Consider the following 110462-nt stretch of genomic DNA (forward strand, 5'->3'; position numbering starts at 1 on the left):
AGAAATGAAATACAATCAATGCCAAACTGGTTAATGAATGCTACTTACTTGTTATTTTATACAAAGATCCATCATCAAAAAAATGCGTTGTCAATAAGTTGTATGAGGTCCAGTTCATGCAAAAGTAGCTGCTGTACGCCACCATGTTTTGAGTCATGTGTCATGAATTTGTTTTCGCGTATCTGTTGACCGACTTAATTAGCTGATTATTAGCGAATTGCTGTGTTATGTCTGTCATCGTTTAGGCCTATTTGAAGTTTTGGACGAAACTTGGCTCAGTAATTTGGAACTAATTACAGATAATCGTCGCTATTCAGACTACTCATTCTGACAGTTGGTATCCGTAGTTATTAATGTAGTGAACGATTAATCAAAGTATTCAGTACTTAGTGTGATTGGCTTTATGATTGAAGGTTACGCCTTAGATTCTTTTTACTGCTTTGTAATTGGTTAGAGTTTTGAAAATGAATAAAGAGAGTTTGAGTTGGTCTTGGGGAGTACACCAGAACAGACGCAGTCCTGGAGAGACTTAGGGCGAGCCTTGACGCAGTCTAAAAGAGTCTTGGGTCAGCCTTGCGATAGTCTTGGGGATTTTTCCCCAGGGCGCTGTGTCTTATAGAGTACTCGACTGTCCGACTAAGACGAGAGTTGAAACGTATTTCGTTGTGTGTGTCTTATTTGACTGTAAAGTATAAGTGACTTTCCCGATCCCGCACCTCAAGGGGACGCGATATAGAGACGAGACGAGATTTCCCCCTGACACGTGTGGAGAACCCCGTGGAGAGGATTTACCCCCTGATACATGCTCAGACGCATTTGTAACCCGTGATCTGAGGCTGGTCCCTGGACGAGATTTGCACAGGCAAGATTAACGGCAAGAAAAAACAAAAAATCGACATATTCAAACTAAAATAAAAATAAATTTTATATAAAGGTTCATAAAAAAAAAAATAATAAAAAAAAATTTAAACCTCATACCTACATCGAATTTTAATCAGATTGATGTCCACGGCAATTTGTTTTACAATGAGATCAAAGATGGCCAACTGTACTGTACTATTACAACAAAAAGGCTTAGGGACCATTTTCATTCATATTTGGCACATACAACATCAATATATATGGTCATGGTCATATGGTCATGTCGGTTTGTTCCATAATCAGATCAAATATGGCCAACTGGCATCTATCTTGTTCTTCAGTGGGATTTGTCGGTTTTTGTTCAAATTTGATACAAACTTTATATATGTTGAGATATACATGTCAATGATGATTTGTTTCAGCCGTCTTTTTTTCAAAATGTATCATTGACATGTTTTTTTTTTCTCTTCAAATTATACATGTTAGGATATATGTCTATGACAATTAGTTTCAGTATCGGGTCAAATATGGTGATTGGCAGGGATTTGTTCGTAAATCTTCACTAGAATAACACACATTAGAAGACCACTAAAAATGTGCACACATATATTTATTTGTCAAGTTTGCAATAAAATGTCCAGCCACACTTAGGAATAATAGATTGAGAAAGAAAATCAAAAACATTTCAATTCAACAGAATCAAATGTGAAAGAGGCTAATAAATAAGTATAAATATAGATGCAATCAGCAATGTTGGACTTGAATTATCCACCATAGACTCCGGTTAGTCAAAATGACTATTTTAAACTGTATGCATTAATCTGCGTTTCAGCCAATGACGGAGAGAGAAATCTAGGTCAGGGGAAGCTCCATGACCTCATAGATTTTCTTCCATGTCGTGCAACACGTGACGAAGTTAAAGAAGACAGCGTCATCTTGCCTTATCTTCACTCTCCTGTTTCTCCGCACCAAGTGTGCATCGCAGAAAAACAGGGCGATTCAGACATCATTTTTTTAGCTCCGCTGTCGACTTTGTCGAGCGGAGCTTATCATATGAGTGATTGTCCGTCGTCGTCCGGCGTCCGTGTTAATGTTTTACTTTTTCGACTTCTTCTCAAAAACTACAAGCCTGAATGTTTTCATACTTGGTGTATGTGTACCTTGGGTAGACCTCTCTCAGATTTGTTCATTTCATGATGATATCTTCAATTCTCTAATTTTGGTGAATATTTTTGTCATTTTTGGTAAGAAGTGATATTTTCGACTTCTTGTTAAAAAGCGCAAGTCCAATTGCTTCGATATTACATATATAGGTACTACATGTGGACCTCTCTCAGATATGTTCATTTTGTAATGATATCTTCAATTCTCTAATTTTGGTGAATATTTTTGTCATTTTTGATAAAAAGTGATATTTTCAACTTCTTGTTAAAAACCGCAAGTCCAATTGCTTTGATATTACATATATAGGTACTACATGTGGCCCTCTCTCATATTTGTTCATTTTGTAATGATATCTTCAATTTTCTAATTTTGGTGAATATTTTTGTCATTTTTGGTAAAAAGTGATATTTTCGACTTCTTGTTAAAAACCACAATCATTTATGGTCAAAAATGATATTTTTGAATTCTTGTTGAAAACAGCAAGTCCCATTGCTTTGATACTACACATATTGTTCATTTTCTAATGATATCTTCTGTTCTTTAATTGAAATGTGCATTGCTAACAGCGGAGCTATCTCAGCCGAGAGGCTGCTTGTTTTCGATTGAGTTTTCTGAGGTACTCCTGTGACCGTTGTGAACAGTAAGATGTGATGTCTGTATCAGGGGGGAAATTTTCCTACTCTCGGGTTCTCTACACGTGTCAGGGGGGAATCTCGTCTCGTCTCTCTATCGTGTCCCCTTGAGGTACGGGATCGGGAAAGTCACTTATACTTTACAGTCAAATAAGACACGCACAACGAAATACGTTTCAGCTCTCGTCTTAGTCGGTCAATCGAGCACTCTATAAGACACAGCGCCCTGGGGAAAAATCCCCAAAACTATCTATCGCAAGGCTGACCCAAGACTCTCTTAGACTGCGTCAACACTCGCCCCAAGGCTCTCCAGGACTCGACTCGACTCTCCAGGACTGCACTCTCTCTACTGCGTCTATCGTGCTGTGCTCCCCAAGACCAACTCAAACTCTCTTTATTCATTTTCACAACTCTAACCAATTACAAAGCAGTAAAAAGACTCTAGGGCGTAACCTTCAATCATAAAGCCAATCACACTAAGCACTGAATACGTCATATCTTTTGATTAATCGTTCACTACATTAATAACTATGAATGTAAACTGTCAGAATCGCGACGGATATCTCGTAATTAGTTCCAAATCACTGAGCCAAGTTCCGTCCAAAACTTCAAATAGGCCTAAACGATGACAGACATAACACAGCAATTCAGCTAATAATCAGCTAATTAAGTCGGTCAACAGATACGCAAAAACAAATTCATGACATCTGGTAGAATAAACACATTTTCTTATTAGGGACCCTGTGTCATTTTTTGTGTACCACTAACAAACAAACTTGGGTGACGCATTTGACCACTTTGTTGGGCTTCTTTGTGTCAGTTTTGTAACTGTAATTTCGTTCTACTCATGCATGCCTTGTTCATTTCTTAGTGTTTAAAACGGACGGGAAGATAGGAAAGCAGTCCAAGAAGACCTCCTCACCTCCTAGGTTGTTTCTCCATATTTATGCGGGAATTGCCATCAGGATCTCCCGGGTTGGAACCCTATAGTAATGTCACCTTTGGTTGGAGCCATTGACAGGGATTTTTTCCTGAGCTCTGTCACTCTCCCTTCGAGGACCCACAGGCGTTCTCAGAGGGGACCGACCCGGCCATCAGAGGTATCATCGGACACACCCTCGCTCACTTTTTTTAAGTGAGGGAGTTTAGGCAATATCTGATTCAGCGGGTGCAACTTCAGGCGACCCTTCGGAGTTAGACTGGCAAAGTCGGGAATTCTTTTTTGTTTAACATAAAAAAATATAATTAATTGGCAATTTATCCTTTTTAAGCATGATCGCGAAAACTAGCGTGACTGCGAAAGAAATCCCGACTGGACGTATCTGCAGGCCACCCCTTGCATTGGAGTGAAACCCGGAGTGGAATCACTCCGGTGATTATGCTAATTAAAAACGGTTGAATAGAACTGACAACGAATCAGAGTGCAGCTGTGTTCGTAATACAAGTAACTTATTTATGTTAATGTACGTGACCTTTCACTTCCGAGGACCTGGCGATTTTGAAAGACTACTTATATTCATTGGACATTTAAATCGACTTGTTTTCAGTAAACATGGATGAAATTATCGCTTTTGCACTTAGAAAGTTAAAGTACCCATCTCTGCAACTGACTCGATAAAAGATTATTGAAAGTAATTACTCCGGTAAGAACGTGTTTGTTGCCATTCCGACGGGAAGCGGATAATCACTGAAGTACGAAGTTGCCCCTTTCTGAGTAGATCGATGTCGTCTGACGAAGCTTACGGGCGACAATAGTTGTAATTATTTCTCTTTTGATCGCTTTAATGAAAGAACAAGTCCGGGAGCTCAAATGTTTGTGTTTGATGTGTTTACTTTCACACACCCACTCATGAATAATCAATTACATCGTGAATAATTAATACCAGTCAAATGCCTGCAGATGCGTCCACTCGGGATTTTTTTCACGCCCAAGTTAGTTTTCGCAATCACGCTAAAAAGACTTAAAACAATTATTTCTTTTTGTAAACAAAAAAGAAGTCCCGACTTTGCCAGTCTACCTCTGTAACGACTCTGTGAGTCATGTTGGGGAGGAATCATCAATCCTAGTGACCCGACATACATACCCCCACCCTTGATCATGAAGCAGTCACTCTCGGTAGTGCTGTTGCTTCCGGCGGCGAGATCCAAAGCAACACCGACTGCACGGCTCTACTGGTCTGGCTGAGTGCTAAAAGGTGGCGGAAGGCTCACAGACAGTGTTGATGGGCGAATATTGGTCCCCTGTGGAATATAGGTCTAAGTCCTTAGGGTAGGGCAATCTCATGCTTAATCCTTTCCACTGGACCAAGCGCTACCCAATCGTTGGGCCGTCTGATACTGGAGCCAGCAGAGTCTGAAGCCAAATCTCACACTCCGACCGGATCACTTGGTTCCTTCTCTGACCCCTGTACAACACACATTTTTGTTTGGTGGGATGGCTTAGAATTTTTCGGCAGTTCAGTTGGAAACAATATATCAGGCCCTAAGAGCAGAGTTGTGACCCATTAACTTTTAGAGTTTGTGGCCGACACACTGGAACACATTACAATTCTCAGGGCCTGAACATACCAGTCCCCACAGACCAGCACACACAGCTCTTGGTGGAACATCGCACAGCTATGTGGAATATCCTGCAGTGTAACTGCAGCGGGATGCTATTTTGGCAGCTTATGTTTTAGCCGGCGAGCTGAGTCATGGGGCGTCGTCACCACAGTTACGCAGACCACCTCCACCCTCTGTGATTTGAAGATGGAGGATGTAGTCTCGGTGCTTCAGGATGCCACCGGCCAGATGGTACAGGTGAAGTCCTCAAGCCAGTTTGGATGCTGCCAATGGCAAGCGGAAAGGACCCCAAGCTGAGAAAACACTAAAGTTGGCACCCACTGGCCAGAAGCAACAAAAGGAAACTAGACTGCAACCATTGAATTTACTTTTTAATTCTGTTAATATAATTTGCAGATAATTATTTACTAATAATACCTCTGTGGATTACTCAAACATTGTCTGATTTACTTTGATAGACAGTGATGACTTACCAAATATAGTCAAATAATGTATTCAACTGATTGGACAGAACGTAATTTAAGCAATCAGGTTTGAAGTCAGTGTAACCAACAAAATTGCACATGTTCATCAAAGATTTCCCAGCACACAGTTTATAGCAACATGAGAATTGATTGAATTATTAATGATGCGATGGTTTTCAAAGATGTATCCGGGGTTGTATGGATGGAAGTCGAATACGATACCCTTTCATAGCCGGCATGCTTCAATTGACAACAACCCACAATAACGCCACAACAAACACACTAGAATACATGCTCAAATTGTTGAGTGAAATATGGTAGTACTTGATGTCTGGAATATATAACCATACCATGCTGACAAGTCACAACTGAGACATACTATATATCAGAACATGTGTGAGGGATTTGATGCTATATAATTATTAATTATTCTCTTTTGTATAATTTGTATGTATTGCTATCTACATGCTCCACAGTTCTGAAATATATTGTTTGTACATAATATTGTAATGTCAAAATGTGAGTGGTACTCTATCAACCATGCGATGCCTCGGTAATACCCTCATATGGAAATGCCATTGATCCATACACTGCATTATTTGTTAACTAAAGTTAACAATACATTTTCTACAATGGTTAATGCCATTTGGTCATATGTGTTTCCGTGACACGAGATGAAAAAGTCTTGTATTAGTATTAAAAATTCGAAAATTATCATACCATTTCCAAAAAGGTCCTTCATTTCAAAGCGTTTTCAGTGTGATAATATTTTTCTATTGTATACAATGCAAATTCAGTAGTAATCTCTTTGACTAGAACTGTCTTAAAACTGCACACACTGTAATATAGCCATAATTCACACACATATAAAGTGAGTTTACATGTAACAGTCGGGATTGGGATTCTCGTATATAATGTACATTCTTTTACCACAGTAACCACAATGTTATAATTAGGCATGATAGATACGATAACTCCTCAATTACTGTCTGTCTGGAATCAACTCAGCGGATGATGCAACATACAATTATATAGTGTGCGTATCCATTCCTTGTGTTGAATCTTGCTGTAACACATGGTTGATATATTAACCGGTGCTATCGATGACATGAATGATTAATAACATGATAAAGTTTTCACAATGTACTACAATTTACATCAACAAAACACCAGCAGCAGTAGCAGTTACAGCAATATTAAGGGAAATACACAACTAACATAATAAGTCAATCAAAAGCTTGTTGTAAGTCTGGAAAGCACAGATAATAGATGATAAACATATCATCTGCAAAACAAATGAAACTCTGACACTACTGATACACGGTACTGATATGTTGAATACCATATAATATTTTTGTGTTCATGTCAGTACTATGTAATTTACTGGTTTTCTTGGTGTGGGTCAACAATTTAATCAGGGATTATATTGTATAATATAAACCATTTCTTGATAGACGCGACTTTTGAAGTTAGCGCAAAGTATTGATGTGAAAATGAGAAGACAAAGACGTTCATAAGGATGTTAACTCAAATCTAAAATGCTAAATAATCTTTAGTCATACACAAAAAATAGATTTAAAGTAAAAGCTGGAAAGAAAGGTTCTAATTGAGCAAAATTGCTTCTACAGCGTAATTGCTTTGATGAGTCAAGCTGGAGGCAGGTCAGTTCAAGTCAAGCTAAGCATGTCCAGACAAATGCTATTTTCTCCAGTTGACCTAACAATGTCTTGGTGTCAGTCCTTGCTCAGTCGAGTTAACAATACCCTGGCAGATGTCGGTCATTACCCAGTGATACCAACGATGCATTGGCAGATGTCGGTCATTACCCAGTGATACCAACGATGCATTGGCAGATGTCGGTCATTACCCAGTGATACCAACGATGCATTGGCAGATGTCGGTCATTACCCAGTGATACCAACGATGCATTGGCAGATGTCGGTCATTACCCAGTGATACCAACGATGCATTGGAAGATGTCGGTCTTTACCCAGTGATACCAACGATGCATTGGCAGATGTCGGTCATTACCCAGTGATACAACGATGCATTGGCAGATGTCGGTCATTACCCAGTGATACAACGATGCATTGGCAGATGTCGGTCATTACCCAGTGATACCAACGATGCATTGGCAGATGTCGGTCATTACCCAGTGATACCAACGATGCATTGGCAGATATCGGTCATTACCCAGTGATACCAACGATGCATTGGCAGATGTCGGTCATTACCCAGTGATACCAACGATGCATTGGCAGATGTCGGTCATTACCCAGTGACACCAACGACGCGTAGTAATAGTAAGCGTACAAGTATATCATCACTAGACTGGTTATTTATTACATTTATTCTTTCTTACATTTATACTGCTTCACATGTTATTTTGTTCAATCATCGTTTTTGGTCGTCGTTGGCGGAATGATTATTACCTGTCTCATCGCCACAACATCCTCGTGAAACATAACATATATTTCAAAATAACCCAACAATATGGTTACACAGTTGCTGCAGTTACAAGCACAGACAAACTGACAATTTTTATCTTGAATTTTAAATATCTCGATAGATTTATATAGCGAATTTATTTTAAATCTTGTTTTCAGAAAATGTCATACACCCAAAAATTGTACGATCATGATAATGATCTCTTTAGAAAAATTTTAGCTGTTAATCTGTATGGTTCGTTGCCAATGGTTTCATATTGCAGAATGTGTAATGGCTGCCCACCCTGTTTACCCATAGATAGGAGACGGTGAAAGGAGTACACGGCTCTCCTACCGACCTATTTTACAAAGAAAGATACTGAAGCTTGGAAACAGTATTTGTTGCGTTACACACATTTCGACTACGTTGTTGAAACTCGTTTGTATGTTGTCTACTGTTTTATTGTCATGATGGAGGGTAGGGGGTGTGTTTGAAAACTGGGCATCAGAATGTGACTGGAAGGAGGAAGTTGTTTATATATAGTGAAATTTGACAAATCGTATCCCCAGTGATTATGCTATATGTAAAATTATAATGTTACTGTATATGTTGCAATTGTACAGTATTATTGCTGCTGCGTTTTAAGCCAAAATACGCGGGAAAGCCATTGAAAATCACCTGTAACAAAAGACAGCTTTTCAATTGAAAAAGATTGAGTTTGAGGAAAAGAGGTTGCTGTTCGGGAAACAAAAATATGATGAAGAGAAAGAGTAAAGAAAACACAGTTTTGAGACTAGCCATGTTTGATATAATAAAACAGAAATTCAATTTAGTTTATTGTTAAAATTGTCTATCGTTTTATATTGTCATCCTATTTAATATATAACGATTTAATGTTGAACGATAAAATAAATATGTATTAATTTTGAAAATAAAAAAATATTTATTTACATTTTGTATGAATTGAGATATATATTAATTATAATAAAAACGTGTATTGTTCTTTTTTCCTTAAACGATTTGAAAATATCTTGAAATCTCAATTGCTGCAATAAATTTAACATGTTCAGGTATACTCGTGATAAACAACAATGTGTAGTATGCCAGAATTTTATTGTGAGATGGCGTCTGTCCAAATAATTCGGCTGTATTACCACTATACAAGCAGGTTTGACAATTAATCTGAATAATACCTACTAAATACAATATATGGGCTACAGTCTGGTATATTTGGTAGCTGCAGCAAGTCAGTTAATAAATCACCCTCTCTCTCAGCATTGCTACATCATGTCATCTTCCTTCAAACGGACCAAATAGATGGCATATGATTCCATCTGGTATCACAACTAATTGGCATTTTATGTCCTACAATATGGAATAGAAACACACAAATGTTATTATGATAGCAACGACATGACATTGATTCAAGTTTCATTATTATAATATTGATATATTTGACATTAACTTCATTGAAAAAACAAACATGGTGCCTATTAGTAGAATAAACAATTCGTTGAAGTTATGTTGGTCGACCCACTGTTTGCTGTTTTTGAGAGGGAATCTGTCACCGATTTCTTGAGAGTACTGCGCCATTTTTTTCTGGAATGGCAAGATCAGTTAATAAATGACCAAATCTAACATAGATGTGATTCAGATTCATGTAAATAAGAGAAAAAACAAACAAACAAACAGTTATATAAAAAAAGTTATATAGTTCACTTTGAAATTTAAAATTATAAATATAAATAAGATTATTGTTGTAAAATAAAAACATTGTTTGAGAAAATGTACCTCCTTAAAACGAAATCGTTCCACTTCGCAATGTCCCACTGTAGCAACACATCGTCTTTTAGAAAGCTAATGAAACAGGTGAATGGTTTAATATATGTATCAGATAAGCATCATTCGCTTGGAAATAACAATTGTAATAAAGTATAACGCTACCTGAACTTTATTAAACTTAAAAGAAAAACCCTGTGTTATTATAGACTGGATAACTTTGTTCTTGTTATGTTTGCCTACATCAGCAACAGCAAATCGTCTTCAGTGTCGAGTTGTCCTCACTCATGTGATCACTATCTGGTTATTAGACATTGTATTATAATTTTGAATGGAAAACTAATTATTCCAATTCAAATGCAATCAAATTTACAAGAAATACGCACCTCATACAATTCTTAATGGAACGTAACAGCGCCAGCCGAGGTGTTGAAGTTGGGCTGAACATTAACACACATGGTCTATTATATCTTAAGAACAATTTCAAATTATGAAAGGTGTTCGTGTGAGTACACGTTCTGTGAAATCTTAACCTCCCTATATATAAAATTTGTCCAACCACCCGACCTGCCGTTTTTCTCCAGCAACTTCTACAACAGTATTACTAATTATTTAGGGGCGAACCCCAAATAATATTCATATGACACGGTATCAACTATCAATAAATGTAAACTGTGCTTCATGTTTTTATGTTTCAAAACGGTTATATAATACCTTACAATAAAAAATGTATCACACAACCACGTGAAAATAAGATGCTAGGCTGTCCAAACATAGCAATCAATTAGAAGAAAACCATTGTTTGTAATTTCGACGTATCTCCACGGACTCGCTAAACAATTAACAAGAATCGCTGAATCAACGGTCAAAAAACTGAAAAAAAAATCGCGCAATGAAAATACGGTATAAAAAAATAAAAACCTTTCGCATATTACATATATTACTGCTGAGTTTCACATTGATTTGAGCGCCGATATCAATAAAACGAGAATCCCATCCCATTTTCTAATAAACGGATCTGTACGCAAACATAATAAGCTCTTGCTATTCCGTGGTAGATGACTGCCCAGCTTCATCTAAATCTGATCACTGAAATTTGACAACACAGCTACCTGACCACACGTTGACTGTCAACAAAAGCTAAATTTAACTTGATACCAATAACACGATGCCAAACACTGGCATTTACATAGATTTACGCCACATTGCCAATAGCCACTTATCAACATAGGAAATTTCAAATATTCATTAATGATGATATTAACATCGTTCAAGCATTCACATAAAAAAAAATATTTTTTTGAGTGCCTGTGTTACAACGAGACGTGAGATTTGCGTGTACATTTCTTTATCACAGTAACCACAATTCTGACAACTATATCATATTTAAGTATGATAAATACGCTAACTAATCAATTACCGATTGTCTGGGTTCAACTAGCCGTGAAATGTACAGATGAAGCAACAACAACGCTATTTAGAAAATAGTCTTTAGTAACAATGTCTTTTTATTATTTACAGTAGAATATTGGTATATAGCGGAACTACATCCGGTTTTATCCAGTGTCTTCTTCTAAACCATTCTTTTTTGTTCGGTATCATTATTCTTTTCTTGAAATTATTTAAAATTGACATTTTTGTTGTTAAGTTTTTTTTTCAAATAAATGTGCGTACGTGATATCGCTATGGTACAGATGGAGGGTTCGAACGCTTTGTTAATATTCACTACAAATCACAGCCTGACAAGACGTGATGGTAATGGTAAACACAATCAACTCAAATGTAGTTGAACCCATGAATGAAAGCGCTGTGTAATATTCAGGTTTTGACGTGCATATTGAACGATAGCTCCATACCTACCGTTGGGTCTCGTAGTTATAATAAACTGTGTTTGCTTGGATACATTATCGTACCATGGTGAGAGAAACCACTCACTTAGTTTTTTGCAACCTGGCAAATAAACATGCTGTAAGTTGTGATATACTTGAAAGCAATCTCGACTTTGTTACTGGAACAGCTGTAAAAGTCTGCACACAGCAAATTAAGGGACCACCTAAGCGGATGTAACAGTATGATGTAATCAAGTATATGAGCCAATAGCAGCCTGGATGATATGTTTGGTCCCTTATAAATTAATTGAAGCTAAGTAGCTAAGTCGTACTCACTTCTGTGCAAATCAATTCAGCTAAACACACTCTGCTGTACACACAGGTAAGTAGTGCGACCAATTGTCCACTTCAATGTTGGGTTAGGTTGGTTCGATATTGTTTATAGGTACACCACTCTGTTGATTACTATTTCCAGCAATGTTTGGTTGATCAGACCTGATTAGACTAATACTGACTGAGCACATACACACTCTTACAATGTAGTCACTACACAAGGTGATTAGTAAACCAATGCCAACCATTACTTAAATAAATAACTTCTCCACAGTTAATAATCCCAAAGTGACAGAACGAATGATGATGTGTGTAATAACCGTTTACTTGTAGTCGGTAATTGAATATTCAATATCTTAATAGGCACACTGTTTACAGATTTTGCGTCACTGGATAGCGTCCATTGACGTCTGGCAAATGTGTTTCAGGCAGAGAATTTGTTTCGGTAATTGGTTCGTCATTTGGAATCAGTGTATCAATGTTAAGTTCGTGTTACACTCTTATCAATCTGCTCACATAAACATTGTTTGAACGTTGGATTCTTTGAATTATCATTCATGTAATTATGCCGTCAAAATGACCTGATACGTATACATTATGTATATTAATATATGCCCCCTGAAAGATACGTACATCCTCCCATCCCAACATATCAACGAAAACTATGTTTATTGTGTGGCCTGAACCATTATGTTTGTACTACGCACGTGTTTCAATGTTTCAGGTTGTTCATACAACTGTTTTTGACCACTGAACTGTATATATTGTTTACATTTAACTTTCTACCTTGGTGTTGGCTGGTGTTTCCAGGTGTTGATTGGTGTCAAGTCTCATATTTGAATGTTAGTTACTTTGTATTCATACTCGTATTCATCTTTTCATTCGATAGCGCACGCATATCCAAACCACAATCGACATGTGAACAAGGTTTTTGTTTCAGACAATTTCACTATTTACTTACTTACTTACTTTGAAATACTGAATAGTCCTGACCAACAAAATAAAATTAGCATACGAAATGCCCCGGTTCCGCTCATTATCTATGAGATGTACAAGAAACTTGTGATAAAGAGTATTCGTGTCTCCATGTCGTTCACAATACATCACAATTGCGTATAAAGAAAGTAAAATGAGCTGTTTTTATTACTTTTTAGAGTTGCCATTTTAATGAAATGTAATGAAAAGTAATGAAATATTCGAAAGAATATTTTTTTTCAAAATTCTGTATTATTTTATTGAGATACATTACAATAGTTTTAATATTATGTGAGTGGATAATTATTAATCTCTTATGAGAAAAAAATCAATATTTGTCCGTCAAATAACTGAAAACTTTTACTTTAGAGATTTATTCATAAGCATGTTCGGACATTTTGAAAAAAAAATGACAAATCAGTATTTATCTGTGATAATCCAGCATATCACATACACTAACACATTTTCAAGAGTTTATAACAAACAAGACCAATTAGACTCGTATTCTATGTTTAATTAACATAAAATAGTGCATAGCACAGAATGAAGCAGATCCGATATATCACCACAATTAATTATCATTACTGATAATTAATTACAATTGAAAAATGCTGATGTATTGTTCGTATTATATAATGCATTCATTAGTTAGCAAAGTTACTCCATATTTCGAACTGTATATTCTGTATCCATGGTACTATTTAATCTAGTTGCTATGGTTCCATAATTTATTATTTCGGGACTTTTGAAGTGGCAACATGTAACAATATTGGCAATATGGTTGTCAATATGCTTACATCATTGAAGCATTGTTGACGAGACTAATTCAAAATAATAATTGCCGATCTCGGATAAATTTAATACAGTATTTATGCACAAAAGCTATTTGCGGATTATTGTTATGCATTCGTGTAAGAATCCAAATAGTGAAGTATATGATATCTTCAAATCCATGCGGGTATACGCATATTTTTATTAACACTGATTATACTGCCATTTCGTAATTCTTGATACTTCAGTTGTACAGGCAACGTTTTTTCATATGCACTACGTTTTATTTATAATTGATTAGATAATAACAGACTTCAACAGACTCCAATATTTTTAGTCTCGTAAATTCGGGTGGTACGTAATTAATATTGTAATAAAATGTGCATATTTGACCATTTCTGTTTCTTCATTGTCAATGACGACGCACCTAATTTCGTAATTTTATTTTCCCTCAAAGACGTAATATCACACTCAATCTGTCACATGGTGAATTAAAATTGTCATTTGCACTTTTTTCCGAGGGGGGGGGGGTACTCGGGTAAGCGCCCACCCATAAAAAAATCCTGATTATATGAGTTGAGGACACTGGGAGCTGTAGGCGGTCGAGTACGGTGAATGAATTGCATATGTGTACAATCGTGTGTGTTTGCACATCAAGCGAATTCTTCACTGGTATTTATCGAATGTATTACTGATGTTATAGCCACTACCATTTTCAAACTTTGTCGATATGTTACACTCACATCTTGATAGCCTTGACAAAAATAAAATTCTAAACGATTTGAGTCGCACTTTGGTGTGGTTAGAATAGAGCCACTTTGGTATGATTAGAATAGAGCCACTTTGGTATGGTAAGAATAGAGCCACATTGGTATTGTTAGAATAGAGCCACTTTGGTATGGTTAGAATAGAGCACTTTGGTATGGTTAGAATAGAGACACTTTGGTATGGTTAGAATAGAGCCACTTTGGTATGGTTAGAATAGAGCCACTTTGGTATGGTTAGAATAGAGCCACTTTGGTATGGTTAGAATAGAGCCACTTTGGTATGGTTAGAATAGAGCCATTTTGGTATGGTAAGAATAGAGCAACTTTGGTGTGTTTAGAATAGAGCCACTTTGGTATGGTTAGAATAGAGCCACTTTGGTATGGTTAGAATAGAGCCACTTTGGTATGGTAAGAATAGAGCCACTTTGGTATGGTTAGAATAGAGCCACTTTGGTGTGGTAAGAATAGAGCCACTTTGGTATGGTAAGAATAGAGCCACTTTGGTATGGTAAGAATAGAGCCACTTTGGTATGGTAAGAATAGAGCCACTTTGGTATGGTAAGAATAGAGCCACTTTGGTATGGTTAGAATAGAGCCACTTTGGTATGGTTAGAATATAGCCACTTTGGTGTGGTTAGAATAGAGCCACTTTGATATGGTTAGAATAGAGCCACTTTGGTATGGTTAGAATGGAGCCACTTTGGTATGGTTAGAATAGAGCCACTTTGGTATGGTTAGAATAGAGCCACTTTGGTATGGTTAGAATAGAGCCACTTTGGTGTGGTAAGAATAGAGCCACTTTGGTATGGTTAGAATAGAGCCACTTTGGTATGGTTAGAATAGAGCCACTTTGGTATGGTTAAAATAGAGCCACTTTGGTATGGTTAGAATAGAGCCACTTTGGTATGGTTAGAATAGAGCCACTTTGGTATGGTTAGAATAGAGCCACTTTGGTATGGTTAGAATAGAGCCACTTTGGTATGGTTAGAATAGAGCCACTTTGGTATGGTAAGAATAGAGCCACTTTGGTATGGTAAGAATAGAGCCACTTTGGTATGGTAAGAATAGAGCCACTTTGGTATGTTAAGAATAGAGCCACTTTGATATGGTTAGAATAGAGCCACTTTGGTATGGTAAGAATAGAGCCACTTTGGTATGGTAAGAATAGAACCACTTTGGTATGGTTAGAATAGAGCCACTTTGGTATGGTTAGAATAGAGCCACTTTGGTGTGGTAAGAATAGAGCCACTTTGGTATGGTAAGAATAGAGCCACTTTGGTATGGTAAGAATAGAGCCACTTTGGTATGGTAAGAATAAAGCCACTTTGGTATGGTAAGAATAGAGCCACTTTGGTGTGGTAAGAATAGAGCCACTTTGGTATGGTTAGAATAGAGCCACTCTGGTATGGTTAGAATAGAGCCACTTTGGTATGGTTAGAATAGAGCCACTTTGGTATGGTTAGAATATAGCCACTTTGGTGTGGTTAGAATAGAGCCACTTTGATATGGTTAGAATAGAGCCACTTTGGTATGGTTAGAATAGAGCCACTTTGGTATGGTTAGAATAGAGCCACTTTGGTGTGGTTAGAATAGAGCCACTTTGGTATGGTAAGAATAGAGCCACTTTGGTATGGTAAGAATAGAGCCACTTTGGTATGGTTAGGATAGAGCCACTTTGGTATGGTTAGAATAGAGCCACTTTGGTATGGTTAGAATAGAGCCACTTTGGTATGGTTAGAATAGAGCCACTTTGGTGTGGTTAGAATAGAGCCACTTTGGTATGGTAAGAATAGAACCACTTTGGTATGGTTAGAATAGAGCCACTTTGGTATGGTTAGAATAGAGCCACTTTGGTGTGGTAAGAATAGAGCCACTTTGGTATGGTAAGAATAGAGCCACTTTGGTATGGTAAGAATAGAGCCACTTTGGTATGGTAAGAATAGAGCCACTTTGGTATGGTAAGAATAGAGCCACTTTGGTATGGTTAGAATAGAGCCACTTTGGTATGGTTAGAATATAGCCACTTTGGTGTGGTTAGAATAGAGCCACTTTGGTATGTTTAGAATGGAGCCACTTTGGTATGGTTAGAATAGAGCCACTTTGGTGTGGTTAGAATAGAGCCACTTTGGTATGGTAAGAATAGAGCCACTTTGGTATGGTAAGAATAGAGCCACTTTGGTATGGTTAGAATAGAGCCACTTTGGTATGGTTAGAATAGGGCCACTTTGGTATGGTTAGAATAGAGCCACTTTGGTATGGTTAGAATAGAGCCACTTTGGTATGGTTAGAATAGAGCCAATTTGGTATGGTTAGAATAGAGTCACTTTGGTGTGGTTAGAATAGAGCCACTTTGATATGGTTAGAATAGAGCCACTTTGGTATGGTTAGAATAGAGCCACTTTGGTATGGTTAGAATAGAGCCACTTTGGTATGGTTAGAATAGAGCCACTTTGGTATGGTTAGAATCGAGCCACTTTGGTATGGTTAGAATAGAGCCACTTTGGTATGGTTAGAATAGAGCCACTTTGGTATGGTTAGAATCGAGCCACTTTGGTATGGTTAGAGTACAGCCACTTTGGTATGGCTAGAATTGAGCCACTTTGGTGCGGTTAGAATAGAGCCACTTTGTTATGGTTAGAATAGAGCCACGTTGGTGTGGTAAGAATAGAGCCACTTTGGTATGGTTAGAATAGAGCCACTTTGGTATGGTTAGAATAGAGCCACTTTGGTATGGTAAGAATAGAGCCACTTTGGTATGGTAAGAATAGAGCCACTTTGGTATGGTTAGAATAGAGCCACTTTGGTGTGGTAAGAATAGAGCCACTTTGGTATGGTTAGAATAGAGCCACTTTGGTATGGTTAGAATAGAGCCACTTTGGTATGGTTAGAATAGAGCCACTTTGGTATGGTTAGAATAGAGCCACTTTGGTATGGTTAGAATAGAGCCACTTTGGTGTGGCTAGAATAGAGCCACTTTGGTATGGTTAGAATAGAGCCACTTTGGTATGGTAAGAATAGAGCCACTTCGGTATGGTAAGAATAGAGCCACTTTGGTATGGTAAGAATAGAACCACTTTGGTATGGTAAGAATAGAGCCACTTTGGTATGGTTAGAATAGAGCCACTTTGGTATGGTTAGAATAGAGCCACTTTGGTATGGTTAGAATAGAGCCACTTTAGTATGGTTAGAATAGAGCCACTTTGGTATGGTAAGAATAGAGCCACTTTGGTATGGTATGAACAGAGCCACTTTGGTATGGTAAGAATCCACTTTGGTATGGTTAGAATAGAGCCACTTTGGTATTGTAAGAATAGAGCCTCTTTGGTGTGGTTAGAATAGAGCCACTTTGGTATGGTTAGAATAGAGCCACTTTGGTATGGTTAGAATAGAGCCACTGTGGTATGGTTAGAATAGAGCCACTGTGGTATGGTTAGAATAGAGCCACTGTGGTATGGTTAGAATAGAGCCACTTTGGTATGGTTAGAATAGAGCCACTTTGGTATGGTTAGAATAGAGCCACTTTGGTATGGTTACAATAGAGCCACTATGGTGTGGTTAGAATAGAGCCACTTTGGTGTGGTTAGAATAGAGCCACTTTGGTGTGGTTAGAATAGAGCCACTTTGGTATGGTTAGAATAGAGCCACTTTGGTATGGATAAAATAGAGCCACTTTGGTATGGTTAAAATAGAGCCACTTTGGTATGGTTAGAATAGAGCCATTTTGGTATGGTTAGAATAGAGCCACTTTGGTATGGTAAGAATAGAGCCACTTTGGTATGGTTAGAATAAAGCCACTTTGGTATGGTTAGAATAGAGCCACTTTGGTGTGGTTAGAATAGAGCCACTTTGGTATGGTTAGAATAGAGCCACTTTGGTATGGTTAGAATAGAGCCATTTTGGTATGGTAAGAATAGAGCAACTTTGGTGTGTTTAGAATAGAGCCACTTTGGTATGGTTAGAATAGAGCCACTTTGGTATGGTTAGAATAGAGCCACTTTGGTATGGTAAGAATAGAGCCACTTTGGTATGGTTAGAATAGAGCCACTTTGGTGTGGTAAGAATAGAGCCACTTTGGTATGGTAAGAATAGAGCCACTTTGGTATGGTAAGAATAGAGCCACTTTGGTATGGTAAGAATAGAGCCACTTTGGTATGGTAAGAATAGAGCCACTTTGGTATGGTTAGAATAGAGCCACTTTGGTATGGTTAGAATATAGCCACTTTGGTGTGGTTAGAATAGAGCCACTTTGATATGGTTAGAATAGAGCCACTTTGGTATGGTTAGAATGGAGCCACTTTGGTATGGTTAGAATAGAGCCACTTTGGTATGGTTAGAATAGAGCCACTTTGGTATGGTTAGAATAGAGCCACTTTGGTGTGGTAAGAATAGAGCCACTTTGGTATGGTTAGAATAGAGCCACTTTGGTATGGTTAGAATAGAGCCACTTTGGTATGGTTAAAATAGAGCCACTTTGGTATGGTTAGAATAGAGCCACTTTGGTATGGTTAGAATAGAGCCACTTTGGTATGGTTAGAATAGAGCCACTTTGGTATGGTTAGAATAGAGCCACTTTGGTATGGTTAGAATAGGGCCACTTTGGTATGGTTAGAATAGAGCCACTTTGGTATGGTTAGAATAGAGCCACTTTGGTATGGTTAGAATAGAGCCAATTTGGTATGGTTAGAATAGAGTCACTTTGGTGTGGTTAGAATAGAGCCACTTTGATATGGTTAGAATAGAGCCACTTTGGTATGGTTAGAATAGAGCCACTTTGGTATGGTTAGAATAGAGCCACTTTGGTATGGTTAGAATAGAGCCACTTTGGTATGGTTAGAATCGAGCCACTTTGGTATGGTTAGAATAGAGCCACTTTGGTATGGTTAGAATAGAGCCACTTTGGTATGGTTAGAATCGAGCCACTTTGGTATGGTTAGAGTACAGCCACTTTGGTATGGCTAGAATTGAGCCACTTTGGTGCGGTTAGAATAGAGCCACTTTGTTATGGTTAGAATAGAGCCACGTTGGTGTGGTAAGAATAGAGCCACTTTGGTATGGTTAGAATAGAGCCACTTTGGTATGGTTAGAATAGAGCCACTTTGGTATGGTAAGAATAGAGCCACTTTGGTATGGTAAGAATAGAGCCACTTTGGTATGGTTAGAATAGAGCCACTTTGGTGTGGTAAGAATAGAGCCACTTTGGTATGGTTAGAATAGAGCCACTTTGGTATGGTTAGAATAGAGCCACTTTGGTATGGTTAGAATAGAGCCACTTTGGTATGGTTAGAATAGAGCCACTTTGGTATGGTTAGAATAGAGCCACTTTGGTGTGGCTAGAATAGAGCCACTTTGGTATGGTTAGAATAGAGCCACTTTGGTATGGTAAGAATAGAGCCACTTCGGTATGGTAAGAATAGAGCCACTTTGGTATGGTAAGAATAGAACCACTTTGGTATGGTAAGAATAGAGCCACTTTGGTATGGTTAGAATAGAGCCACTTTGGTATGGTTAGAATAGAGCCACTTTGGTATGGTTAGAATAGAGCCACTTTAGTATGGTTAGAATAGAGCCACTTTGGTATGGTAAGAATAGAGCCACTTTGGTATGGTATGAACAGAGCCACTTTGGTATGGTAAGAATCCACTTTGGTATGGTTAGAATAGAGCCACTTTGGTATTGTAAGAATAGAGCCTCTTTGGTGTGGTTAGAATAGAGCCACTTTGGTATGGTTAGAATAGAGCCACTTTGGTATGGTTAGAATAGAGCCACTGTGGTATGGTTAGAATAGAGCCACTGTGGTATGGTTAGAATAGAGCCACTGTGGTATGGTTAGAATAGAGCCACTTTGGTATGGTTAGAATAGAGCCACTTTGGTATGGTTAGAATAGAGCCACTTTGGTATGGTTACAATAGAGCCACTATGGTGTGGTTAGAATAGAGCCACTTTGGTGTGGTTAGAATAGAGCCACTTTGGTGTGGTTAGAATAGAGCCACTTTGGTATGGTTAGAATAGAGCCACTTTGGTATGGATAAAATAGAGCCACTTTGGTATGGTTAAAATAGAGCCACTTTGGTATGGTTAGAATAGAGCCATTTTGGTATGGTTAGAATAGAGCCACTTTGGTATGGTAAGAATAGAGCCACTTTGGTATGGTTAGAATAAAGCCACTTTGGTATGGTTAGAATAGAGCCACTTTGGTGTGGTTAGAATAGAGCCACTTTGGTATGGTTAGAATAGAGCCACTTTGGTATGGTTAGAATAGAGCCATTTTGGTATGGTAAGAATAGAGCAACTTTGGTGTGTTTAGAATAGAGCCACTTTGGTATGGTTAGAATAGAGCCACTTTGGTATGGTTAGAATAGAGCCACTTTGGTATGGTAAGAATAGAGCCACTTTGGTATGGTTAGAATAGAGCCACTTTGGTGTGGTAAGAATAGAGCCACTTTGGTATGGTAAGAATAGAGCCACTTTGGTATGGTAAGAATAGAGCCACTTTGGTATGGTAAGAATAGAGCCACTTTGGTATGGTAAGAATAGAGCCACTTTGGTATGGTTAGAATAGAGCCACTTTGGTATGGTTAGAATATAGCCACTTTGGTGTGGTTAGAATAGAGCCACTTTGATATGGTTAGAATAGAGCCACTTTGGTATGGTTAGAATGGAGCCACTTTGGTATGGTTAGAATAGAGCCACTTTGGTATGGTTAGAATAGAGCCACTTTGGTATGGTTAGAATAGAGCCACTTTGGTGTGGTAAGAATAGAGCCACTTTGGTATGGTTAGAATAGAGCCACTTTGGTATGGTTAGAATAGAGCCACTTTGGTATGGTTAAAATAGAGCCACTTTGGTATGGTTAGAATAGAGCCACTTTGGTATGGTTAGAATAGAGCCACTTTGGTATGGTTAGAATAGAGCCACTTTGGTATGGTTAGAATAGAGCCACTTTGGTATGGTTAGAATAGAGCCACTTTGGTATGGTAAGAATAGAGCCACTTTGGTATGGTAAGAATAGAGCCACTTTGGTATGGTAAGAATAGAGCCACTTTGGTATGTTAAGAATAGAGCCACTTTGATATGGTTAGAATAGAGCCACTTTGGTATGGTAAGAATAGAGCCACTTTGGTATGGTAAGAATAGAACCACTTTGGTATGGTTAGAATAGAGCCACTTTGGTATGGTTAGAATAGAGCCACTTTGGTGTGGTAAGAATAGAGCCACTTTGGTATGGTAAGAATAGAGCCACTTGGTATGGTAAGAATAGAGCCACTTTGGTATGGTAAGAATAAAGCCACTTTGGTATGGTAAGAATAGAGCCACTTTGGTGTGGTAAGAATAGAGCCACTTTGGTATGGTTAGAATAGAGCCACTCTGGTATGGTTAGAATAGAGCCACTTTGGTATGGTTAGAATAGAGCCACTTTGGTATGGTTAGAATATAGCCACTTTGGTGTGGTTAGAATAGAGCCACTTTGATATGGTTAGAATAGAGCCACTTTGGTATGGTTAGAATAGAGCCACTTTGGTATGGTTAGAATAGAGCCACTTTGGTGTGGTTAGAATAGAGCCACTTTGGTATGGTAAGAATAGAGCCACTTTGGTATGGTAAGAATAGAGCCACTTTGGTATGGTTAGGATAGAGCCACTTTGGTATGGTTAGAATAGAGCCACTTTGGTATGGTTAGAATAGAGCCACTTTGGTATGGTTAGAATAGAGCCACTTTGGTGTGGTTAGAATAGAGCCACTTTGGTATGGTAAGAATAGAACCACTTTGGTATGGTTAGAATAGAGCCACTTTGGTATGGTTAGAATAGAGCCACTTTGGTGTGGTAAGAATAGAGCCACTTTGGTATGGTAAGAATAGAGCCACTTTGGTATGGTAAGAATAGAGCCACTTTGGTATGGTAAGAATAGAGCCACTTTGGTATGGTAAGAATAGAGCCACTTTGGTATGGTTAGAATAGAGCCACTTTGGTATGGTTAGAATATAGCCACTTTGGTGTGGTTAGAATAGAGCCACTTTGGTATGTTTAGAATGGAGCCACTTTGGTATGGTTAGAATAGAGCCACTTTGGTGTGGTTAGAATAGAGCCACTTTGGTATGGTAAGAATAGAGCCACTTTGGTATGGTAAGAATAGAGCCACTTTGGTATGGTAAGAATAGAGCCACTTTGGTATGGTTAGAATAGGGCCACTTTGGTATGGTTAGAATAGAGCCACTTTGGTATGGTTAGAATAGAGCCACTTTGGTATGGTTAGAATAGAGCCACTTTGGTATGGTTAGAATAGAGTCACTTTGGTGTGGTTAGAATAGAGCCACTTTGATATGGTTAGAATAGAGCCACTTTGGTATGGTTAGAATAGAGCCACTTTGGTATGGTTAGAATAGAGCCACTTTGGTATGGTTAGAATAGAGCCACTTTGGTATGGTTAGAATCGAGCCACTTTGGTATGGTTAGAATAGAGCCACTTTGGTATGGTTAGAATAGAGCCACTTTGGTATGGTTAGAATCGAGCCACTTTGGTATGGTTAGAATACAGCCACTTTGGTATGGCTAGAATTGAGCCACTTTGGTGCGGTTAGAATAGAGCCACTTTGTTATGGTTAGAATAGAGCCACGTTGGTGTGGTAAGAATAGAGCCACTTTGGTATGGTTAGAATAGAGCCACTTTGGTATGGTTAGAATAGAGCCACTTTGGTATGGTAAGAATAGAGCCACTTTGGTATGGTAAGAATAGAGCCACTTTGGTATGGTTAGAATAGAGCCACTTTGGTGTGGTAAGAATAGTGCCACTTTGGTATGGTTAGAATAGAGCCACTTTGGTATGGTTAGAATAGAGCCACTTTGGTATGGTTAGAATAGAGCCACTTTGGTATGGTTAGAATAGAGCCACTTTGGTATGGTTAGAATAGAGCCACTTTGGTGTGGCTAGAATAGAGCCACTTTGGTATGGTTAGAATAGAGCCACTTTGGTATGGTAAGAATAGAGCCACTTTGGTATGGTAAGAATAGAACCACTTTGGTATGGTAAGAATAGAGCCACTTTGGTATGGTTAGAATAGAGCCACTTTGGTATGGTTAGAATAGAGCCACTTTGGTATGGTTAGAATAGAGCCACTTTAGTATGGTTAGAATAGAGCCACTTTGGTATGGTAAGAATAGAGCCACTTTGGTATGGTAAGAATAGAGCCACTTTGGTATGGTAAGAATCCACTTTGGTATGGTTAGAATAGAGCCACTTTGGTATTGTAAGAATAGAGCCTCTTTGGTGTGGTTAGAATAGAGCCACTTTGGTATGGTTAGAATAGAGCCACTTTGGTATGGTTAGAATAGAGCCACTGTGGTATGGTTAGAATAGAGCCACTGTGGTATGGTTAGAATAGAGCCACTGTGGTATGGTTAGAATAGAGCCACTTTGGTATGGTTAGAATAGAGCCACTTTGGTATGGTTAGAATAGAGCCACTTTGGTATGGTTACAATAGAGCCACTATGGTGTGGTTAGAATAGAGCCACTTTGGTGTGGTTAGAATAGAGCCACTTTGGTGTGGTTAGAATAGAGCCACTTTGGTATGGTTAGAATAGAGCCACTTTGGTATGGATAAAATAGAGCCACTTTGGTATGGTTAAAATAGAGCCACTTTGGTATGGTTAGAATAGAGCCATTTTGGTATGGTTAGAATAGAGCCACTTTGGTATGGTAAGAATAGAGCCACTTTGGTATGGTTAGAATAAAGCCACTTTGGTATGGTTAGAATGGAGCCACTTTGGTGTGGTTAGAATAGAGCCACTTTGGTATGGTTAGAATAGAGCCACTTTGATATGGTTAGAATAGAGCCACTTTGATATGGTTAGAATAGAGCCACTTTGGTATGGTAAGAATAGAGTCACCTTGGTATGGTTAGAATAGAGCCACTTTGGTATGGTTAGAATAGAGCCACTTTGGTATGGTTAGAATAGAGCCACTTTGGTGTGGTTAGAATAGAGCCACTTTGGTATGGTTAGAATAGAGCCACTTTGGTATGGTTAGAATAGAGCCACTTTGGTATGGTTAGAATAGAGCCACTTTGGTGTGGTTAGAATAGAGCCACTTTGGTATGGTAAGAATAGAGCCACTTTGGTATGGTAAGAATAGAGCCACTTTGGTATGGTTAGAATAGAGCCACTTTGGTATGGTAAGAATAGAGCCACTTTGGTATGGTTAGAATAGAGCCACTTTGATATGGTTAGAATAGAGCCACTTTGGTATGGTTAGAATGGAGCCACTTTGGTATGGTTAGAATAGAGCCACTTTGGTATGGTTAGAATAGAGCCACTTTGGTATGGTTAGAATAGAGCCACTTTGGTGTGGTAAGAATAGAGCCACTTTGGTATGGTTAGAATAGAGCCACTTTGGTATGGTTAGAATAGAGCCACTTTGGTATGGTTAAAATAGAGCCACTTTGGTATGGTTAGAATAGAGCCACTTTGGTATGGTTAGAATAGAGCCACTTTGGTATGGTTAGAATAGAGCCACTTTGGTATGGTTAGAATAGAGCCACTTTGGTATGGTTAGAATAGAGCCACTTTGGTATGGTAAGAATAGAGCCACTTTGGTATGGTAAGAATAGAGCCACTTTGGTATGGTAAGAATAGAGCCACTTTGGTATGTTAAGAATAGAGCCACTTTGATATGGTTAGAATAGAGCCACTTTGGTATGGTAAGAATAGAGCCACTTTGGTATGGTAAGAATAGAACCACTTTGGTATGGTTAGAATAGAGCCACTTTGGTATGGTTAGAATAGAGCCACTTTGGTGTGGTAAGAATAGAGCCACTTTGGTATGGTAAGAATAGAGCCACTTGGTATGGTAAGAATAGAGCCACTTTGGTATGGTAAGAATAAAGCCACTTTGGTATGGTAAGAATAGAGCCACTTTGGTGTGGTAAGAATAGAGCCACTTTGGTATGGTTAGAATAGAGCCACTCTGGTATGGTTAGAATAGAGCCACTTTGGTATGGTTAGAATAGAGCCACTTTGGTATGGTTAGAATATAGCCACTTTGGTGTGGTTAGAATAGAGCCACTTTGATATGGTTAGAATAGAGCCACTTTGGTATGGTTAGAATAGAGCCACTTTGGTATGGTTAGAATAGAGCCACTTTGGTGTGGTTAGAATAGAGCCACTTTGGTATGGTAAGAATAGAGCCACTTTGGTATGGTAAGAATAGAGCCACTTTGGTATGGTTAGGATAGAGCCACTTTGGTATGGTTAGAATAGAGCCACTTTGGTATGGTTAGAATAGAGCCACTTTGGTATGGTTAGAATAGAGCCACTTTGGTGTGGTTAGAATAGAGCCACTTTGGTATGGTAAGAATAGAACCACTTTGGTATGGTTAGAATAGAGCCACTTTGGTATGGTTAGAATAGAGCCACTTTGGTGTGGTAAGAATAGAGCCACTTTGGTATGGTAAGAATAGAGCCACTTTGGTATGGTAAGAATAGAGCCACTTTGGTATGGTAAGAATAGAGCCACTTTGGTATGGTAAGAATAGAGCCACTTTGGTATGGTTAGAATAGAGCCACTTTGGTATGGTTAGAATATAGCCACTTTGGTGTGGTTAGAATAGAGCCACTTTGGTATGTTTAGAATGGAGCCACTTTGGTATGGTTAGAATAGAGCCACTTTGGTGTGGTTAGAATAGAGCCACTTTGGTATGGTAAGAATAGAGCCACTTTGGTATGGTAAGAATAGAGCCACTTTGGTATGGTAAGAATAGAGCCACTTTGGTATGGTTAGAATAGGGCCACTTTGGTATGGTTAGAATAGAGCCACTTTGGTATGGTTAGAATAGAGCCACTTTGGTATGGTTAGAATAGAGCCACTTTGGTATGGTTAGAATAGAGTCACTTTGGTGTGGTTAGAATAGAGCCACTTTGATATGGTTAGAATAGAGCCACTTTGGTATGGTTAGAATAGAGCCACTTTGGTATGGTTAGAATAGAGCCACTTTGGTATGGTTAGAATAGAGCCACTTTGGTATGGTTAGAATCGAGCCACTTTGGTATGGTTAGAATAGAGCCACTTTGGTATGGTTAGAATAGAGCCACTTTGGTATGGTTAGAATCGAGCCACTTTGGTATGGTTAGAATACAGCCACTTTGGTATGGCTAGAATTGAGCCACTTTGGTGCGGTTAGAATAGAGCCACTTTGTTATGGTTAGAATAGAGCCACGTTGGTGTGGTAAGAATAGAGCCACTTTGGTATGGTTAGAATAGAGCCACTTTGGTATGGTTAGAATAGAGCCACTTTGGTATGGTAAGAATAGAGCCACTTTGGTATGGTAAGAATAGAGCCACTTTGGTATGGTTAGAATAGAGCCACTTTGGTGTGGTAAGAATAGAGCCACTTTGGTATGGTTAGAATAGAGCCACTTTGGTATGGTTAGAATAGAGCCACTTTGGTATGGTTAGAATAGAGCCACTTTGGTATGGTTAGAATAGAGCCACTTTGGTATGGTTAGAATAGAGCCACTTTGGTGTGGCTAGAATAGAGCCACTTTGGTATGGTTAGAATAGAGCCACTTTGGTATGGTAAGAATAGAGCCACTTTGGTATGGTAAGAATAGAACCACTTTGGTATGGTAAGAATAGAGCCACTTTGGTATGGTTAGAATAGAGCCACTTTGGTATGGTTAGAATAGAGCCACTTTGGTATGGTTAGAATAGAGCCACTTTAGTATGGTTAGAATAGAGCCACTTTGGTATGGTAAGAATAGAGCCACTTTGGTATGGTAAGAATAGAGCCACTTTGGTATGGTAAGAATCCACTTTGGTATGGTTAGAATAGAGCCACTTTGGTATTGTAAGAATAGAGCCTCTTTGGTGTGGTTAGAATAGAGCCACTTTGGTATGGTTAGAATAGAGCCACTTTGGTATGGTTAGAATAGAGCCACTGTGGTATGGTTAGAATAGAGCCACTGTGGTATGGTTAGAATAGAGCCACTGTGGTATGGTTAGAATAGAGCCACTTTGGTATGGTTAGAATAGAGCCACTTTGGTATGGTTAGAATAGAGCCACTTTGGTATGGTTACAATAGAGCCACTATGGTGTGGTTAGAATAGAGCCACTTTGGTGTGGTTAGAATAGAGCCACTTTGGTGTGGTTAGAATAGAGCCACTTTGGTATGGTTAGAATAGAGCCACTTTGGTATGGATAAAATAGAGCCACTTTGGTATGGTTAAAATAGAGCCACTTTGGTATGGTTAGAATAGAGCCATTTTGGTATGGTTAGAATAGAGCCACTTTGGTATGGTAAGAATAGAGCCACTTTGGTATGGTTAGAATAAAGCCACTTTGGTATGGTTAGAATAGAGCCACTTTGGTGTGGTTAGAATAGAGCCACTTTGGTATGGTTAGAATAGAGCCACTTTGATATGGTTAGAATAGAGCCACTTTGATATGGTTAGAATAGAGCCACTTTGGTATGGTAAGAATAGAGTCACCTTGGTATGGTTAGAATAGAGCCACTTTGGTATGGTTAGAATAGAGCCACTTTGGTATGGTTAGAATAGAGCCACTTTGGTGTGGTTAGAATAGAGCCACTTTGGTATGGTTAGAATAGAGACACTTTGGTATGGTTAGAATAGAGCCACTTTGGTATGGTTAGAATAGAGCCACTTTGGTGTGGTTAGAATAGAGCCACTTTGGTATGGTAAGAATAGAGCCACTTTGGTATGGTAAGAATAGAGCCACTTTGGTATGGTTAGAATAGAGCCACTTTGGTATGGTAAGAATAGAGCCACTTTGGTATGGTTAGAATAGAGCCACTTTGGTATGGTAAGAATAGAGCCACTTTGGTATGGTTAGAATAGAGCCACTTTGGTATGGTTAGAATAGAGCCACTTTAGTATGGTTAGAATAGAGCCACTTTGGTATGGTTAGAATAGAGCCAATTTGGTATGGTTAGAATAGAGCCACTTTGGTATGGTAAGAATAGAGCCACTTTGGTATGGTAAGAATAGAGCCACTTTGGTATGGTAAGAATAGAGCCACTTTGGTATGGTTAGATTAAAGCCACTTTGGTATGGTTAGAATAGAGCCACTTTAGTATGGTTTTGATAAAGCCACTTTGGTATGGTTTTGATAGAGCCACTTCGGAAAAACTCAAATACGTTTTATTATAAATGTTTCTAACCAGGCAGCATATTAAATTTCAACGGATGGTTTCGTTTAGTGGAAACTGTTATGCAATTTGCCCAGTAATTACCCCAAATATTATATTTGATTATTTTAATACAAATGAATTAATTGTAATACATAAGTTCAGACTGTTCTATAAAGAAACGATCAATGTGATCCGATTTTGTGCTATTCTGTACTTTTACAGTGACGAACAATGAAGTATATAGTCGTTGTACAGGCGCTATGTGCAGTCCTCGTATATACCTTATTATCAAGTGAGTCCTTAATAGTTCCCGACGAGTATTTAGTGATTATGTCGGTAAGTTATTCTTTCCTCTATATCACATGTTTTTTATTTTGATTTTCAAACTTTGGCTGCGTAGCTTGATGTCTCATTCCAAACCATTACATATGAGTGAATCTATTAATAAGGATAACAAATCGTGGAGATATAATACACAATTGAAATGAAACAAACTGATCAAAGTTGACTGTTTTCTTGAATCATCACAGCTTTTTCAACGTTTTAGTTAGTGATAATGTGTCTTTCCGATTAATTGTATAACTGTAAGTTAATATGTTTTCAGAATGATTCAACGAAATCGATGTGTGACAACGCTATTGCCGAATTGATTAATCTAGCTGGAGAATCTGCCACAAATATCCACCAATACACAATTCTGAAAGGTTTTTCCGTTAATATTGACAAAATATATGAACAAGATGTAAGTAATGAATCCAAATTCTTGAATTGTTTGTTCACCTGGCAATTAATACATTGAATTATTTCCATTCTCCTTTCAGACGCGCCCGCCGCTCGACACATTTGTTTTGTAGTTGAATAGTCTAATGGTTAGTCTAATGGTTTAACTTCAATTTAACTTCAAGTGCGATCGTGATACTTGACTGAACTTAGTACAAGAGTTGTATAGGCCAAATAGAACAATTTTGGTTGGGTCTGCTCGTGACTTCATACACACGTACATACACGCATCTTTACATGATAAATGCTACTACGAACAAACTGTACATGTTTGTTTTAGAGTGAGAATTACACGTCCATATATTTGTTGTTAATGAGCGATGTGGGTGGGTGGAAATATATTGAATTCAAGTCAAAAGCTGTTTGTATGTTCATCGGAATCGCGTATATAAAGAGATATTTTAGATATGAAACAGGTTAAAACCAATTAATATACTCCGGGAAATGTTAATGGCGACAACAACATACAAGTTTATTATAATAATTATTTGTACTACTTGGAAATTGTTATATGAATTCTAGCTAGTGCCATGTATCTTTCATTGTTCATCACGTCAGTTTTAGAACGAACATTCCGCATTGTCCCACATATAAATGACAATCTGTAATGTTTATGTGATATGACACACAAATGTCATACATGGTTAGAATTGTTGCCAAATGATGTCATCATTGTATTTGCTAGACAATTACGTAACGATAAATATATGATAAATATATCATTATATTGAATAGATGTTAAGTGCTTATATCATTATATTGAATAGATGTTAAGTGCTTATATCATTATATTGAATAGATGTTAAGTGCTTATATCATTATATTGAATAGATGTTAAGTGCTTATATCATTATATTGAATAGATGTTAAGTGCTTATATCATTATATTGAATAGATGTTAAGTGCTTATATCATATCAAGCTTGTAGGTATTATCGAACAAATATTTGATTTTACTTATTCTTATAATGTTTGTTTAGATGTGTTTTTATAAAAGCAGTAATTATTTTTATAACATTTATTTAATACAAAAATGGTACATAGTCACCGATGAATCGAAAAAAAACATACAAACAAACATCATGCAAATACATGCGATTTGCGATAGTAATAGTTGAGCATAAATGCGTCAAATGATATTACTTGCTAGAAAATAGCGACCGAGAATGAACTTTGAGATACACAGAAAACACATCAAAGATCCGCTTAAATTTGTGAGACGAAGTTGTTGAGTAATCCGCTACAGATTCTTTCAAGAATCTTCAATTCTCTATATTTAGTAAACACTAATAATTATTTTTTACCTTTCTTGAAGACTTCCTATAAGTAGGTTGGCTTAAGGTAGAGATGCAGTTTATTTTGCAAATTTTGAGAAATTTCACTTTCTTTATTTCTTATGGCATTGTACGAACATCTGTATTCTGTACAAATTTGAAATTAAATCATTAGTGATGTAAATTAGCATATATTTTTACTTAACTATAAAATATGCAAATTAGCAATTATCTCAGCTTCTTTTTAGTGCACATCCCAGAACTTAAAAAAAATAGCGCTTAGACGCTTTGACCTTTTCGTTTGAAATTTTCACAAATGATTGACAATATGTTTATCTTCAAAATGCCTTCCGGCATTGTTTTTAGTTGAACAGTGTTACAAGAATCGTACAGATAACTAGCCTGAATTAGTGAAATTTGAGCTGCTGCCCAGCAAAATTGACAACTGGTAGACAGTTTTCAAGACGGCACTTTCTTCATAGTAAACAGATATACCCGTGAACCAATTTTGACAGGAAACAGAGACATGGTTTAGAAGCTAATTTCTTTTTAAATCACATTTTTGTGCATATTTCAAACTGCAGTGTCCAGTGTCTTGGTTGCCTAATTAACTAATTAACATACCTGTCAGGTAAACTGCATCTCTACCTTATTTGATATTTAACTCTTAGAGCAAACTCAATTACCCATTATATAAAACACATATGTTTATATATTATCGATGTTTAATATGATTTACCTATTTATCATTTTCAATCCCCAGTAGTGAACGATACTAGAATACAGAATGTATGTAGCTATACACTCCCATAATTCTGATCATATTAGCAATACAACATGTGGTAACATTAATATCTGCAGATTCTTTGTATTTAATGACTCCAAATTGTATGACTGATATGGTAAGGGATGTATGATTAGCTAAGTCTCCAGAGAAGATAATCAAAATCAAAAAGTGCGCATGCGCAATTTCGATAACATTCCTCTGTAACCCTTCGACTTTTTTATTTTGGTGTTTTGCAATCATTTCTAAACATTACTTCAAATAATTATTTGTTAGAGGTATGCAATTATTGACTTGTGTGCCTTATTGGTGCATATGCGACAAAGAGATACATCAATGATTGCATAATTGCATACGAAAAACAGAATTAGAAGTTCTTTACTATATATTTGTTTCATGTTATACTCAATACAATATAAATGATGATAGTATATCCAAGACAGGTGTATATCCTTCAACAACCAATGTTATGTACATAGTAGTGTTTATAGAAGAAATGTGTTATTAGCGTAGGTAATTAAATCATCAATTAATTTCACGTTTGTTAATATAAACATATAAACATTTGTACAAAGCAACAAATACCTGACTAGTTTTATGTCGATCTGCATTAATTAGTGTACCTTTCCTTAACAATAACTTACTTTCGCTGCTTTAGCAAAAAATTGATGGCAGCTCCAGATACATGTCAAAGGTTATGTGATAACTGCAATTGTCTTCTTGTTGGACAATTACATTATGTAATGCCTTTAATTATTTCACAGTAATTGTACATGCACATTATATATGGGCTATTTTCTTTGCAAGATTGTGATAGCATAGACTTCCCGATTAGATTAATCGTTTACAGATTCTGACGATCTCGCGTACTCCGTGATCTCGTGTTAGCTACAAATCTAAATATTCTAATTATTAGTTAAAATCGAAATGTAAACGTTTGAAAATTACAATATAAGAGTTTTCGACACATAATAGCATGTCAAAAACCGCCGTGCGGTAACGTCATCTACCAAGCACCACGTGTATTGTTAAATTTGTGTTAAACACGTGGAAATGATATCTTCGTGAGATTTGCTGTGTTCCTTTCGGCGTCTTGGATAAAAGTTGAACGTTTATTCTGAAAGAATGTGCATAACAATACATCACGAAGATAGGTAATATGAAAGTGATTCTAACAATAGCAGGTCACGATTGGTTTTTGCCTACGAAATTGTAGAAGCAGTGAACTAAAGTAAGTATCAGCAGCAATTTAAGTATTTGAGTTTGCGTGGCCGTGTTTTAGAGTGAGTACAACTAATAACAACCTCAATATATTTGTATTAAAAGTAGCATCTACTGGTGCAATTATATTAAATGTTGTACGTAAGAGTTGGTTCAAGGTTTAGTCCGTCTTTCGCCTCGACTGAAAGTATAATTAATTCTGTCACAATAGGTACAGCGTGGTTTCCTAAATAATTAAATTCATGTGATTTGTCTAGCTTAAGCAACTGACTGGGGTAGCATACGTAGAAAGACAGGTTATTATGACTGCCACTGACATATCGTGGGGACAAGATAGAATTGACCAGAGGCTGCTTCCACTCAATGGTGTTTACGATCCACCAGGTGAGGAAATATACACGCACTCACACACACACAGTCACACAAATCAACAGATACAATAAGTGATATATATATATATATCACGTTCGTATATGTCCCATTTATAATATAAATCACGTGTATCAAAAGTTCGATCACGTTCAAGTCATCTTTTTGAAACGTTATTGTGTAAATATATGGTACGCATTTGTTTTGCAAACTCGAAATGACACAAATACTACCACCGCTCTGATTCCAACCTATTATATGGTTATGTTTATTTTTCAACTTCAGGCGATGGCACTGGCGTCAATGTATACGTGCTGGATACGGGGATAAGACAACCAAAAGGAAACAGCGATAACGAATTTGATACAAGAGTTACCGATTTTTATGATACGCAGGTGGGAAAATAGTCAGCTGAGTGGGTCACGGTCATGTAAAGTTAATATTCTTTTGAATCTGGTTGGATTTCTATTGTCAACATTATATTTCTACATTCATGACAAAGATATGGTTGTATATTAAATTAAAACCATAACAACATCATATCTTCATTATTTATATAAAATCAACACGTTTTTTTTCAGTCTACCAGAAAGTTGTGTAATTCCCATGGAACTCGAATGGCAGGTATTATCGGTAGTCATTCATATGGTGTGGCCACTAAAGTTAAGCTCCATTCAGTGAGAGTTCTAAACTGTGAAAACGCTGGGAGATTGTCGGACATTCTAGCAGGTTAGAACTATACATCTTTGAGGTAACTCACCAAATCTGCAATGCATTGTGGGAGAGAACTCCCATTGACGACAATGGACAAATAGTTTCAACAACGTTCATTTGCATATTTGTTCATAATTTACATTGGTGACGTTATCATTGGTAATCTTTAGTTAGTAAACAAAATGTTTCTTACCTAATCAATTAATGATAATGAATGAATGAAAACAAAATAAACGAACGCGACGTTACTCACTAGATTAAAACTGGATACCACATAATATTGGAATTTACAATATGAGTAACTACGTATACATTAAAATTTTTCAGACTGGTCTGTAACAACAGTGTATGTATTTTGATAATAATCGAATATTTCAATGTCGTATCGTACATATTTACAGGTTTAGATTTTGTACTTGCTAATGGAATTACACCAGGTGTTATTTTGATGGCATTAAGTGGACCCAAGGTGGAATCACTCGACCAAGCTATAGCATCGGCTGATGCAGCAGGGTTTGTGGTGATAACTGCTGCAGGCAACAATGGAGATGATGCTTGCTTCTACTCGCCGGCAAGTTCTGATAAGGTGAGATACCCCGTTCCCGACAAGTTCTGATAAGGTGAGATACCCCGTTCCCGACAAGTTCTGATAAGGTGAGATACCCCGTTCCCAACAAGTTCTGATAAGGTGAGATACCCCGTTCCCAACAAGTTCTGATAAGGTGAGATACCCCGTTCCCGACAAGTTCTGATAAGGTGAGATACCCCGTTCCCAACAAGTTCTGATAAGGTGAGATACCCCGTTCCCGGCAAGTTCTGATAAGGTGAGATACCCCGTTCACGACAAGTTCTGATAAGGTGAGATACCCCGTGCCCAACAAATTCTGATGAGGTGAGATACCCCGTTCCCGACAAGATCTGATAAAGTGAGATACCCCGTTCCCGACAAGTTCTGATAAGGTGAGATACCCCGTTCCCGGCAAGTTCTGTTAAAGTGAGATACCCCATTCCCGGCAAGTTCTGATAAGGTGAGATACCCCGTTCACGACAACTTCTGATAAGATGAGATACACCATTCCCAACAAGTTCTGACAAGGTGAGATACCCCGTTCCCGGCAAGTTCTGACAAGGTGAGATACCCCGTTCACGACAAGTTCTGATAAGGTGAGATACCCCGTGCCCAACAAGTTCTGATAAGATGAGATACCCCGTTCACGACAAGTTCTGATAAGGTGAGATACTCCGTTCACGACAAATTCTGATAAGGTGAGATACCCCGTTCACGACAAGTTCTGATAAGGTGTGATACCCCGTTCCCGACAAGTTCTGACAAGGTGAGATACCCCGTGCCCAACAAGTTCTGATAAGGTGAGATACCCCATTCCCGGCAAGTTCTGATAAAGTGAGATACCCCATTACCGGCAAGTTCTGATAAGGTGAGATACCCCGTTCCCGACAAGTTCTGATAAGGTGAGATACCCCGTTCCCGACAAGTTCTGATAAGGTGAGATACCCCGTTCCCGGCAAGTTCTGATAAAGTGAGATACCCCATTCCCGGCAAGTTCTCATAAAGTGAGATACCCCGTTCCCAACAAGTTCTGATAAGGTGAGATACCCCGTTCACGACAAGTTCTGATAAGGTGAGATACCCCGTTCACGACAAGTTCTCATAAGGTGTGATACCCCGTTCCTGACAAGTTCTGACAAGGTGAGATACCCCGTTCACGACAAGTTCTGATAAGGTGAGATAGCCCGCGCCCAACAAGTTCTGATAAGGTGAGATACCCCGTTCACGACAAGTTCTGATAAGGTGAGATACCCCATTCACGACAAATTCTGATAAGGTGAGATACCCCGTTCCCGGCAAGTTCTGATAAAGTGATATACCCCGTTCCCGGCACGTTCTGATAAAGTGAGATACCCCGTTCCCGGCAAGTTCTGATAAGGTGAGATACACCGTTCACGACAAGTTCTGATAAGGTGAGATACCCCGTTCCCGGAAAGTTCTGATAAGGTGGGATACCCCGTTCCCGACAAGTTCTGATAAGGTGAGATACCCCGTTCCCGACAAGTTCTGATAAGGTGAGATACCCCATTCCCGGCAAGTTCTGATAAGGTGAGATACCCCGTTCCCGACAAGATCTGATAAAGTGAGATACCCCGTTCCCAAAAAGTTCTGATAAGGTGAGATACCCCGTTCACGACAAGTTCTGATAAGGTGAGATACCCCGTTCACGACAAGTTCTGATAAGGTGTGATACCCCGTTCCTGACAAGTTCTGACAAGGTGAGATACCCCGTTCACGACAAGTTCTGATAAGGTGAGATAGCCCGTGCCCAACAAGTTCTGATAAGGTGAGATACCCCGTTCACGACAATTTCTGATAAGGTGAGATACCCCGTTCACGACAAATTCTGATAAGGTGAGATACCCCATTCACGACAAATTCTGATAAGATGAGATACCCCATTACGAACAAGTTCTGATAAGGTGGGATACCCCGTTCCCGACAAGTTCTGATACGGTGAGATACCCCATTCCCGGCAAGTTCTGATAAAGTGATATACCCCATTCCCGGCAAGTTCTGATAAGGTGAGATGCCCCGTTCACGACAACTTCTGATAAGATGAGATACCCCGTTCACGACAACTTCTGATAAGATGAGATACCCCATTCCCAACAAGTTCTGGCAAGGTGAGATACCCCGTTCCTGGCAAGTTCTGATAAGGTGAGATACCCCGTTCCCGGCAAGTTCTGATAAAGTGATATACCCCGTTCCCGGCAAGTTCTGATAAAGTGAGATACCCCGTTCCCGGCAAGTTCTGATAAGGTGAGATACCCCGTTCACGACAAGTTCTGATAAGGTGAGATACCCCGTTCACGACAAGTTCTGATAAGGTGTGATACCCCGTTCCTGACAAGTTCTGACAAGGTGAGATACCCCGTTCACGACAAGTTCTGATAAGGTGAGATAGCCCGTGCCCAACAAGTTCTGATAAGGTGAGATACCCCGTTCACGACAAATTCTGATGAGGTGAGATACTCCATTCACGACAAATTCTGATAAGATGAGATACCCCATTCCCAACAAGTTCTGACAAGGTGAGATACCCTGTTCCCGGCAAGTTCTGATAAGGTGGGATACCCCGTTCCCGACAAGTTCTGATAAGGTGAGATACCCCGTTCCCGACAAGTTCTGATCAGGTGAGATACCCCGTTCCCGGCAAGTCCTGATAAAGTGAGATATCCCATTCCCGGCAAGTTCTGATAAGGTGAGATACCCCGTTTACGACAAGTTCTGATAAGATGAGATACCCCGTTCACGACAAGTTCTGATAAGGTGAGATACTCCGTTCACGACAAATTCTGATAAGGTGAGATACCCCGTTCACGACAAGTTCTGATAAGGTGTGATACCCCGTTCCCGACAAGTTCTGACAAGGTGAGATACCCCGTTCCCGACAAGTTCTGATAAGGTGAGATACCCCGTTCCCGACAAGTTCTGATAAGGTGAGATACCCCGTTCCCGGCAAGTTCTGATAAAGTGAGATACCCCATTCCCGGCAAGTTCTCATAAAGTGAGATACCCCGTTCCCAACAAGTTCTGATAAGGTGAGATACCCTGTTCACGACAAGTTCTGATAAGGTGAGATACCCCGTTCACGACAAGTTCTCATAAGGTGTGATACCCCGTTCCTGACAAGTTCTGACAAGGTGAGATACCCCGTTCACGACAAGTTCTGATAAGGTGAGATAGCCCGCGCCCAACAAGTTCTGATAAGGTGAGATACCCCGTTCACGACAAGTTCTGATAAGGTGAGATACCCCATTCACGACAAATTCTGATAAGGTGAGATACCCCGTTCCCGGCAAGTTCTGATAAAGTGATATACCCCGTTCCCGGCACGTTCTGATAAAGTGAGATACCCCGTTCCCGGCAAGTTCTGATAAGGTGAGATACACCGTTCACGACAAGTTCTGATAAGGTGAGATACCCCGTTCCCGGAAAGTTCTGATAAGGTGGGATACCCCGTTCCCGACAAGTTCTGATAAGGTGAGATACCCCGTTCCCGACAAGTTCTGATAAGGTGAGATACCCCATTCCCGGCAAGTTCTGATAAGGTGAGATACCCCGTTCCCGACAAGATCTGATAAAGTGAGATACCCCGTTCCCAACAAGTTCTGATAAGGTGAGATACCCCGTTCACGACAAGTTCTGATAAGGTGAGATACCCCGTTCACGACAAGTTCTGATAAGGTGTGATACCCCGTTCCTGACAAGTTCTGACAAGGTGAGATACCCCGTTCACGACAAGTTCTGATAAGGTGAGATAGCCCGTGCCCAACAAGTTCTGATAAGGTGAGATACCCCGTTCACGACAATTTCTGATAAGGTGAGATACCCCGTTCACGACAAATTCTGATAAGGTGAGATACCCCATTCACGACAAATTCTGATAAGATGAGATACCCCATTACGAACAAGTTCTGATAAGGTGGGATACCCCGTTCCCGACAAGTTCTGATACGGTGAGATACCCCATTCCCGGCAAGTTCTGATAAAGTGATATACCCCATTCCCGGCAAGTTCTGATAAGGTGAGATGCCCCGTTCACGACAACTTCTGATAAGATGAGATACCCCATTCCCAACAAGTTCTGGCAAGGTGAGATACCCCGTTCCTGGCAAGTTCTGATAAGGTGAGATACCCCGTTCCCGGCAAGTTCTGATAAAGTGATATACCCCGTTCCCGGCAAGTTCTGATAAAGTGAGATACCCCGTTCCCGGCAAGTTCTGATAAGGTGAGATACCCCGTTCACGACAAGTTCTGATAAGGTGAGATACCCCGTTCACGACAAGTTCTGATAAGGTGTGATACCCCGTTCCTGACAAGTTCTGACAAGGTGAGATACCCCGTTCACGACAAGTTCTGATAAGGTGAGATAGCCCGTGCCCAACAAGTTCTGATAAGGTGAGATACCCCGTTCACGACAAATTCTGATGAGGTGAGATACTCCATTCACGACAAATTCTGATAAGATGAGATACCCCATTCCCAACAAGTTCTGACAAGGTGAGATACCCTGTTCCCGGCAAGTTCTGATAAGGTGGGATACCCCGTTCCCGACAAGTTCTGATAAAGTGAGATACCCCGTTCCCGACAAGTTCTGATAAGGTGAGATACCCCGTTCCCGGCAAGTTCTGTTAAAGTGAGATACCCCATTCCCGGCAAGTTCTGATAAGGTGAGATACCCCGTTCACGACAACTTCTGATAAGATGAGATACCCCATTCCCAACAAGTTCTGACAAGGTGAGATACCCCGTTCCCGGCAAGTTGTGATAAGGTGAGATACCCCGTTCCCGGCAAGTTCTGATAAAGTGATATACCCCGTTCCCGGCAAGTTCTGATAAGGTGAGATACCCCGTTCACGACAAGTTCTGATAAGGTGAGATACCCCGTTCACGACAAGTTCTCATAAGGTGTGATACCCCGTTCCTGACTAGTTCTGACAAGGTGAGATACCCCGTTCACGACAAGTTCTGATAAGGTGAGATAGCCCGTGCCCAACAAGTTCTGATAAGGTGAGATACCCCGTTCACGACAAGTTCTGATAAGGTGAGATACCCCATTCACGACAAATTCTGATAAGGTGAGATACCCCGTTCCCGGCAAGTTCTGATAAAGTGATATACCCCGTTCCCGGCACGTTCTGATAAAGTGAGATACCCCGTTCCCGGCAAGTTCTGATAAGGTGAGATACACCGTTCACGACAAGTTCTGATAAGGTGAGATACCCCGTTCCCGGAAAGTTCTGATAAGGTGGGATACCCCGTTCCCGACAAGTTCTGATAAGGTGAGATACCCCGTTCCCGACAAGTTCTGATAAGGTGAGATACCCCATTCCCGGCAAGTTCTGATAAGGTGAGATACCCCGTTCCCGACAAGATCTGATAAAGTGAGATACCCCGTTCCCAACAAGTTCTGACAAGGTGAGATACCCTGTTCCCGGCAAGTTCTGATAAGGTGGGATACCCCGTTCCCGACAAGTTCTGATAAAGTGAGATACTCCGTTCCCGACAAGTTCTGATAAGGTGAGATACCCCGTTCCCGGCAAGTTCTGTTAAAGTGAGATACCCCATTCCCGGCAAGTTCTGATAAGGTGAGATACCCCGTTCACGACAACTTCTGATAAGATGAGATACCCCATTCCCAACAAGTTCTGACAAGGTGAGATACCCCGTTCCCGGCAAGTTGTGATAAGGTGAGATACCCCGTTCCCGGCAAGTTCTGATAAAGTGATATACCCCGTTCCCGGCAAGTTCTGATAAGGTGAGATACCCCGTTCACGACAAGTTCTGATAAGGTGAGATACCCCGTTCACGACAAGTTCTCATAAGGTGTGATACCCCGTTCCTGACAAGTTCTGACAAGGTGAGATACCCCGTTCACGACAAGTTCTGATAAGGTGAGATAGCCCGTGCCCAACAAGTTCTGATAAGGTGAGATACCCCGTTCACGACAAGTTCTGATAAGGTGAGATACCCCATTCACGACAAATTCTGATAAGGTGAGATACCCCGTTCCCGGCAAGTTCTGATAAAGTGATATACCCCGTTCCCGGCACGTTCTGATAAAGTGAGATACCCCGTTCCCGGCAAGTTCTGATAAGGTGAGATACACCGTTCACGACAAGTTCTGATAAGGTGAGATACCCCGTTCCCGGAAAGTTCTGATAAGGTGGGATACCCCGTTCCCGACAAGTTCTGATAAGGTGAGATACCCCGTTCCCGACAAGTTCTGATAAGGTGAGATACCCCATTCCCGGCAAGTTCTGATAAGGTGAGATACCCCGTTCCCGACAAGATCTGATAAAGTGAGATACCCCGTTCCCAACAAGTTCTGATAAGGTGAGATACCCCGTTCACGACAAGTTCTGATAAGGTGAGATACCCCGTTCACGACAAGTTCTGATAAGGTGTGATACCCCGTTCCTGACAAGTTCTGATAAGGTGAGATACCCCGTTCCCGGCAAGTTCTGTTAAAGTGAGATACCCCATTCCCGGCAAGTTCTGATAAGGTGAGATACCCCGTTCACGACAACTTCTGATAAGATGAGATACCCCATTCCCAACAAGTTCTGACAAGGTGAGATACCCCGTTCCCGGCAAGTTGTGATAAGGTGAGATACCCCGTTCCCGGCAAGTTCTGATAAAGTGATATACCCCGTTCCCGGCAAGTTCTGATAAGGTGAGATACCCCGTTCACGACAAGTTCTGATAAGGTGAGATACCCCGTTCACGACAAGTTCTCATAAGGTGTGATACCCCGTTCCTGACAAGTTCTGACAAGGTGAGATACCCCGTTCACGACAAGTTCTGATAAGGTGAGATAGCCCGTGCCCAACAAGTTCTGATAAGGTGAGATACCCCGTTCACGACAAGTTCTGATAAGGTGAGATACCCCATTCACGACAAATTCTGATAAGGTGAGATACCCCGTTCCCGGCAAGTTCTGATAAAGTGATATACCCCGTTCCCGGCACGTTCTGATAAAGTGAGATACCCCGTTCCCGGCAAGTTCTGATAAGGTGAGATACACCGTTCACGACAAGTTCTGATAAGGTGAGATACCCCGTTCCCGGAAAGTTCTGATAAGGTGGGATACCCCGTTCCCGACAAGTTCTGATAAGGTGAGATACCCCGTTCCCGACAAGTTCTGATAAGGTGAGATACCCCATTCCCGGCAAGTTCTGATAAGGTGAGATACCCCGTTCCCGACAAGATCTGATAAAGTGAGATACCCCGTTCCCAACAAGTTCTGATAAGGTGAGATACCCCGTTCACGACAAGTTCTGATAAGGTGAGATACCCCGTTCACGACAAGTTCTGATAAGGTGTGATACCCCGTTCCTGACAAGTTCTGACAAGGTGAGATACCCCGTTCACGACAAGTTCTGATAAGGTGAGATAGCCCGTGCCCAACAAGTTCTGATAAGGTGAGATACCCCGTTCACGACAATTTCTGATAAGGTGAGATACTCCATTCAAAACAAATTCTGATAAGATGAGATACCCCATTCCCAACAAGTTCTGACAAGGTGAGATACCCTGTTCCCGGCAAGTTCTGATAAGGTGGGATAACCCGTTCCCGACAAGTTCTGATAAAGTGAGATACCCCGTTCCCGACAAGTTCTGATAAGGTGAGATACCCCATTCCCGGCAAGTTCTGATAAGGTGAGATACCCCGTTCACGACAACTTCTGATAAGATGAGATACCCCATTCCCAACAAGTTCTGGCAAGGTGAGATACCCCGTTCCTGGCAAGTTCTGATAAGGTGAGATACCCCGTTCCCGGCAAGTTCTGATAAAGTGATATACCCCGTTCCCGGCAAGTTCTGATAAAGTGAGATACCCCGTTCCCGGCAAGTTCTGATAAGGTGAGATACCCCGTTCACGACAAGTTCTGATAAGGTGAGATACCCCGTTCACGACAAGTTCTCATAAGGTGTGATACCCCGTTCCTGACAAGTTCTGACAAGGTGAGATACCCCGTTCACGACAAGTTCTGATAAGGTGAGATAGCCCGTGCCCAACAAGTTCTGATAAGGTGAGATACCCCGTTCACGACAAGTTCTGATAAGGTGAGATACCCCATTCACGACAAATTCTGATAAGGTGAGATACCCCGTTCCCGGCAAGTTCTGATAAAGTGATATACCCCGTTCCCGGCACGTTCTGATAAAGTGAGATACCCCGTTCCCGGCAAGTTCTGATAAGGTGAGATACACCGTTCACGACAAGTTCTGATAAGGTGAGATACCCCGTTCCCGGAAAGTTCTGATAAGGTGGGATACCCCGTTCCCGACAAGTTCTGATAAGGTGAGATACCCCGTTCCCGACAAGTTCTGATAAGGTGAGATACCCCATTCCCGGCAAGTTCTGATAAGGTGAGATACCCCGTTCCCGACAAGATCTGATAAAGTGAGATACCCCGTTCCCAACAAGTTCTGACAAGGTGAGATACCCTGTTCCCGGCAAGTTCTGATAAGGTGGGATACCCCGTTCCCGACAAGTTCTGATAAAGTGAGATACCCCGTTCCCGACAAGTTCTGATAAGGTGAGATACCCCGTTCCCGGCAAGTTCTGTTAAAGTGAGATACCCCATTCCCGGCAAGTTCTGATAAGGTGAGATACCCCGTTCACGACAACTTCTGATAAGATGAGATACCCCATTCCCAACAAGTTCTGACAAGGTGAGATACCCCGTTCCCGGCAAGTTGTGATAAGGTGAGATACCCCGTTCCCGGCAAGTTCTGATAAAGTGATATACCCCGTTCCCGGCAAGTTCTGATAAGGTGAGATACCCCGTTCACGACAAGTTCTGATAAGGTGAGATACCCCGTTCACGACAAGTTCTCATAAGGTGTGATACCCCGTTCCTGACAAGTTCTGACAAGGTGAGATACCCCGTTCACGACAAGTTCTGATAAGGTGAGATAGCCCGTGCCCAACAAGTTCTGATAAGGTGAGATACCCCGTTCACGACAAGTTCTGATAAGGTGAGATACCCCATTCACGACAAATTCTGATAAGGTGAGATACCCCGTTCCCGGCAAGTTCTGATAAAGTGATATACCCCGTTCCCGGCACGTTCTGATAAAGTGAGATACCCCGTTCCCGGCAAGTTCTGATAAGGTGAGATACACCGTTCACGACAAGTTCTGATAAGGTGAGATACCCCGTTCCCGGAAAGTTCTGATAAGGTGGGATACCCCGTTCCCGACAAGTTCTGATAAGGTGAGATACCCCGTTCCCGACAAGTTCTGATAAGGTGAGATACCCCATTCCCGGCAAGTTCTGATAAGGTGAGATACCCCGTTCCCGACAAGATCTGATAAAGTGAGATACCCCGTTCCCAACAAGTTCTGATAAGGTGAGATACCCCGTTCACGACAAGTTCTGATAAGGTGAGATACCCCGTTCACGACAAGTTCTGATAAGGTGTGATACCCCGTTCCTGACAAGTTCTGACAAGGTGAGATACCCCGTTCACGACAAGTTCTGATAAGGTGAGATAGCCCGTGCCCAACAAGTTCTGATAAGGTGAGATACCCCGTTCACGACAATTTCTGATAAGGTGAGATACTCCATTCAAAACAAATTCTGATAAGATGAGATACCCCATTCCCAACAAGTTCTGACAAGGTGAGATACCCTGTTCCCGGCAAGTTCTGATAAGGTGGGATAACCCGTTCCCGACAAGTTCTGATAAAGTGAGATACCCCGTTCCCGACAAGTTCTGATAAGGTGAGATACCCCATTCCCGGCAAGTTCTGATAAGGTGAGATACCCCGTTCACGACAACTTCTGATAAGATGAGATACCCCATTCCCAACAAGTTCTGGCAAGGTGAGATACCCCGTTCCTGGCAAGTTCTGATAAGGTGAGATACCCCGTTCCCGGCAAGTTCTGATAAAGTGATATACCCCGTTCCCGGCAAGTTCTGATAAAGTGAGATACCCCGTTCCCGGCAAGTTCTGATAAGGTGAGATACCCCGTTCACGACAAGTTCTGATAAGGTGAGATACCCCGTTCACGACAAGTTCTGATAAGGTGTGATACCCCGTTCCTGACAAGTTCTGACAAGGTGAGATACCCCGTTCACGACAAGTTCTGATAAGGTGAGATAGCCCGTGCCCAACAAGTTCTGATAAGGTGAGATACCCCGTTCACGACAAATTCTGATAAGGTGAGATACTCCATTCACGACAAATTCTGATAAGATGAGATACCCCATTCCCAACAAGTTCTGACAAGGTGAGATACCCTGTTCCCGGCAAGTTCTGATAAGGTGGGATACCCCGTTCCCGACAAGTTCTGATAAAGTGAGATACCCCGTTCCCGACAAGTTCTGATAAGGTGAGATACCCCGTTCCCGGCAAGTTCTGTTAAAGTGAGATACCCCATTCCCGGCAAGTTCTGATAAGGTGAGATACCCCGTTCACGACAACTTCTGATAAGATGAGATACCCCGTTCCCAACAAGTTCTGATAAGGTGAGATACCCCGTTCATGACAAGTTCTGATAAGGTGAGATACCCCGTTCACGATAAGTTCTGATAAGGTGAGATACCCTGTTCACGACAAATTCTGATAAGGTGAGATACCCCGTTCACGACAAGTTCTGATAAGGTGTGATACCCCGTTCACGACAAGTTCTGATAAGGTGAGATACCCCGTTCCTGGCAAGTTCCGATAAGGTGGGATACCCCGTTCCCGACAAGTTCTGATAAGGTGAGATACCCCATTCCCGGCAAGTTCTGATAAGGTGAGATACCCCATTCCCGACAAGATCTGATAAAGTGAGATACCCCGTTCCCAACAAGTTCTGATAAGGTGAGATACCCCGTTCATGACAAGTTCTGATAAGGTGAGATACCCCGTTCACGATAAGTTCTGATAAGGTGAGATACCCCGTTCACGACAAATTCTGATAAGGTGAGATACCCCGTTCACGACAAGTTCTGATAAGGTGTGATACCCCGTTCCCGAAAAGTTCTGATAAGATGAGATACCCCGTTCCCAACAAGTTCCGATAAGGTGAGATACCCCGTTCCCGGCAAGTTCTGATAAGGTGGGATACCCCGTTCCCGACAAGTTCTGATAAGGTGAGATACCCCGTTCCCGACAAGTTCTGATCAGGTGAGATACCCCGTTCCCGGCAAGTCCTGATAAAGTGAGATATCCCATTCCCGGCAAGTTCTGATAAGGTGAGATACCCCGTTTACGACAAGTTCTGATAAGGTGAGATACCCCGTTCCCAACAAGTTCCGATAAGGTGAGATACCCCGTTCCCGGCAAGTTCTGATAAGGTGGGATACCCCGTTCCCGACAAGTTCTGATAAGGTGAGATACCCCGTTCCCAACAAGTTCCGATAAGGTGAGATACCCCGTTCCCGACAAGTTCTGATAAGGTGAGATACCCCGTTCCCGGCAAGTTCTGTTAAAGTGAGATATCCCATTCCCGGCAAGTTCTGATAAGGTGAGATACCCCGTTTACGACAAGTTCTGATAAGGTGAGATACCCCGTTCCCGACAAGTTCTGATAAGGTGAGATACCCCATTCCCGGCAAGTTCTGATAAGGTGAGATACCCCGTTCACGACAACTTCTGATAAGATGAGATACCCCATTCCCAACAAGTTCTGGCAAGGTGAGATACCCCGTTCCTGGCAAGTTCTGATAAGGTGAGATACCCCGTTCCCGGCAAGTTCTGATAAAGTGATATACCCCGTTCCCGGCAAGTTCTGATAAAGTGAGATACCCCGTTCCCGGCAAGTTCTGATAAGGTGAGATACCCCGTTCACGACAAGTTCTGATAAGGTGAGATACCCCGTTCACGACAAGTTCTGATAAGGTGTGATACCCCGTTCCTGACAAGTTCTGACAAGGTGAGATACCCCGTTCACGACAAGTTCTGATAAGGTGAGATAGCCCGTGCCCAACAAGTTCTGATAAGGTGAGATACCCCGTTCACGACAAATTCTGATAAGATGAGATACCCCATTCCCAACAAGTTCTGACAAGGTGAGATACCCTGTTCCCGGCAAGTTCTGATAAGGTGGGATACCCCGTTCCCGACAAGTTCTGATAAAGTGAGATACCCCGTTCCCGACAAGTTCTGATAAGGTGAGATACCCCGTTCCCGGCAAGTTCTGTTAAAGTGAGATACCCCATTCCCGGCAAGTTCTGATAAGGTGAGATACCCCGTTCACGACAACTTCTGATAAGATGAGATACCCCATTCCCAACAAGTTCTGACAAGGTGAGATACCCCGTTCCCGGCAAGTTCTGATAAGGTGAGATACCCCGTTCCCGGCAAGTTCTGATAAAGTGATATACCCCGTTCCCGGCAAGTTCTGATAAAGTGAGATACCCCGTTCCCGGCAAGTTCAGATAAGGTGAGATACCCCGTTCACGACAAGTTCTGATAAGGTGAGATACCCCGTTCCTGGCAAGTTCCGATAAGGTGGGATACCCCGTTCCCGACAAGTTCTGATAAGGTGAGATACCCCATTCCCGGCAAGTTCTGATAAGGTGAGATACCCCATTCCCGGCAAGTTCTGATAAGGTGAGATACCCCGTTTACGACAAGTTCTGATAAGGTGAGATACCCCGTTCCCGACAAGTTCTGATAAGGTGAGATACCCCATTCCCGGCAAGTTCTGATAAGGTGAGATACCCCGTTCACGACAACTTCTGATAAGATGAGATACCCCATTCCCAACAAGTTCTGGCAAGGTGAGATACCCCGTTCCTGGCAAGTTCTGATAAGGTGAGATACCCCGTTCCCGGCAAGTTCTGATAAAGTGATATACCCCGTTCCCGGCAAGTTCTGATAAAGTGAGATACCCCGTTCCCGGCAAGTTCTGATAAGGTGAGATACCCCGTTCACGACAAGTTCTGATAAGGTGAGATACCCCGTTCACGACAAGTTCTGATAAGGTGTGATACCCCGTTCCTGACAAGTTCTGACAAGGTGAGATACCCCGTTCACGACAAGTTCTGATAAGGTGAGATAGCCCGTGCCCAACAAGTTCTGATAAGGTGAGATACCCCGTTCACGACAAATTCTGATAAGGTGAGATACTCCATTCACGACAAATTCTGATAAGATGAGATACCCCATTCCCAACAAGTTCTGACAAGGTGAGATACCCTGTTCCCGGCAAGTTCTGATAAGGTGGGATACCCCGTTCCCGACAAGTTCTGATAAAGTGAGATACCCCGTTCCCGACAAGTTCTGATAAGGTGAGATACCCCGTTCCCGGCAAGTTCTGTTAAAGTGAGATACCCCATTCCCGGCAAGTTCTGATAAGGTGAGATACCCCGTTCACGACAACTTCTGATAAGATGAGATACCCCATTCCCAACAAGTTCTGACAAGGTGAGATACCCCGTTCCCGGCAAGTTCTGATAAGGTGAGATACCCCGTTCCCGGCAAGTTCTGATAAAGTGATATACCCCGTTCCCGGCAAGTTCTGATAAAGTGAGATACCCCGTTCCCGGCAAGTTCAGATAAGGTGAGATACCCCGTTCACGACAAGTTCTGATAAGGTGAGATACCCCGTTCCTGGCAAGTTCCGATAAGGTGGGATACCCCGTTCCCGACAAGTTCTGATAAGGTGAGATACCCCATTCCCGGCAAGTTCTGATAAGGTGAGATACCCCATTCCCGACAAGATCTGATAAAGTGAGATACCCCGTTCCCAACAAGTTCTGATAAGGTGAGATACCCCGTTCATGACAAGTTCTGATAAGGTGAGATACCCCGTTCACGATAAGTTCTGATAAGGTGAGATACCCCGTTCACGACAAATTCTGATAAGGTGAGATACCCCGTTCACGACAAGTTCTGATAAGGTGTGATACCCCGTTCCCGAAAAGTTCTGATAAGATGAGATACCCCGTTCCCAACAAGTTCCGATAAGGTGAGATACCCCGTTCCCGGCAAGTTCTGATAAGGTGGGATACCCCGTTCCCGACAAGTTCTGATAAGGTGAGATACCCCGTTCCCGACAAGTTCTGATCAGGTGAGATACCCCGTTCCTGGCAAGTCCTGATAAAGTGAGATATCCCATTCCCGGCAAGTTCTGATAAGGTGAGATACCCCGTTTACGACAAGTTCTGATAAGGTGAGATACCCCGTTCCCAACAAGTTCCGATAAGGTGAGATACCCCGTTCCCGGCAAGTTCTGATAAGGTGGGATACCCCGTTCCCGACAAGTTCTGATAAGGTGAGATACCCCGTTCCCAACAAGTTCCGATAAGGTGAGATACCCCGTTCCCGGCAAGTTCTGATAAGGTGGGATACCCCGTTCCCGACAAGTTCTGATAAGGTGAGATACCCCGTTCCCGACAAGTTCTGATCAGGTGGGATACCCCGTTCCCGACAAGTTCTGATAAAGTGAGATACCCCATTCACGACAAATTCTGATAAGATGAGATACCCCGTTCCCGACAAGTTCTGATAAGGTGAGATACCCCGTTCCCGGCAAGTTCTGTTAAAGTGAGATACCCCATTCCCGGCAAGTTCTGACAAGGTGAGATACCCCGTTCCCGGCAAGTTCTGATAAGGTGAGATACCCCGTTCACGACAAGTTCTGATAAGGTGAGATACCCCGTTCCCGGCAAGTTCTGATAAAGTGAGATACCCCGTTCCCGGCAAGTTCCGATAAGGTGGGATACCCCGTTCCCGACAAGTTCTGATAAGGTGAGATACCCCGTTCCCGACAAGTTCTGATAAGGTGAGATACCACATTCCCGGCAAGTTCTGATAAGGTGAGATACCCCATTCCCGACAAGATCTGATAAAGTGAGATACCCCGTTCCCAACAAGTTCTGATAAGGTGAGATACCCCGTTCATGACAAGTTCTGATAAGGTGAGATACCCCGTTCACGATAAGTTCTGATAAGGTGAGATACCCTGTTCACGACAAATTCTGATAAGGTGAGATACCCCGTTCACGACAAGTTCTGATAAGGTGTGATACCCCGTTCCCGACAAATTCTGATTAGATGAGATACCCCGTTCCCGGCAAGTCCTGATAAAGTGAGATATCCCATTCCCGGCAAGTTCTGGTAAGGTGAGATACCCCGTTTACGACAAGTTCTGATAAGGTGAGATACCCCGTTCACGACAAGTTCTGATAAGGTGAGATACCCCGTTCCCGGCAAGTTCTGATTAAGTGAGATACCCCGTTCCCGGCAAGTTCTGATAAGGTGAGATACCCTGTTCCCGGCAAGTTCTGATTAAGTGAGATACCCCGTTCCCGGCAAGTTCTGATAAGGTGAGATACCCCGTTCCCGGCAAGTTCTGATAAAGTGAGATACCCTGTTCCCGGCAAGTTCTGATAAGGTGAGATACCCAGTTCCCGGCAAGTTCTGATAAAGTGAGATACCCCGTTCCCGGCAAGTTCTGATAAGGTGAGATATCCCGTTCCCGGCAAGTTCTGATAAAGTGATATACCCCGTTCCCGGCAAGTTCTGATAAAGTGAGATACCCCGTTCCCGGCAAGTTCTGATAAGGTGAGATACCCCGTTCCCGGCAAGTTCTGATAAAGTGATATACCCCGTTCCCGGCAAGATCTGATAAAGTGAGATACCCCGTTCCCAACAAGTTCTGATAAGGTGAGATACCCCGTTCATGACAAGTTCTGATAAGGTGAGATACCCCGTTCACGATAAGTTCTGATAAGGTGAGATACCCCGTTCACGACAAATTCTGATAAGGTGAGATACCCCGTTCCCGGCAAGTTCTGATTAAGTGAGATACCCCGTTCCCGGCAAGTTCTGATAAGGTGAGATACCCCGTTCCCGGCAAGTTCTGATAAAGTGAGATACCCCGTTCCCGGCAAGTTCTGATAAGGTGAGATACCCAGTTCCCGGCAAGTTCTGATAAAGTGAGATACCCCGTTCCCGGCAAGTTCTGATAAGGTGAGATACCCCATTCACGATAAATTCTGATAAGATGAGATACCCCATTCCCAACAAGTTCTGACAAGGTGAGATACCCTGTTCCCGGCCAGTTCTGATAAGGTGGGATACCCCGTTCCCGACAAGTTCTGATAAAGTGAGATACCCCGTTCCCAACAAGTTCCGATAAGGTGAGATACCCCGTTCCCGGCAAGTTCTGATAAGGTGGGATACCCCGTTCCCGACAAGTTCTGATAAGGTGAGATACCCCGTTCCCGACAAGTTCTGATCAGGTGGGATACCCCGTTCCCGACAAGTTCTGATAAAGTGAGATACCCCGTTCCCGACAAGTTCTGATAAGGTGAGATACCCCGTTCCCGGCAAGTTCTGTTAAAGTGAGATATCCCATTCCCGGCAAGATCTGATAAGGTGAGATACCCCGTTCACGACAAGTTCTGATAAGGTGAGATACCCCGTTCCCGGCAAGTTCTGATTAAGTGAGATACCCCGTTCCCGGCAAGTTCTGATAAGGTGAGATACCCCGTTCCCGGCAAGTTCTGATTAAGTGAGATACCCCGTTCCCGGCAAGTTCTGATAAGGTGAGATACCCCGTTCCCAGCAAGTTCTGATAAAGTGAGATACCCCGTTCCCGGCAAGTTCTGATAAGGTGAGATACCCAGTTCCCGGCAAGTTCTGATAAAGTGAGATACCCCGTTCCCGGCAAGTTCTGATAAGGTGAGATACCCCATTCACGACAAATTCTGATAAGATGAGATACCCCGTTCCCGACAAGTTCTGATAAGGTGAGATACCCCGTTCCCGGCAAGTTCTGTTAAAGTGAGATACCCCATTCCCGGCAAGTTCTGACAAGGTGAGATACCCCGTTCCCGGCAAGTTCTGATAAGGTGAGATACCCCGTTCACGACAAGTTCTGATAAGGTGAGATACCCCGTTCCCGGCAAGTTCTGATAAAGTGAGATACCCCGTTCCCGGCAAGTTCCGATAAGGTGGGATACCCCGTTCCCGACAAGTTCTGATAAGGTGAGATACCCCGTTCCCGACAAGTTCTGATAAGGTGAGATACCACATTCCCGGCAAGTTCTGATAAGGTGAGATACCCCATTCCCGACAAGATCTGATAAAGTGAGATACCCCGTTCCCAACAAGTTCTGATAAGGTGAGATACCCCGTTCATGACAAGTTCTGATAAGGTGTGATACCCCGTTCCCGACAAATTCTGATTAGGTGAGATACCCCGTTCCCGGCAAGTTCAGATAAGGTGAGATACCCCGATTCACGACAAATTCTGATTAGATGAGATACCCCGTTCCCGGCAAGTCCCGATAAGGTGGGATACCCCATTCCCGGCAAGTTCTGGTAAGGTGAGATACCCCGTTTACGACAAGTTCTGATAAGGTGAGATACCCCGTTCACGACAAGTTCTGATAAGGTGAGATACCCCGTTCCCGGCAAGTTCTGATTAAGTGAGATACCCCGTTCCCGGCAAGTTCTGATAAGGTGAGATACCCTGTTCCCGGCAAGTTCTGATTAAGTGAGATACCCCGTTCCCGGCAAGTTCTGATAAGGTGAGATACCCCGTTCCCGGCAAGTTCTGATAAAGTGAGATACCCTGTTCCCGGCAAGTTCTGATAAGGTGAGATACCCAGTTCCCGGCAAGTTCTGATAAAGTGAGATACCCCGTTCCCGGCAAGTTCTGATAAGGTGAGATATCCCGTTCCCGGCAAGTTCTGATAAAGTGATATACCCCGTTCCCGGCAAGTTCTGATAAAGTGAGATACCCCGTTCCCGGCAAGTTCTGATAAGGTGAGATACCCTGTTCCCGGCAAGTTCTGATAAGGTGGGATACCCCGTTCCCGACAAGTTCTGATAAAGTGAGATACCCCGTTCCCGACAAGTTCTGATAAGGTGAGATACCACATTCCCGGCAAGTTCTGATAAGGTGAGATACCCCATTCCCGACAAGATCTGATAAAGTGAGATACCCCGTTCCCAACAAGTTCTGATAAGGTGAGATACCCCGTTCATGACAAGTTCTGATAAGGTGAGATACCCCGTTCACGATAAGTTCTGATAAGGTGAGATACCCTGTTTACGACAAATTCTGATAAGGTGAGATACCCCGTTCACGACAAGTTCTGATAAGGTGTGATACCCCGTTCCCGACAAATTCTGATTAGATGAGATACCCCGTTCCCGGCAAGTCCTGATAAAGTGAGATATCCCATTCCCGGCAAGTTCTGGTAAGGTGAGATACCCCGTTTACGACAAGTTCTGATAAGGTGAGATACCCCGTTCACGACAAGTTCTGATAAGGTGAGATACCCCGTTCCCGGCAAGTTCTGATTAAGTGAGATACCCCGTTCCCGGCAAGTTCTGATAAGGTGAGATACCCTGTTCCCGGCAAGTTCTGATTAAGTGAGATACCCCGTTCCCGGCAAGTTCTGATAAGGTGAGATACCCCGTTCCCGGCAAGTTCTGATAAAGTGAGATACCCTGTTCCCGGCAAGTTCTGATAAGGTGAGATACCCAGTTCCCGGCAAGTTCTGATAAAGTGAGATACCCCGTTCCCGGCAAGTTCTGATAAGGTGAGATATCCCGTTCCCGGCAAGTTCTGATAAAGTGATATACCCCGTTCCCGGCAAGTTCTGATAAAGTGAGATACCCCGTTCCCGGCAAGTTCTGATAAGGTGAGATACCCCGTTCCCGGCAAGTTCTGATAAAGTGATATACCCCGTTCCCGGCAAGATCTGATAAAGTGAGATACCCCGTTCCCAACAAGTTCTGATAAGGTGAGATACCCCGTTCATGACAAGTTCTGATAAGGTGAGATACCCCGTTCACGATAAGTTCTGATAAGGTGAGATACCCCGTTCACGACAAATTCTGATAAGGTGAGATACCCCGTTCCCGGCAAGTTCTGATTAAGTGAGATACCCCGTTCCCGGCAAGTTCTGATAAGGTGAGATACCCCGTTCCCGGCAAGTTCTGATAAAGTGAGATACCCCGTTCCCGGCAAGTTCTGATAAGGTGAGATACCCAGTTCCCGGCAAGTTCTGATAAAGTGAGATACCCCGTTCCCGGCAAGTTCTGATAAGGTGAGATACCCCATTCACGATAAATTCTGATAAGATGAGATACCCCATTCCCAACAAGTTCTGACAAGGTGAGATACCCTGTTCCCGGCAAGTTCTGATAAGGTGGGATACCCCGTTCCCGACAAGTTCTGATAAAGTGAGATACCCCGTTCCCGACAAGTTCTGATAAGGTGAGATACCCCGTTCCCGGCAAGTTCTGTTAAAGTGAGATACCCCATTCCCGGCAAGTTCTGATAAGGTGAGATACCCCGTTCACGACAACTTCTGATAAGATGAGATACCCCATTCCCAACAAGTTCTGACAAGGTGAGATACCCCGTTCCCGGCAAGTTCTGATAAAGTGATATACCCCGTTCCCGGCAAGATCTGATAAAGTGAGATACCCCGTTCCCAACAAGTTCTGATAAGGTGAGATACCCCGTTCATGACAAGTTCTGATAAGGTGAGATACCCCGTTCACGATAAGTTCTGATAAGGTGAGATACCCTGTTCACGACAAATTCTGATAAGGTGAGATACCCCGTTCAGGACAAGTTCTGATAAGGTGTGATACCCCGTTCCCGACAAGTTCTGATAAGATGAGATACCCCGTTCCCGGCAAGTCCTGATAAAGTGAGATATCCCATTCCCGGCAAGTTCTGATAAGGTGAGATACCCCGTTTACGACAAGTTCTGATAAGGTGAGATACCCCGTTCACGACAAGTTCTGATAAGGTGAGATACCCCGTTTCCGGCAAGTTCTGATTAAGTGAGATACCCCGTTCCCGGCAAGTTCTGATAAGGTGAGATACCCTGTTCCCGGCAAGTTCCGATTAAGTGAGATACCCCGTTCCCGGCAAGTTCTGATAAGGTGAGATACCCCGTTCCCGGCAAGTTCTGATAAAGTGAGATACCCCGTTCCCGGCAAGTTCTGATAAGGTGAGATACCCAGTTCCCGGCAAGTTCTGATAAAGTGAGATACCCCGTTCCCGGCAAGTTCTGATAAGGTGAGATATCCCGTTCCCGGCAAGTTCTGATAAAGTGATATACCCCGTTCCCGGCAAGTTCTGATAAAGTGAGATACCCCGTTCCCGGCAAGTTCTGATTAAGTGAGATACCCCGTTCACGATAAGTTCTGATAAGGTGAGATACCCCGTTCACGACAAATTCTGATAAGGTGAGATACCCCGTTCCCGGCAAGTTCTGATTAAGTGAGATACCCCGTTCCCGGCAAGTTCTGATAAGGTGAGATACCCCGTTCCCGGCAAGTTCTGATAAAGTGAGATACCCCGTTCCCGGCAAGTTCTGATAAGGTGAGATACCCAGTTCCCGGCAAGTTCTGATAAAGTGAGATACCCCGTTCCCGGCAAGTTCTGATAAGGTGAGATACCCCATTCACGATAAATTCTGATAAGATGAGATACCCCATTCCCAACAAGTTCTGACAAGGTGAGATACCCTGTTCCCGGCAAGTTCTGATAAGGTGGGATACCCCGTTCCCGACAAGTTCTGATAAAGTGAGATACCCCGTTCCCGACAAGTTCTGATAAGGTGAGATACCCCGTTCCCGGCAAGTTCTGTTAAAGTGAGATACCCCATTCCCGGCAAGTTCTGATAAGGTGAGATACCCCGTTCACGACAACTTCTGATAAGATGAGATACCCCATTCCCAACAAGTTCTGACAAGGTGAGATACCCCGTTCCCGGCAAGTTCTGATAAAGTGATATACCCCGTTCCCGGCAAGATCTGATAAAGTGAGATACCCCGTTCCCAACAAGTTCTGATAAGGTGAGATACCCCGTTCATGACAAGTTCTGATAAGGTGAGATACCCCGTTCACGATAAGTTCTGATAAGGTGAGATACCCTGTTCACGACAAATTCTGATAAGGTGAGATACCCCGTTCAGGACAAGTTCTGATAAGGTGTGATACCCCGTTCCCGACAAGTTCTGATAAGATGAGATACCCCGTTCCCGGCAAGTCCTGATAAAGTGAGATATCCCATTCCCGGCAAGTTCTGATAAGGTGAGATACCCCGTTTACGACAAGTTCTGATAAGGTGAGATACCCCGTTCACGACAAGTTCTGATAAGGTGAGATACCCCGTTTCCGGCAAGTTCTGATTAAGTGAGATACCCCGTTCCCGGCAAGTTCTGATAAGGTGAGATACCCTGTTCCCGGCAAGTTCCGATTAAGTGAGATACCCCGTTCCCGGCAAGTTCTGATAAGGTGAGATACCCCGTTCCCGGCAAGTTCTGATAAAGTGAGATACCCCGTTCCCGGCAAGTTCTGATAAGGTGAGATACCCAGTTCCCGGCAAGTTCTGATAAAGTGAGATACCCCGTTCCCGGCAAGTTCTGATAAGGTGAGATATCCCGTTCCCGACAAGTTCTGATAAACTGATATACCCCGTTCCCGGCAAGTTCTGATAAAGTGAGATACCCCGTTCCCGGCAAGTTCTGATTAAGTGAGATACCCCGTTCCCGGCAAGTTCTGATAAGGTGAGATACCCCGTTCCCGGCAAGTTCTGATAAAGTGAGATACCCCGTTCCCGGCAAGTTCTGATAAGGTGAGATACCCAGTTCCCGGCAAGTTCTGATAAAGTGAGATACCCCGTTCCCGGCAAGTTCTGATAAGGTGAGATATCCCGTTCCCGGCAAGTTCTGATAAAGTGATATACCCCGTTCCCGGCAAGTTCTGATAAAGTGAGATACCCCGTTCCCGGCAAGTTCTGATAAGGTGAGATACCCCGTTCCCGGCAAGTTCTGATAAAGTGATATACCCCGTTCCCGGCAAGATCTGATAAAGTGAGATACCCCGTTCCCAACAAGTTCTGATAAGGTGAGATACCCCGTTCATGACAAGTTCTGATAAGGTGAGATACCCCGTTCACGACAAATTCTGATAAGGTGAGATACCCCGTTCCCGGCAAGTTCTGATTAAGTGAGATACCCCGTTCCCGGCAAGTTCTGATAAGGTGAGATACCCCGTTCCCGGCAAGTTCTGATAAAGTGAGATACCCCGTTCCCGGCAAGTTCTGATAAGGTGAGATACCAGTTCCCGGCAAGTTCTGATAAAGTGAGATACCCCGTTCCCGGCAAGTTCTGATAAGGTGAGATACCCCATTCCCGACAAGATCTGATAAAGTGAGATACCCCGTTCCCAACAAGTTCTGATAAGGTGAGATACCCCGTTAATGACAAGTTCTGATAAGGTGAGATACCCCGTTCACGATAAGTTCTGATAAGGTGAGATACCCCGTTCACGACAAATTCTGATAAGGTGAGATACCCCGTTCACGACAAGTTCTGATAAGGTGTGATACCCCGTTCCCGAAAAGTTCTGATAAGATGAGATACCCCGTTCCCAACAAGTTCCGATAAGGTGAGATACCCCGTTCCCGGCAAGTTCTGATAAGGTGGGATACCCCGTTCCCGACAAGTTCTGATAAGGTGAGATACCCCGTTCCCGACAAGTTCTGATCAGGTGAGATACCCCGTTCCCGGCAAGTCCTGATAAAGTGAGATATCCCATTCCCGGCAAGTTCTGATAAGGTGAGATACCCCGTTTACGACAAGTTCTGATAAGGTGAGATACCCCGTTCCCAACAAGTTCCGATAAGGTGAGATACCCCGTTCCCGGCAAGTTCTGATAAGGTGGGATACCCCGTTCCCGACAAGTTCTGATAAGGTGAGATACCCCGTTCCCAACAAGTTCCGATAAGGTGAGATACCCCGTTCCCGGCAAGTTCTGATAAGGTGGGATACCCCGTTCCCGACAAGTTCTGATAAGGTGAGATACCCCGTTCCCGACAAGTTCTGATCAGGTGGGATACCCCGTTCCCGACAAGTTCTGATAAAGTGAGATACCCCGTTCCCGACAAGTTCTGATAAGGTGAGATACCCCGTTCCCGGCAAGTTCTGTTAAAGTGAGATATCCCATTCCCGGCAAGTTCTGATAAGGTGAGATACCCCGTTTACGACAAGTTCTGATAAGGTGAGATACCCCGTTCCCGACAAGTTCTGATAAGGTGAGATACCCCATTCCCGGCAAGTTCTGATAAGGTGAGATACCCCGTTCACGACAACTTCTGATAAGATGAGATACCCCATTCCCAACAAGTTCTGGCAAGGTGAGATACCCCGTTCCTGGCAAGTTCTGATAAGGTGAGATACCCCGTTCCCGGCAAGTTCTGATAAAGTGATATACCCCGTTCCCGGCAAGTTCTGATAAAGTGAGATACCCCGTTCCCGGCAAGTTCTGATAAGGTGAGATACCCCGTTCTCGACAAGTTCTGATAAGGTGAGATACCCCGTTCACGTCAAGTTCTGATAAGGTGTGATACCCCGTTCCTGACAAGTTCTGACAAGGTGAGATACCCCGTTCACGACAAGTTCTGATAAGGTGAGATAGCCCGTGCCCAACAAGTTCTGATAAGGTGAGATACCCCGTTCACGACAAATTCTGATAAGGTGAGATACTCCATTCACGACAAATTCTGATAAGATGAGATACCCCATTCCCAACAAGTTCTGACAAGGTGAGATACCCTGTTCCCGGCAAGTTCTGATAAGGTGGGATACCCCGTTCCCGACAAGTTCTGATAAAGTGAGATACCCCGTTCCCGACAAGTTCTGATAAGGTGAGATACCCCGTTCCCGGCAAGTTCTGTTAAAGTGAGATAGCCCGTGCCCAACAAGTTCTGATAAGGTGAGATACCCCGTTCACGACAAATTCTGATAAGGTGAGATACTCCATTCACGACAAATTCTGATAAGATGAGATACCCCATTCCCAACAAGTTCTGACAAGGTGAGATACCCTGTTCCCGGCAAGTTCTGATAAGGTGGGATACCCCGTTCCCGACAAGTTCTGATAAAGTGAGATACCCCGTTCCCGACAAGTTCTGATAAGGTGAGATACCCCGTTCCCGGCAAGTTCTGTTAAAGTGAGATACCCCATTCCCGGCAAGTTCTGATAAGGTGAGATACCCCGTTCACGACAACTTCTGATAAGATGAGATACCCCATTCCCAACAAGTTCTGACAAGGTGAGATACCCCGTTCCCGGCAAGTTCTGATAAGGTGAGATACCCCGTTCCCGGCAAGTTCTGATAAAGTGATATACCCCGTTCCCGGCAAGTTCTGATAAAGTGAGATACCCCGTTCCCGGCAAGTTCAGATAAGGTGAGATACCCCGTTCACGACAAGTTCTGATAAGGTGAGATACCCCGTTCCTGGCAAGTTCCGATAAGGTGGGATACCCCGTTCCCGACAAGTTCTGATAAGGTGAGATACCCCATTCCCGGCAAGTTCTGATAAGGTGAGATACCCCATTCCCGGCAAGTTCTGATAAGGTGAGATACCCCGTTTACGACAAGTTCTGATAAGGTGAGATACCCCGTTCCCGACAAGTTCTGATAAGGTGAGATACCCCATTCCCGGCAAGTTCTGATAAGGTGAGATACCCCGTTCACGACAACTTCTGATAAGATGAGATACCCCATTCCCAACAAGTTCTGGCAAGGTGAGATACCCCGTTCCTGGCAAGTTCTGATAAGGTGAGATACCCCGTTCCCGGCAAGTTCTGATAAAGTGATATACCCCGTTCCCGGCAAGTTCTGATAAAGTGAGATACCCCGTTCCCGGCAAGTTCTGATAAGGTGAGATACCCCGTTCACGACAAGTTCTGATAAGGTGAGATACCCCGTTCACGACAAGTTCTGATAAGGTGTGATACCCCGTTCCTGACAAGTTCTGACAAGGTGAGATACCCCGTTCACGACAAGTTCTGATAAGGTGAGATAGCCCGTGCCCAACAAGTTCTGATAAGGTGAGATACCCCGTTCACGACAAATTCTGATAAGGTGAGATACTCCATTCACGACAAATTCTGATAAGATGAGATACCCCATTCCCAACAAGTTCTGACAAGGTGAGATACCCTGTTCCCGGCAAGTTCTGATAAGGTGGGATACCCCGTTCCCGACAAGTTCTGATAAAGTGAGATACCCCGTTCCCGACAAGTTCTGATAAGGTGAGATACCCCGTTCCCGGCAAGTTCTGTTAAAGTGAGATACCCCATTCCCGGCTAGTTCTGATAAGGTGAGATACCCCGTTCACGACAACTTCTGATAAGATGAGATACCCCATTCCCAACAAGTTCTGACAAGGTGAGATACCCCGTTCCCGGCAAGTTCTGATAAGGTGAGATACCCCGTTCCCGGCAAGTTCTGATAAAGTGATATACCCCGTTCCCAGCAAGTTCTGATAAAGTGAGATACCCCGTTCCCGGCAAGTTCAGATAAGGTGAGATACCCCGTTCACGACAAGTTCTGATAAGGTGAGATACCCCGTTCCTGGCAAGTTCCGATAAGGTGGGATACCCCGTTCCCGACAAGTTCTGATAAGGTGAGATACCCCATTCCCGGCAAGTTCTGATAAGGTGAGATACCCCATTCCCGACAAGATCTGATAAAGTGAGATACCCCGTTCCCAACAAGTTCTGATAAGGTGAGATACCCCGTTCATGACAAGTTCTGATAAGGTGAGATACCCCGTTCACGATAAGTTCTGATAAGGTGAGATACCCCGTTCACGACAAATTCTGATAAGGTGAGATACCCCGTTCACGACAAGTTCTGATAAGGTGTGATACCCCGTTCCCGAAAAGTTCTGATAAGATGAGATACCCCGTTCCCAACAAGTTCCGATAAGGTGAGATACCCCGTTCCCGGCAAGTTCTGATAAGGTGGGATACCCCGTTCCCGACAAGTTCTGATAAGGTGAGATACCCCGTTCCCGACAAGTTCTGATCAGGTGAGATACCCCGTTCCTGGCAAGTCCTGATAAAGTGAGATATCCCATTCCCGGCAAGTTCTGATAAGGTGAGATACCCCGTTTACGACAAGTTCTGATAAGGTGAGATACCCCGTTCCCAACAAGTTCCGATAAGGTGAGATACCCCGTTCCCGGCAAGTTCTGATAAGGTGGGATACCCCGTTCCCGACAAGTTCTGATAAGGTGAGATACCCCGTTCCCAACAAGTTCCGATAAGGTGAGATACCCCATTCCCGGCAAGTTCTGATAAGGTGGGATACCCCGTTCCCGACAAGTTATGATAAGGTGAGATACCCCGTTCCCGACAAGTTCTGATCAGGTGGGATACCCCGTTCCCGACAAGTTCTGATAAAGTGAGATACCCCGTTCCCGACAAGTTCTGATAAGGTGAGATACCCCGTTCCCGGCAAGTTCTGTTAAAGTGAGATATCCCATTCCCGGCAAGATCTGATAAGGTGAGATACCCCGTTCATGACAAGTTCTGATAAGGTGAGATACCCCGTTCCCGGCAAGTTCTGATTAAGTGAGATACCCCGTTCCCGGCAAGTTCTGATAAGGTGAGATACCCCGTTCCCGGCAAGTTCTGATTAAGTGAGATACCCCGTTCCCGGCAAGTTCTGATAAGGTGAGATACCCCGTTCCCAGCAAGTTCTGATAAAGTGAGATACCCCGTTCCCGGCAAGTTCTGATAAGGTGAGATACCCAGTTCCCGGCAAGTTCTGATAAAGTGAGATACCCCGTTCCCGGCAAGTTCTGATAAGGTGAGATACCCCATTCACGACAAATTCTGATAAGATGAGATACCCCGTTCCCGACAAGTTCTGATAAGGTGAGATACCCCGTTCCCGGCAAGTTCTGTTAAAGTGAGATACCCCATTCCCGGCAAGTTCTGACAAGGTGAGATACCCCGTTCCCGGCAAGTTCTGATAAGGTGAGATACCCCGTTCACGACAAGTTCTGATAAGGTGAGATACCCCGTTCCCGGCAAGTTCTGATAAAGTGAGATACCCCGTTCCCGGCAAGTTCCGATAAGGTGGGATACCCCGTTCCCGACAAGTTCTGATAAGGTGAGATACCCCGTTCCCGACAAGTTCTGATAAGGTGAGATACCACATTCCCGGCAAGTTCTGATAAGGTGAGATACCCCATTCCCGACAAGATCTGATAAAGTGAGATACCCCGTTCCCAACAAGTTCTGATAAGGTGAGATACCCCGTTCATGACAAGTTCTGATAAGGTGAGATACCCCGTTCACGATAAGTTCTGATAAGGTGAGATACCCTGTTCACGACAAATTCTGATAAGGTGAGATACCCCGTTCACGACAAGTTCTGATAAGGTGTGATACCCCGTTCCCGACAAATTCTGATTAGATGAGATACCCCGTTCCCGGCAAGTCCTGATAAAGTGAGATATCCCATTCCCGGCAAGTTCTGGTAAGGTGAGATACCCCGTTTACGACAAGTTCTGATAAGGTGAGATACCCCGTTCACGACAAGTTCTGATAAGGTGAGATACCCCGTTCCCGGCAAGTTCTGATTAAGTGAGATACCCCGTTCCCGGCAAGTTCTGATAAGGTGAGATACCCTGTTCCCGGCAAGTTCTGATTAAGTGAGATACCCCGTTCCCGGTAAGTTCTGATAAGGTGAGATACCCCGTTCCCGGCAAGTTCTGATAAAGTGAGATACCCTGTTCCCGGCAAGTTCTGATAAGGTGAGATACCCAGTTCCCGGCAAGTTCTGATAAAGTGAGATACCCCGTTCCCGGCAAGTTCTGATAAGGTGAGATATCCCGTTCCCGGCAAGTTCTGATAAAGTGATATACCCCGTTCCCGGCAAGTTCTGATAAAGTGAGATACCCCGTTCCCGGCAAGTTCTGATAAGGTGAGATACCCCGTTCCCGGCAAGTTCTGATAAAGTGATATACCCCGTTCCCGGCAAGATCTGATAAAGTGAGATACCCCGTTCCCAACAAGTTCTGATAAGGTGAGATACCCCGTTCATGACAAGTTCTGATAAGGTGAGATACCCCGTTCACGATAAGTTCTGATAAGGTGAGATACCCCGTTCACGACAAATTCTGATAAGGTGAGATACCCCGTTCCCGGCAAGTTCTGATAAAGTGAGATACCCCGTTCCCGGCAAGTTCTGATAAGGTGAGATACCCCGTTCCCGGCAAGTTCTGATAAAGTGAGATACCCCGTTCCCGGCAAGTTCTGATAAGGTGAGATACCCAGTTCCCGGCAAGTTCTGATAAAGTGAGATACCCCGTTCCCGGCAAGTTCTGATAAGGTGAGATACCCCATTCACGATAAATTCTGATAAGATGAGATACCCCATTCCCAACAAGTTCTGACAAGGTGAGATACCCTGTTCCCGGCAAGTTCTGATAAGGTGGGATACCCCGTTCCCGACAAGTTCTGATAAAGTGAGATACCCCGTTCCCGACAAGTTCTGATAAGGTGAGATACCCCGTTCACGACAAGTTCTGATAAGGTGAGATACCCCGTTCCCGGCAAGTTCTGATTAAGTGAGATACCCCGTTCCCGGCAAGTTCTGATAAGGTGAGATACCCTGTTCCCGGCAAGTTCTGATTAAGTGAGATACCCCGTTCCCGGTAAGTTCTGATAAGGTGAGATACCCCGTTCCCGGCAAGTTCTGATAAAGTGAGATACCCTGTTCCCGGCAAGTTCTGATAAGGTGAGATACCCAGTTCCCGGCAAGTTCTGATAAAGTGAGATACCCCGTTCCCGGCAAGTTCTGATAAGGTGAGATATCCCGTTCCCGGCAAGTTCTGATAAAGTGATATACCCCGTTCCCGGCAAGTTCTGATAAAGTGAGATACCCCGTTCCCGGCAAGTTCTGATAAGGTGAGATACCCCGTTCCCGGCAAGTTCTGATAAAGTGATATACCCCGTTCCCGGCAAGATCTGATAAAGTGAGATACCCCGTTCCCAACAAGTTCTGATAAGGTGAGATACCCCGTTCATGACAAGTTCTGATAAGGTGAGATACCCCGTTCACGATAAGTTCTGATAAGGTGAGATACCCCGTTCACGACAAATTCTGATAAGGTGAGATACCCCGTTCCCGGCAAGTTCTGATAAAGTGAGATACCCCGTTCCCGGCAAGTTCTGATAAGGTGAGATACCCCGTTCCCGGCAAGTTCTGATAAAGTGAGATACCCCGTTCCCGGCAAGTTCTGATAAGGTGAGATACCCAGTTCCCGGCAAGTTCTGATAAAGTGAGATACCCCGTTCCCGGCAAGTTCTGATAAGGTGAGATACCCCATTCACGATAAATTCTGATAAGATGAGATACCCCATTCCCAACAAGTTCTGACAAGGTGAGATACCCTGTTCCCGGCAAGTTCTGATAAGGTGGGATACCCCGTTCCCGACAAGTTCTGATAAAGTGAGATACCCCGTTCCCGACAAGTTCTGATAAGGTGAGATACCCCGTTCCCGGCAAGTTCTGTTAAAGTGAGATACCCCATTCCCGGCAAGTTCTGATAAGGTGAGATACCCCGTTCACGACAACTTCTGATAAGATGAGATACCCCATTCCCAACAAGTTCTGACAAGGTGAGATACCCCGTTCCCGGCAAGTTCTGATAAAGTGATATACCCCGTTCCCGGCAAGATCTGATAAAGTGAGATACCCCGTTCCCAACAAGTTCTGATAAGGTGAGATACCCCGTTCATGACAAGTTCTGATAAGGTGAGATACCCCGTTCACGATAAGTTCTGATAAGGTGAGATACCCTGTTCACGACAAATTCTGATAAGGTGAGATACCCCGTTCAGGACAAGTTCTGATAAGGTGTGATACCCCGTTCCCGACAAGTTCTGATAAGATGAGATACCCCGTTCCCGGCAAGTCCTGATAAAGTGAGATATCCCATTCCCGGCAAGTTCTGATAAGGTGAGATACCCCGTTTACGACAAGTTCTGATAAGGTGAGATACCCCGTTCACGACAAGTTCTGATAAGGTGAGATACCCCGTTTCCGGCAAGTTCTGATTAAGTGAGATACCCCGTTCCCGGCAAGTTCTGATAAGGTGAGATACCCTGTTCCCGGCAAGTTCCGATTAAGTGAGATACCCCGTTCCCGGCAAGTTCTGATAAGGTGAGATACCCCGTTCCCGGCAAGTTCTGATAAAGTGAGATACCCCGTTCCCGGCAAGTTCTGATAAGGTGAGATACCCAGTTCCCGGCAAGTTCTGATAAAGTGAGATACCCCGTTCCCGGCAAGTTCTGATAAGGTGAGATATCCCGTTCCCGGCAAGTTCTGATAAAGTGATATACCCCGTTCCCGGCAAGTTCTGATAAAGTGAGATACCCCGTTCCCGGCAAGTTCTGATTAAGTGAGATACCCCGTTCACGATAAGTTCTGATAAGGTGAGATACCCCGTTCACGACAAATTCTGATAAGGTGAGATACCCCGTTCCCGGCAAGTTCTGATTAAGTGAGATACCCCGTTCCCGGCAAGTTCTGATAAGGTGAGATACCCCGTTCCCGGCAAGTTCTGATAAAGTGAGATACCCCGTTCCCGGCAAGTTCTGATAAGGTGAGATACCCAGTTCCCGGCAAGTTCTGATAAAGTGAGATACCCCGTTCCCGGCAAGATCTGATAAGGTGAGATACCCCATTCACGACAAATTCTGATAAGATGAGATACCCCGTTCCCGACAAGTTCTGATAAGGTGAGATACCCCGTTCCCGGCAAGTTCTGTTAAAGTGAGATACCCCATTCCCGGCAAGTTCTGACAAGGTGAGATACCCCGTTCCCGGCAAGTTCTGATAAGGTGAGATACCCCGTTCACGACAAGTTCTGATAAGGTGAGATACCCCGTTCCCGGCAAGTTCTGATAAAGTGAGATACCCCGTTCCCGGCAAGTTCCGATAAGGTGGGATACCCCGTTCCCGACAAGTTCTGATAAGGTGAGATACCCCGTTCCCGACAAGTTCTGATAAGGTGAGATACCACATTCCCGGCAAGTTCTGATAAGGTGAGATACCCCATTCCCGACAAGATCTGATAAAGTGAGATACCCCGTTCCCAACAAGTTCTGATAAGGTGAGATACCCCGTTCATGACAAGTTCTGATAAGGTGAGATACCCCGTTCACGATAAGTTCTGATAAGGTGAGATACCCTGTTCACGACAAATTCTGATAAGGTGAGATACCCCGTTCACGACAAGTTCTGATAAGGTGTGATACCCCGTTCCCGACAAATTCTGATTAGATGAGATACCCCGTTCCCGGCAAGTCCTGATAAAGTGAGATATCCCATTCCCGGCAAGTTCTGGTAAGGTGAGATACCCCGTTTACGACAAGTTCTGATAAGGTGAGATACCCCGTTCACGACAAGTTCTGATAAGGTGAGATACCCCGTTCCCGGCAAGTTCTGATTAAGTGAGATACCCCGTTCCCGGCAAGTTCTGATAAGGTGAGATACCCTGTTCCCGGCAAGTTCTGATTAAGTGAGATACCCCGTTCCCGGCAAGTTCTGATAAGGTGAGATACCCCGTTCCCGGCAAGTTCTGATAAAGTGAGATACCCTGTTCCCGGCAAGTTCTGATAAGGTGAGATACCCAGTTCCCGGCAAGTTCTGATAAAGTGAGATACCCCGTTCCCGGCAAGTTCTGATAAGGTGAGATATCCCGTTCCCGGCAAGTTCTGATAAAGTGATATACCCCGTTCCCGGCAAGTTCTGATAAAGTGAGATACCCCGTTCCCGGCAAGTTCTGATAAGGTGAGATACCCCGTTCCCGGCAAGTTCTGATAAAGTGATATACCCCGTTCCCGGCAAGATCTCATAAAGTGAGATACCCCGTTCCCAACAAGTTCTGATAAGGTGAGATACCCCGTTCATGACAAGTTCTGATAAGGTGAGATACCCCGTTCACGATAAGTTCTGATAAGGTGAGATACCCCGTTCACGACAAATTCTGATAAGGTGAGATACCCCGTTCCCGGCAAGTTCTGATTAAGTGAGATACCCCGTTCCCGGCAAGTTCTGATAAGGTGAGATACCCCGTTCCCGGCAAGTTCTGATAAAGTGAGATACCCCGTTCCCGGCAAGTTCTGATAAGGTGAGATACCCAGTTCCCGGCAAGTTCTGATAAAGTGAGATACCCCGTTCCCGGCAAGTTCTGATAAGGTGAGATACCCCATTCACGATAAATTCTGATAAGATGAGATACCCCATTCCCAACAAGTTCTGACAAGGTGAGATACCCTGTTCCCGGCAAGTTCTGATAAGGTGGGATACCCCGTTCCCGACAAGTTCTGATAAAGTGAGATACCCCGTTCCCGACAAGTTCTGATAAGGTGAGATACCCCGTTCCCGGCAAGTTCTGTTAAAGTGAGATACCCCATTTTCGGCAAGTTCTGATAAGGTGAGATACCCCGTTCACGACAACTTCTGATAAGATGAGATACCCCATTCCCAACAAGTTCTGACAAGGTGAGATACCCTGTTCCCGGCAAGTTCTGATAAGGTGGGATACCCCGTTCCCGACAAGTTCTGATAAAGTGAGATACCCCGTTCCCGACAAGTTCTGATAAGGTGAGATACCCCGTTCCCGGCAAGTTCTGATAAAGTGATATACCCCGTTCCCGGCAAGATCTGATAAAGTGAGATACCCCGTTCCCAACAAGTTCTGATAAGGTGAGATACCCCGTTCATGACAAGTTCTGATAAGGTGAGATACCCCGTTCACGATAAGTTCTGATAAGGTGAGATACCCTGTTCACGACAAATTCTGATAAGGTGAGATACCCCGTTCAGGACAAGTTCTGATAAAGTGTGATACCCCGTTCCCGACAAGTTCTGATAAGATGAGATACCCCGTTCCCGGCAAGTCCTGATAAAGTGAGATATCCCATTCCCGGCAAGTTCTGATAAGGTGAGATACCCCGTTTACGACAAGTTCTGATAAGGTGAGATACCCCGTTCACGACAAGTTCTGATAAGGTGAGATACCCCGTTTCCGGCAAGTTCTGATTAAGTGAGATACCCCGTTCCCGGCAAGTTCTGATAAGGTGAGATACCCTGTTCCCGGCAAGTTCCGATTAAGTGAGATACCCCGTTCCCGGCAAGTTCTGATAAGGTGAGATACCCCGTTCCCGGCAAGTTCTGATAAAGTGAGATACCCCGTTCCCGGCAAGTTCTGATAAGGTGAGATACCCAGTTCCCGGCAAGTTCTGATAAAGTGAGATACCCCGTTCCCGGCAAGTTCTGATAAGGTGAGATATCCCGTTCCCGGCAAGTTCTGATAAAGTGATATACCCCGTTCCCGGCAAGTTCTGATAAAGTGAGATACCCCGTTCCCGGCAAGTTCTGATTAAGTGAGATACCCCGTTCACGATAAGTTCTGATAAGGTGAGATACCCCGTTCACGACAAATTCTGATAAGGTGAGATACCCCGTTCCCGGCAAGTTCTGATTAAGTGAGATACCCCGTTCCCGGCAAGTTCTGATAAGGTGAGATACCCCGTTCCCGGCAAGTTCTGATAAAGTGAGATACCCCGTTCCCGGCAAGTTCTGATAAGGTGAGATACCCAGTTCCCGGCAAGTTCTGATAAAGTGAGATACCCCGTTCCCGGCAAGTTCTGATAAGGTGAGATACCCCATTCACGATAAATTCTGATAAGATGAGATACCCCATTCCCAACAAGTTCTGATAAGGTGAGATACCCCGTTCCCGGCAAGTTCTGTTAAAGTGAGATACCCCATTCCCGGCAAGTTCTGATAAGGTGAGATACCCCGTTCACGACAACTTCTGATCAGATGAGATACCCCATTCCCAACAAGTTCTGACAAGGTGAGATACCCCGTTCCCGGCAAGTTCTGATAAAGTGATATACCCCGTTCCCGGCAAGATCTGATAAAGTGAGATACCCCGTTCCCAACAAGTTCTGATAAGGTGAGATACCCCGTTCATGACAAGTTCTGATAAGGTGAGATACCCCGTTCACGATAAGTTCTGATAAGGTGAGATACCCTGTTCACGACAAATTCTGATAAGGTGAGATACCCCGTTCAGGACAAGTTCTGATAAGGTGTGATACCCCGTTCCCGACAAGTTCTGATAAGATGAGATACCCCGTTCCCGGCAAGTCCTGATAAAGTGACATATCCCATTCCCGGCAAGTTCTGATAAGGTGAGATACCCCGTTTACGACAAGTTCTGATAAGGTGAGATACCCCGTTCACGACAAGTTCTGATAAGGTGAGATACCCCGTTTCCGGCAAGTTCTGATTAAGTGAGATACCCCGTTCCCGGCAAGTTCTGATAAGGTGAGATACCCTGTTCCCGGCAAGTTCCGATTAAGTGAGATACCCCGTTCCCGGCAAGTTCTGATAAGGTGAGATACCCCGTTCCCGGCAAGTTCTGATAAAGTGAGATACCCCGTTCCCGGCAAGTTCTGATAAGGTGAGATACCCAGTTCCCGGCAAGTTCTGATAAAGTGAGATACCCCGTTCCCGGCAAGTTCTGATAAGGTGAGATATCCCGTTCCCGGCAAGTTCTGATAAACTGATATACCCCGTTCCCGGCAAGTTCTGATAAAGTGAGATACCCCGTTCCCGGCAAGTTCTGATTAAGTGAGATACCCCGTTCCCGGCAAGTTCTGATAAGGTGAGATACCCCGTTCCCGGCAAGTTCTGATAAAGTGAGATACCCCGTTCCCGGCAAGTTCTGATAAGGTGAGATACCCAGTTCCCGGCAAGTTCTGATAAAGTGAGATACCCCGTTCCCGGCAAGTTCTGATAAGGTGAGATATCCCGTTCCCGGCAAGTTCTGATAAAGTGATATACCCCGTTCCCGGCAAGTTCTGATAAAGTGAGATACCCCGTTCCCGGCAAGTTCTGATAAGGTGAGATACCCCGTTCCCGGCAAGTTCTGATAAAGTGATATACCCCGTTCCCGGCAAGATCTGATAAAGTGAGATACCCCGTTCCCAACAAGTTCTGATAAGGTGAGATACCCCGTTCATGACAAGTTCTGATAAGGTGAGATACCCCGTTCACGATAAGTTCTGATAAGGTGAGATACCCCGTTCACGACAAATTCTGATAAGGTGAGATACCCCGTTCCCGGCAAGTTCTGATTAAGTGAGATACCCCGTTCCCGGCAAGTTCTGATAAGGTGAGATACCCCGTTCCCGGCAAGTTCTGATAAAGTGAGATACCCCGTTCCCGGCAAGTTCTGATAAGGTGAGATACCAGTTCCCGGCAAGTTCTGATAAAGTGAGATACCCCGTTCCCGGCAAGTTCTGATAAGGTGAGATACCCCATTCACGACAAATTCTGATAAGATGAGATACCCAATTCCCAACAAGTTCTGACAAGGTGAGATACCCTGTTCCCGGCAAGTTCTGATAAGGTGGGATACCCCGTTCCCGACAAGTTCTGATAAAGTGAGATACCCCGTTCCCGACAAGTTCTGATAAAGTGATATACCCCGTTCCCGGCAAGATCTGATAAAGTGAGATACCCCGTTCCCAACAAGTTCTGATAAGGTGAGATACCCCGTTCATGACAAGTTCTGATAAGGTGAGATACCCCGTTCACGATAAGTTCTGATAAGGTGAGATACCCCGTTCACGACAAATTCTGATAAGGTGAGATACCCCGTTCCCGGCAAGTTCTGATTAAGTGAGATACCCCGTTCCCGGCAAGTTCTGATAAGGTGAGATACCCCGTTCCCGGCAAGTTCTGATAAAGTGAGATACCCCGTTCCCGGCAAGTTCTGATAAGGTGAGATACCAGTTCCCGGCAAGTTCTGATAAAGTGAGATACCCCGTTCCCGGCAAGTTCTGATAAGGTGAGATACCCCATTCACGACAAATTCTGATAAGATGAGATACCCAATTCCCAACAAGTTCTGACAAGGTGAGATACCCTGTTCCCGGCAAGTTCTGATAAGGTGGGATACCCCGTTCCCGACAAGTTCTGATAAAGTGAGATACCCCGTTCCCGACAAGTTCTGATAAGGTGAGATACCCCGTTCCCGGCAAATTCTGTTAAAGTGAGATACCCCATTCCCGGCAAGTTCTGATAAGGTGAGATACCCCGTTCACGACAACTTCTGATAAGATGAGATACCCCATTCCCAACAAGTTCTGACAAGGTGAGATACCCCGTTCCCGGCAAGTTCTGATAAGGTGAGATACCCTGTTCCCGGCAAGTTCTGATAAAGTGATATACCCCGTTCCCGGCAAGTTCTGATAAAGTGAGATACCCCGTTCCCGGCAAGTTCTGATAAGGTGAGATACCCCGTTCACGACAAGTTCTGATAAGGTGAGATACCCCGTTCCCGGCAAGTTCCGATAAGGTGGGATACCCCGTTCCCGACAAGTTCTGATAAGGTGAGATACCCCGTTCCCGACCAGTTCTGATAAGGTGAGATACCCCATTCCCGGCAAGTTCTGATAAGGTGAGATACCCCATTCCCGACAAGATCTGATAAAGTGAGATACCCCGTTCCCAACAAGTTCTGATAAGGTGAGATACCCCGTTCATGACAAGTTCTGATAAGGTGAGATACCCCGTTCACGATAAGTTCTGATAAGGTGAGATACCCTGTTCACGACAAATTCTGATAAGGTGAGATACCCCGTTCACGACAAGTTCTGATACGGTGTGATACCCCGTTCCCGACAAGTTCTGATAAGATGAGATACCCCGTTCCCGGCAAGTCCTGATAAAGTGAGATATCCCATTCCCGGCAAGTTCTGATAAGGTGAGATACCCCGTTTACGACAAGTTCTGATAAGGTGAGATACCCCGTTCACGACAAGTTCTGATAAGGTGAGATACCCCGTTCCCGGCAAGTTCTGATTAAGTGAGATACCCCGTTCCCGGCAAGTTCTGATAAGGTGAGATACCCTGTTCCCGGCAAGTTCCGATTAAGTGAGATACCCCGTTCCCGGCAAGTTCTGATAAGGTGAGATACCCCGTTCCCGGCAAGTTCTGATAAAGTGAGATACCCCGTTCCCGGCAAGTTCTGATAAGGTGAGATACCCAGTTCCCGGCAAGTTCTGATAAGGTGAGATACCCCGTTCCCGGCAAGTTCTGATAAGGTGAGATATCCCGTTCCCGGCAAGTTCTGATAAAGTGATATACCCCGTTCCCGGCAAGTTCTGATAAAGTGAGATACCCCATTCCCGGCAAGTTCTGATAAGGTGAGATACCCCGTTCCCGGCAAGTTCTGATAAAGTGATATACCCCGTTCCCGGCAAGTTCTGATAAAGTGAGATACCCCGTTCCCGGCAAGTTCTGATAAGGTGAGATACCCCGTTCACGACAAGTTCTGATAAGGTGAGATACCCCGTTCCCGGCAAGTTCTGATAAGGTGGGATACCCCGTTCCCGACAAGTTCTGATAAGGTGAGATACCCCATTCCCGGCAAGTTATGATAAGGTGAGATACCCCGTTCCCGACAAGATCTGATAAAGTGAGATACCCCGTTCCCAACAAGTTCTGATAAGGTGAGATACCCCGTTTACGACAAGTTCTGATAAGGTGAGATACCCCGTTCACGACAAGTTCTGATAAGGTGAGATACCCCGTTTCCGGCAAGTTCTGATTAAGTGAGATACCCCGTTCCCGGCAAGTTCTGATAAGGTGAGATACCCTGTTCCCGGCAAGTTCCGATTAAGTGAGATACCCCGTTCCCGGCAAGTTCTGATAAGGTGAGATACCCCGTTCCCGGCAAGTTCTGATAAAGTGAGATACCCCGTTCCCGGCAAGTTCTGATAAGGTGAGATACCCAGTTCCCGGCAAGTTCTGATAAAGTGAGATACCCCGTTCCCGGCAAGTTCTGATAAGGTGAGATATCCCGTTCCCGGCAAGTTCTGATAAACTGATATACCCCGTTCCCGGCAAGTTCTGATAAAGTGAGATACCCCGTTCCCGGCAAGTTCTGATTAAGTGAGATACCCCGTTCCCGGCAAGTTCTGATAAGGTGAGATACCCCGTTCCCGGCAAGTTCTGATAAAGTGAGATACCCCGTTCCCGGCAAGTTCTGATAAGGTGAGATACCCAGATCCCGGCAAGTTCTGATAAAGTGAGATACCCCGTTCCCGGCAAGTTCTGATAAGGTGAGATATCCCGTTCCCGGCAAGTTCTGATAAAGTGATATACCCCGTTCCCGGCAAGTTCTGATAAAGTGAGATACCCCGTTCCCGGCAAGTTCTGATAAGGTGAGATACCCCGTTCCCGGCAAGTTCTGATAAAGTGATATACCCCGTTCCCGGCAAGATCTGATAAAGTGAGATACCCCGTTCCCAACAAGTTCTGATAAGGTGAGATACCCCGTTCATGACAAGTTCTGATAAGGTGAGATACCCCGTTCACGATAAGTTCTGATAAGGTGAGATACCCCGTTCACGACAAATTCTGATAAGGTGAGATACCCCGTTCCCGGCAAGTTCTGATTAAGTGAGATACCCCGTTCCCGGCAAGTTCTGATAAGGTGAGATACCCCGTTCCCGGCAAGTTCTGATAAAGTGAGATACCCCGTTCCCGGCAAGTTCTGATAAGGTGAGATACCAGTTCCCGGCAAGTTCTGATAAAGTGAGATACCCCGTTCCCGGCAAGTTCTGATAAGGTGAGATACCCCATTCACGACAAATTCTGATAAGATGAGATACCCAATTCCCAACAAGTTCTGACAAGGTGAGATACCCTGTTCCCGGCAAGTTCTGATAAGGTGGGATACCCCGTTCCCGACAAGTTCTGATAAAGTGAGATACCCCGTTCCCGACAAGTTCTGATAAGGTGAGATACCCCGTTCCCGGCAAATTCTGTTAAAGTGAGATACCCCATTCCCGGCAAGTTCTGATAAGGTGAGATACCCCGTTCACGACAACTTCTGATAAGATGAGATACCCCATTCCCAACAAGTTCTGACAAGGTGAGATACCCCGTTCCCGGCAAGTTCTGATAAGGTGAGATACCCTGTTCCCGGCAAGTTCTGATAAAGTGATATACCCCGTTCCCGGCAAGTTCTGATAAAGTGAGATACCCCGTTCCCGGCAAGTTCTGATAAGGTGAGATACCCCGTTCACGACAAGTTCTGATAAGGTGAGATACCCCGTTCCCGGCAAGTTCCGATAAGGTGGGATACCCCGTTCCCGACAAGTTCTGATAAGGTGAGATACCCCGTTCCCGACCAGTTCTGATAAGGTGAGATACCCCATTCCCGGCAAGTTCTGATAAGGTGAGATACCCCATTCCCGACAAGATCTGATAAAGTGAGATACCCCGTTCCCAACAAGTTCTGATAAGGTGAGATACCCCGTTCATGACAAGTTCTGATAAGGTGAGATACCCCGTTCACGATAAGTTCTGATAAGGTGAGATACCCTGTTCACGACAAATTCTGATAAGGTGAGATACCCCGTTCACGACAAGTTCTGATACGGTGTGATACCCCGTTCCCGACAAGTTCTGATAAGATGAGATACCCCGTTCCCGGCAAGTCCTGATAAAGTGAGATATCCCATTCCCGGCAAGTTCTGATAAGGTGAGATACCCCGTTTACGACAAGTTCTGATAAGGTGAGATACCCCGTTCACGACAAGTTCTGATAAGGTGAGATACCCCGTTCCCGGCAAGTTCTGATTAAGTGAGATACCCCGTTCCCGGCAAGTTCTGATAAGGTGAGATACCCTGTTCCCGGCAAGTTCCGATTAAGTGAGATACCCCGTTCCCGGCAAGTTCTGATAAGGTGAGATACCCCGTTCCCGGCAAGTTCTGATAAAGTGAGATACCCCGTTCCCGGCAAGTTCTGATAAGGTGAGATACCCAGTTCCCGGCAAGTTCTGATAAGGTGAGATACCCCGTTCCCGGCAAGTTCTGATAAGGTGAGATATCCCGTTCCCGGCAAGTTCTGATAAAGTGATATACCCCGTTCCCGGCAAGTTCTGATAAAGTGAGATACCCCGTTCCCGGCAAGTTCTGATAAGGTGAGATACCCCGTTCCCGGCAAGTTCTGATAAAGTGATATACCCCGTTCCCGGCAAGTTCTGATAAAGTGAGATACCCCGTTCCCGGCAAGTTCTGATAAGGTGAGATACCCCGTTCACGACAAGTTCTGATAAGGTGAGATACCCCGTTCCCGGCAAGTTCTGATAAGGTGGGATACCCCGTTCCCGACAAGTTCTGATAAGGTGAGATACCCCATTCCCGGCAAGTTATGATAAGGTGAGATACCCCGTTCCCGACAAGATCTGATAAAGTGAGATACCCCGTTCCCAACAAGTTCTGATAAGGTGAGATACCCCGTTCACGACAAGTTCTGATAAGGTGAGATACGCCGTTCACGACAAGTTCTGATAAGGTGAGATACCCCGTTCATGACAAATTCTGATAAGGTGAGATACCCCGTTCACGACAAGTTCTGATAAGGTGTGATACCCCGTTCCCGACAAGTTCTGATAAGATGAGATACCCCGTTCCCAACAAGTTCCGATAAGGTTAGATACCCCGTTCCCGGCAAGTTCTGATAAGGTGAGATACCCCGTTCCCGGCAAGTTCTGTTAAAGTGAGATACCCCGTTCCCGGCAAGTTCTGATAAGGTGAGATACCCCGTTCCCGGCCAGTTCTGATAAAGTGATATACCCCGTTCCCGGCAAGTTCTGATAAAGTGAAATACCCCGTTCCCGGCAAGTTCTGATAAGGTGAGATACCCCGTTCACGACAAGTTCTGATAAGGTGAGATACCCCGTTCCTGGCAAGTTCTGATAAGGTGAGATACCCCGTTACCGGCAAGTTATGATAAAGTGAGATACCCCGTTCCCGACAAGTTCTGATAAGGTGAGATACCCCGTTCCCGGCAAATTCTGTTAAAGTGAGATACCCCATTCCCGGCAAGTTCTGATAAGGTGAGATACCCCGTTCACGACAACTTCTGATAAGATGAGATACCCCATTCCCAACAAGTTCTGACAAGGTGAGATACCCCGTTCCCGGCAAGTTCTGATAAGGTGAGATACCCTGTTCCCGGCAAGTTCTGATAAAGTGATATACCCCGTTCCCGGCAAGTTCTGATAAAGTGAGATACCCCGTTCCCGGCAAGTTCTGATAAGGTGAGATACCCCGTTCACGACAAGTTCTGATAAGGTGAGATACCCCGTTCCCGGCAAGTTCCGATAAGGTGGGATACCCCGTTCCCGACAAGTTCTGATAAGGTGAGATACCCCGTTCCCGACCAGTTCTGATAAGGTGAGATACCCCATTCCCGGCAAGTTCTGATAAGGTGAGATACCCCATTCCCGACAAGATCTGATAAAGTGAGATACCCCGTTCCCAACAAGTTCTGATAAGGTGAGATACCCCGTTCATGACAAGTTCTGATAAGGTGAGATACCCCGTTCACGATAAGTTCTGATAAGGTGAGATACCCTGTTCACGACAAATTCTGATAAGGTGAGATACCCCGTTCACGACAAGTTCTGATAAGGTGAGATACCCCGTTCCCGGCAAGTTCTGATAAGATGAGATACCCCGTTCCCGGCAAGTCCTGATAAAGTGAGATATCCCATTCCCGGCAAGTTCTGATAAGGTGAGATACCCCGTTTACGACAAGTTCTGATAAGGTGAGATACCCCGTTCACGACAAGTTCTGATAAGGTGAGATACCCCGTTCCCGGCAAGTTCTGATTAAGTGAGATACCCCGTTCCCGGCAAGTTCTGATAAGGTGAGATACCCTGTTCCCGGCAAGTTCCGATTAAGTGAGATACCCCATTCCCGGCAAGTTCTGATAAGGTGAGATACCCCGTTCCCGGCAAGTTCTGATAAAGTGAGATACCCCGTTCCCGGCAAGTTCTGATAAGGTGAGATACCCAGTTCCCGGCAAGTTCTGATAAGGTGAGATACCCCGTTCCCGGCAAGTTCTGATAAGGTGAGATATCCCGTTCCCGGCAAGTTCTGATAAAGTGATATACCCCGTTCCCGGCAAGTTCTGATAAAGTGAGATACCCCGTTCCCGGCAAGTTCTGATAAGGTGAGATACCCCGTTCCCGGCAAGTTCTGATAAAGTGATATACCCCGTTCCCGGCAAGTTCTGATAAAGTGAGATACCCCGTTCCCGGCAAGTTCTGATAAGGTGAGATACCCCGTTCACGACAAGTTCTGATAAGGTGAGATACCCCGTTCCCGGCAAGTTCTGATAAGGTGGGATACCCCGTTCCCGACAAGTTCTGATAAGGTGAGATACCCCATTCCCGGCAAGTTATGATAAGGTGAGATACCCCGTTCCCGACAAGATCTGATAAAGTGAGATACCCCGTTCCCAACAAGTTCTGATAAGGTGAGATACCCCGTTCACGACAAGTTCTGATAAGGTGAGATACGCCGTTCACGACAAGTTCTGATAAGGTGAGATACCCCGTTCATGACAAATTCTGATAAGGTGAGATACCCCGTTCACGACAAGTTCTGATAAGGTGTGATACCCCGTTCCCGACAAGTTCTGATAAGATGAGATACCCCGTTCCCAACAAGTTCCGATAAGGTTAGATACCCCGTTCCCGGCAAGTTCTGATAAGGTGAGATACCCCGTTCCCGGCAAGTTCTGTTAAAGTGAGATACCCCGTTCCCGGCAAGTTCTGATAAGGTGAGATACCCCGTTCCCGGCCAGTTCTGATAAAGTGATATACCCCGTTCCCGGCAAGTTCTGATAAAGTGAAATACCCCGTTCCCGGCAAGTTCTGATAAGGTGAGATACCCCGTTCACGACAAGTTCTGATAAGGTGAGATACCCCGTTCCTGGCAAGTTCTGATAAGGTGAGATACCCCGTTACCGGCAAGTTATGATAAAGTGAGATACCCCGTTCCCGGCAAGTTCTGATAAGGTGAGATACCCCGTTCACGACAAGTTCTGATAAGGTGAGATACCCCGTTCCCGGCAAGTTCTGATAAAGTGAGATACCCCGTTCCCGGCAAGTTCTGATAAGGTGACATACCCCGTTCCCGGCAAGTTCTGATAAGGTGAGATACCCCGTTCCCGGCAAGTTCTGATACAGTGAGATACCTCGTTCCCGGCAAGTTCTGATAAGGTGAGATACCCCGTTCACGACAAGTTCTGATAAGGCGAGATACCCCGTTCCCGGCAAGTTCTGATAAGGTGGGATACCCCGTTCCCGACAAGTTCTGATAAGGTGATATACCCCGTTCCCGACAAGTTCTGATAAGGTGAGATACCCCATTCCCGGCAAGTTCTTATAAGGTGAGATACCCCGTTCCCGACAAGATCTGATAAAGTGAGATAATCCGTTCCCAACAAGTTCTGATAAGGTGAGATACCCCGTTCACGACAAGTTCTGATAAGGTGTGATACTCCGTTTACCCCGTTCCCGGCAAGTTCTGATAAGGTGAGATACCCCGTTCCCGGCAAGTTATGATAAAGTGAGATACCCCGTTCCCGGCAAGTTCTGATAAGGTGAGATACCCCGTTCACGACAAGTTCTGATAAGGTGAGATAATCCGTTCCCAACAAGTTCTGATAAGGTGAGATACCCCGTTCACGACAAGTTCTGATAAGGTGAGATACCCTGTTCACGACAAGTTCTGATAAGGTGAGATACCCCGTTCACGACAAATTCTGATAAGGTGAGATACCCCGTTCACGACAAGTTCTGATAAGGTGTGATACTCCGTTTACCCCGTTCCCGGCAAGTTCTGATAAGGTGAGATACCCCGTTCCCGGCAAGTTATGATAAAGTGAGATACCCCGTTCCCGGCAAGTTCTGATAAGGTGAGATACCCCGTTCACGACAAGTTCTGATAAGGTGAGATACCCCGTTCCCGACAAGTTCTGATAAGGTGAGATACCCCGTTTCCGACAAGTTCTGATAAGATACCTCGTTCCCGGCAAGTTCTGATAAGGTGAGATACCCTGTTCCCGACAAATTAAATTGAATCAGTTATGCAACATTGAACGCTGAGCCCAACTGCAATGATCAGTGTGTGTGGTTTCTGTGATAATTTTAAAGACGGCTGTCGATGTTTTAGTTCAAAAATTACTAGCAAGCATAAGATGCTAATATAATTTGATTAAATGTACCTACTGGGTTCAATGACATTGCACATATTTATTATAGGAGGTAATTTGTTGTGTTATTTAATGTTTCCTAATATCCAAAAGAGGCTTATTTAAGGTTTTTGTTGCACGAAATGTGAGAAAAATGACGTGCAAATCAATCAACTTCAAAAACATAATGCAATATAACAAACAAAGGGTATTTTAATGTAGAATTTAACTTTGAAATAAAATCACTGTTCAGAGCTGAGGGTGTGTGAGATATCTTTGGCTTTCTTATGAAATTTGCTTATTTGTTGACTTGTTTCACGAATTACTACATAATTTATAACAATACAATGAGTACAGTGTTTTGACAACCGTGACTGGTTTTGAGATTGATCAAACTCGTCTAATCACACTAAACCTTGAACTAACATAAATATCAAATAAAATGTATTTTACATGTGTCAATGCTTTCCTCCATTACATAACAGCGTTGCTTTTCAAACCAGGTAAACCATGATCTGCTAGTATATTTCTATAATGTCAATTTCCTGACGTCATACCTTCTGGAAACAAATTTTAATCTCTGTGCATAACCCTGTCTATGTTTTTATTATTGTTTTCCCAGACCATGTTATGCTAGTGCAAAATGTATCTACGAATTATGTGCTAGTATCGTTACATTGTCGGCAGGACATTCTATTAAGTATATTAATTTTGTCCGTATTCTTAGAAGATTATCTCACTAATGTTAGCACTACGTCCTAGCGAATTACAAATATTGAACATTAGGTACTTACATGTACTGGGTTATTTGTGTTTAACGCGGTACCAAAGCAGGATTCTAAAACACGAAGTAACATGATATATTGTAGCGAAGTCAAGTAAAAGCTTAGTCGATACGCGATGCAAAGCATATACATCCTCTATTGTCTTGAATATGATTGGCGCATATTTCCCTGCAGCGTCTTCAGACTAATTCACTTTGCAGGTTCAAAGCACTTGTTTGTTTTTCTACTCTTGTATGGTTACTTTATCAGAGTTCTTTATCTATTATCCTGCTTCTGATTTTAGATTATCCTTTTTCGTCCATCATAACAATGGGATTGATAGAACTTATCTATGTGCATTAGCTGTTTTGGTGTTTTCCACTTAATATGTGTTTTCCTGGCGAAAACACATATTATGGCTGCTTCCTTCACTTTAATCAACCATAAGTTGCATATATGTATAGCGAAGTTATTATATTTACTTAGAATAAAGACTTGACACTTCTTACAATGTTGGCATCAATACAAAACTACGACACATGTGATTTCACCATAATTATCATGGTAAGATATTGATGACAGTGGGTACAACCCATACGAGCATATGATAAACGGTTACAATGATAGTTAAATGGTATACCCGAAGAAATTAAAGCTTTATATAATCTAACGAACTAGTACATACTTGTGAACCTTGTTTTGTTAATACAATATATGATAAACCTTTCATTTGATTGTTATTGAGAAGTATTAAAACTGTACCAATGAATATTATACGAAATATAAGATTTATTTATACAGATATGCAAATTAGGTTGTGCATCAACAATTTGTTTTTGTATTCTTACTTTGTCGAAATTTAATGACTAACACAAACATATCATAATTAAAAATTACATCAAAATACTTTTTATTTGATACTTTATATTACATGATGTTTTTAGAGTTGGTTAATTATATTCTGAATATAAATCAATTGAAACAATCACTTCATTGGTTTTAATTTAAGAGTCCATACATTGAAGGCTACCACCAACTCTAAATAACGATAAATGTGGTATACATTTTCTCACAATTCAAGGGGTGTAAAAACAAATATTTTGAGCATTTAGCCACTGCACTGGGACGTTGAATAAACAGCAATAATCATTTTTTCAATTGTGTACATTATTTATATATCACTTATAATATAGGCAATCACAGTAGCAGCTACGTCATCTAGAGATCATGAAACATGGTACTCAAACTATGGTTCATGTGTTGACATATTCGCACCCGGAAATTACATCAAAACACTGGATTTAGACAAACATAATGTCGTTTTTGCAAGTGGAACCTCAGTTGCAGCTGCATTTGTTGGAGGTATACCTTCTTGAACTAAATATATCTTTTCCCAATATACGACAATATGGGCTCCAGTATCATATATATTTGTCCTAGTGCGCCAAACTGTCGTCTGGTGCGTAGGTGGGCTAGTAATTTCTTTATTTTAAAATGCCACACAATCTTGGAAAGTTGCATTCGTTTGGCACTCTTGTATAAGGACAGGAACGTGACTATACGTTGCTGACGTAATCGGACTGAATATCACGTGCTCCGAAAACGGAAGGAGTCATGAGCATTATATGTCACTGTATTACTGAGTGTATATACACACTCACACACCTGAGACAATGTTGTACTACAGACTTACGGAATCACTGATAGTACTGAAACTACACATATTTAAAAAAAAATGTTGTCATAAACATTCGTAAGCTTTAGTTTGACATATCTGATGCAACTGCTGACGAAAACAAATTGTTAAAATTGTTAAATTGAATATTCGTGTTTCGCAGTGATATACTCTTAAACAATTGTAGACCTCCGGGTAATTTAGCGAGTTTGAGGTGTGACTGTGACATTGTATTAAGTTGTGATTCTTGGTTGAATTTGGCGTAGCTGTCACATTGTTGTGTACAGGCATGCAAATACAATCACACATAGTCACCACATTCAAAAACATATTACTTCTGACAGGACAAAATGTAATTAAGTGAACATCCGGCGTGGATGTATAAATCTAAATCTGCGAAGTAAACAGGTTTACTATAAATGATCTGCATTTTTGGAATATTTAATGAGCATGTTATGTAAACTGATCCAATTTCACGCATCGTTAAGTGATTATATACTCTTATTCATAATGTACGCTACACGTTTCGTGTTCATTTAAATTATCAATACGTTTGTTCAATCCTATATATTTGTCGTTTGAATTGTTAACTCAATCATATAAATAAGCGTTATGCTCCGTATATCTCATCCCGAATCTACTTGTTTTTCATAGGCATTGCTGCAATACATCTACAGACAAACCCAAGTCTAACCCCGACAGAATTGAAAACTATTATCACAAACAGCGCCACGTCTGGTGAAGTATGGGGAGAAGATTTTGAAGCTCGTGGAAATCCAAATTTACTTGCTTATATCGATCCGTACTTGTAATTCATATCACTACAATGAGTAGTAGAATTTCACAGATCAGTAGTGAAGTTATGGAAATCATTATTTTAAGTTTGAATCAGTGTAATAAAGAAAAGTGCATGATATTAAATGGAACTGATCACCCATCTCTAACGCATGTATGTTGTGTTGGTGATGTAAAATAAACAGAGCACTCAAATAATTGCATTATATTCACTTTAATCTCAATCAATATGCACATGTCTTTCAAATTATTAACTATTTTTCGACGACGAAACAACATCATATATATTCTGAAACACCTACTTAGCTGGATTAAAAAATAACATAAAAATGACTGACGTCACACTAACACCAATAAAATAAGTTGAAGCGTGATTGGTTGGCATCAGCTCCTTTGTTATATAAAACCTGCTATTAGGGGGGGGGGGGGTTTGTAACGGAATCCATTATTTAAAGACCTGGATCAATGTAAGCTAATAAGCTAGGACTTCCATTATCAATAGCAGTCCCATAAACTGTGTCTTTCGTGCCACTTGAGAGAATTATATCTTTGACTTCGGCTGGTGTCAGATCCGGATTCTTTTGCAGATGAATTGCAGCGATACCTATGAGAAGTATAATCAATTGTTTTATTGGATTATTTCATGACTATAGTGTTAGAAATTTCAAAATATGTTTAAGGCAAAGCCGAGTGTAACGCTGTCGGAGATTCATTATTATTTACATACTTTATTGCTATAAATTGAAAAAGAAATCGTTTCATTTGTGAACTTTTTATGGAAATGAATTTATATATATATATATTATCGTGTACGCTACGTCGTCATGAAAACGTGGTGATAGTGGTGATTTATAAATACACATGACGAATATTTGTCTCAAACCACCATCTAATAGAAATGTATTATATGCATGTGACTATACAGGGCGACAAACAAACAAACAAACAAACCAGCATAGATGTAAAATAACTCATAGACTGTACAGCACGCCATCACCAAGTAAAGAGTGTGTAATATAGTAATGATATATACTGGTTGAATAATGAAGCTGTCAAATAAACTATTCAAATCAGTGATGTCACACAACCAACAGTAGTATAAATCAACTCTGATTTTTTTTAATAATTGAACTCAGGACAGAAATGATATATGCATTAATAGTACATTGCCTCTAACTGTACGGTTGCTACCTCACCATGACAACACCTTGGACGTAAATGTGTATTGACGTACTATGACATCAAAGAACAAAACTAATTAATAATCTGTCAAATTCCTGCCATGGAGATGGTTAAAATCAAGGAATAGTTATTCTAGTACAATGAATAATAACAGGTTATTTTGAGCGCTATCACAAAATATATTTAGGGTAAAAACTGTTATATTTACTTAACTGGTCAATATTGAGAATTTAGAGTTGCTCTAAATAATGTAAGAAGCACAGAATTGTTCAAAAATGTGTATAAAACTCGCAATGGTTGGTGATTTGAATCGCACTGTGTAGTTATCAATAGCCTATAATCTCTTCTTGTTTTTTTCTTTACAAGAACACATTCATAAACTACCTATTTCTAACTTTTTCACTGATTTTGACATAAAGCAATAAAAAAGACCTGTACTCTATATTTCAACACCATATATACTGTGTACAGTTATATCAGTCAGTAGTATGCTAGGCTTGTTCCCCAAATAGACTATTTGCGGCTCAGAATTTGAGGAAATTATAGACAATACCGTTCGACTTGCAACAGACTCTGAAGCACCAAAGCCAAAACACTGAGCGAGATGATGTAAACATGAACAACTGACCTCTGACATGATCTTGTATATTTCTTATTGTAATAACAAGCCAAAATATATGTACCTGCTATGAAAGGACATGCCATAGAAGTTCCACTCCTAAGCGGAGGATTTTTATTGTCAGATCCGGTTGTTTTTATATAGTTTCCTGGAGCATATATGTCAATACATTCGCCATAGTTACTGTACGTCGTCGCGTGATCATCATTGGCCGTAGCTGCCACTGTGATTGCCTGTGAACACAAGTTGCAAGTTTCAACATTGATTACAAACTCGGCAATAGTCGGCAAAGTCATTAATTGACATCGTACGCAAATAACCTTCATATAGAGACTCGTTTATACCCCTACAATAGTGTTTATCCCCCCCCCCCCCGTCATCATGACTAGTATTGCACTGATGGTAATTGGAACAGAGGACGTGATGGCGGGAGAATGGAACACTATTAAAGAATAAAAACTAGTATAGTGTCCCTTTCTCACTCAAAATTTCGGCGCCCATTTACGTTTTAGTTCTAGTCACTAAACTCACCTTCTCGGAACTACCAGGTGAGTATAAACATGCATCATCGGCACTATTACCAGCAGCAACTACCACAACATATCCTTCAGCTTCAACATTTGCGATGGCTTGGTTGAGAGCTTCAACAAAGACCCCACTTAGTGCCATCACAATCACACCAGGCTTTGTACCATGTGTAGCAATGTAATCCAAACCTAAGGAATACAATGCATTCGGTATACAAGCAATATGTGTCGTAATCACTGGGCTAAATCTTGGCCGTCGGTGTGTCACTTGAAGATGGTTGGTTGGTAAATACAGCATGCTATACAATTATATAACTCAATATTTTAAGTCTAAGTTTGTGTCTGAGACACGAAAAACAAATGATTAACTTAAACCAAATTTAATAGTCATCAACAATAGACCCAAAAACAATAAAACAATTATTTTTGATAAAAATGCAAACTCACTGTTACATTGAAAGTCACACTGCAAATATATTTCCCGCAATGTTTAAATACTTAGACATTTGGAAGTGAAAATAGTTAAGTATTATTGTGCTATGAATAAAATACCAGAAATGTTCGGATAATGTAATATCAGTGTATGTCCTTTCCAAATAAAAATATAATTGCGTAGTATATAATGTATGTCCTAGGTGAGGCGATGTGTAATTCCATCGTTCCAGACGAGAGTGTCCTTTTTTCAAAGGCTGTCACGCCCGGATGTGCGCATTAAAAGTAGACTCCATAGGAAGGACACTACCTTTTAGTCCCATTTGTCAGGACTATGTAAAATGTAGAATTGCTGTCCTTACCTGAATTATCACACATATAAAGTACATGAAATATACATTATATATACCAATGGTGAATTATTTATATGTATATATAAATATAGGATACATGGAAGCTAAAGCCTAAAAAACGTTCTAATAAATTTTCAATTAAAAATGTCAATTTTGTATCTTAACAACATATTGATTTATAATTCATAGTTAATTTTAACCCTCAGAATGTATTTATAATAGCTACATTCATTTCAGTGTTTAGCTCTAGCAAATACGAATACAAATGTATGTTATGTACACTGCTCAGTTACATAGTTTACGCCATATTTAGGTTGTAGTGAGAGAATTATAATATTTTATCATTTATAGAATAATATACTGTATGGTTCATGTACACTCAAGTCCACATGCATTAGCCTCAATGGTTCGGAGTAACTGAAATACATTTGTAAATGTGATGTATATGCATGAAATATGTGTATTTTTAACAAATATATAAATCATGTAGCGTTATATACATATAGTATACAGTCAAGGAGACCGAAGGCGTCAATTTTTGAGTCATATTTTATATGTGTGGAGGCTGTATTTTTAGTGTAATATATTAATATAGCATGTTTCTTACCTCCAATAATGTCTGTCAAAGTACCGGCATTATTACAATTCAACACTGTGACCGAGTAAAGCTCTGCTTGATTAGCTACGCCATAAGTCTTGCTACCTACAATTCCGGCAACGTGAGTTCCATGGAAATTACATACATTTGGCGAAGGCTGTAGTATATAAAAACAATGTTACCCTAAATATAGAGAAATATAAAATGTCCCTGCGGTTTTTATTGGTTCAGGTCGATGATTGACAATGGTTCACCAGGTGTAAGAGCCATGGATTACAAATCAATGATAAATGAAACTTCCGAGCCACTGCAAATGAGTCCAATATTTTATGATTTTTTTAAAAAGTTGCCAAGTAACACTGAACTGATGACCTCAAATTTTACATTTTTTGTACAGTGACTATACTTTGGTATTAATGTAAAGCAAATACGTGTCCATTCCTGTTCGACTCATTCCACTGTGCACAAGTGGAAAGCTGGCTACAATGGCATAAGTTCGATTGTTGAAGTGTGTTCACGATCAAATCCACCGCCAATCAATTTACGATTGACTTAATCTCATCCGCATTTTTTATTAAATATTGTAGCATATCCTGAATCTTAAATGTACACTTTTATTGTAATTGGTCTAATTTGTATAATGATTGGTCATAATTTCTGGTTTTGTCTACGAATTATGTTACGAAAGGAAATATCGTGTTTATTAAATGTCAAGTTGCAAGTCATGTACACAAAAACGGTCACGTAGCATCTTTGGCGCTTATACAATCGACATCATAAGTGATGTAGCGCCACAAAGTGGTGTGCATTTTTATACTATTGTTTTCTGGCGATCTAATGACGGTCTTCAATATTTTCTTGACTTTACTTTACTATGTCACAACTATGTCGTTGTGTTTGCACAAGTCTAGACTATTAGAAATATCTAAATAAGTAATCCTTACATTTATTTTATAAATATGCATTTCTAATTTTTTCCCCTTGTAGTGTATGTTTGTTTTTATTCTGATAGTTTTTGACATGGAATGACAGCCATTGATCTAGGTCCATTTTTAGGATAGGATACAACTTCAACTTCAATATTATTATTATAATTTCTGTATGTTGCTAAATTAAATGACGTTTTGTCCTACCTTAGAGTTAACTCCATCGTAAAATGAATGACGTCTTTTACCGAACTCTTGTTGGTTTTTATCAATACCAGTGTCCATTATGTAGACAGATACTCCGTCGCCATGTCCTAAAATAATGAAATACCAATGATAGAGTGTTATATTGATCATTTCCAATACTAATACATCCAAATATTCCAATTAAAACATCCACATGCAAATATTCAATATGAATTTTATTATCGAGTTGGTTATTGGGTACACTACATCCCATGGTCAAATCAGTGATAGAAAAAGTTATGAACATCGAGGTATAAAACCAAAAACCGACAAGTACACTACATCCTATGATCAAATCAGTGACAGAAAAAGATATGGAAATCGAGGTATAAAACCAAAACCCGACAAGTATTTTACATCCCATGGTCAAATCAGTGACATAAAAGGATATGGACATCGAGGTATAAAACCAAAACCTGACAAGTACACTACATCATATGATCAAATCAGTAACATAAAAGATATGGACATCGAGGTATAAAACCAAAACCCGACAAGTATTTTACATCCCATGGTTAAATCAGTGACAGGAAAAGATATGGACATCAACTAAACATAAATGCACAAACCCATATTTGAGTTCTAGCGTTACGTAATGTTACTGTGCAATTATTTAACAATAAACATTTACACATTTCATGAACCCAATGAACGGTGAACATCTTTTACTTTATTCGTTCCAGGCACTATACACCGGACATATGTACACACTATGTTGTAATGTACGTATATTTAATACATTATATTTTTGTCAATTTCCCGATGTTTTGTTTTACCTTATAATTATTTTTTAAAATGTTCCCATTGTCACATATCCGCTGTCCTAATTACAATAATTACTTTGGCATGAAAACAATAAAATTGCAAATCGTATGTTTTTTGGTAGATTTGCCAATATATTCACACTAAGGTCTAGATGGATGGCCTTTCCCGCTTACATTCAATAGTGAAACTGCTTAGCATTCGAAATCTGATTTGATGCTGGATTTAGGCACACTCTAAAACATGTTCACATATGAGGTACTACTATCAAAGATGTGTTTCAAAGAATGTGGCTTGCGATGTCGTCTCTTTTAGAAGCTGTATATATCAAATGTGTATCTGTTATTTAAATACAAATTATTATAATTGCATATATGAATAGTAACGGCTGTTACGATTGTAATTCGAGACTGATGTAAAACATCAAAATGGAGCAAAACATAATATTATGCTAGAATTTCTGGAGGTGCAAGTTCTGTGCAAGAGCACATTTATCAATAAAGCAAATGCATTTTCTCCTTTATTTATTCATGAAACTAGATTCGTTAAAATGAATTAGTGGAAAATTAAAGACAAAGAATCAAAATACTATATATTCCAAGCGTGATATCTTATTTCTCGGTTTGTGCTCTATATGACATACTACTGGTCATTTCTTTTAAAACGTACATTGATATGGCGGTTGCTGCCACACATGGAGAAAAATGCGATAATTGATTACACTTCTTGACTGTATGCAATGACGTAATTAAAGTATCTCTCTCTCACTGATTTGACAATATATATTGTAGTGTAAATTGCCTCTTGTTTAGTGAACTGTGTGTCAATAAGTTGCGTGACATTTTGTTATTCACATATCTGATGTTATTTCTGCTTTCACGTCATTCTTGTCACATAGTCCATAGTGTATTCATAATGCTGATATGCAATAGCAAAACGAGACAAGACAATACGTGTAATTTACAATATACATTATTTAACTGATATATGTAACACAACATGTATATCACTGACCTGGTGGATTGTATCCAACTACGCCAGCATCTGTTAACTTTTCACGCTGATCAATTCTGTCTAATCCCCACGTAACATCACTGCCATAGATTAAGGTTTGTTCTTGTACATATAACACGCCTGGCAGTTGTCTTATCTAAAACATACATGTGTAAAAACAATTCAAATACATATGTTCGTTCGTTGTTATTTTTAAGTAATTTCATACACAGTAATGTTTCATCTCAGAACCTTGAATCTTAAATCAGATGTACTTGAAAACTAAATGCATGAAATTGAAAAAAAGGAACACTAAAATGATAGCATACCTTGTTGAAAGCAAACATCAACACTGCGATAAAAACTTTCCGTTTTCGGCATTGTGAATTTCTTTTGTTTTTATGCAGTAAAGTGAAATCATATTTATTGATTCATATTTATTGTTCATACATAAGTTATTGAACACACTACGTAGGTTTAATTTCATTCAGCTTTTTCCAGTCACAATTCAAGACAAATGAAAGGCAAACATTTTTCTGTAATATTCTTGTGTAATCGGTATGAGAATTATTTATGGGTGCATAGGGAATACAATACGTTTCAAAAACGTAAAGTCTTTATCGTAGTGTTAGGGCGAAAACAAATAGCGCGAAGTTGTCTGAATCGATTATATTTTGTATTTTTAAAAGAATCGGTGAAATGAAAATTTGTTTCGGAAGCACACCCATTAAATCTTTCTATAAATAACTTTCCTTTAATGAAGGCACTACTGTACTATCATTAATGCTGAATTTTAGTTCATACAATTGGTTCTAAAATGTCAGAATTACCATATTTTTAAGTATTTAGAAAGTATAAAACTGTTATACAAACATTGGATATAATTATATTAATTAGATAGTATATCACTGTTGCGGTAAGGATTAATACTTTCTGTGATTTTACATGTTACTTTGTTATTGTCGGACGAAAAGCGTAAAAATCAATTATTTCCCGCGGTCACCTAGATCGAATCGGTCTTGAAATATTATACTCTTAATGCGAAATACGTACAATAGTTCATATATTGTATAAATGTAAATTTCTTCTCATTATGTCAGAATTGATTCCAATTAACAAAATATAGCATTTTAGAAAGTATTGAAAATATATTTGACAAGTTAAACGAAATTTGACATTTACATACATTTGTTATTGAAAGCATGCTTCTATACATGATCTCATCACAGGTAGAGAAGAAGCGTCTCTGTGATTTGCATTTTGAACCAAACATTGGGGTTTACATTCGGCGAAATTGATCAAATATAATGTGTGACTATTATCACATATATCTATTGAGTTCCAGTTGTTTGAGCGCTAAATGGAGACATAGCGATACGATATCACATGTTAAAAGAACCCGAAATTCAGAAAATTTGAATTGAAATCGATTATTCAATAGTTGATTTTTAAAGACAATGACACTAATTAAAATACTGCATAAAGGGGATTAATAAACACAACAATTATATTTGGTCAATATTTACTGAGTAATTTGTGTTTACACTTTGACCTGACTGAAAGTTTGAAAACTAGTTCTTACTCTTATTGTAGCTACGGTATTATTGTCTTTCCTAGAGCTTGTTCAGTGTGACTACAAGAGCGATTTCATGCGATCATAACACAAATATGCAAATATGCACCCCTGTATGTGAATGTTATTAAGCACAATATTTGAGAACAGTAGACACAAAGGTCCACCCATTTCATGGTTTAAGATTGTAAATTTGCCAAAAGTAATAGTTTTAGAAAAAGACAGCGACTAGTCTGTCCAAGAAACATTTATGCAAGTGTAATTTAGGAAATTTTGACCAATTTCATATTTTTATATATTTGATTTTTGAGATATGATCATATGCCACATATGTCAAAGAGTATTATTTTTTAGTGAAGGTTGAACATTTTTATTAAAAATTGTAAAACCGCCAATTAGATGAATTAAATATCAAGGCTAGTAACGTACCAATTGTTACATCAACAAATATGTTAATCAAATTAGATTATTTTGCCATTTTGTGTTCCTATATTTTGACCTTAGATACAAACACAAAGCTGGCGTTCACTCCTACTCCTAAAATTACGGTATTTGTTTTTGACCAATTCTAAAATGTTAGACCAATTTTCAGTTCTAAATGCATGTGCGATGAGGAGTATTAAAGTCATTAAAAGTATGTTATTTCAAGAATTAATTGATTTCACCCTTTTATCCTAAAGTTTTGAGCAATTTCAATTTCTTTCTGTAAAAAGTTACATTCAATCTTATATTAGAATTTTGATCAATATTGACATTTTTTACACCTAAAGTGTGAGCATAAACTGGAAAAATCACAGAAGGTATATTACTGTGATACGATACTAAGGCTCAAATGTTAAGACCAATTAAAATGCAGAATAGTTGGCAATTATATTTCTTATTCAAACCCGAGGCAGATTAGATGTTTGTGGCTACTCTCAAAATTATATACATTATCAAATACATCATTTTCCACGTTGTGTCATACATGTCACACAGTGACATATACAATGACGTTGTGTCATACATGTCACACAGTGACATATACAATGACGTTGTGTCATACATGTCACACAGTGACATATACAATGATGTTGACATATGCTAATTGTGTTATGTTTACATCCACAATCTATAAAAGACATAATTACCTCCGCCAAGAAGGTTATGTTTTTGCCGGATTTTGTTTCAGTGTGTTTATTTGTCAGTGGGATAACTATTTTGTTGTGGATCCAGGTGTGGATACAGTTGCTATAGAAACAGCGATTTTGGAAATGATTTGTCACTTAGGCCAGACTATTATTATCCCTTGTTTCGCAAACCCGCCGAATGAACAGGAGCCGAAAATGAAATAAAAATAAAATTTTATTTCAGCGTAATTTCTCGCGCCCGCCGACTTGTAAGTGCAAAAAATCTCTAAAAAAATATTTTTATCTTCATTTTTTTCCGTCCACCGCATAACAAACCCAAGTTGCATTTTCGTGGGAGTATCATGATCAAAGTACCGAAGTCACTTGCAGATGAGAAACAAGGTTATACATGGAATAAAATATTATTTCATTTCTTCTCTCCGATCAATGATCTCACTTACAATTCTTTGAGAATCACACAAATCTAATGGGAAAAAAGAATTAATTTTATTTTTTTCCGCTCTCCTCAAAATAAATTGCTTTATAAAAACTAGAAAAACAAGGAATAAAAAAGTCTGGCCTTATAAGTCAAAAGGTTATGGATGTGGTTGAAATAGTTACCAATTGAATAAATGTTGGAAAACATCCGGATCTGGTTGATATGGAAACAACCATGAACTAATGAGGATAAGTAATTTACACCTACGACGGAGTTGATTAAAGAATTATTATTAATGAAGGCAAAGGGTATTACACAAACTTTGATATAACTTACCTCTTTCTCAAGTTCACTGTCAATGCGAACAGCAAACCCTTTTAACGCTTTAGAGTATGACTTGAAAGTTTTATTTAACGTACTAGGCATTGTCTCAAGCTCTGTAATTGAATTCTCAATGTCCAACTCAGTTGCATTATCCTATAAATAGTATTTAAACATCCATATTAGAAATATATTTACAGCATGACATGTAATATTCAAAGTTTGTAGTGGCCTCGGAGATTGTAGTTTCACTATTGAATAGTTACTATTCGGGTAACGTACATCCAATAATTAATGATGTACATAGAATGATAGTGTTGACAATGTCGATTAAAAACGTCCATGGCTTACATTTACTTGCATATACATCTACAATATTCATACATTATCGACGTATGAATTCAAGTAATTCGAATTGTGCGATCTTTGTTAACATTATTGCATTATTAATTGAAAAGATAATTGTAATTGTGATAGCAAATTGGAAATAAATCAATCACAATCATAAAATTACAAGCCAGTCAGTACCAGCGTGATTAGCATAGACCTTTGCATAGAATGTAATAAAACAATGTAATAAAACAATGTAATAAAAAGAGATGTAGCAAGTTGAAAAAGATAAAATATCTGTGGCCGCAATAGCTCGATTATGAATGTTATCGAATTATTATAAAACATGACTAGTAAATACTTGTGAGTATTTTTTATTTAAATTTAAGTAAAAATCAACTTGAAGATATAATCATGTACTGTCGATTGTCTGCTAATGATTTGTCATTTGCAGTGACCAACGAAGTCAAGCAACTTTTTTATGGATTATGTGTAGGCTATTTATTGACTTTAATCCAAAATTAATAATAATGTTATAAATTCATCAAATCATATTTAATAATCTCATGCATGTAAATTGACCATTATTTCTGCTCGTTAACGGTGACTGTTTATGCAAATGACGCTCTATGGATTATATATTACGCGCACATAAATTCCATTTTCGTAAAACAGATATAATAGGTTATCAAATTTGTAAACCTACAATATCTTAAATTAAATCTAATATTTTAGTGTGTTCTTGAAGATTTTCTCTATAAAAATATATACTTACTCTCATGACCACTAGGTATTCATTTTTAATCACATCTTTTGGCTTACCACGCCTGATTTCTGCCATTTCAGATTTTGCCTGTACATACTCCATTGACATCGATAAGGCGATTACAATAAACAACGCCAACTCCATTGTTGCTTAGTCCGAAGAACTATAAGATAATAGAATAAATGATATACTATGTAAATTAAAAATAAAACAATAGTACACTGTCAACCCAATGAATTAATTTGTTATAATATCCCAGTTATGTTTTTTTCTTATTGGCATATTAGTCACTAGAAATTAGTATCAACTGAAAAGGAGACAAAGACAAGCAGTTGGTTGAAAGATTGTTTTGTAAAAAACGCTGTTATCAAGGAATAAAATGCACAGGCTCAATGGCAAGAACAAACTGTTCTTTCACAGAAGTTAAAAAAAATGAATCCAAAAAATATGTACATATTTATACCCATAAAGAGTATAAACAATAAACTGTCACATGCACTGTCACTATAACATATTATCTACTGAAACACTGAAAAAACGAACTTTTTTCTCGAAAATGTGTGCTATAGGCACGTTATACACGTTATTGTCGTTATTCTAAATAGATAGTTAAATTACCTTTCTACTGACTAGAGGGTAATGGAACAAGAAACTGATATTTTGATAAGCACATTAAGTAAATAAAAAAAGTTTCAAAAAATGTCTTATCTGTGTTTTAAGTCATTGAATTGGACAATGGTAAAATCTATAATTATATGGATAACCAAGGTATTTGTTGGGCACACCAATATCACCTGCATGCATGCACGCCATTATGTATTAGTATTTGCGGTATTCTCGTCATAACCTCATTATTATACATCTTTTCCTCCCAATGATACATCATGGGAATGCCGAAATCTAAAAAGTTTAGAACAGATCTAGCGAACTTCTTTGTGTGGGGTCTGGTCCGACGCCCTTGGGGCCGCCATGCTTGTTTTCACTATTAGAATTCGCATTTTCTAATATGGTAGGATGAAAATACCCAGTGCATTACCCCCCCTAAGCAATCCCCTATTTTAGTAACTTTATTCATTGTATTTTTCTGTGCTTTATTTCTTGTAATTATTTTGAGAGGTATTAAAGCCAGGAGCTTTCGATATTTTGGTGTATGCGTATTTCATTTCCAGTACTATTGTCTTGTCTACCCCATACTAGCAGTGAAAGAACTCACTGTCCTGCGGGTTCCTTCTCATTAGCGATAAACAGGCCTTACACATAAAAAGCTGAAACAAACCCTAAATAACTATTACTATGTAATTTCGTTTAATACATATCGTACTAATATTTTAGCTGACAATAGTGGAGTTAATTGATTTATCTGTTCAACAAAAACATTTAAATCATACATCCTTTTATTTCATATTCAGATTCATATTTCATATTCTTTTCATTTTAAATTCTATTTCATATATGTTGTCTAGAATATTGTGTATATCAATTGAGATATACAATTCGAACTTATAAGCACTAATCGAGGCTTGTCAAAGTATGGGCTTCACATGAACTGCGAGTTCCGCTTTTTTATCGGAACAATAGAAACTTAAAAATAAATTGGATTTCGAATGTTGTAATATGTAACCAGCACAACGGAATGTGTCATTATTGACACGAGGGAAGTTGAGCAATGCTTAGTAATACTGAATACACTTATTCGTTGGAAAGTTAAAATGATTTATTCAATCGACCGTGTGCAGTAACATGACATGTACCCTTGCATTGCAACCATGGACACCTAAGGCTATTCAGATGACCAATTCAATTACTGTCCACTCACAAATTTTAATTAAAAATAAGGAAGTAATTTCGTCATAACTGCGTGTTTCATATGCTTTTCACTCCTCGATATTCAAATGTCAGTTTACATACCATAATTCATATATACCAGAGTAAAAACAAATTACAATTACGACATATATACATAGAGATCACCATCAAAATGATGCCTTTTTCATTTCCATCGCTTTATCTGTTATCTCTACATCTGCCTGATTTAATTTTTGATCATATTTATAAGTATCTAATAAATTACATATTATCTCCTTTGGGGCAGTGTCATTCTGTAGTCAACATAATTTTCGATATATTCAAATACAATTACAAATTGTTTCCTAAATTGTTCTTGAGGCAGCATTGAAACAAGCAAATAGTTTTATGTTTAGGGTTGTCTTTATTACCGCCATATGATATCAAGCATTTTACGATTTATGACTCAAGAATGGAATGTGGTCGTTAACGTTCTCGTCTGTATATTAACATGCTGACATCACATTTTATAAAATATCATTGACCATATTGTGTTACGTCATTGCTATAATTAATTAGCAATAACTGTTTCCGCTCCATACTAACTTTCACAAATATATGGTAAAAGTGATCAATGTAACTCGTCACGTGTGAACCTCAGGTTTAAATCAAAAACGTTTTGATTATGACTCAGAACGATACATGTGAAGTAAGATTTGCTCACTCTACACGAACCACGTGACATCACTACATGTTTACCGTATGCTCTATATATCTTTCTCTTAAGTTGTTAATATGTGCGTATGTACGTGACGTATTTGTTGATTGTCTTTTGCCTGTGGATTTGGATATAGTTTTGGATGTTGCTATATCCATTTCATTACAACGTCTCATAAAGAAACTTGTGGCGGTCTTCTGTTAACAAAATTTACGAATGGGAATTATTGGTTTAGTTGAAATAAATACATTCATACAATACCCATTTTGGTATAGTTAAATTTAAGATTGTTTGCCTACTTGTTGGGTGTGACTGGTGCTATTCCCGGATATAATCATATCTGTACACTTGTGTCCTATACACAGAACTAATCGAATAATCACGGAATTAATATTCACACATGCTGTATACAGTGGTATTTTCAAAACAGCCCGTAAGATATTCATGAATCTTGTGTCGATAACTTGTGTCGTCACAATATATTACTTGACTGGATAGATTTCAGTTATTGATTGAGATAAATCAATCGAACCCAAATATTACAGATGAAATAATTTGATCACTGTTTGTTGACATCTTGTACATGCTGTTAGTGACAATAATTTATATTGCTGCAGCACATAAACACATATTTATTGCAAACTTCATTTCGCGGCACTGGCATATTTTTTTTACAGTTTCAGCCATGATCGCAATTGCTATGTATCAAATATTAAAGACTGTCAACAAATTAGGAACATGGATGTAATTTCGTCAATGAAATGTCAACAATATAAGTGACTAAATTACTATAACAAATCAAATCTTGGCTAGCTTACCTTTGTAAAAGTGGCGGCAAATCTAATGACGTAATAGTTGGGAAGCGTGGATGAGATGAAGCTTAGTCACAGAGTAAATGCGTAACTATCATTACCTGACGTTTTATAGCTGCTTGCCAGCCTCGTTACCATACAGCTCATATTGTAACAATGTGCTAAGCATCGATTGGGATTTTGCTTTTTCGTATTTTTTCCAGATTCCGAAATGATGGTTTCTTACAACGTCATCAATGTTTCTTTTTTAATCAATTGTCAACAACTTTACACCTATCGTGAAAGAAAGCTACACGAAGTAGAAGTATGACATAAAATAGGACGAATATGAAAATGACCCATGAATAAGGTACTAGTAATAAATTAGTCATGTATACATTATTTAACACCCATTGTTTTAGTTTAGAACAAGAATAACGATGACGTCAGAATCACACAGCAGGCTGTGTTTGTTTGTTTATTTGTTGATCGATTAGTTGGTTGAAATTTATCAGTCAATATATCTTTTGCAACATGCCCTAGTTAGATAGAATGCTCTTTTAATAGAGAAACAGTGATAGAGTAATTTATTCACATTCACGTACATCCTGTTACCGGTAAATACTTTCACAAATACCTTGTCCATCACCTACTTTTTCAAGTACCTATACATAGCTAGATCAACACTTATATTTGTACATCCATATAAACACTACTTAGATATGCATGCATATGAACACTACTTAGATATGCATGCATATAAACACTACTTAGATATGCATGCATATGAACACTACTTAGATATGCATCCATATAAACACTACTTAGATATGCATGCATATAAACACTACTTAGATATGCATGCATATAAACACTACTTAGAGATGCATGCATATAAACACTACTTAGATATGCATGCATATAAACACTACTTAGATATGCATGCATATAAACACTACTTAGATATGCATGCATATAAACGCTACTTAGATATGCATGCATATGAACACTACTTAGATATGCATGCATATAAACACTACTTAGATATGCATGCATATGAACACTACTTAGATATGCATGCATATAAACACTACTTAGATATGCATGCATATAAACACTACTTAGATATGCATGAATATGAACACTACTTAGATATGCATGCATATTAACACTACTTAGATATGCATGCATATGAACACTAATTAGATATGCATGCATATGAACACTAATTAGATATGCATGCATATAAACACTACTTAGATATGCATGCATATGAACACTACTTAGATATGCATGCATATGAACACTACATAGACATGCATGCATATAAACACTACTTAGATATGCATGCATATAAACACTACTTAGATATGCATGCATATGAACACTACTTAGATATGCAGGCATATGAACACTACTTAGATATGCATGCATATAAACACTACTTAGAAATGCATGCATATGAACACTACTTACATATGCATGCATATGAACACTACTTAGATATGCATGCATATGAACACTACTTAGATATGCATGCATATGAACACTACTTAGATATGTATGCATATAAACACTACTTAGATATGCATGCATATAAACACTACTTAGATATGCATGCATATAAACACGACTTAGATATGCATGCATATGAACACTACTTAGATATGCATGCATATGAACACTACTTAGATATGCATGCATATGAACACTACTTAGATATACATGCATATGAACACTACGTAGATATGCATGCATATGAACACTACTTAGATATGCATGCATATAAACACTACTTAGATATGCATGCATATGAACACTACTTAGATATGCATGCATATGAACACTACTTAGATATGCATGCATATAAACACTACTTAGATATGCATGCATATGAACACTACTTAGATATGCATGCATATAAACACTACTTAGATATGCATCCATATGAACACTACTTAGATATGCATGCATATAAACACTACTTAGATATGCATGCATATAAACACTACTTAGATATGCATGCATATGAACACTACTTAGATATGCATGCATATGAACACTACTTAGATATGCATCCATATAAACACTACTTAGATATGCATCCATATAAACACTACTTAGATATGCATGCATATAAACACTACTTAGATATGCATGCATATAAACACTACTTAGATATGCATCCATATAAACACTACTTAGATATGCATGCATATGAACACTACTTAGATATGCATCCATATAAACACTACTTAGATATGCATGCATATAAACGCTACTTAGATATGCATGCATATGAACACTACTTAGATATGCATGCATATAAACACTACTTAGATATGCATGCATATGAACACTACTTAGATATGCTTGCATATAAACACTACTTAGATATGCATGCATATGAACACTACTTAGATATGCATCCATATAAACACTACTTAGATATGCATGCATATGAACACTACTTAGATATGCATCCATATAAACACTACTTAGATATGCATGCATATGAACACTACTTAGATATGCATGCATATAAACACTACTTAGATATGCATGCATATGAACACTACTTAGATATGCATGCATATAAACACTACTTAGATATGCATGCATATGAACACTACTTAGATACGCATCCAAATAAACACTACTTAGATATGCATCCATATAAACACTACTTAGATATGCATGCATATGAACACTATTTAGATATGCATGCATATAAACACTACTTAGATATGCATCCATATAAACACTACTTAGATATGCATGCATATGAACACTACTTAGATATGCATGCATATGAACACTACTTAGATATGCATGCATATAAACACTACTTAGATATGCATGCATATAAACACTACTTAGATATGCATGCATGTGAACACTACTTAGATATGCATCCATATAAACACTACTTAGATATGCATGCATATAAACACTACTTAGATATGCATGCATATAAACACTACTTAGATATGCATGCATATGAACACTACTTAGATATGCATCCATATAAACACTACTTAGATATGCATGCATATAAACACTACTTAGATATGCATGCATATGAACACTACTTAGATATGCATGCATATGAACACTACTTAGATATGCATGCATATGAACACTACTTAGATATGCATGCATATAAACACTACTTAGAAATGCATGCATATGAACACTACTTACATATGCATGCATATGGACACTACTTAGATATGCATGCATATGAACACTACTTAGATATGCATGCATATGAACACTACTTAGATATGTATGCATATAAACACTACTTAGATATGCATGCATATAAACACTACTTAGATATGCATGCATATAAACACGACTTAGATATGCATGCATATGAACACTACTTAGATATGCATGCATATGAACACTACTTAGATATGCATGCATATGAACACTACTTAGATATACATGCATATGAACACTACGTAGATATGCATGCATATGAACACTACTTAGATATGCATGCATATAAACACTACTTAGATATGCATGCATATGAACACTACTTAGATATGCATGCATATGAACACTACTTAGATATGCATGCATATAAACACTACTTAGATATGCATGCATATGAACACTACTTAGATATGCATGCATATAAACACTACTTAGATATGCATCCATATGAACACTACTTAGATATGCATGCATATAAACACTACTTAGATATGCATGCATATAAACACTACTTAGATATGCATGCATATGAACACTACTTAGATATGCATGCATATGAACACTACTTAGATATGCATCCATATAAACACTACTTAGATATGCATCCATATAAACACTACTTAGATATGCATGCATATAAACACTACTTAGATATGCATGCATATAAACACTACTTAGATATGCATCCATATAAACACTACTTAGATATGCATGCATATGAACACTACTTAGATATGCATCCATATAAACACTACTTAGATATGCATGCATATAAACGCTACTTAGATATGCATGCATATGAACACTACTTAGATATGCATGCATATAAACACTACTTAGATATGCATGCATATGAACACTACTTAGATATGCTTGCATATAAACACTACTTAGATATGCATGCATATGAACACTACTTAGATATGCATCCATATAAACACTACTTAGATATGCATGCATATGAACACTACTTAGATATGCATCCATATAAACACTACTTAGATATGCATGCATATGAACACTACTTAGATATGCATGCATATAAACACTACTTAGATATGCATGCATATGAACACTACTTAGATATGCATGCATATAAACACTACTTAGATATGCATGCATATGAACACTACTTAGATACGCATCCAAATAAACACTACTTAGATATGCATCCATATAAACACTACTTAGATATGCATGCATATGAACACTATTTAGATATGCATGCATATAAACACTACTTAGATATGCATCCATATAAACACTACTTAGATATGCATGCATATGAACACTACTTAGATATGCATGCATATGAACACTACTTAGATATGCATGCATATAAACACTACTTAGATATGCATGCATATAAACACTACTTAGATATGCATGCATGTGAACACTACTTAGATATGCATCCATATAAACACTACTTAGATATGCATGCATATAAACACTACTTAGATATGCATGCATATAAACACTACTTAGATATGCATGCATATGAACACTACTTAGATATGCATCCATATAAACACTACTTAGATATGCATGCATATAAACACTACTTAGATATGCATGCATATGAACACTACTTAGATATGCATGCATATGAACACTACTTAGATATGCATGCATATAAACACTACTTAGATATGCATGCATATGAACACTACTTAGATATGCATGCATATAAACACTACTTAGATATGCATGCATATAAACACTACTTAGATATGCATCCATATAAACACTACTTAGATATGCATGCATATGAACACTACTTAGATATACATCCATATAAACACTACTTAGATATGCATGCATATAAACACTACTTAGATATGCATGCATATGAACACTACTTAGATATGCATGCATATAAACACTACTTAGATATGCATGCATATGAACACTACTTAGATATGCATGCATATAAACACTACTTAGATATGCATGCATATAAACACTACTTAGATATGCATGCATATGAACACTACTTAGATATGCATGCATATAAACACTACTTAGATATGCATGCATATAAACACTACTTAGATATGCATGCATATAAACACTACTTAGATATGCATGCATATAAACACTACTTAGATATGCATGCATATGAACACTACTTAGATATGCATGCATATAAACACTACTTAGATATGCATGCATATGAACACTACTTAGATATGCATGCATATGAACACTACTTAGATATGCATCCATATAAACACTACTTAGATATGCATCCATATAAACACTAAGATATGCATGCATATGAACACTACTTAGATATGCATGCATATGAACACTACTTAGATATGCATGCATATGAACACTACTTAGATATGCATGCATATGAACACTACTTAGATATGCATGCATATGAACACTACTTAGATATGCATGCATATAAACACTACTTAGATATGCATGCATATGAACACTACTTAGATATGCATGCATATAAACACTACTTAGATATGCATCCATATGAACACTACTTAGATATGCATGCATATAAACACTACTTAGATATGCATGCATATAAACACTACTTAGATATGCATGCATATGAACACTACTTAGATATGCATGCATATGAACACTACTTAGATATGCATCCATATAAACACTACTTAGATATGCATCCATATAAACACTACTTAGATATGCATGCATATAAACACTACTTAGATATGCATGCATATAAACACTACTTAGATATGCATCCATATAAACACTACTTAGATATGCATGCATATGAACACTACTTAGATATGCATCCACATAAACACTACTTAGATATGCATGCATATAAACGCTACTTAGATATGCATGCATATGAACACTACTTAGATATGCATGCATATAAACACTACTTAGATATGCATGCATATGAACACTACTTAGATATGCTTGCATATAAACACTACTTAGATATGCATGCATATGAACACTACTTAGATATGCATCCATATAAACACTACTTAGATATGCATGCATATGAACACTACTTAGATATGCATCCATATAAACACTACTTAGATATGCATGCATATGAACACTACTTAGATATGCATGCATATAAACACTACTTAGATATGCATGCATATGAACACTACTTAGATATGCATGCATATAAACACTACTTAGATATGCATGCATATGAACACTACTTAGATACGCATCCAAATAAACACTACTTAGATATGCATCCATATAAACACTACTTAGATATGCATGCATATGAACACTATTTAGATATGCATGCATATAAACACTACTTAGATATGCATCCATATAAACACTACTTAGATATGCATGCATATGAACACTACTTAGATATGCATGCATATGAACACTACTTAGATATGCATGCATATAAACACTACTTAGATATGCATGCATATAAACACTACTTAGATATGCATGCATGTGAACACTACTTAGATATGCATCCATATAAACACTACTTAGATATGCATGCATATAAACACTACTTAGATATGCATGCATATAAACACTACTTAGATATGCATGCATATGAACACTACTTAGATATGCATCCATATAAACACTACTTAGATATGCATGCATATAAACACTACTTAGATATGCATGCATATGAACACTACTTAGATATGCATGCATATGAACACTACTTAGATATGCATGCATATGAACACTACTTAGATATGCATGCATATAAACACTACTTAGAAATGCATGCATATGAACACTACTTACATATGCATGCATATGGACACTACTTAGATATGCATGCATATGAACACTACTTAGATATGCATGCATATGAACACTACTTAGATATGTATGCATATAAACACTACTTAGATATGCATGCATATAAACACTACTTAGATATGCATGCATATAAACACGACTTAGATATGCATGCATATGAACACTACTTAGATATGCATGCATATGAACACTACTTAGATATGCATGCATATGAACACTACTTAGATATACCTGCATATGAACACTACGTAGATATGCATGCATATGAACACTACTTAGATATGCATGCATATAAACACTACTTAGATATGCATGCATATGAACACTACTTAGATATGCATGCATATGAACACTACTTAGATATGCATGCATATAAACACTACTTAGATATGCATGCATATGAACACTACTTAGATATGCATGCATATAAACACTACTTAGATATGCATCCATATGAACACTACTTAGATATGCATGCATATAAACACTACTTAGATATGCATGCATATAAACACTACTTAGATATGCATGCATATGAACACTACTTAGATATGCATGCATATGAACACTACTTAGATATGCATCCATATAAACACTACTTAGATATGCATGCATATGAACACTACTTAGATATGCATGCATATAAACACTACTTAGATATGCATGCATATGAACACTACTTAGATATGCATGCATATAAACACTACTTAGATATGCATGCATATGAACACTACTTAGATACGCATCCAAATAAACACTACTTAGATATGCATCCATATAAACACTACTTAGATATGCATGCATATGAACACTATTTAGATATGCATGCATATAAACACTACTTAGATATGCATCCATATAAACACTACTTAGATATGCATGCATATGAACACTACTTAGATATGCATGCATATGAACACTACTTAGATATGCATGCATATAAACACTACTTAGATATGCATGCATATAAACACTACTTAGATATGCATGCATGTGAACACTACTTAGATATGCATCCATATAAACACTACTTAGATATGCATGCATATAAACACTACTTAGATATGCATGCATATAAACACTACTTAGATATGCATGCATATGAACACTACTTAGATATGCATCCATATAAACACTACTTAGATATGCATGCATATAAACACTACTTAGATATGCATGCATATGAACACTACTTAGATATGCATGCATATGAACACTACTTAGATATGCATGCATATAAACACTACTTAGATATGCATGCATATGAACACTACTTAGATATGCATGCATATAAACACTACTTAGATATGCATGCATATAAACACTACTTAGATATGCATCCATATAAACACTACTTAGATATGCATGCATATGAACACTACTTAGATATACATCCATATAAACACTACTTAGATATGCATGCATATAAACACTACTTAGATATGCATGCATATGAACACTACTTAGATATGCATGCATATAAACACTACTTAGATATGCATGCATATGAACACTACTTAGATATGCATGCATATAAACACTACTTAGATATGCATGCATATAAACACTACTTAGATATGCATGCATATGAACACTACTTAGATATGCATGCATATAAACACTACTTAGATATGCATGCATATAAACACTACTTAGATATGCATGCATATAAACACTACTTAGATATGCATGCATATAAACACTACTTAGATATGCATGCATATGAACACTACTTAGATATGCATGCATATAAACACTACTTAGATATGCATGCATATGAACACTACTTAGATATGCATGCATATGAACACTACTTAGATATGCATCCATATAAACACTACTTAGATATGCATCCATATAAACACTAAGATATGCATGCATATGAACACTACTTAGATATGCATGCATATGAACACTACTTAGATATGCATGCATATGAACACTACTTAGATATGCATGCATATGAACTCTCTTCCAACGCCTAACTTTGTACATGTATATAATTACCTCGTATAGCACCTATACCTGTGCATAGTACGCTATATAAAAACCTCGTCCAATCTTTTTTTATATACGATGTTTAAGCATCAACATTGTGAATTCGGTTGTCTAATACATATATTTAATATTGTCTATACATACATCGTCCAATACCTCGTCCAATACCTCGTTCTGTACATGCATTTAAGTAAACACATTAATCCATACCTATACTAATATTTCTACATATTTATAAAGTGAAACATCTTCATCTCCTTACACATGTGACTCAAATCACAATATTACGAGTTTGACTGTGTTGTATGGTATACTGTTGATTGTACGTTTTGTAATTCAATCAATAATAATATAAACACTGTGGTAAAACTAAAAGTGTTATTTTTTATTAGGTTATTGTCTAATGATTAGGTTATTTAGATTTTTGACTGACATTGACTGAGTGGACAAACTATTATAACAGAAATATTACCAAACCAAACGCTTTTATTTCTCTGAAGCGTACTCGTACAGATGTTGTAATAGACATAGAAATATGGAATATAGTCCTGTATAGAAAACGAGAAATCGAATATCTCAATAAACAGCTACAGGTAAATATGCTCAAGGGATAAATGTACACTCTTTATAAGAAATGATCGATTCCGGTCACGTGACATAACGAGAACGTACGGAAGAATAAAGGCTTGTTTGTATACATGGCAAATCAAATATGTCAACACAGCATGATTGGTCCGAGCATGACTTAGCCAAGCAAGAATCAGGAGTAGTCCGCTAAAGCACGTGCTGAGCAGCTACACCAACACGGAACAAGACAGGCTATGCCAGAGCACTTTGAATTTGAATTTTTGTAGATGCCCCTGAGAGTTCTGAATTAACATTTGCAGGTTTCGTGGTTACTAGGGTTCATTTGGACAATGTTGTGTGTTTATCTTTGGATGACAAACAAACAGTTAGTGCCAACTTGCTGAACTGGGAGCGGTATTACCACTGGGATCCAAATAAGGATGTCCAGTTCAGTTTGCCTCTGGTTCCTAGCCTTACAAAATAGCTAGCTAAATTGCCACCCGAGATTATAGCACGCAATTTGTAGTATCTCCTGCATTGTGCTAAAGCTTGTGAGGCTTGGTTAAATTGCGGCTCGTAATGAGCTTTCCTAAATGGTGATGGTTACAAAACAGGATTGTGTTTACTCAATGCGGGAAATGTTTAACTGATCTCGTTCATACTGGCCACTACAGGGCACCACTCTAAGGAAAAAAAGTTGTTTCCGGTAGATATGATTGAGTGGCAACTAAACCAATATTTAATAATTGTATTCAGTAGCAAAGGTAACCACGTTAATCGATTACACAATACTACGCATGTTAGATAAAATACGTGTTCTATTCCTCTCGAATGTCACAGTAGACAGACACACATAATGTATATTTTCAGGGTTAATGTACTCGCTTAAAAAATGGCTTGAATAATCGTACCGTGACAAAGAGTGGGACAAAAATAACCGAAACAATAGTTATGTAATTTAATGAATTTATATTTAAGGTTACTTCGAAACAAGAATGCATATTTAAAAAAAGAACTGTCTATTTCTTTTGGCCATGACGTATTACCACGTGATAACTGCAATTGAGACTGTAATCAGTTTGTATGAACTACAATAGGCAATGTTCATGCAATATTGTCATAGAAACGCATGTTTAATTAATAAATTTTGATTGCTACGTAGCCGTATCCATGGAATATCTGACATAACGAATGACATGTTCCACTACATACTAGATATACGTTACTTCATATTTCACAATTAATTAATTTACCCATATGATGGTACTTGTATAATAGCTTTATTTCACTCATGACTTGTGGTTTCCGGTAATACGTCTCATCAAGTTGATGATGATGTAGGCATCCAAAACAAGGTGGGTGACGGGCATGTTCAGTTATGTTCCAGTCTCTTGCTACTGCTGCTCTAGCATGTCTCTGCCGCGGGCGACTTTGCAGCCACCTGCAGCGAACGACTTAAAAAACAATCGTTCTTTTCGAGATGTAAATAAATATGAATGAATGTTATCAACATAACACGTACATGGCAATAGACACATGTTGTGTTGATACTTACGTTACAATGATGTAATCAAATGCCGATGTTTAAGATCAAAGGCACGCTTTGTGTCGTCACAATTGTGTGGATATGATGTCTTAAACGTTATCCTTTCTTCATGTTTATTTCCCGTTACCATGAACGCATATGGTATTTACATAACAATTATATAACTCAATTTATGTTTGCGTTGACACGATTTGCTTTCGAACACAGTATTTATAGGGTATCTCGTATCATATGCATGGAAGTGAAATATCTTAACAATAATTCTTTCTCCGAATGCACCATTGTCAATACAGTTATATTGACATCAAACTTCGTATTTGGTAAGAACCAGCAATACAGCTAGACCTGACAATCTTCATCCTGTCATTATTGACATAAAATAATCACCTTCTAAACTGCGCTTTCGATAATAACAATAAAATGAACCGTAATTCTTGGACAGCATTTGTTGAACGATTATTTACGTTAATTAAATTTCAAAACCAAGTTAAACAAATTAACTATACTGAAGTCTGATTGCAAATGGCGTTTAAAACATGGAAGTATAAACTATATACAATATTCAACTAAATACTTGGAACAAATAAAAAATGTTTCAAACTTTTTGCACTCATTGCTAAATGAAAAAACTCGTCCCTTCAGAGCAAAGATTGTACAGTCGTATAATTAGGAATGACACAGACATCCATAATAATAATAATAATAACGGTGATGGTAATGGTGCTTACTTAGATGTATAGTTGGTTAAGAGTACAGCTTAGTTAGTTCTAACGCCGATTTTTTTTTACAATTGTTGCATAATTTGAGTTACCTTCGGTCGGAAATTGTTGTCTCTATGGCGACTTGATTTATATTGGTTTATCCTAACAAAATCCGGAAATTGCCATCAACATTTAGAGTTATCGGTCAATAAATAGGTCGTTGACAACGTTTACTTTCCATGGCAACGCAATCAAGATCCAAGCCAACCTCTAATCAACTGGTACTTGTTTTCAGGGGCTATTCCTGCTGAAAATATCGTAACATAATTATCTTTTGACTTATACATTTTCCAAAATGCTTTCTTCCATGGCAACCATACCCCGATCTCTCCCAACATCCAATATATTATATTTATTGTATTTATACAATTAAACATATATGTTTCAAACGTTTGTTATGGTCAACAGAGCCACATTTATACTAAAGAATACATGAATAAGAATTTGAGAGAAACAAAAAATGTCAAACAAACGAAATAACCATTACAATGCGCAATACTACTTTTTACGATAACATAGAATATAAAACAATAAATTTGCATGAATGTATAAAAACATTTTAATAGAATAATTACAAAATTAATAAATTATCCAAAATTATATTCTGATATATTAAATTTCATTTTCGCATCAGTTCACTAAACTCATTCATTCTATGAACAGTATAGTTGAGTGTTTTTGAGTTAATTTTCATATCGGTTTTGTATCGTCAATTTTCATTTTTCCATGAACTTTCCCTGGAACACTGTGATTGAACACTGTAACTAAACACTGTAACTGAACACTGTAACTCAATACTGTAACTAAACACTGTTAATTGAATACTGTAACGTAACATGAATACTGCAACTGCACACTGCAACTGAACGCTGCAACTCAATACTGTAAACTGAATACTGTAACTGGATACTGTAACTAAACACTATAACTGAATACTGTAAACTGAATACTGTAAACTGAATACTGTAAATGAATACTGTAACTAAACACTGTTAACTGAATACTGTTAACTGAATACTGTAACTTAACACTGTTAACTGAACACTGTAACTGAACATTGTAACTGAACACTGTAACTGAACACTGTAACTGAACACTGCAACTCAATACTGTAAACTGAATACTGTAACTGAAAACTGTCACTAAACACTGTAACTGAATACTGTAACTGAACACTTTAACTGAACACTGTAACTGAACACTGTAACTGAACACTGTAACTGAATATTGTAACTGAACACTGTAACTGTAACACGGTATCGTCAATTTTCATTTTTTCATGAACTTTCCCTGGAACACTGTAATCGAACACTGTAACTGAACACTGTAACTGAATACTGTAATTAAACACTGTTAACTGAACACTGTAACTGAACATTGTAACTGGATACTGTAACTGAACACTGTAACTAGACACTGTAACTGAACACTGTTAAATGAACACTGTAACTGAACACTGTAACTGAACACTGTAACTGAATACTGTAACTGAACATTGTAACTGAACACTGTAACTGAATACTGTAACTGAACATTGTAAGCTGAACACTAACTGAACACTGTAACTGAACACTGTAACTGAACACTGTAACTGAATACTGTAACTGAACATTGTAACTGAATACTGTAACTGAATACTGTAACTGAACATTGTAAGCTGAACACTGTAACTGAACACTGTAACTAAACATTGTAAGCTAAACACTGTTAACTGAACACTATAACTAAACACTGTAACTGAACACTGTAACTGAACACTGCAACTGAACACTGCAACTGAATACTGCAACTGAATACTGTAACTGAATACTGAAACTGAATACTGAAACTGAACATTGTAACTGAACACTGTAACTGAACGCTGTAACTGAACACTGTATCTGAACACTGTAACTGGATACTGTAAATGAACACTGTAACTGAACACTGTAACTGAATACTGTAACTGAACACTGTAACTGAATACTGTAACTGAATACTGTAACTGAATACTGTAAGCTGAATACTGTAACTGAACACTGTAACTGAACATTGTAAACTGAATACTGTATCTGAACATTGTAAGCTGAATACTGTAACTGAACACTGTAACTGAATACTGTAACTGAGCACTGTAACTGAACACTGTAACTGAATATTGTAACTGAACACTGTAACTTAATACTGTAACTAATCATTGTAAGCTGAACACTGTAAGCTGAACATTGTAACTGAACACTGTAACTGAATATTGTAACTGAACACTGTAACTGAATACTGTACCTGAATTAAACATTGTAAGCTGAACACTGTACCTGAACACTGCAACTGATCACAGTAACGGAACACTGTAACTGAACATTGTAACTAGGCATTGTACCTGAACACTGTAACTGAACACTGTAACTGAACACTGTAACTGAACACTGTAACTGAACACTGTAACTGAGCACTGTAACTAAACACTGTAACTGAACACTGTAACTGAATACTGTAACTGAATACTGTAACTGAACCGCTGTCATCCAAAAATAAATCTTATTATGTATGATGATACTGAAGTTGTTTGAATTTTCAAATCTGTTTATCTCGATC

General features: G+C 40.4%; 2 protein-coding genes across 2 annotated transcripts; one reads left to right on the forward strand and one right to left on the reverse strand.

Moving 5' to 3' along the window:
• The first annotated feature begins 12050 nt into the window (after positions 1-12050).
• Positions 12051-81745, forward strand: LOC102807916 (uncharacterized). The gene is made up of 9 exons (XM_085508399.1): positions 12051-12100; positions 28930-29043; positions 29312-29449; positions 33023-33149; positions 33420-33529; positions 33716-33863; positions 34250-34434; positions 80271-80439; positions 81407-81745. Exons 2-9 carry the CDS (start codon positions 28939-28941, stop codon positions 81562-81564), a joined length of 1140 nt encoding a protein of 379 aa, XP_085364525.1. The 5' UTR covers positions 12051-12100; positions 28930-28938; the 3' UTR covers positions 81565-81745.
• LOC102806587 (uncharacterized) lies at positions 81746-96122 on the reverse strand. Its single transcript, XM_006815294.3, has 9 exons — positions 96045-96122; positions 92733-92886; positions 91643-91783; positions 88207-88342; positions 86392-86498; positions 85268-85415; positions 83880-84064; positions 83413-83581; positions 81746-82151 (listed from the first exon to the last, which is right to left on the reverse strand). The coding sequence occupies exons 2-9, from the start codon at positions 92865-92867 to the stop codon at positions 81997-81999; spliced, it is 1176 nt and encodes a 391-aa protein (XP_006815357.3). The 5' UTR covers positions 92868-92886; positions 96045-96122; the 3' UTR covers positions 81746-81996.
• Between the last annotated feature and the right edge of the window lie 14340 nt (positions 96123-110462).

This window comes from Saccoglossus kowalevskii, chromosome 15, assembly GCF_978046115.1.
Source record: "Saccoglossus kowalevskii chromosome 15, keSacKowa6.1, whole genome shotgun sequence".
NCBI classification, from domain to species: domain Eukaryota; kingdom Metazoa; phylum Hemichordata; class Enteropneusta; family Harrimaniidae; genus Saccoglossus; species Saccoglossus kowalevskii.

Excerpts from the sequence above, each read along its gene's own strand:
- LOC102807916 (XM_085508399.1), top strand. The coding sequence starts at position 28,939 with ATGAAGTATATAGTCGTTGTACAGGCGCTATGTGCAGTCCTCGTATAT. Across the intron at positions 33,150-33,419 it reads TGGTGTTTACGATCCACCAG|GCGATGGCACTGGCGTCAAT; the intron begins GTGAGGAAATAT and ends TTTCAACTTCAG. Across the intron at positions 33,864-34,249 it reads ATTGTCGGACATTCTAGCAG|GTTTAGATTTTGTACTTGCT; the intron begins GTTAGAACTATA and ends ACATATTTACAG.
- LOC102806587 (XM_006815294.3), bottom strand. The coding sequence starts at position 92,867 with ATGGAGTTGGCGTTGTTTATTGTAATCGCCTTATCGATGTCAATGGAG. Across the intron at positions 85,416-86,391 it reads ACGATGGAGTTAACTCTAAG|CCTTCGCCAAATGTATGTAA; the intron begins GTAGGACAAAAC and ends TATATACTACAG. Across the intron at positions 84,065-85,267 it reads TTTGACAGACATTATTGGAG|GTTTGGATTACATTGCTACA; the intron begins GTAAGAAACATG and ends TGTATTCCTTAG.